The sequence below is a fragment of the Culex quinquefasciatus genome, chromosome 1, assembly GCF_015732765.1.
Source record: "Culex quinquefasciatus strain JHB chromosome 1, VPISU_Cqui_1.0_pri_paternal, whole genome shotgun sequence".
NCBI classification, from domain to species: domain Eukaryota; kingdom Metazoa; phylum Arthropoda; class Insecta; order Diptera; family Culicidae; genus Culex; species Culex quinquefasciatus.
In genome coordinates, this window is record NC_051861.1 from 69,314,404 (window position 1) to 69,458,582 (window position 144,179).

A 144,179-nucleotide genomic window follows, 5' to 3' on the forward strand; every position below is an offset into this window, starting at 1 on the left:
CCTTCAACTTCTGCTAGTCCATTCCAGTTTGTAGGCACCTCGTGGTACCGGTGTCAGCGGATCAGCGTCCGCTAACCAAAGAGAACTGCGTCTCTACTGGAATGGAAGTTGGGACCAGTGTGTCCCTTCCATGCTTGACGTCATCTTTGCGCCTGTAGTTGCGTCTCCACCACTGTACGTGGAGATTGTTCCCCAAAGCTGGGCGAACTTCACTGAAACTTCCAGTCGGCGCACCGAAAGCTTCTGCCGCTGGCCTAGCGACCTGTACGGATCACGCTGCTGTACACGACAACACGGCATGACCGTCCACACTCGGTTGAGTGGTCAGTAGTACTCCACACTGCTGTTGGAGTTGACGTCAGATGGATGTAGTACTGTTGTGGGCGTTGAAGTCTGGGGACAGATTGAGTACGGCTGATTGTCTGAACAAATAGTCAGTAATTAGGGCTACTTAACTCGGAGCCGTTTTGGAGTGGCTGGTCTGGCCCGTCCGACCACAACCGTGCCACCCCATTAGGCTTTTTGCTGGAACCACGAACATCTGCATACTTGAGCGACTGCTGCCGCTGCTCGTAGGCGATGAATCTCCGACAAGTTGACTTGCCGGACCGGGTATGATGCTCTGGTTTCCAGTTTGCGGCTGCTCGTGAGGTCTACCATCCCGGTAGAATTCCTCCGCGACCGCGTTCGAAGATGCTGCTGCGGTTCACTGCTGTACGTGGCTCTGCGGATCTGCGTCTTCACTGCGCGTGCTATTGGTACGATTCCGTGGGAAGAACGATGAATGGGCGACTGAATCGCCGATCTCCACGGCAATCTACCCCTGCCGTTCGTCAGCAGATACAACGCGAACCCGAAAGTTTCTGCTTCACTCGAGTGATTCAGCGACGCCACACCTAAGTTGTAGAGCACTTAACAACTGGTCGTTGAAAGAAATGAGATGTGTACTTAACTTGGGTTGGCGGTGGGGGGCTGATCTGGTCCGTCCGACCACGAACGCGCCACCCCTTAGGCCTTTACGCTGGATCCTCCTATCAGCTTGAGAAGTGCTGAACATTCTGCTGGTTTGTTGGGGCTCGTCGATCAGAACTCCGACGACGCCTCTGCTGTTCGTTGTTGTGCACAGGGCAGATAATAATCTGCAGCTGCGTATGCGTGTGATGTGCGTGCGCTCTAAGCACACCGGCGATGAGCGGTCCAACTCTTCACTTGCAGTCTCGGATCGTTTCCGAGGGCATGGACACGTTTCGGTCCTCTTCTTGCTCAGCAAACGGACAGGAATCTTCACTGGGTTCCAGTGAACTTCTTCTCCACCGATGGATGCATCATTCTTCAGCTTGGTCGCTTCACAGTGGGCACACGACCAACTTGTATGGCCACAACACCGCACACGAACCGTAACTATTCCACCGCGCGACCGTTCCGAATTACGCCAAAAGCTGTTTATTTGCGCAGGACTGCACTTCGGCGGCTTGGCGAACCGAAATGCAGCGACGACCGAGCTGCACTTTTAGAACCAACCGAACTGCTTTTTCATCGTCGTTCCACCCGTGTCGTAAACAAACCGATCCGTTTGACGTTTCTCTTTTCCGATTAGAACTGTCACTGCAGAGCAGCGATGCCAGTTCGCCATTCAATTTTCGCCCGACGGCAGAGCTGTGCGGTATTACACCGGCACGCACAATTTTGCAACTTGATCGAATTTTGCTCACTTTCGATCACATTTTTTCACCTCGCGTAGACAAGATGGCGACACAAAACAAAATGGAGGATGCAGTACACATTTACACGGGATTTTGAACACGGGATTTATCACGACTTAACTTTTTAGTCCGATACTTCTGGTGTGCAGACTTCTGCAGTCGCTTCTACAGACTTTTCCCTGATGCGGTGAAAAAGCTCCCAGCTCTTCTCTTCACTGACAGTTGATGGAGCTCGCAGTGACAACCGCAGATCTCAAACATCAAAACAAAAACACTCAACACGAAATTTGCGAATTTCTTCGACGGAGCAGATTTTCACGAAGTAACCCGGTTTCTGTTCTCCCGGGCGGAATCCGACCACACATCGGGGTGCAATTAAGACGCGCGCGGGCTGCGGTAACGGTTATGGAAGATGGCGGATCTTCTAGTGTTCTTTTCAGCACTTCACAACAGAATGGCTCCCGGCGCCATCTTCAACCGGCGATTCTTCGCGGCACAGATACTGTGCGTCGACAGACTTGGTCCACCGACTTCGAAACCAGGAATTTACGGTGCGACATGATCCGGTTCGAAGGACCATTTATGTTTGCGCACATAAGAACGTCTGTTGATCCTGTCGCACTTTCTTTCCCGGTAAATACAAATTTAAACACTCAGATTACAGATAACAAAACTGGTTACAACAAAAAGACTTTATTCGCGTCAACTTGGCTCTATTTTGCAGTAAATTAACTGTTCTGACCTGCTCTGAGGTCTGTCAGGGAATCGGGCTATTCTGAGGTGTTTTTCCTACAAGAAAATGTACGGTCAGGACAAGTTCACTGACCTCTTCGTCCTGTTTGTGTTCTGTTATTTACAAATATGTGTGTGTTTACATGTAACGTAGAGTAGGAAAACTAGACAACATAAACTGTGGCAAAAACTACACGAAAACAGTACAGTACAGAAGTTTCTGACTAGAATCATCGTCTTGTGTGTAAACAGGATCAATTAATTGCTTGACTGCTTGTAAAAAAAAATCATCCAGCTTTGAGAAAATATATAAATTTTATAATTTTTTAGGCTGTCTTTAAATAGTACCAAATCGAAAAAAAAATCTGAATTTTTTGTTGAGAAGTAGTATTTTTTTAATCAAATTGTTTGAACAGTAAAAATCTATGGCAACATACAATTGCTTTTAAATTTTTCTCAGTGACCATAAATTGAAATGAAAAAAAAAATCATGCAGAAATATTGTTTATCATGGCAAATAACTTCTAACAAAATAAGTATTTTCTACATGTGAATAAATAGATAATCATTGAATTTGCCTTAAAAATCTAATTTCTGGCGCTTTTTAACTTGAAACACTATTTCATGAAACCACAACTCAAAGTTTTCAAATATATGAAGCGAGTTTTGAAAATATGGTGGCATTTTTTGGGTTGATTCCATATTATACGAATTTGTTTTTTTAACGTTTTTTCATGGTTTCATTTAAGGTTTGATTTTTGTTAAGTTAAGTTAAGTGTAGAAGTGGTTGAAATTAATCGATATTTTTTATATTTAACCCTGTTACGCCTTTTATAGCTCACGTGCTTCATAAATTTATAACTTCAAGGCAGAGAACGAACATAGGCACCATGTTTTGCGAAATATCAAAGGTGCAGTGCTTTAGTTGTCACCAGAACCCATTATTTTGGGTGCTTATAATAAGCACCCCAGTTTGGAGGTGCTTATTTTTTTAACGTTTTTATTTTATTTAAATTTGTATGTAGATTTCAAGATAATTGCTATAGCTGTTAGTTTAAATTTCAACCTTCTTGCTTCTTGGCATTTTTTGAAAACGGGAAAAATTGCTGCAGCATTTCCCTCAGCACGGGTTTAACCTTGCGAGAATTGGCGGATGACATTTTTGAAACGATTCTTACAGAAATCGAGGTGCACAAGGGGATTGTGTCCTTCGTTCAAAGTGGCTTTTCATTAGATCTAAACAGCTGCACCAAGAACATCCCTCGGAACATCCTGTATTACTCACGGTTCATTTTCACACTCTTCTGCCTCATCTTTTGAAGGATTTGGTGTCTCCACGCCAATTGACCCTTAATAAAAATAACCCAATTGACCCTATTCCGGGTAAAAGTTGAAATAATGTCGCCAATTCTGAAGTCTGCTCAAAAAAGTACTAGAAGCCGTCATCTTCTCAAGATCTATTCTCCCCACTCACAATTCGGTCACTGATGTCTAATTTTGGCCACATTTTAACATGCCATTACTCCTCAAGAAGCACAGAATCTGCTACGAACTGACCAAAAATTAGGTTCTAAATAGAGGATGACGATTCTCGAGATTTCCAATTTCCCTGGAATCGAGAGTTGAATTTGGCCATTTCCCGGGAATTCCCGAGACCCGGGAGTTTTTTTTTTATTTTGCCAATAGTCTCAAAATTTAAAATGAAAAGTATTAAATTTGTTTCTTTTTAATTAATTCATACTAATTCTCATTATTTGGAGGTTCTATAGAAAACCTTTTGATTTTATTCTGAATCTGCAAATACAAAATCGATTCTTAAGTTTTTTAAAACTCAAAATTATAGTTTAGAATATTTACGAATCTTAATTCGCGCTGAGTGATTTTTCAAAAGTTGCACAAACTGGTTATTAGATTTTTTTTAAAAAATAACTAATACAGCTAATATATAATTTCCCAGTATCGGGAATTTTGCAATATGATATAAACAACGACACAAAACAACAAATTAAACCCTTTTTTAGTAATTTTTAAGGTCAACTGTTTTTATTCATTGAAGAAATATTTACAGTTATCAAGAAAATCCATACGTTCTTTAAAAAACTAGATTATGAGGATTGCTATGCTCAAGAGAAGACATGAGAATTGAACTCAACTTGAAAAATCTTTACCCTCTTAGAAATAAATTACAAAAATATTTGAAAATAAAACGTTTGGTTTCATTACTGGGATGTAACTGCTTAATATTTTAAGGTAAATTTTGGGGTCCAAATTTATTTTTGCTTCTCTAAATTATAGTTTTTGGAATTTTTGGCATGTTAAAATTTACACTTTCTGAATACTAAGATTAGAGAAGCATTGGTTTATTCGAACTTGAACATCGAACATTGAGCATTCAATGTTCAAAACAATTTTTAATTGTTCAAATGTTTTTTTTCTGTTTAGTTTATATTATATTAGTTAAAAATTTCCCGGGAGTCTCGACCGAATTTCCCGGGAATCGAGAGGGCCAAAAATAGTCGATTTCCCGGGAAATTTTTCCCGGGAATTCCCGCTCGTCACCCTCTAGTTCTAAATGACAATGTTGACAACAGTTATTTTTTCTGTGGTAACAAAGAAAGACAAGTCAAAGTTACCTTGTTTGAAAAATATGCACCAGCACCGCACCCAAATATTTTAAAGTTCGGTGCTTATCGTAGTTACCTTACTTCAAGTGCAGGTACTTATTTCCCTTCCCTGCTTCAAGCTGTAATTTCTCGAATACTTTTGAACAAATTCGTCTCGCAGAATCCTTTTTGAAAAATTTAATTATGTCAATTCAAATTCACTTCAAAAATAAATATTATCTGAAGTAAACCTTGACATGAAATTTACAGACAAACTAATTAGTTCAATATGAACAGTAGATTGCAATGAATAAAATAAATAAAGTTTAATAATTATTATTTTTTGTATAATTTCAATACATTGGTGCAGAAAGGTAGGAAAATGTATACCTCCGCTTGCATTTCGGGAATTCCTGAAATTTACAAATTTCCCGGAAACGGAAATATTTTTTCCGGGAATTCCCGGATTTCCAATTTTTTCCCGGGACGGGAAATTGGACGCTCTAGTTTACACGCTTGGTCTATAGAAAATACTCAGTGGAAGAACGTGGAACAAGTCTGGATCGCCATCAAGCTAGAGGAACGTTGTTCGAGTCTCACCAGCTTTCTGTGTTCCATGTCCTGTCGCTCGCTGATCCGCAAGATGAGGTGATAATCTTGGGGGATTTCAATCTTCCCGACCTGAAATGGCGCCATCTTAGGGATGGATTTATGGTGCCCGATCGCGAGCTTTCCTCGTTCTCGCTCACTGCTACGGGTTTACTGGACACTTACAGTACTCCACTGATGCGGCAAATAAATGGCTCCCCGAACGCTAGCGGAAACGTACTCGATCTCTGCTTCATTGCCGGACACGACACCGCTCCACGTTTCTCGGTTGCACCGGCCCCCCTGGTTAAGCATGTTCTACATCATCACCCTCTGCTTCTCGTGCTCACAGAAAAACAGGAAACCGTTTTTATTCCCACCCCCTCTCTGTCCGCTACGATTTTCGTAAAGCCGACATCGACAGTGCGGTTGAACAGCTGTTGAGCATAGATTGGAACAGCATACTGGACAGCAGGGACACAGAGTAATCCAGAGGACGCAGTCCCTACAAAAGACATCGAATTTTGTGGCTGCGTTACGGTTGTTGTTGTTGGATTTTCCTAAGGGTAGCAGGCGTTATGTTTTGACAAAGAACTTTGTCCTAAGGGCTCTATTCTGGTGAGGTGTCAATCCAGAAAAACGAAAAATGTCGCGCGTTACGAAAATGTTGCATGCTTGGTACTGCGGAAGGGGTCTGCAACGAATGAAATGTGGCAACAATGGTGCAGCATTCTCGCGTGACAGTTCCAAGAAAGCAGGGGACGAGGCAAAATTTGCACCATGTTGCCACATTTCATGCTAACTATATAAGCTAACAGATAGCCTCTGAACAATTTTAGTTTTATTCGAAAATCCGTCAGAGACGGATCGACGGTGGTAATTTTATTGCTCACACACACATGCACACATTGAAAGACACAGGTTGTGCACCAACTTGGGAGGAATTCTGTTCTAACGAAGATTGTTAGATCGGTCACTCGAAAACCAGAATAATTTAAGGCAATGGGGTTGGGACCAAACTGGTAGGATATTGGCCACACCCGGAGTGGCCATGGCCCTGAGGGAAGGTTCTACCGGGGGGACATTTATCGAACCATTCGACTTGGGGCAATATGGTTATCAAAATTCATGGTTTTTTATACTGGTAGTGAAAATGGCCATTTTGACAGGATTGGCCACACCCGGAGTGGCCATGGCCCTGAGGGAAGGTTCTACCGGGGGGACATTTATCGAACCATTCGACTTGGGGCAATATGGGTATCAAAATTCATGGTTTTTGATACTGATAAAGAAAATGGCCATTTTGACAAGATTGGCCATACCCGGAGTGGCCATGGCTCTGAGGGAAGGTTCTACCGGAAGGACATTTATCAAACCTTTCGACTTGGGGCAATATGGGTATCAAAATTCATGGTTTTGATACTGATAATGAAAATGGCCATTTTGACAAGATTGGCCACACCCGGAGTGGCCATGGCCCTGAGGGAAGGTTCTACCGGGGGACATTTATCGAACCATTCGACTTGGGGCAATATGGGTATCAAAATTCATGGTTTTTGATACTGGTAGTGAAAATGGCAATTTTGACAGGATTGGCCACACCCGGAGTGGCCATGGCCCTGCGGGAAGGTTCTACCGGGGGGACATTTATCGAACCATTTGACTTAGGGCAATATGGGTATCAAAATTCATGGTTTTTGATACTGATAATGAAAATGGCCATTTTGACAAGATTGGCCACACCCGGAGTGGCCATGGCTCTGAGGGAAGGTTCTACCGGAAGGACATTTATCAAACCTTTCGACTTGGGGCAATATGGGTATCAAAATTCATGGTTTTTGATACTGATAATGAAAATGGCCATTTTGACAAGATTGGCCACACCCGGAGTGGCCATGGCCCTGAGGGAAGGTTCTACCGGGGGGACATTTATCAAACCTTTCGACTTGGGGCAATATGGGTATCAAAATTCATGGTTTTTGATACTGGTAGTGAAAATGGCAATTTTGACAGGATTGACCACACCCGGAGTGGCCATGGCCCTGCGGGAAGGTTCTACCGGGGGGACATTTATCGAACCATTTGACTTGGGCAATATGGGTATCAAAATTCATGGTTTTTGATACTGATAATGAAAATGGCCATTTTGACAAGATTGGCCACACCCGGAGTGGCCATGGCCCTGAGGGAAGGTTCTACCGGGGGGACATTTATCGAACCATTCGACTTGGGGCAATATGGTTATCAAAATTCATGGTTTTTTATACTGGTAGTGAAAATGGCCATTTTGACAGGATTGGCCACACCCGGAGTGGCCATGGCCCTGCGGGAAGGTTCTACCGGGGGGACATTTATCGAACCATTTGACTTAGGGCAATATGGGTATCAAAATTCATGGTTTTTGATACTGATAATGAAAATGGCCATTTTGACAAGATTGGCCATACCCGGAGTGGCCATGGCTCTGAGGGAAGGTTCTACCGGGGGGACATTTATCAAACCTTTCGACTTGGGGCAATATGGGTATCAAAATTCATGGTTTTTGATACTGATAATGAAAATGGCCATTTTGACTGGATTGGCCACACCCGGAGTGGCCATGGCCCTGAGGGAAGGTTCTACCGGGGGGACATTTATCGAACCATTCGACTTGGGGCAATATGGGTATCAAAATTCATGGTTTTTGATACTGGTAGTGAAAATGGCAATTTTGACAGGATTGACCACACCCGGAGTGGCCATGGCCCTGAGGGAAGGTTCTACCGGGGGGACATTTATCGAACCATTCGACTTGGGGCAATATGGGTATCAAAATTCATGGTTTTTGATACTGGTAGTGAAAATGGCAATTTTGACAGGATTGGCCACACCCGGAGTGGCCCTGAGGGAAGGTTCTACTGGGGGGACTTTTTTCGAACCATTCGACTTGGGGCAATATGGGTATCAAAATTCATGTTTTTTATACTGGTAGTGAAAATGGCCATTTTGACAGGATTGGCCACACCTGGAGTGGCCATGGCATTGCGGGAATATTCTTCCGGGAGGACATTTACGGAACCATATAAATTGGGGCAATATGGGTATACAAATGCATAGTTTTTGATACAGGTAATGAAAATTGCCATTTTGACAGGATTGGCCACACCCGGAGTTGCCAGTGCTATGAAGAAGGTTCTACCGGGGGGACATTTATCGAACCATACGACTTGGGGCAATATGGGTATCAAAATTCATGGTTTTCGATACTGGTAATAAAAATTACGGGAAGGTTTTCCCGGGAGTGTTCTGTTGGATGACGTTGTAGGGCTTTGGTGTATTGGGAAAAGTTGTAGGGGAGAAGATCTCATGAAAGTTTGTCAAAGGCGCCAAATTTGTAGCTCTTAATCTACTCGAGATATACGCCATTTTTGCAACAATGGTAAAAAAGCACTTTTTTGGTGATAACTTAAAATGTTAGCATTTTAGCGGCCTACTATGTACTGAAGAGTTGTTTATGACATAAAATTACACATCTTTGCCGAAGACAGCAAAATGTGTTGAGCCTTTATTGAGGAGTTATAACCATTTTGAAACTGCCACAGAATCCTCTTTGTAATTGCTGGCCCCGATACTCTTCAAGGGAACTGGGAAAGATTTACTTTTACTTTTACTTATAACCATTTTTAAGTGATTTTGAAACTATTTTCAAGTTGCAATGTTTTCAAAATGGCGCATTTTGGCGCAAAACCGAACAATGCACATGAAAGTACACACTTTCAACTAGATTTTCTGAATATATCTTCGTGTCTATCGGTGTCTATTTTTAGATATCTCAATTTGAATTTGACGGTTTTTAATCAATTTAATTATAATTTTCAAGCGGAATCTTATTGAAACGTGGTAATAATCGGTAAATTGATCGTTTTTTTATGGAAAATACATTGTTCATGCTTAAAATTATGATAGATATTTTAAAATTATGAATAAAAACATGTTTTCTCAAAAATAATGTAAGTGAAAATTTTAAATGATTGTCCGTATTTAGAATTAAGTATTTCCTGTTATATTAGGTCACTCTGGAAAAGTTGTCGTAATTTTTCATAGACGAAGTAATTTCCATAAAAATCGATCAATTTACCCTTCAATTTACCGATTTTCACCTTGTATTCATTATGATTTCGAATAACATTTATAAATAAATTTATTAAAAATCTGACGAATTCAAATTGAGATATCTGAAAATAGACACAAATAAACACGAACATATTTTCAGAAAATGTAGTTAAAAGTGTGTACTTTCAGGTGCATTGTTCGATTATGCGCCAAAATGCGCCATTTGAAAACATTGCAACTTGAAAATAGGCTCAAAATCACTTTAATTTTTTTTAAACTCCTCAATAAAGGCTCAAAACATTTTGCTGTCTTCGGCAAAGATGGGTAATTTTATGTCATAAACAACTCTTCAGAACATAGTAGGCCGCTAAAATGCTAACATTTTAAGTTATCACCAAAAAAGTGCTTTTTTACCATTTTTGCAAAAATGGCGTATATCTCGAGTAGATTAAGAGCTACAAATTTGGCACCTTTGACAAACTTTCATGAAATTTTTTCCTCTACAACTTTGCCCAATACACCAAAGCCCTACAACGTCATCCAACAGAACCCTCCCGGGAAAACCTTCCCGTAATTTTTATTACCAGTATCGAAAACCATGAATTTTGATACCCCTATTGCCCCAAGTCGAATGGTTCGATAAATGTCCCCCCGGTAGAACCTTCCCTCAGGGCCATGGCCACTCCGGTTGTGATCAATCCTGTCAAAATGGCAATTTTCACTACCAGTATCAAAAACCATGAATTTTGATACCCATATTGCCCCAAGTCGAATGGTTCGATAAATGTCCCCCCGGTAGAACCTTCCCTCAGGGCCATGGCCACTCCGGGTGTGGCCAATATCCTACCAGTTTGGTCCCAACCCCATTGCCTTAAATTATTCTGGTTTTCGAGTGACCGATCTAACAATCTTCGTTAGAACAGAATTCCTCCCAAGTTGGTGCACAACCTGTGTCTTTCAATGTGTGCATGTGTGTGTGAGCAATAAAATTACCACCGTCGATCCGTCTCTGACGGATTTTCGAATAAAACTAAAATTGTTCAGAGGCTATCTGTTAGCTTATATAGTTAGCATGAAATGTGGCATCTTTTGCTCACACAACTACCAATAAGCGATGTTACAAATACTCGTTCACCGATGACGTCATCGATGATCATCAGTAAACTAACACCACCAAAGCTCACCAATACATTGGCATTAATATTGCCTTCACGTTTCACCTTAAATTTCTTTGAGAATGAACAGGAACGATGGTTTCAGTACGCCACGATCGAGGATGTGATCAAGGTACGGATGGCGATGGGTCCCGGTGATATCGCTGGGCCTTCCAACAACGCGACGGTCAACACGTCCGGCATCGACAAGGCGATGGCCATGTACGCCGAGATTCGACCAAATCAGTACTGCAAGTTCCGGATAAGGAAGATAGCACGGAAATTGAGAATTGAAGCAGCGAAATGAATCACCGTTAGTTGTTGTTGTTCCGGAGTTCCTACTGCAGGTTCCAATCTAGGCTAGCCGGAGCTAGCCAAAGTGGCTCGCTTTGGCTGCTGACGCTGAATGGACTCAGTATTGATTATGCTAATCCGTCAAGTCATTGGTAAGTTTAGCAATCTTAGTCTTAGGCTTGGTCGTTTTTTTATGAGATTTTTCTTTCAGCAAAAGAAAAAATGCATGCCGTCTTCAAGATCTACAACCATAGAGAGCGGGCAGATTCTGGTCCCGGTGCAGAATAAGGCTATGCAGATGTCCAAGAAAAGCAAGATAACACGCACCACGCCGACAGAACACGGCCTGTTACACTCGTTCATGCGGGGATGCACGAGCCGGAGTATAGCGATGAGGCTCCATACGAATCGGTTAAGTATGAGAAGATTCAGGTCGAAGGCATCTAATCGGCGCCGTACGAGAACTGCTTTTACCGGGCTGTGGTGCTGGAAAAGGTCTGGCCGGATTACTTTAACTTGTTTCTAGAGTTGGAATGACCACCCTCTTCTCTCTTTTTCAGACCGTCCCATCGAAGATCTCGCTCAAGGTTCGCCTGATCGATTATGGCAACAAGTTGGTTAATGCGTCAACGGAGTAGCGACCACCGCTGCAGTTGATAAAAATCTTAGAAGAATCTGCGCGAGTTTCAGGTGAAGATCGTCGATTCGCCATCCGCTCGAAGCTTGGCTCGAAGTCAACGAGCGTATCCGGATTCGGATGAAGAACCCTGCGGGATTGTTAACCATGAGCTGGCGGAAATCATTCAGCCACCGGTGACGCCGATCCTGCTGGACGTACAGAGTGATGTGGCTGACAGGGTTCATCTGCAACCGGCCGGACTACCCTATGAAGATCAAATCCGCGACCTGGATCCGACCGCCGTTGAAAATCCCGGACTGATCATCGAGCAGCTGCAAGAGGTCTCCTGAAGCAACTATTTGAGAGCAAGACATATTCGACGCTGTCAAGCTGATCGACCTGAACATGAATCGCTCGCTGGGTGCCCTGCTGCTGGAGAACCACGACAAGAAGCCCAACGTGGCGGCCAGAGCGAAAGAAAGACGCTACACGGAAGAAGCTGATGGCAAGGGATCCGAAGTGTCGACCGGTGCCGCCAAGAATGAAGTTTTAAACCGCCTCGAGGGATAGTTTTCTAGAAACAACAAATAAAAGTAAGGGGACTCGGGTTGGGACGCGTTTTATTTTATGGAAAATAAATAAAATGATTTTTAAACTAAAAATAACAGTTGATTTAACCTTTCTGGTAGAATTCAATTTAATTTGAATTCAACCAAAACAAAAAAGAAAAGAAGAAGAAGAAGCAGCTGTCAAAACCAAACCGTCCATTCCGTTTCGATTCCGATTGAATTCCGCTTAAACCGATTTGCGGCGAAAACTCAAACGGAACCGCGGTTGTTGCGTTTGAAACGGAATGCGGTTTAGAATCTAAAACGAACACTGTTTAGAATTCGAATCGAACTTTTTTCGCTCAAGCGGAATTCTAAACGGAATTCAAACGGAACGCGCTGAGTAGGTGGGAGCTCAGGAAAACTCAACTTTTAAGCAATAAAATGATTATTCATGATGAAAGTCGATGAAAGTGTTGATTGATTAGGTGCACAAAATGTGTCTAGAATCCATCACCATCTTTCGCTTCGCTTCGCTAGGAGACGGTGATTTTAGCGGATTGCAGACTGGATTTTCGCCATGTGATGTGATGATTGTCTAAGCCCAAGTTGCCTAGGAATCGATAATTGGGAATAGAACCAATTCCACCTGAACCAGATTCTCACCACCATGGCAGCCGTCCATTGCCGGCCGCTCCCATCTCCACCGCACACCAAAAGACAAGGAAAGGGAATTGGAAGACGGGAAGTGTTGATGCTCCACTTTTTTAAGAGTATTAAGGGAACATCTCCACGGTATCCTCAAGTATGTTTCGCTTGGAGTTGGACGGTTTTTGGGAAGGTGAATGGTCTGAGGAGCCACCCTAGGCGAGTGGTAACGACCGTTGGCATTGTTGTTCGAATTCTTCGTGTGTTCTCATTTCTAATGGGAATGCTTTCAATTCTCCTCATCTCTTATTGGATGAATTCTAGCAGTCGCCCAGGCTATTTATAGCGAGGTAATGTAGGTTCATTTCAAATGCGCCTGCATGCATGCAATGCAATGCATTCTTGTATGTTCTGATATTCAACTTGCATTCAACTTTATTCTCGTCCGTTTCTTGGATTCAACTATATCAGTCTAAATCCTACTAAAGCTACTAATGCTCCACGGTAAAGTGGAAAGCATTTTGCTTGCCAATCCTAAGGACAGGGGATCGAACCCCGCCGTGAGCTGAAGTTTTTTCATTAATTCCAAATTCAATGAGTCCAGAACTTTCTCGTTGGGAGCAGATGGGTATCGAACCCAGAACCATTCGCTTATAAAGCGAACATCGTAACCTTTCAGCCACGACCGCTCCTACAAAATGTGTCTAGAATATTATTAAAATAAAAACTGTTCGAAAAATTTGCTATCGAGATAAGTAGGGGAAATTCTCGTATGTTTGGCAGGTTAAGCACTCGCTCCTAACTCCATCCAATTTGCTGATTTTCACTATTTAAACAATTAATTTTGCCAAACTTTTGATAGAAACTTGCTTGCTCACTTCTTATTGAGCTATTTATCACTCGAGTTCAGTTGAAAACGCTTTTAATTAGCTTTAATTGAATGTCAAAGTTCTGACCTGCCAACATTAGAGGCACGCTGGAATTAGATGCTGTTCCCCTACACCATTCCATCAACCCCAACAAAACCGTTTTAATTCCTTTCACTAGGCGGAGAAAACATAACATTTCTCCGCCGGTGATTAAAGGTGTTCGGCTCGACTTCAGTTCTGAAGTCAAGTATCTAGGAGTTTTCCTGGATCGCAAAATGAACTGGAACTCACATCTGAATTACGCCGTTAAAAAAGCAATATCGGCCATCTGGACCTGCAGTAAACTGTTCGGAAAGACCTGGGGCCTCTCGCCTCAACTGGCTCTCTGGTCTTACACCACCATAGCACGACCGAGGCTAACATACGCGTCTCTCGTATGGTGGCCAAAAGTGAACGAGAGGACGGCGCAAGCAAAGTTGAACAAGGTTCAGCGGTTGGCCTGCCTCTCCATCACAAGTGCTATGAAAACAACACCGACCGCTGCAATGGAGGCACTGCTCCACATTCTACCACTACATCTTTACGTCAAGAAGGAAGCGGAGAATGGAGCACTACGACAGCGAAGGCATAACATCAACTACGAAGGTGACCTAACAGGTCACCTGCGCATCATGAAGGAGTTCGACATAACTCCTCTAGTAACAACAGTTACAGACTGCATGGAAGCGAGACCCAACATAGACACTCCATTCGATACAGTTGAAACAACTCGTAGACTCTGGTGTGCTGGGGGGCCAGAACTTCCACCAGGAACTATCTGCTTCTATACAGATGGCTCCAAAATAGGTGATCTCACTGGAGCTGGGATCTTCGGACCAGGGATCAAACTATCCATCTCGATGGGTAGATGGCCCACCGTTTTTCAAGCAGAAGTCTATGCTATATACTCCTGCGCTGTGCATTGCCTTAAAAAGAACTATAGGCATGCGAAAATCGGTATATTCTCGGACAGTCAGGCAGCACTGCTAGCTCTGAAAGCCGCAAGGGTGGAGTCCAAACTCGTTTGGGACTGCATCGACGTACTACGGGAGCTGTCCCGCCGGAACAAAGTATCTTTGTTCTGGGTACCTGGGCACTGTGGGATCATGGGGAACGAGTTTGCCGATCAGCTCGCTAGGCAGGGGTCATCGGCTAAATTTGTTGGTCCTGAACCATTTCTGGGTACATCAAAATGTGCTGTAAAGTACGAGTTAAAAAAATGGGAGGATAACCAAATTTCTTCCACATGGTTTGCAACACAGGGGTGTAGACAAGCCAAAAATTTCATTACACCAAAACCTGCAATTACCAATAAGCTTATTGGTCTAAAACGTAGTGAACTGCGCACTGTAACGGGGCTGCTTACAGGGCACTGTCCTGCAAAGTATCACCTCAAAAAACTCGGTATAGTTGACAACGACATATGCCGCTTCTGCAACACAGAGCTGGAAAGCTCTGCGCATTTGCTCTGCACCTGTGGAGCAATTGCTACTCGAAGGCTGAATTCCCTAGGAAGTCGTCTTCTCTCGCCATACGCCGTATGGCGCACTCATCCCAAAAAGATGATCAGTTTCATGAACTGTATCATACCAGAATGGGATAAAAGCACAGGTCAGCCAACAACCAACTCGCTACCCCCATCAATGGGTACGAGTAACCGGCTAACTGTGTAGAGTAAACAGGGATACATCACAAAAGTTAGTCTCAAGGACGGACGAGGTGATATCAAATCCAAAAGCCCAATTTGGGCACAAAAAAAAAAAAAAGTACACCATTCGATTCAGCAGGAATTTTGGGAACCAAAAATATTTAGTTTTCATATGTTAAGTGTGGCATACTGAACATTATCCTAAATTAGGTAGTCAGCGATAAGCGTGTAGAGCTATGTATGTGTGAGTGTAAAGGAAGCGTGGATTGGGATTGGGAGTCAGTCTGGGCGAGGTAGCCAAACAATAAAGATGGAGTTCGTCTCCCGTTCAATAAGTGCAAATAAGTATTGTTTTAAGTTAATAATGAACATGAAGATATCACATTGGCGATCCTGCCATGTTGATAAATTGTGATTTTCGTGAAAGTCTGGAAGTTGGAAGATGGAAAAGTTGATTTCCTGTGTATGGAAAAATAAGTGAAATATTCGGTGGCGTTTTTTTTTTGCGCAACAGGACGGCATCGTGCGATGGCAGCGGGTAGCAGATGCTGGAGTTCGGTGAGCATGTTCCGGTTATTTTATTTTTGTTTGTGGGAAGCGAGCGAAGCATAGGGGCGCTTGTGCGTGTGTGAGTGTTATGCGTGATGGTAGAGAGTTTGCGGCTCGATTTGGTTCTGGAAGGTCTGGTGTGCGTCTTCTTCCTTCCACAAAAAAGAAACTTGGGCGTAGCAGGGCGCACAAACGACGAGGTTCTTCCTTTTTCATTTCCCCGCTTAACATCTTGCTCCCAATCCGCGCCCATCCCTGTATTCTTCACGTCATGCAATGATCGCAGCAATCATTGATTTCTCTCTTCCTCTCTCTTTTACTTCGCGTTGCGGAGCCATCACTCAGCCAAAGCAACAGGTGCACGAGTTTTCTCACTCTTTCCTTCACGAAATATTCTAGCGGAGCTGTTGTTAGCGTGTAGGATTTCTAATAGAATACGGTTAGAATATCTACTTCTGTTGGAAAACTAATAAAAATTTGCTAAAACGCCGTGGCTGGGAATTTGCTTTCTTTTCTGGCTTGTCGATTTTGATTTTCGGCAAAATAAGAATCGTTGGAAATTCGACACTAACATTCTGAATGGTCATAAAAGGTTTTGTTAAATTTTAGATATCGATTGAAGAATTTTAATAATTCCTCATGATTGTATGAAATACTATTTAAAAAAAAGGACCAAATTATTTGTAAGATATCTTATTTCGATAATTTGATTGAATGAAATTCATAAATTGCACGCGATAAGGTAGATAAATGAGTTGTTGTTTTACATTAACCCATATTATTATTGAGTTTTCTGGGTGGTTGAACAGAAGTTATAATTTTTGTGAATGCATTAGAAAAGTGGAAAGTTTTGATTAACTGTTTTGATTTATCTTCATAAGTAGTGACAAAATACAATATTTGCTTATGTTTAGGACACCGTTTTTTTGTTTTTGAGTGAAAATCTCACATAACATTTGAAATGTTTTTAGCCCTAAACCAAGCCAAATACTCAGTCCATTTCATCGTTAGCTCAGGAGATGAGGAGGATAATATGAATATATGTCAGTTTTAGGTTACGGAATGGATTTAGTAAGTAAAAAGAAAGAAAACGTAAATTTCTTGGACTTGGAAGATTGATTATTTTGAAAAATTACTCTAGATATCTTTGAAAAAAATCCGAGATGATTACTCTTCTATCCAAAACTACTGTCATTCATAATTGAGAACATCAAATAAATATTATAGCAAATAATTATAATTCGCGTAAATTTTATTGATTCGGATTGAACTTACTTACACAGAAAATTGCTATGTTGCGTTTTTTTTTGCTGAATAGATAGGGAGATATGCACGAAGATGCGAAAGATTATATATAATGTTTAGCAGTTGATAAACAATTGTTCGTTAATCGAGATATAATTTTCAAAATGGAATAAACTAGAATATTAAACTGTTCGTACATTTAATAAGTGCAATTGCGTTTGGGAAATTCTTATATTAAGGAAGCCAATTTTTAAAAATTACTTTGAGGAGTTAATTATAAAGACACGGTAAAGGATTATGATGAAATTTAAAAATAAAATTGCGAGCATTGTTATAAAAAGAGTGTTTGAGTCCGAGGACGACTATAATGAAAAATGTTGTTTTGTTGTAATAGGAGTCAGGTCACCCAAAACTTGATTGCGTTGGTTTTAGTTCAAGGACAGGATGGTTATTAGCACGAAAAGATTAAGTAAAGTTTTAGCCCAACGTCAACTGCTACAAAACAGTTCCTAAAAAGTTGAGTCGGGTTTAGCCCAAGGCCAACTGCTACAAAAGAGTTCCTGAAAAGTTGAGTCGGGTTTAGCCCAAGGCCAACTGCTGCAAAAGAGTTCCTGAAAAGTTGAGTCGGGTTTAGCCCAAGGCCAACTGCAGCAAAGAGTTCCTGAAAAGTTGAGTCGGGTTTAGCCCAAGGCCAACTGCAGCAAAGAGTTCCTGAAAAGTTGAGTCGGGTTTAGCCCAAGGCCAACTGCAGCAAAAGAGTTCTGAAAAGTTGAGTCGGGTTTAGCCCAAGGCCAACTGCAGCAAAAGAGTTCCTGAAAAGTTGAGTCGGGTTTAGCCCAAGGCCAACTGCTGCAAAGATTGAGTCGGGTTTAGCCCAAGGCCAATCGCCCTAAAAGTTGAGTCGGGTTTAGCCCAAGGCCAACTGCAGCAAAACAGTTACTGAAAAGTTGAGTCGGGTTTAGCCCAAGGCCAACTGCTGCAAAAGATTGAGTCGGGTTTAGCCCAAGGCCAATCGCCCAAAAAGTTGAGTCGGGTTTAGCCCAAGGCCAACTGCAGCAAAACAGTTACTGAAAAGTTGAGTCGGGTTTAGCCCAAGGCCAACTGCTGCAAAAGATTGAGTCGGGTTTAGCCCAAGGCCAATCGCCCAAAAAGTTGAGTCGGGTTTAGCCCAAGGCCAACTGCAGCAAAACAGTTACTGAAAAGTTGAGTCGGGTTTAGCCCAAGGCCAACTGCTGCAAAAGATTGAGTCGGGTTTAGCCCAAGGCCAATCGCCCAAAAAGTTGAGTCGGGTTTAGCCCAAGGCCAACTGCAGCAAAACAGTTACTGAAAAGTTGAGTCGGGTTTAGCCCAAGGCCAACTGCTGCAAAAGATTGAGTCGGGTTTAGCCCAAGGCCAATCGCCCTAAAAGTTGAGTTGGGTTAGCCCAAGACCAACTGCAGCAAAACAGTTACTGAAAAGTTGAGTCGGGTTTAGCCCAAGGCCAACTGCTGCAAAAGATTGAGTCGAGTTTAGCCCAAGGCCAATCGCCCTAAAAAGTTGAGTCGGGTTTAGCCCAAGGCCAACTGCAGCATAACAGTTCCTGAAAAGTTGAGTCGAAGTAAGCATAAGACCAACTGCTGCAAAAAGAGTTGCTGAGAATTTGAGTCGAATTTGGTCCGAAGCTTGCTGCAGTTACCGAAGGAATCGAGTTGAGTTATTTTTAAATGAGAAGGACATAACTACTGTGAGGACAAAAGTCTGCAAAAGAATAGATAATAACATGAAATAATTGTTACAAAATACAATAAAATAACTAAAATATTTGACCATGCAAATTGAAAAGAGACGAAACGAATCGCAAAAATGTGAGTGGTCCACCTTACTGCATAATGTTTACCGCAGAAAAGATTCTCTGAATAGATTACATTTAGCAGAATTTACAGGGAAGGAAGGATGGAGCACTATTGTCGGTACAGAACTCACCAAAAAGAATAATGGAAGCTCATAACAATTATAGCAACACAATGGATTACACAATGATAAAATCCACAATAGAAAAAAGGGCTCTTCAACCAAATATATTATCCAAACAATGTTTAATTGTATTTAGATTTCAAGCAGGGATCTATGTAGTCAACGTATGTTTGACGAATTCATAAATAAAGAACAAGTATAATGTTAAATACAGTTAAACACACATATAAAAATATAAGGAGAGAATGTACAAGATACGAAAATCGAGATAGCAGGCCACGAAAGTTAAAATTGTTATCAAGTAAATCAAATAAAAATACCATACGAATACCACCTCTAAATCGAGAAAACATGTATATACGGAATAAATACAAAAATCCAACCAAGGTATGAATCGTTAAATTCTAAATATAGTACAATTACCACGACATAGTTGAATGTGGTTCTTCGTTAAATAGTTTTTAATAAGGTAAAGCCAAGAATCACTCTCTCAGAAAAAGAGTTCTCATCATACAATGCTATCTAATCAATTTCATAAATATATAACCCAATTGAATGATTCCAGCGATCTTAGATTATTAATATGATTTCATCTGAAGCTCATTAGGCGAAGAGCAATCAAGGTTATGTAAAGAATGCATATAATATAATTTGAATAGAAGCCTTGTGGAAACCCAAAACAATTTTCATTCAATTTTGTACAATAACTATCCTTAGCTTAGTTATAGACTATTTTCAACAGTTAATAAATTCATAGTTGAGGACCGATATCGCGTAAAACAATCGCAGGAAAAAGAAACATGCGAATACCCAATGGAATAAAAGGGGTTCGATGAAAGATGTATTCTTATATCACAGTTTTGAATAATTCTAAAGAAGGAAGTTTACTGACGATTATACCTTAACCAATTAGTTTGGAGAGGAAGCCTTATACAGTTTTCATTCAAATTGATGATACAGTTAAATATGTTACAAAGAGGTTTATGATTTCTTATGCATGAGATACGTGGTTTTCACTTTATATTTTACGTTTCAGAGCTTAGTATGCTGCTGATTTTTGTTTGTTTTTCTCTTCATTTTTTTCGTTACTTTAGTTAACTCGGAGGAAGACAGGATGGTTGGACGATCAACACGACGACTGGCATCGGGGCTTTCGCGCTATGGGACGGACACTTCACAAGGCGTTGCAAAACTTGAGATGAGAAGCGGCAGAAAGGATTTAGATTAACATTAGCTTTTATTGATTTGTTTGTGTACTTATTATAACTTTCAATTTGGCAAGGGGAGGATGTGGCATCCTGAACATTATCCTAAATTAGGTAGTCAGCGATAAGCGTGTAGAGCTATGTATGTGTGAGTGTAAAGGAAGCGTGGATTGGGAGTCAGTCTGGGCGAGGTAGCCAAACAATAAAGATGGAGTTCGTCTCCCGTTCAATAAGTGCAAATAAGTATTGTTTTAAGTTAATAATGAACATGAAGATATCACATTAAGTATTTTTTTTTTAAAAGAAAATTAACAAAAAGTATGAAAATCAAGACATTTATTGTCGCCGCTGCACTAAACCGATATGAGCGAGTTTAACTCTCGCGACGATTTTTTGTCGCGAAATATCTGTCACACGTGTATAGGTGGTTTTGAATCAGTGTGCTAGCTTGTTTTGTTTTGATTGCTTGGAATTGTTTGAATTTTTGAAGTATAAATTAAAGATTCTACGCTGATTTTAGGAGAAATGAAACCAAAAAATTCAAATTATTGATGAAAATCTCATGTTCCGATAAATTAGGAGCTTAAACAACCACACGAACCGTTTAGTGGGGTTATATTTTGAATTTCAATTGATTTCTAGATTCAGAAGGAGAGGCAGAATACCACGAGTGCTATCTGGCCTCGTTACGTCCCGTCAGAACTGACCTGATCCGATTGCCAAGTCACCCTTATTAATCTTAAAAGCACCGCCATCATCCTTTTCAGGCTGCATTTCATGCCATGGTCCTTCGAATCCACAGCCATAGAGCTTTCGGCAGATTTTGGGGTCAGTTCTGTGATTCTTGTTGGTCGCGGCGCTAGTCGCTTCGCTACTCCCCAGTTAACTCAATCTGAATTCTGAAACGGAATCTAATTAGAATCGTATACAAATTCCGTTTCAAACGCAACAACCGGTTCCGTGTTCGAACCGGTTGTTGCGTTTGAAACGGAATTTGTATACGATTCTAATTAGATTCCGTTTCAGAATTCGGGTTGATTTGACTGGGTCCACTCGCGACATTTCAGTTTGGTGCCGCGGCGAAATTTTGTTTTGGTTTCGAGAGTGACATTTGAGATACACTCAGAAAAGAAACAACATAAAATAACATCGCAAGACGGAAATGACTCGCGCTGTTATTTCGATTTATTTCCGAAATCACAATAGTATGGGAGCTGTCAAATCTCTCACCATCAAAAAACAGCGTTTAGCTTTCGCTGGATTTGTCTATTACATTTCCCGGACGGGAGATTCGCTGGCGCTCTATTATCATCCGGCAATTTCAATAATTGATTGAGGCCGTCGTGCTGCCGATGACGCACAAGGACAGGTTCAAGAACCTGATAATTCATCCACCGAAGTCGACCTACCTGTAGCTGGCCCAAAGGGCAATTCACTTCTGATACTGCACCAATATAAAGCCAATATTGGAGTCGATACGGTATGCAACCTAGGAATACTGCGCGAGTATTATGCGCGTATGATATCCACGCTGATATTTGGGTAGATATAACCTCATATCAAAGATACCTAATTTAAAAAGATAGACAACTCCTAAAATCTGGGAACAACGCTCAATCATAGACTAATTAAAGACTACTCACTCCGAACAAAATTTTCCAAAAAGTATGACTCATAAGCTGTGAACCGCGGGTACAACGTTGAACCCCATATCGGCTCGCCCCTCGTATGACAGATCGACCTGGCAGCGCTGGCTTTTTCGATTTCGTTTTGTGCTGATTTACGCGCGCATCTTGTTTGTGTTGTTTTGCTTTGCAATAAGTTAATCAGCAGTGCAGGGATTATTGTTTAGCGAGCCAAATCTGTTCAACACGAACACCTTGATCGCCCGCGGCCTCGCCGCCGGATGTGCCAATGCGTGCCCCCATCTCGAATCCGGTTAACTCAACGGTCCCGATTGCCTGCGACACTCTGCCCAAGGCTGCAGTTTTGGACCCAAAGCGCGTGTTGGCCATTTCCATGCTGGACATTGACCGTGCCGGAGTCGACCCACAAGAGGTCAACATTCCGGTCTTTTCCGCTCGGATATTACCAAGGCCACTTACTTCTCCACGCCGCTGCTGCTGGGCAAGAACGGTCTCGAGAAGAACCTTGGTCTGCCCAAGGTGAACGCCAACGAGAAGGAGCTGCTCAAGAAGGCCATTCAGGTGCTGAAGAAAAACATCCAGAAGGGCGAGGAGTTGGTCAAGAAGAAGTGAATTTTTAGATCAAGTTGAAAATATTTGTAACCAACAATTGAAAATAAAATTTGAAGTACATGATAAAAAGTATCCGCGTATTTGTTTTCTTTGTAGTAAAATTTACTCTCATTCTACATTCTTGGACTTAGCGGCGGCGGCGGGTTTCGGTTCCGTGACGGGGTGGCTTCCTCTAAGTCTCCCTCTACATGGGACAAACTGTGCTGACCTCCGCTAGTAACTTTAAGGATGCGCATGCCCTGCACCTGCTTGCTGACAAGCTGCGTTGTTCGTCTTCCTCGTTGCCAGTTCCAAGTTGCTGGTTCGAGCTCATGCCCCCGGGTTCGGAATGGCAGTTCGGGGCAAAGATCTTGGGCCTGTTGAGGTTTTTGAAGTAGATTCAGTACGTCGAGGCCCAGATGGCGTCTGCAAGGACTTTCTTGCCTTTCCGGCTTGAAGAAGGTCAGTCTTGCCCCGGCAGTATCAACCGGAGGCGGGCCACGACTAGATACGCCGCTTTGCTTGGTAAACCCGACGGTGTTCACGTGGTCGTTTTCTGGGAGGATGACGATTGACAGCCCGAAATGATCTCGATCGGGAGCCTCTTCTTGCCCTCGATGGTGAGGCCCATGTTGCCGTTCGAATCCCGGAATGACCTTCAGGCGTAGGCGTGTCTATCTTTCAGCAGACACACGGAATCGCTAGAAATTCGACCACCCTCAGGATCCCCCCCGAACGATGGTTCACTCTAGTAATTACCGTCCGCATCTGCACTGAAAATATGCCACACTTTTTATTCAAGTGCCCAAACACTTGAATGATTGAATAAAGTCACATCGTAGATCTAATTGGTTTGTGTTTCAACATCAATCCAAACCACTATCAAATGCAAGTGTTTGGGCGGTTGACTTTTTGGTATTTTTTAACATGTTATTTTCATTCGGGTGGCTCAAGCTTTTCAATTGTTTTGCTCATGAATTTGTCCCACCTTCTTGAACTATTCAAAGTGATGAGCAAAACACTTGAAAATGATCTTAAGATCTACCCAAAACAGGCACTATTCAAAGTCAACGTGATTATCCACATGAATTTAATGTGTTTCACTGATTGATTTTGCGCGACTTTCATCGAAGGCTAGAAGCGAGGCAAGAACCAATAGCACAAAAAACACTCCCATCTTCAACTGGCCGGCCGGCGCAGTGGTAGCGTCCACGACTAGCAAGCGAGAACCTGTAAATCGCTTGACGTACTTTTTTTTTCAACACCATTTAAAATTCAAGTGTTTGGCTATTGACATTATTTCATGGCCAATCACCGAAATTTCAAGTGTTTTGCGATTGATATTTGAGTGCTCTGTACAGCAGGGCCAGATCATGTGTAGAACACTTCGTTGAGCTGTGTAAGTTTTGCTCAGTGTGGAACATTTTCCGTTTAATTCAAAACAAAACATAAACAATAACATTGCGTGAAATGTCATGTCAACGTCAGAGCTGCCAGTTGATGACATTTCGATCTGTCATTTTTGACAGTGAACCGGCCGTGCCGAGGGGTCATAAAAAGGTTGAGTCATGGTTCAGAGCCTACTGTGTAGTCTTTTATTAGTCTATGGCTCAATCATCAAAACCGCAGAGTCATCTGGTGGGCTGACATCTAAGTTTTCGAGCTTTTCAATGCCCGCACCCAATGAAACAAAATATGCGCGCACGCACAAAGTCACACATGGTAGTGATGTTGTTTTTCGTTCATCTCTTTCGCACTGTTTTGACCAAATTTTGACAGAGCGAGGAAAACATTCAGCGAAATGGCGAGCAAGTTTTGGAATTTCATGAATATTAATCACACACAAAGAAAAAATACTCTGAATTTAAAAAGATCACTCGTTGGATTAAAAGTTCGCGTTGGCTTATATTCGTAGAAAGTTCAAACTTTTCAATTTAAAAGTTGGAAAGTTTTTGATACTACCACAAAATCGTTGTATCGGTAAAAGTGTTTTACTTTTAATTGGAAAAGAAACCTTTTATAGCAAGAATAAACAACATTTAATACACTGAAAGAAACCAGCATAGTAATCTCAAGTGATTTTTCACGTGAGAGTCTCCAAAAATCAACACGATAAATTCACGTGCTTTTCTCATGGCTCTCACATGTTTTACATTTTAAATGGATGTGAAAATAATTTAAAACCAGCTGATCGTTAGCGAGCAAACATCCACTCTTTTTTCGCATGAATTTCACTCCAGGTTCAAATGAATTTCACATCGATTGGCCCCATTCGACATTTCCTTTGATTTCGAAGTGAAAATCACGTTAAAATGAAATGCTTTGGTTTTAGAATGTGTTTGGCGAAAAATTCTTCATTAGTAAGATGGCCACGGACGAAGGTGGTTCAAAAATTGCGTTCGGTATTCAACATTTTATTCAGGAAACAAATTTCCTGAGTTATTTTAAATATTGTGGTTTAAACTTGAGCTTTAACGCTGGTGGTAAGAAAACAGAAAGGAAACAGTTAAGTTTTTCGAAATAAATGCAGGGTAATTTTTTTTTTGCAGAAGATCAAATTCCGGTCATCTTTGGAATCTGCTCCTGATCTGGAGCTACAAGGTTGCAAGTTAAGCTCGGTTACGATGGTGTTATGTGGATCTACCACAGGTGGCGCAAGTTTTGGCCATAAATTGTCATCAAGGTGCTCAAATATTATGCCCTGCTGGACCGGTGAACCGCTACGGTCAAGTCGTTTCCAGAGGGCTCAAGCTGACCGAGCAAAAATGATCCAAGACGATCAAGTACTTCTCGATCTGATCCGTAGTCCGTCCTTGATGTTCATTGTGAATCTAGAGAAGCTCCGCTTTCAACCTTTTAATCGGGCCTCACGTTTAATTTCGTCTGTGGTTTAATATCAGTGAAGCCAAATGTGTTCTGTTATGTGATATAAACATTTTAAAAAATAAAATAAATAATTAAAGTTGTATTTAAATGAATTCGTGAAATAAATTTATTTGAAGAAATTTCCTTTTATTTTTAAGACACCTAAAAACCACTAGAGAACCATTTGTTTTCCACTAAAAAATCATTGCAAATTTATTAGAAAATATTTCCAAATTCATGTGCGTCATCACATGAAACTAACGTGTTTTTCATTTGAATTTACCATGTGGTGCTATGAAAATTTTGTATGTGATTTACAAATGACATTCACATGCGAAGTCGAATGGGGCGGATTCATGTGCAAAACATGTGATGTTACTATGTGCCTTTCTTTCAGTGTACTACAGTGTTAATTTCATAAAAATGTGCTTGATTCTAGGCTTGATTTTATATTTATTTTTAAAAGTTTTAAACAGTATGTTAAATAAGACATTTTGTTTTTGTATTTAACGCTTCTGGCCAAAATCCGAGTCCAAGCTGTACCGATTCTTACACGGAAACTAAAATCATGATTGATTATATATGCCAACGGCACATAACTGTATCTCAGATCAGCTTATTAAAACTTATGAATTGTCATTATGAACTTCGTGTACCACATATAAATTTGAATAACAATCATCATAGATTTTATATGCGTATCGCACATAACCGAGTTTGCTTCCTTCCTAACAAAAAATATTGTTTACGCAAATAAACTTTGTGAGCATTGCATATAAGTTGTATGTGCGCGATGCTATCGAGAAATTAAAAGTGAGAGTGTGTGCAACATGGAGTTAAACTTTCTGTGAAGTTGCTGTGAAGATTACCATGGCACTTTGAAAAGTTTAACTCCATGTTGCACGCACACACTCTCACTTTTAATTTCTCGATAGATTTTTGCTGTATGCTTTTACACATAAAATTTACATGCAATGCTCACAACATTTATGTATGCGTCTCGGTATGCGGCCATAAAACGTTTTTTTCTGAACAAGATGGCGAAAATTGGAAAAAAATTTTAGTCGAGGGTTTTGTGCCAACATTTATTGGCATTTTTCAATAGTCAAATTGTTTAAAAGCCTACTGCTAGATCTAGGGTAGATAAATTCAACGCCACGTTGGAGGTAAGTAAGAAATATTTGTGACGAAGATTTTTCTCGACTTCACATTTTTCTTATTCGCAGTTGCTCCAATCCAGCTCCTTTAACCGGATCTCCCGCCAAAGTGTAAAAAGTGGTTCTCGCAGGCGGACATTGGCGCCGTCGCTAAAAGCCGCTAAACCTCGTTGTTTGGACGTTCGACTCGCGTGAAGAAGCGGGTTTGAAACGGCGTGAATCGACGATCCGTCGGAAAGTCGACTTCCGTGACAGGTTTGTGACGAATATTTTCTTGATTTAAATTTTACAAAACAGTTATTTTCCAGGCAAACCCAGCATAAGTTTTCCGGATCAAAGATGTTCAAAGCTTGCGGTGCTGAGGCCGATTCCTCAGATTGGTCAGGTTCTGAAGATGAACCCCGTTGGCGAGATCGGGTCTAGCAACAAGAAGGTAAATAAAGCTTGAATTTAGTGTATTTTTATGTTTTAACTGCCCATTGTTTCATTTAAGGCCGTCGATCTACATGCCGGTGCTGAATTGAAAGGCCACCTGAAGGTCAAAATCCGACTGGTCCACGAGAAGACGAAGTAACGTCACCGAACACGAGCGAAACGGCCATGCTGGCTCAGGAAAGCTCGGGCGCTTCTTTGGCAGCACGTCGGACACGACCCGGTGCCGGCGGAGCAAGTGATGGAGGAAGTGGAAGAAACTGAATCTTCAAGCTGCTCGACGTGATTTCTTGTGGTACAAAACGCAATTGTTTTAAAAAAAAGTATTTGAAAAAAATTTCAACAATACATTATAAGAATTTTTTAATATTGGAAGAAAGTTTAATCAGCAATTCAACATTAGGAATAGTAAATGAAAACAAAATACACCACTCTTGATAATCAAAAGAAAAATACATTGAAAATTATGAATTCTGCACATACAACTTATATGTGGGTGCATATCGCCAAATGTTTTATTCTGTGAGCATTGCATATACTTTTCATGTGTCGTGAACATTTGTAACCAGTGGTTCGGTTAGCTTCAAGAGTGGTGAGACTGTTGTTCCGCGACGCGTAAATTAGCATGCCGAAAGGGAACCCTGTGAAAGCTGGAGAGCGGAACATCCCCACTCGAGTAGCTGTCCAACGCCAATGGACGCTACCAACGCTGCACGCTGGAGTAGTTGCGCTAGTCACCACCAGAAAGCGCCACGAGAAGGACAATGGATTCGTTAGGGCGAAATAGGATGAGAATGGGGCGAAACGGGAAGGATGGATGAGGTTGAGGATCGCTGGAGAAACTGCGCCATTGGATCGATCACTTGCCTGGTAATTTAAGAAGTGGACGGTCGAACCAGCTACGTTCGCCGTCAAGTGAGAGTGAAGTGGAACCGGCGCGGAAGACCGGAAGAAAAGGGTCCGTCGATCGGAAGATCCGGACGAGCTGCAGGAGAACCTGCGCAGAAACTGGACAACCAGGTAGAGGACGATCCCAAAACAACAAATCCTCGAAACAGCCAACCCATCTCCTTTCCGCCATCTTCTAACGCTGCCCCATTGTGCCCTACAGACCCCTCGGTGTGTACGCTTCGCGTACCGATCGGCCAGCCCAACCCTGGGTGCCGGAAGCCCGTGTGACCCACACGACACCCGCAGTGTCCCCTACGGCGATCGTCACGTCAGACGATCGCAACTCTACACCGTTCCGGTGTGGGAACTGCCGGTCGCGACGCCGCCATTTTGTTCCGAGGAACATCCCAGTCGCGACCATAACCGCCACCGAATCTGCCATCCGTTACAACCCGACGACGCCGGAAACCAGGCAATCCGGTGGACTTGTCCACCGAAGTCCTGGGTCCGTCAACAAACCCAGGAGCGTCGAGGCAGAAGGCGAGGAGAGGGTCCGAGTACGAGCTCAAGCAGCTGACCGTGAGCACGAAGAGCAGAAGAAGGCGTTCCGCTCCGGTGGAGTGTGCCCCGGATGCGTGGAGGCGACAACGACGGCGAGTAGCAGAAGCCGGCGAGAACGAGCAGCGGCAGCAGTGACAGTTCCGGAAAGGGGCCCCAAGGAAGAAGGAAGAAGAGGACGTGTGAGGTAGGACTAGATCAAGGAAGTGGGAAGGACAAGGAAGTGCAGCTTGAGTCTGCCAAATAGAACTATCGCGCGAGTACCGCAATAAAGTGGGTGTTTGTTCAACGGTATTAGCAGGTGTTTCCCTTTTGTGCCGAATTCGGATTAACAGGCCGACCCTGAGGTGTTTTAATAAGGGAGGTCTCATAATTGCTGGGGTTAGCCGGCCATTTGTTATACTTGGCGCCCAACTAGAAATAGTTTAACTAATTCGTGCATGGGAATATCTGTGAATTATGAGCATGATGCCCACTTCTCTGGGAAAACGCCCATTATTCAAGTTCAGGACTTGACCAAACATCAAAATACAAACAGAAGAACAACTAATACTTGGATATTTAGGTCCTTTGGAGGGGTCTTGGATGTCTATGTGAGTAGGAACGACCACCAGACATTGACATAGTAATTGGTCGAAGATTTAATTGATAAATTTGCAAAATTCCAGAATGGCTTTCGTATCAGTGGAGTGTGGTTTCCTTCGTATGTGTTGAATGAAAAGACCAGGCAAAACAAATCGTTTATTTTCCCTACAGTCTGTGTGAGTTCACAAGCTTAGCCCTAGTAATTATACAATTTCAAATCAGCTCATTTAGGTATCGAGCGTGAACAAATTCTAGGTTATCAAATTATTTCAACGTGCAAAACCGTTTTACTAGGTAGTTCAAAATTTTTCCAATTTTTTAGAAATTCCATTCCAAATCTGGACTTGTGTTCTGGTGGGATGATGAAAACATGACCGCTTTGGGTAGTGAACTCCACAGTATTTTGTAGTCCATTTCGCTGAATTATGCGTCGATAAATGACATCTAAAAAGAAAATTGAAGTATTTGAGTTAATAAACAGTGTTTTTTATACGAAATGGTTTAGTGTTGTGAATGTTTTAGATCTTGTGATCAAATTTTATTGAAAGAGTTTTAATTTGAGTGTTTGAGTGATGAGTGATATTTGAATGAAAGAATGATGAATGAATGATGTACTAGAATGGTGAACTGTTTCACCAATTTTCCAACCCAATTACCCCTTGAGAGAATCAGAAAAAGAGCAAATCATCAAAAGAATATGAAACTGGAAAAATGAGAGATAAATCTGAAACAAGAGTTGATAATTGAAGTAAATTGCGAGAGCTTTCAATCAAAGAGAGCGTTTAGGGAGAAAGTTTATGTTGTAGTGAGAGTCGCTACGAGTATGTGTGAGTTAGTGGTAGGTTTCTGCATGACAAATGAAAGTTTGTTGTGTATGAGACTTGTTTTTAACCCAAGAACAAAATTTTATTTTTCATTTCATTTCATTTCATTTATTGGATTGTTTTGGCAAAAACATCAGTGCAGTAATTATCCTAAGCTGAGATATGGGGTACCTTTCAACAGCTGACTAATTCAAACAGTGTTTAGAGTTTACTGGTACACGGGAGAAAAATTGAGCAGGGGAAGGAAAAAAATTACAAAATAACCTTCGAAATTGCTAATAGATAGGGGATAGTTAGAGGAAAGGAGGTATTTCTTATTCTAATATCACATCAAGGGGACATCCGCTGCAGCAGAGGGTTAGCTGATGTGGCACACCCCATCCAAAACTTTGGAAGCACTCGTAGAAACAAAATTTTAGAAAATCTGTTTTCTTTTTATTAAGGTTTCCTAGACTTTTCTAGTACCTGTTCAAATTTGGTGTTAATGTTGTGAAGAGATAGGAGTTTATGTTGGTCGAGTTGGCCATGTGTTTCTCTTGGTGAGAAAAAATGTTGATACTCGGAGAGGCAGAGTATTGCGGTACTAGTTCACCTAAGTTAGTCCTCAAACAAGATTTTTAGATCGTTTTGGGTCTTTTGTGTGTGTAGTTAACTACTCTGAGAATCGATGAAGTTAAAAGTTCATCATTCGTCGAATTTTCAGATGTAGTGGACATGCAAACACAGAGACACCATTGATCGTAATGTGGTACTAGTCTAGGAAGACGATTAAGATCGTTTGTGTTTGTGAAGTTTGTGAAGTGTGTGTAGATGTAAATCTTACCTGTGTGTGAGATGTTTTGAGGACGATGTTCCTTTGTTAGGGTGGTGCGTTGTTACGGCCAATTTACCCTGAAAGAAGAGATGGAATTAGTTGAGCTGCTTTTGGTTAGATCGAGCAGTACAGTTTGGCAAATAGTTACCTTCTGTTAAATGTTCTTTAAGAAGTACTATTTCGTCCATTCAAGTACACCAATGCTCATCCCTGGCCAAAGTAGTTGTGACTAAGTTCCAGTCCTTCGTAATATGCCACGTAGTTTGGTGAACCTGCAGGAGAAATGTGTGTTAGTGTCGTAGGACATAGTTACAGCTGTTATGCTGAATTTGGATCCAGAAAGTAGAAGTTTTGAGCCTGCTCACACAACATCTGACGAGATGGTGAGACAGAGTTCGGTAATGTTACGGTAGATACAACAGCGTGCATGATCGTAAACAATCTGTTTGATCGTGTATTGCGTTTAAGTTGGTCTAGCCTGTAAAATGTGGGAGTAGTTGTGCCTCGAGTTAGGGCAACTTTTAGAGCAGTTTGGCTTGATGTTATTTGGTGGATTTTGGTTCAAAAGAGTCGCATCTGTAAACATCACTTCTAGATGCACTCACACTGTTCCAATTATCGCTAATACCAAAGAAAATGCGTGGGAGAAAGTTAGTTTTCTCCTAATCACCTGTAGTTGTGAGGAGTTTGTACAAATCTTGTAAAAAAAGTTTAATTGAATTTTAATTTATTTGAATTTTAGTTTGTTGCATGATTATTTATTGATTTGTACTGTTTTGTCCAAAAATTTAGTCGATTTTCTACCTCCCACCATAAATAGTGAATGAAAGCATAAAAGCATAAATAGAAATCACAGAACCCACATAATTTGCCTTCAGCATAATAACTTGGAATACATAGAATGTATCTGAATATCATGTGTCTCGGGAAAGTAACCAAAATCATGAAACATAATAATCAATATCAATCACAACATAATTAAAGCACCAATAAAATCCAATCATCAATTTTCACAATTAGGTTTGAGGTTATGAACATTATTTTTTTTCCGTTCACTGTATGTTCACTGATGAACTACTTGATAAAAATGAATGAGATTCATTCACCAGTGAGTACTTGACCAGCATGTTGGTACCTCATGATTTGGAGAGTACTTGCTTCGCAATTTCTCAACTTTTTTTACCAAATATTTCATCGATACTTACCATACCATTTATTCATGCCTCATTTCCACATATAAACACGTCTTTGACAGAGTGTGACAGATTCATTTGACAGTTCGTAAGTTTCCCGAACAGTGATAACACATACAGTTAAACAGTTTATATCAATTTATCGGAAAAGGCAGTACTAGATCGAGGTTTGATAAGATCTTGCGTACAATGTTGCATGAAAGTGCTGATGCACAAATTAAATTTTCGGTTAATATATGGAAATTTTTGGCAAATTTTGTAAATATTATGCCGATTGTTATGTACATATTTTTATTTTTGTAATTATTTATTATTTTAATTTGTACTTTGTTGTTGTCTTAAAATTTGCATGAAGATTACAAACATTTTTTGCACACAATCGTGAGAGCCATACACACACTGATACGAATGGTAATGATAACGAAGTAAAGTGGAAAAGGAGATCTTCGACATTCGCGCGTGTTGATACATATCAACCGTCACTTGGTGTGACTCGGTACGATTGTAAAAGAATTTATTGTGTAAATAATTATTCTGGAATTTGATTTTCTGAATTTTGTAAATATTTTGCATGCTGTAATAATGTAGAAATTGCATGCTTGTTTGAATTTTAATTTGTAAATATTTATTTTGTTTAACTTGTACATATATTTTTGTAATTTAAATGTTGTCAATGTCGGTTAATGTATCAGGATTGGAGTTCGCTGGAGACCGGAGTTGAAATATACGTTGATGGTCAGTAACAGGTTACGGCCTTGAAACTGAGAGGAGTCGACTTAGGTTGACGATGATAACTTATGACCCCGACCCATAGTCCCTGATATAAGTGTTGTCAACTTGTGTATTCAGACTTGACTTAGTACTGAGGTCTAAATATTCAACTATTTCCGGTTACTTTGAGTTAAAACACAGATGTGCAGTCATTTTTTTGTTCTTGTTTCGTGGTTCAGAGGTAAGCTAGTGTTCACAGTTTACAGTGAATAATATAAAATGAATATTCGTTCTAGTGTTTTCCAAAAAAAAATATTAGTTCTAATATTTTTTTTACCCGAGCGAGGGGAGAGTGTAACCAGTGGTTCGGTTAGCTTCAAGAGTGGTGAGACTGTTGTTCCGCGACGCGTAAATTAGCATGCCGAAAGGGAACCCTGTGAAAGCTGGAGAGCGGAACATCCCCACTCGAGTAGCTGTCCAACGCCAATGGACGCTACCAACGCTGCACGCTGGAGTAGTTGCGCTAGTCACCACCAGAAAGCGCCACGAGAAGGACAATGGATTCGTTAGGGCGAAATAGGATGAGAATGGGGCGAAACGGGAAGGATGGATGAGGTTGAGGATCGCTGGAGAAACTGCGCCATTGGATCGGTCACTTGCCTGGTAATTTAAGAAGTGGACGGTCGAACCAGCTACGTTCGCCGTCAAGTGAGAGTGAAGTGGAACCGGCGCGGAAGACCGGAAGAAAAGGGTCCGTCGATCGGAAGATCCGGACGAGCTGCAGGAGAACCTGCGCAGAAACTGGACAACCAGGTAGAGAACGATCCCAAAACAACAAATCCCCGAAACAGCCAACCCATCTCCTTTCCGCCATCTTCTAACGCTGCCCCATTGTGCCCTACAGACCCCTCGGTGTGTACGCTTCGCGTACCGATCGGCCAGCCCAACCCTGGGTGCCGGAAGCCCGTGTGACCCACACGACACCCGCAGTGTCCCCTACGGCGATCGTCACGTCAGACGATCGCAACTCTACACCGTTCCGGTGTGGGAACTGCCGGTCGCGACGCCGCCATTTTGTTCCGAGGAACATCCCAGTCGCGACCATAACCGCCACCGAATCTGCCATCCGTTACAACCCGACGACGCCGGAAACCAGGCAATCCGGTGGACTTGTCCACCGAAGTCCTGGGTCCGTCAACAAACCCAGGAGCGTCGAGGCAGAAGGCGAGGAGAGGGTCCGAGTACGAGCTCAAGCAGCTGACCGTGAGCACGAAGAGCAGAAGAAGGCGTTCCGCTCCGGTGGAGTGTGCCCCGGATGCGTGGAGGCGACAACGACGGCGAGTAGCAGAAGCCGGCGAGAACGAGCAGCGGCAGCAGTGACAGTTCCGGAAAGGGGCCCCAAGGAAGAAGGAAGAAGAGGACGTGTGAGGTAGGACTAGATTAAGGAAGTGGGAAGGACAAGGAAGTGCAGCTTGAGTCTGCCAAATAGAACTATCGCGCGAGTACCGCAATAAAGTGGGTGTTTGTTCAACGGTATTAGCAGGTGTTTCCCTTTTGTGCCGAATTCGGATTAACAGGCCGACCCTGAGGTGTTTTAATAAGGGAGGTCTCATAATTGCTGGGGTTAGCCGGCCATTTGTTATACATTCATGCTATATGCGTTTGCTTATTTCGAACTTGTATTCATGTATATGCAGAGCTCATACAGTTTATGTGCAGCGCATATACCGGTTAAATGCAGAAGCATTTTGCAAAAAACTACACAGAAAAAAATATTCCTGTAAATTTACATTATTTATCATGTACCAAAAGGTATCATGATGAATGATGTATATTTACATTAGGTTTATTGGAAATTTACATTAGATTCATTGGAAATTTACATTAGTTTTGAAAATTTACATTAGTTTTGGAATTTACATTACTTTTGGAATTTACATTAGTTCAAATCAACTAATTCTGATAGGCCAATGGGAATGAGAAGCTCGACTTGAATTGCAGTAGGAAAAGGGTGTGGCCTATGTTCTATTTTAAAATGATTGAAGCGGGCAGCAAAAAGAAATTCGTATTTTAAAAAGTTGTTTCACAGGTAGGGGACCACTTTCTCGTCGACAGCCAAACGGAATAACGCTGGACTGGAATCGAACGGACGACGGGTAGGATGTTCGGTGTTACTGCTGCTACCCGCTGCCGACTGAGCCATCTTCGCATTCTATAAACGAGCGGCTAAAGCATCAACTTATTCAGGTCGAGGCTCAGGCAGTGGGCCAGCGAAGTATGAGAGCGATAGAAAGAGAACCAAATATAACTATTTTTAGTTCGGGTAGTTTTGAAGTCAACGTTGGCAGAAATACATTGGATATATGATTTACATTAAATAGGAATTTACAGGAAGCCGAACACGGGTAGAAATTCATTAGATTTGAGTTTCCATGCTCAACGTTTCCATTAGATTCATGATTTACATTAGATTTAGATTTACATCGGAGTAATTTCCATGACTTTTTGCTCATTACATCATATTTCAACATTACATTGAGTGAGTTTACATTATAAACAGCAATTACGTGCTGTGTAAATTTACATATTTTTTTCTGTGTATATGTGAAACTTATAGCAGCAATCATGATATTTATTTCAGTGTAGGGTACGCCACCGGTCACTTCCGAAGACCCCAAGCTGGACGGTTCTAGACAGACGTTTCGACGCGCGACAGCAAAGTAGAGAACAGGATGGTCACGTTGCCGGCCTTCATCAGGACAGCTTTGGAGAAGTTGGCTGTAGATTCGGCAAGGGTGATCGACGTTTCCTGGCTGGAAAGTGAAGTGCCAGAACGGGGAGTTCCCGATTCTGGAAGCGCATCCGGAAGATTGGGTTGATGAGGCCCTCGGAACGGAATTCGATTTCGAGCACTTCATCCTCCTTCGAGAATGACACAGATTTTTCGGCACGCTGTCCAGGGTTCATTCGGCTGGAGCTGCACCGTCGCGAGATGAGCATTTGTGGACGGTTATTTGCTAAAAGAGATGGAAGTAAATGAAGTTGGCAAGCCACTGTACACATTCTCATTACTCACAGGTGTTGTATTGTGGATTTAGCTCGTAGCTGGATTTTCTGGCATCTTCTCACGGTCATTGGAAAAGGTCGTCGATAGACCTAGGGGTTCCCAGTAGGAGTGAAAAAAATCAATTTATAGAAAAATTATGGATTAAAATTTTGATTTTTTATCACTTCTCTGACATCAGGAATACCTAATTGTTTATTATTTTCATGCGACCGCGTGCTCCGTTTGCTTGTCAACAAAGCTGCAGCTGGATGGTGAGACGAAGGGTGGCTCCACCTCGATAACTTCAATCCTCGGCCGAATCAACGGAAACTTTGGCTGCTTCTGGTTCCCGGTCAACTTCTCCGCCGCAAAGTTTTGCACCTTCTGTTGAACGTCTCCCTCGTCCAGCTGCAACTCATCCGCGACCTACACCACCGTCTAAAACACAAACGGACGAACCGTCTGCGGCTTGATCGGGTTCATCCGGAACAGATTTTTATGAATGCTCAAAATGCCACAGCGCTTGTCGAAGGACTCGCCCTCCACCAGGGAAGTCGCCACCGTCGAGCCGGGCTGACTGACGCCGGGTTCTCTTCCGTGCTCTTTACTCCAGATGACCAGGTCCAGGAATTCTGTCAACGACTTCTCCGGCCCCCGATCGGCCCGGTTCTGGTGCAGCAAAGATTCGAAAACGTAGAAAAGTGGTTCTGAATATTTATGTTTACATTTGGTTTTGACAAAGATTTTTTTCACAGCACGAGGTACAAGGTAAACGAAGATTAACAAAGATACTCGAAATCGACTTCATTAAAGCATCATTCCGATTTCATTCTGGAATCAACGGAATGATGGAACCTCGATTTTTAAGTTGCCAGCCGATCATTCTGGATTGATTCTGGAATGACGAGAATTTGTTTGATTTTCAAAACATGTTTACTTTTCCTTCAATAAAATGACAGCTGCTGATCGCTAACACGCAAAAACAAAATTAATTGGAAGCGGAATAATCATGTGTATTCCAGCATCATTCCAGAATAATTCTGGAATGAGCAGAATGATTCGAATGAAAATATTCGATGTGTCAACCCCAAGAGTGTGCCACTCATGGTTTTGGGCACGGTTCTGGCTCGGCGACAGAACTTTTGGCCCCGAACCAACTTTATTGAAAATATGGGTAATCTCTTTTAAGTGTGTACACATTTTGACGTTTAGAACGTCATCCAAGCAGCCAGAGTCTCGGCCCGAAACTTCAAACACGAACAAAAGCAGCGAACCGAAGATTGGCAATGACGTTTTGGAATTTTGACAGTTTGGAACGCATGAATTACCCCATTATCGGTTTCCCACATGGGTGATGTGGAAATTGTTGCACATGGTTGAAGTTGGGAATTTTGCAACTTATTTTAATTTATGCTAAATTTCAAAATTTAAACACGAATCTACAGCGAATCGATGTGAAAACTAAAGATACATTAAAGGCACGATGATTTGATGTGCAATCTTAATCAGAATCGCGATAAAAGAGGTTTAAATTGAAAAATAATAATAAAACAAATTCTGGTCTGGAATTTAAAGAAATTTTGTCTGTTTTGGAAGACTTAATGTTATTGCAGAATGGTTATATATTTTTTAACAAAAAAGTAAATTTTCGGTTCGTCGACAAACAATCCCATGTTTGTAAACAAACGACGCCATATTGCCAATGTTGTTCGGTAGCTCATATCAGGCCATTGCCGGGGCCCTGCAAGCAGCCAAAGAAAATTTTGTTGTTGTTATTATTTTTTGTCGAACAGGCTTTTAATTCGCTTTGTGGCCAAGAAACACCGGCTGGTCCAAACAACGCGCCGGACTCGAACAACCCGCAGCGGCCGGAGTCCAAGAAACAGCACGCAACCTGATCGACGACAATCACAATCTGGAATCTGCGTTGCGATTCTTCTCTTCGGTGTCGGGTATCTTCGGCAACCAGCAGAATCAGCATCTGCAGCTTATTAAACAAATGTTGGTCAAATATCTGGACCCATCGTCCGTTCCGAAGGTGCTCTTCCAGGTTGCTTGTACCGTCGGAGCGTTCATTCTGTTGCACGATAAGGACGAAGGGTGATGATAATCACGGCCGAAAGTATCGACGAGGTGATGATTTTACTGTCGGATAATGTTCTGAGATGTTCCGGAAGCGGGCGTAAAAGAACGTGGCTTCTTTGGTTCCGCTGGTGCTACAGATGATGATCGACCTGGAGGACGACGAGGAGTGATCCGTGTTGGACGAGACTGCCGATGATAACACCAGCGACAAAAATGTGATTGCCGAGTCGGCGTGAGTCTTGTCGGAAAGGCCATTCTGCCGCACATTATCGCAAACATTACAAACATGTTGAACTGGAAGTAACGGCAACCGCTCTGTTAGTCGTCTCGGCCGCTGGCTAAGGTTGCCACAAGCAGATGGAAAGCATGCTGACATGATGTTCGGCAGGGCGTGCTCAAGTAGTTGATGGGTCATTTGACAGATCATTGGTCAAATGGCCACCGACTTAGCATCGGTCTTCGAGAAGAAGGCCTGGGCTAACCGGCAGTGGGGACTCTGCATACTCAACGAATTTTAGTTTTCCATTTCAGCGAAGCCTGTTAATAAACGATTGTCAGTACGGTTAAATTGAACTAGGGTTAAGCCCATTAAGATGATGAAAAACGACATCCTCTCACCGAAGGTTTAATGTCGGAAAAGAAAAAGGAAGCATAGGAGTCGGAACATCGGAACTTATGACGACTTGCCGGATTTCTCACATGACGTGAACCCAACCCATCTCCGTTCCCAGCTTGGTTCCGAATCTACATCAGGCTACCGGAGTAGCTCCACCGATTGCGGCTGCAACTTCTGCAGCGTTTTAAATTTATTTCGAGTACATTTACAAATTTTCGTATTGGTTACTCATTACATAACTTAGTAACAATGGTTCGTTTCCTCGTGAACGTTTACTGATCAAACTCGAGGTCACTCTTGGCATGGTAGAACACTTGTCGCGATGGATCCGCAAGGTACTTGGCCGCAGGCGTGTGGCGGAAGAACTGTAGTTGCCGCCGTCGTCACTGTTGGCATTTGAGCACTCGAGCAGGTAACCCACGTTACAATCAGCACCTAGAAGTCGCGCAAGACCGTTGTGATTATACCACTTCAATTCTCCGTTCCTTCGCTGACGATCAGCCCGCAACACTTGCTCGCACCACAGTGGCAAATCTTCTTCTGGTCGCCGAACGTCTCAAAGTTGTAGGGGAAATTCTCGTATGTTTGGCAGGTTAAGCACTCGCTCCTAATTCCATCCAATATGCTGATTTTCACTATTCAAACAACTAATTTTGCAAAACTTTTGATAAAAACTTGCTTGCTCACTTCTTATTGAGCTATTTATCACTCGATTTCAGTTGAAAATGCTTTTAATTAGCTTTAATTGAATGTCAAAGTTCTGACCTGCCAACATTAGAGGCACGCTGGAATTAGATGCTGTTCCCCTAGTTGAAGGTGAGCTCTTAGCCCTGGTGGAGAAAAGAGAGTTAGTTGTAGTAAGTGTTTTTACCGGAATTTCGAAAAACTTACTGCCTTGAGGTCCTTGAGGGCAAACAGCCCTACGGATTGGCTTCCGCCGACCTTCCACAGCAACGTCTCGCAGTTGGACTCGAGTAGTTGATGAACCTGGCCAAGTTGCCCTTGGGCCCCGCGTCGATCGTCTGCTCCGAGTCCACCGTCAGGAAGTAGTAATTTTCGTCCTTTTGATTTATCCGCCGCCGCAACTCCTCGTTGTTGATCACTTCTCGTACTCGATCACGCGACGCGCGACCTGACCCTAGCGCTTGATGGGTATCCGTTTGGCCGCCAGTGCCTAGTACCGCTTCCGTTTGAAGCACTGGTTCTGGCAACTTTCGCTAGCTGGACAAGTCTTCGGATTGCACTCCACGAGCAGCGCCCGGTTGATGCAGTTCGAGTTTAGCCCGCAAGGGTCCTTGTCCGACTATTTGTACTCACCGATCTAGTCCTCCTGTCGAAATAAAATAGATTTAACAATTGATACGGAAGACCATTCCCTCGAAAAACTCACCCCGCGCATTGGCTCAAATCGTCCTGGGTCGATTCTTCATTGTACCGCTCCATCATGTCCGACTGCTTCCGGCCGCCACGATGTCCGAGTCGATTGCCTCCGGTTGATCCATCCAAAATCGTGCGTGCTGTAGAAGCGCACGCAAATGTCCTTTTGCTTGTGTTGCCGCCGGATTACCACGTCCGGGTCCGCTGGCAGGGCTATCGTGAGCGCGGGCCAGAACTTGAACGCGGAGATGGAGGTGGAGATGAGACTCCGCTCTTATCGCACCGTTGACGTTGATTGAGCACTGCTCGAGTGAGTGCTTGGGGCAGATCATGATCGACGTGGTCAGTAGCTGGAATCCGGCGGGGATGCACTTGACATCGGGTACGAAGAAGGACATCGAATGCACCGGACGAGGGAGCCCCGTGTGGCGGTCGAGTTGGTACGAGGATCTTCCGTGACGCAGGAGTGACAAATGTGGTATGGCAAAAGAACAACCGGAACAACCGTTGAGTGGTCATCAGAATCGGATTGTTCGACTGCTTGACCGGACCACTTTTATTGATGCTGTTAAAAACCGCGTGCAACTTTTCGCAGGAAGAAAAAAACGGGTTGACTTTGTTTGGATTTTTTGCTTGAACAACCGTTGAGTGGTCATCAGAATCGGATTGTTCGACTGCTTGACCGGACCACTTTTATTGATGCTGTTAAAAACCGCGTGCAACTTTTCGCAGGAAGAAAAAACGGGTTGACTTTGTTTGGATTTTTTGCTTGACAGTGACAGCTGTTGTGCAGTGCACGCTAAATTTATTTCCAAAAATCGGCTACTTTTCAATCAAAGTTCCAGACACGGTTCCAGCGCGGTGCTGGCTCCGACCAGCTCGGTGCTGGCTCTGAGCTCGAGGTTCCAGCACCGGCAGAACCGAAGTGTCACCCCCCTAGGTCAACCCCCTTGTGCAGAAGCCTTCCGCTCTACATAATGGAGCCTTCCTTCTATCAGGGAAAACTCTTTGACTGGTGATTACTTTTTAAAAGAAGGGAAAACTCGCTTGAGTTGTGACCACAGCTGAAGCGCATTTTCCCCTGTTAAATGAAGAAAATTTAACTTTAGAAGGAAAATTCAACTTTTTTCAGCACACAGAAAAAAAATGAAATGGTGACAGATTTTGTGTCAAAAAATGATTAATTTTACATTAGAAATTAGTGAGTTATCATCAGTTTCTGATGAATATTCACCAGGTTCACATTTTATAGGTAATATTACTCAAAAAAGAGGTAATATTCAACCAACAAAATTTTCAACCTTCCAAAATTCATTTTTTTTCTGTGCTGTGGTCTAGAAAGTGTCCCTTTCTTTAAAGGAAATATTAACCTTGAGTCAGCAGTTGAGAGTTCAGAAAAATTACCCGCAGCTTTTTTGGGTTAGATCCAAAGCCCTTCCTTCTTTAAAGAAAGGAAAATACAGCATAAAAAAAGAAAATTCTACACGCAGAAAAATATTATGTACGATCAGCCTGTACGAGGTTTGATTCAACAAAAATTTTGTTGAATATAATCAACGCCGATTTTGCATTGAAACAAACCTTGATTTTCTCAATTCCACAAAAATCTTTTGTTGTTTTGAAAAAGTTGCTTTGACGTTTAGCGTTGATTTAACAAAAATCTTGACTTTCAAATCACAAATCAACAAAATGTTTTGTCGATTCAAATATGCCTTATTTTTCTGCGTGTACTTCTATGACAAAGTTGATGAGCCTTAAAATTCCAGATTAAATTTTCAAAAGGTCATCACTACATTAGAGACCCTAAACAGGGAGACTGGTCTAAGCTTGCTAAATCGATCTGGCAACGTATGTTTTGAGCTTGGCAACACTGATAAGTTTTGCTGGGCGTAAAGGCAAATGCTCGTTTGGATACGTCAAACTCGCGTCTGTTTGGGTACGTCAAATTCACTTCGTCCAGTCTCCCTGTTTAGGATCTCTACACTACATAGGTAACCCATTGCTTATAGGTTATTTTTGATATTTACTGGAGAATTCAAATGAGAATCTAATATTTGAGAATATTGATAAAATCGCAGAAAAAAATGTTTTTAAATCTAGCATATTTTGTTCCCTATTTTTCCATACAATCTTTAACCTGGAATATCGATGGGTAAATGTCGAACATATTTGGCTCAATGGCTTAAAATAGCCCTGGGAACAACATTCAGCAAGTGGAGCAACGTTTTGAACAAAAGTTTCAAGTTCTGGGCACCCATAGCCATCAGTTTTCAAATCAAAAAAATAAAAAAATCAGCTTTCGCCGGCAGTTATCACAACCTAATATGGCCTTCTTGGAGCAATTCCAATATTAACTTTATTTTGAAATTTCAACATCATTATGCCAAATGACCATTATGCCAAATGGCCATTATGCCAAATGACCGTTATGCCAAACGTCCATAATGCCAAACGGCATTATGCCAAACGGCGTTACGCCAAACGGCTTTATGCCAGATGGCATTATGCCAAATGGGATACACCCCTCTAAAGTGAACTACTTTTTGCTAGAGAGCCTACACGCAAAACCGGAGTTAGGTATAAATTACTTATTTTTAGTATTTTTTGAACTTATGTTCTAGCTTGTCAAATTATACCTAAAATTTAGTATTTTTTTCTTCCTGAAATTTAGTATTTTTTTAGAACACTGGAATACTTCTTAAAAAATACTAAATTTAAGTATTTTTTCGAACTTGCGTTAATTTCACGATCTGACATGTCAGTTCGGTGCCGGTTGTGTAGCACTTTGGAAGGTTTTTGGCCAGCTGCTGTTATAGGTAAGTTGTATTTTCTGCCGGATGGAACCGGTTTGCGTCGAAGCCCGTTGTGGGTTGTAATCAGGAATGCGGATTTTGCGATTCGGATTGTCCGCCAGAGGAAAATGCAACGCCGGGTGTTGTAGGAAGAGGACGGACGCCGGGTGTAGAAGGAAGAGGACGGAACATTCAACTCCTGGCGACGGCGATGCGGCTCCCGGTGGCTGTTCTTCAAGTCGGCTTCAACGGCAGTATTGAAAGGAATCGGTTTGCGTGGCAGAGTTGGTTGGTTGGCGTTGGCAGGGATGTTGCGAGGAGGAGGTGGATGTTGATTAAACAATCCGCCGGAAGTTGAATGTTTCGCTGAAAAGAGGTGCCGGTCGGGCCGGGAAATTTCTGGCGGGACGTTTACTGTTCCGTCAACATGCGGCATTTCGTTAAGTTCACCTACTCTTCCTCCTCCATCCCTTGTGGACGGATAAACGCGGCACCGGTTAAACATGAGAATCGGACGGAAGACAGCGGCAAAACGGAAATGCCGTAAAGGAGTTGATTGTTCCGCCGGGAGTTGGTGAAGCAAAACGGGTGCTAATTTGCAGTGAAAGTTGGTGTGTGTGTGTGTGTGTGTGTGTGTGTGTGTGTGTGTGTGTGTGTGTGTGTGTGTGTGTGTGTGTATGTGTGAAAAATTATAAAATACAAAAACCATACAAAAAATAAAAATTAAAACAATCTAATCTAATCTAATCTAATCTAACACAAACGCAGCCAGTCCGATGAAAGCATGCTGGAAAGTCTTGTGATTAGATTACGCCCCAAGCACTTTTCTTGTCATTATTAATAATTGCAGTACATCCGAGAACACCCGAAAATGTATTGCAAAAATTAAAGCGGCCAGCCCTACTACGTTGTGTTTACCGCAGAGAGGATTCTGAGAACGGATCACATTTCACAGAATCTACAGGGGAGGAAGGATGCGTGGACATACCGTACCAAACGCTCCTGTTTACAGTTTCATTTGTGTTTTGTATGATGTGTTAAGTGTAAAATATAGTGTGGTTATATAGTCAAATAAATATAATAATGCAATATAATGATCATTTAATAAAATCCCTTCACCTATATATAATAACCAAGCACCCCAGCACACAAACAGCGACACAAAAGAAATGAAAATGAGCATGCAAAAACAAGACAGCGCGTCCCCGTGGGCAGTGCACTAATGATGCCATTATTTAATTATAATAACCTCGCACCCAAGCACACAAACAGCGACACAATAGAAATGAAAATGAGCATGCAAAAACAAGTCAGCGCGTCCCCGTGGTCAGCGCACTAATGATGCCATTATTTAATTATAATAACCACTCACCCAAGCACACAAACAGAGACACAAAAGAAATGAAAATGAGCATGCAAAAACAAGACAACGCGTCCCCGTGGTCAGCGCACTAATGATGCCATTATTTAATTATAATAACCACTCACCCAAGCACACAAACAGCGACACAATAGAAATGAAAATGAGCATGCAAAAACAAGACAGCGCGTCCCCGTGGTCAGCGCACTAATGATGCCATTATTTAATTATAATAACCACTCACCCAAGCACACAAACAGCGACACAAAAGAAATGAAAATGAGCATGCAAAAACAAGACAGCGCGTCCCCGTGGTCAGCGCACTAATGATGCCATTATTTAATTATAATAACCACGCACCCAAGCACACAAACAGCGACACAAAAGAAATGAAAATGAGCATGCAAAAACAAGACAGCGCGTCCCCGTGGTCAGCGCACTAATGATGCCATTATTTAATTATAATAACCACTCACCCAAGCACACAAACAGCGACACAATAGAAATGAAAATGAGCATGCAAAAACAAGACAGCGCGTCCCCGTGGTCAGCGCACTAATGATGCCATTAAAAAAAAAAAAAAAAAATAAAAATTAAAACAAAACTATTTACGGGAGAGAGAGGGATATGAAGAGGGAGAGGAAGAGTTAAAGGAGAGAGAAAGTTATAGAGAGAGAGAGGGGGAGAAGGAGAGAGAAAGTGAAAAAGATGGAGAGAGAGAAAGGGAAAGAGAGATAGATATATGGAGAGAGAGGAGGAGGAGAGGGAGAGAGAAAGTGGGAAGAGACAAGGAAGAGTGGGGGAGAGAGAGAGAGAGAGAGAAAATGTAGTGATATAGAGGGCAGAGATAAAGTGGGAGAGAGAGAGAAAGTAGGAGAAAAGAGAGAGAGAGGGAGAGACAAAGTGGGAGTGAGAGGGGCAAATCAAGAGGAAGAAAGAGAGAGAGATGAAAGATAAAGTGAGAGAGAGTAGGAGTAGGAGAGAGAAAGTGGTAAAGAGAGAGGGGGAGAAAATGTGGGAGAGTTAGAGGGGAAGAGGAACAGCGAGAGAGAGAGAGAGAGAAATTTTTTTTTTCTTAGTTTCCAAATATTCTTTAACTCCAAAATATCTTATATTCCAAAATTCCAAATATTTAAATATTAAAATATTAAAATATGAAAATATTAAAATATTAAAATATTTAAATATTAAAATATTAAAAAAATTTAAATATCAAAATATTAAAATATTAAAATATTAAAATATTAAAATATTAAAATATTAAAATATTAAAATATTAAAATATTAAAATATTAAAATATTAAAATATTAAAATATTAAAATATTAAAATATTAAAATATTAAAATATTAAAATATTAAAATATTAAAATATTAAAATATTAAAATATTAAAATATTAAAATATTAAAATATTAAAATATTAAAATATTAAAATATTAGAATATTAAAATATTAAAATATTAAAATATTAAAATATTAAAATATTAAAATATTAAAATATTAAAATATTAAAATATTAAAATATTAAAATATTAAAATATTAAAATATTAAAATATTAAAATATTAAAATTTTAAAATATTAAAATATTAAAATATTAAAATATTAAAATATTAAAATATTAAAATAATAAAATATTAAAATATTAAAATATTAAAATATTAAAATATCAAAATATTTCAATATTAAAATATTAAAATATTAAAATATTAAAATATTAAAATATTAAAATATTAAAATATTAAAATATTAAAATATTAAAATATTAAAATAATAAAATATTAAAATATTAAAATATTTAAATATTTAATTATTGAAATATTAAAATACTAAAATATTTAACAATTAAAAATTTATAACAACATTAAAAAACCAAAATATTTATAAAAAAGATAAAGTTAATATTAAAAATATAGATGCATTGAAAAAATAAAATATAATTTAAATTTTAATATTCATTTTTAGGTGAGAACATTTATAAAATAGTTGTGTTTGATATAAATAAAAATATTAATATCATATAAACCATTGTTTTCTTCTGCCTGCATATCTCTTGGATAATACCTATTTTGATCTTTGATTATTCTTAAGTATAAGTAATTTTCGATCCCTCACGTTTATAGAAAATACCTCAAATTTAGGTATTTATGCCTAGAAACATAGACTAAATATATATAGATACGCCACTCCTGTTGGGGCTGGCGACACTACCGCCACGCCAAAATTGCACCTGGTGGAAATTCACAGGTACTACTTTTCGATGTTTCCAAAGGGAAAATTATTTTTCCCCAGTTTCAGTTCAAGTGGTACGGTTGCATCGTAGCAACAGCTGCTTTTCAAACTTTGTTTATTTTCTGTCAACTGACCACCGAAAATCCTACGCACGGAGCCGATTTTTCCGAGGGTGCCATCCGTTCATCTTGGAGACGTGTTAGCAAGTGAGTAGAAAAAAGTTTAACAGAAAAATTGCTTATGTGAAAATTTATTTTTACAGGCGCTCTGGCTGCACTCTAAACCTGATAAAGAAGACACTGCCAACCATTCCACCACAGCAAACGGAAACTGCGCAGCGTTCTGGAATCTGACCGTAACTGTCGGTGCTTCTAGCGGACACAGCTTTCTCGTGTGAACAGAACTCAAGCAAAGCTTTTCCCGGGCCCGGTTCCACAAGAACCACGGCGTGCGACAATCCATCGTTGCCGGAATAGCGGATGCGAGCTGAAACATAATTCTAATCTAAACACATGCTGGGCACCATGATGAAATGCCTCGATTTTTGTTACAACTGGTTCATGTTTTATTTGTTATTTGATAATAAAACGTTGACCCAATAAAACGAATATCATACAACTACATGCTGATTAAATTTAATTTCTCTAGATCACTGATTCGCAAACTATTATCCTAGGCCCCACCCCCACGGCCACTCCAGGAGCTTGTCAGACCCTACTAGCGGGGCCCAGTACCCACTTTGGGAAACACTGGTCTTAGATTTTGGAGCAGCTCCAGAACTATTCCCAAAACTGAAGATTCTTCTTGCGGTTCAATGTCAACCGGGTAGTTTAGCATATGGAAGTAGCCTCTTTGAATCTGATGCACATGAACGGAGGAATCAGCGTTGAGTTTGTTTGTCTATTCTTGCGCTGCATTTTGGCAAAAGTTTTACATACAGTTCTTCATGTCTGAAAAAAATAATAATAAAATGAAGCATCTACACATGGTAAAGGATTCTAAACAACCATATACAAAAAGCATCTCTTTGAAGAGCAGACTGTAGCCCCCCTAACCTTCGTGCCATCACTCGAGACTTTTCCACCTGGCCGGGGGAGTGGTACAAATCCGCAGAGGTTTCGCCATAGTTAGGAACTGCCCATGTTCGGCTTGAAGAGAGTCAACTCCTCCCGTTTCCGGTTCTATTATTCTAGTCAGATTCTTTACTGCTGCTGCCACTGCTACTTGTCCTGCTGAAGAACACACCTGGTGGCCGATTTTTTACGTGTTTTGGAATTTAAAAAGGTAAATTACAAAAAAAAAGTTTGTTCAAGGACGTGTTGAACCCAATCTGGTGACACTTTGTCAAAAACAAAACAATTTTTCAACAGGCAAATGCACAGAGTACTATGATTTTGTTTTCCCATTTAGTACCTGTAAATTGACGATGGCGGCGCGCAGATCGCTAAAGGGGTGTCGCCAACTTGGTATATGGAGCAACTTCCAAGTGGGACATCTACTTGATTAATAATCTATGCTAGAAATAAGGAATAAATGGTCCGCCATCTTTGATTATACCTGATTATCAGTAATTTTGGATCCCTCACTTTTCCAGAAAATACCTCAAATTTAGATTGTTAAAAAAAAAATTTGGAATAATCATGGTCCGCCATCTTTGATTATACCTGAATATCAGTAATTTTGGATCCCTCATTTTTTCTGAAAATACCTCAAATTTAGGTATTTATTCCTAAAAATTAGGAATAATAATGGTCCGCCATCTTGGATTATACCTGAATATCAGTAATTTTGGATCCCTCACTTTTCCAGAAGATACCTCAAATTTATGTATTTATACCTAGAAATAAGAAATAATCATGGTCCGCCATCTTGGATTATACCTAAATATTAGTAATTTTGGATCCCTCACTTTTTCTGAAAATACCTCAAATTTAGGTATTTATTCCTAAAAATTAGGAATAATAATGGTCCGCCATCTTGGATTATACCTGAATATCAGTAATTTTGGATCCCTCACTTTTCCAGAAAATACCTCAAATTTAAGTAATTATACATAGCAATAAGGAATAACCATGGTCCGCCATCTTGGATTATACCTAAATATTAGTAATTTTGGATCCCTCACTTTTTCTGAAAATACCTCAAATTTAGGTATTTATTCCTAAAAATTAGGAATAATAATGGTCCGCCATCTTGGATTATACCTGAATATCAGTAATTTTGGATCCCTCACTTTTCCAGAAAATACCTCAAATTTAGGTATTTATACCTAGAAATAAGGAATAATCATGGTCCGCCATCTTGGATTATACCTAAATATCAGTAATTTTGGATCCCTCACTTTTCCAGAAAATACCTCAAATTTAGGTATTTATACCTAGAAATTAGGAATAATAATGGTCCGCCATCTTGGATTATACCTGAATATCAGTAATTTTGGATTTCTCACTTTTCCAGAAAATACCTCAAATTTAGGTATTTATACCTACACTGAAATAAATATCATGATTGTTGCTATTAGTTTTGCATATAGATTTTTGCAAAATGCTTCTGCACATAAACGGTGTGAGCCCTGCATATAAACTCTATCAGCATTACATATACATGGATACGAATTTAAAACATGCTAACGCATATAAAATGTATGTTCACAGCACATGAACAGTATATGCAATGCTCACAGATTTTAATATGCTTTCACTTAAAACACATATCAGTAAAGTTAATAATTTTTATAATATTTTTCATTTGATTTTCAATAGTAACGCATTTTATTTTTATTTAGTATTCCTTATGATATTTTTCTGTTTAAATTTTCTTTCAATTTTTATAATTTATTTTTTTATGCTGCTTATTTAGGAATTTTTATTTAAAGAGTTTGCACGTGTTTTTCCAATTACATTCTAAATAAAAAGCAATCGCGGCCGATGGTGGGAATCTCTTTTGGCGTTGCTGACTCGCTTTGCTTTAAGGGTGCACTCGTTGGGTTGGGCCGCCGAATCGGTCCGCTCGACAAATTGCAATCGATTGAACTTGAACCCGCCAAACAGCAACCGTCCAAATCTTGCAAACCTCCACCTTGGACGCTCTCCCAACTCCTCTGCCATCGCTAGAAGTAGCAACTTGTCCGGGTCGGGGGAAGGTGCTAAAGAGGGGATCTTGTGGGTTACGAGGTAGAGCCAATCTCCGGTGAGAAGTTCCGGGAGGAGGTCGTGTTGTTCGTTGTTTTGAATGAGTGCGCCTGCTCCGGGTTTCTCGGTCCCGGCAACACTTGATCAGACCATCCGCGTATCCTGGACGTTTCCGGCCGCAACTGACCAAGATCCCGGCTCATCTTGGCGCCAGCTGAAATTACAGAAGGGTCCGGGGTTCAAAAATCTCCCTCCAGGGGCCGTGTCGAAGCTTTGCATGTAATGAAGCACCTCAACCAAAACTCACCGTTAATTTTGCACAGCGAAAGTCCGCTAAGGTCCGATAGCAGATCGTTGGACGCCGGTGTTGGCACAGGTTGTGACACTCCGAACGTTGAGGACAAGCTGGAAGCGTGCGAGTGGTCCGAAAGGGAGGACGTCGGCGACCTTCTTTATCTACATAAACAAAATCACAAATAAAATCTCACAGCTCAAATCAAACTCCCCCAATCAACTCACATCCCCAATCCTCACTCGATCCGTCCATTGTCGCACCTGGTGTCCCGATTACCTCCGTACTATCCACCTCCCCAGGATCCACCGAACCGCATTCCAATTGCCGCGATGAGACCACATTCTGGATTCCGGGTTAGCGAAATGATGCCGTCGGATCAAATCTACGCCGAACCATTCACTCTGCAACCAGTTTTTTTTAACTCGTTTGACTTTTAAGAAAATTTCCGAACTGCTGCAAATTATGCTGTTTTTCAATTTTCGCCATCTTGTTTGACTTTAAGAATTTATGTACACATTCGAGCACTCGTACATAAATGTTGTGAACATTGCATATAAGTTGTATGTGTAAAAGCATACTGCAAAAATGTATGATATCTCGCACATACAGTTTATATGCAATGCTCACAAAGTTTATTGGCGAGCATAACAATGTTTAACAAGCAGAACGCAAGCATGGTTATAGGCAACGCGCATATAAAATGTATTGAGATTAAGTTTAATAAGCATATGTTGCCAAATAAGGTTCATGAAGCTGTGCTATGGATTTTATAAAGCAAATTTAAAATTCGTTTATATGCAGTTTGCTAATAATCTCAATCATGATTTTAGTTTCCGTGTAGAAATTAGGAATAATAATGGTCCGATATCTTGGATTATACCTAAATATCAGTAATTTTGGATCCCTCACTTTTCCAGAAAATAACTCAAATTTAGGTATATATACTTAGAAATAAGGAATAATCATGGTCCGTCATCTTGGATTATACCTAAATATTAGTAATTTTGGATCCCTCACTTTTTCTGAAAATACCTCAAATTTAGGTATTTATTCCTAAAAATTAGGAATAATAATGGTCCGCCATCATGGATTATACCTGAATATCAGTAATTTTGGATCCCTCACTTTTCCAGAAAATACCTCAAATTTAGGTATTTATACCTAGAAATAAGGAATAATCATGGTCCGCCATCTTGGATTATACCTAAATATAAGTAATTTTGGTCCCCTCACTTTTCCAGAAAATACCTAAAATTAAGGTATTTTGGTTCTACAGTTATACCTAAAATATAGGAATTCTCGTACTAAAACGCTATTATTAATTTTATTACTAATAGCCGATTAGTAAAAAAATAACTTCACCCTCCGTGTACGCACGAGTGCAAGCAGCAGTCAAGTGCTCAGTGCTCTATCGTTTTTTCGAAATTTTTCGCCGTAATTTACCGTGATTAGCCGCGAGTTTGCTCCAACAGCATGCCAAGGGCCGGCCGTGGCCGTGGCAGTTCGAGTGCGACCTCGAAAACCCGCGAAGTTCGTCTACCGGCCGTGTGCAAAAGGTAAACAAACCAACGCCGCGTCGACCGCCATCGCGCCGGGGAGTGTGTGCGCCAAAGGATTCGACCCCAAGTTATTACACCTAATTACCGTGTCCAGGGCCGCAGCCCAATAAGGCTCCGTTCAGCTACTTCCGGCAATCCGTCGACCGATGGCGCTTCAACATCCGCCAACATTCCCACCAGTAACAAGTTCGCGAGACTGAGTGACGAGGAAAGCAACAACAACAACACCGACGGTAGCACTACCGACGACGACGACGACGATGGTCGTGCACGGAAGAAAGTTATTTCGCCAAAAAAAGTAATTACTCCGAAGGAACGACGACCACCACCAATTTTCGTTTTGGACACGTTGGCGGACGATGTTGACGAGCAGCTGGAAGGCCTCGTGTACTGCCTCAAAATAGGTAAATCGTCAGTGCAAGTGTTCACATTTGACCAAAAGAACTTCGACCTGGTTGTGGAGAAATTGAAGCGTCAAAACTTCAAGTTCTACACATTCGACCCCGTGCAGAAGACCGCTGTTAAGATCGTCTTGCAGGGGTATCAAGACCGCCCGATCTCCGTCCTCAAGGAGCACCTCTCGGGTGTCGGAATAACGCCGCGAGACATAAAAGTCCTCTCGCGGAAGACAACCGTCACAGGTACACACACACTGTACCTGTTGTACTTCGACCGCGGCACCGTCAAAATTCAAGACCTGCGGCGGACTAAGGCGTTGGACGGTTTTGGGTAAACTGGCGGTTTTACTCCAAAATCCGACGGACGCAGCGCAATGTCACCGTTGCCAGAAATTCGGCCACGGCTCGCGGAACTGCAACCTCCGGCCCCGCTGCGTGAAGTGCGGTGAGTCACACCTCTCGGAGGTGTGCGCACTGCCACGTAAGGCGGACTTGGGGAAAACGCAGAACAAACCAAGCCGCGCGTAAAGTGCGCGAACTGTGGCGGTAACCATACCGGTAATTACCGCGGATGCGTCGCGCGAAAGTCCTACCTCGAGGAGCAGGAAAAGAGGAAGAAGAAAGCAGCAGCATCCCACCCTCCTCAACGAAGTACGAGTGCAGCCGTTCCTGCAGCTGGCCAGCGTACGGTTCCAACGGACAACCCAGCGTTCCCTCCTGGATGGGGGCGGTCGTTTGCAAGCGTGGTCGCTGCCGGTAGCGGCGATGCGGCCCAGCAAGGAGTCACCGGGGAAGATCTCTTTACCCTGCCGGAGTTCTTTGCTCTCGCGGGGGAGATGATGACGCGGTTTCGGACCTGCCGTAACAAGGCGGAGCAATTTCTGGCCCTCGGGGAGCTGATGATTAAGCACATCTATAAAGGATAAAAAACTGTGATCTAGTTTTAAGCTTTTTCTATTTCTATCCCCTTTCCCTTGCAATTTTAGTAAGTTTTTTCTTAACTTTTTCTTACTTTCGGTAACCCCTTAACTACACTCAAACCCCGATGGTTTGACACCAACTGTTGTCAAACGAACGGGGTCACTTTTTAGTTTGACACCCCTTTTACACGGAGTTCACGCACACTATCAAACGTTTGTTTTGATAGTGTGCGTAAGCGCCGTGTAAAAAGTGACAATTCGTCACTTTTTAGTTTGACTTTGACCAACCAACGGGGTACAAACTAAAAAAGTGTCAAACGAAAAAGTGACCAACCACCGGGGGTTGAGTGTACAAGCAACAATTGTTCCAATATGGATTATGATGTAACACACAGCTGAAAGGAACTCCAAAACTCTGTTTTGTACCTTAAAAGAACTTATTGTATCTGATTATTCACCAATAAAACCGAATTTGAATTTGAAAAAAAATAACTTATTGCAGTCAGGTTCGATTATACCTAAAAATTAGGAATTTATACCTAATGTCCGTTTTGCGTGTAGAGCTCGTTTGGTACCTCCGTTTGACAGTTCTCGTGCTTCGATCACGCAAAATCCAGATAACACAGATCTGTGTAAAAAAAATTACACAGATTGTTGTTCAGTTCCAGCTTTCACAATCTGGGTAATTTTCTTACACAGTTCTTTGTAAAAAAATACACAGATTTTTGAAGATCCGTTCTTCCAAATCTGTGTAAAAAAACAGTTGTCAGTTTTTAGCAGGCGGCATTGAAAGTATTTGAAAACTTTGTGAGTTTAATTTCTTTTAATACTTATTTGCTTCATTCATCATTAGTATACTTTTTCAGACTTTGGCCAACTTCCAAACTTCTCCAGTACCCGATGACACGATTGTTTGTGGAACCTGGTAAGAGTTTATCTAGAAGATCTGAAAACCTAACCTAACTTTGTTTTTTTCGTTTGTTAGTGGTCCGGCAAGGTTCTCTTGGAACGATATTCTCCATTGGTACAGGTTCCGGAAGCCGGCTTGGTGTGGCACTTTACGACGTCATCCCAGTTTAATGGTTTTCATGTTGTTTGCCGTCGACATCGGGAGAACCCCAAAATTACGATGATTGCTAGGTGGAAGAACCGGCAGTGCAAAAACCACATAAAAATATCAAATATGGCCAACAATTACTTTAAGCATATTTATTAGATTAATAAACGTAAATTAATCTTGTTTTCTTTCCAAAATCGATTTAAAATCGTGTTTTTGGTTCTCTAACAAACAAAAAAAAAATCTGGGGAAAAAATTACCCAGATCTGTGTAAAATTTTACTCAGATTTCTGGTTGGAAATTTACACAGATTTGACAGACAACGCCTGAACACAGATCTGTGTACAAGGCTTTTACACAGATTCTGTGTATTCCAGGTTTTGGGCGATCTGTGTCAAATTTTACACAGATCTGTGTTATCTGGATTTTGCGTGATATTGGTACTTTTGGTTTGAGATGTCCGTTCTCTATCGAGAAATTAAAAGTGCAACATGGAGTTAAACTTTCTGTCAAGCTGCTGTGAAGGTTTCCATGAAAGCTGCGAAAGTTTAACTCCATGTTACCGGCTCACATCTCTCTTTTAAATTTCTCGATAGATAATAGATAATAAGCCCTAGGCTCTCTACACCCTTACCAAAAATCATGATTTTTTGAGTTCCAAATCCCACTTTTCATACGATTTTTTGAGTTCAAGTACTACAACCATAAAAATGGTTATATGGGTTGAACTGAAAAAATCGTATGAAAAGTGGGATTTGGAACTAAAAAAATCATGATTTTTGGTAAGGGTGTACTTTTTGCGACGTTTATCTCAAAAATTGCGATCGCCTGGTAAGCGTGTACAACCATAAAAATGGTTATATGGGTTGAACTGAAAAATTCGTATGAAAAGTGGGATATTGAACTCAGAAAATCATGATTTTTGGTAAGGGTGTGATCGGTGCACAGTCAAAATGGCAACACTGCGCTGCGCGATTCTGTTTTTTTTTGACAGCTATCGGCTGAAAGCAAAAAGATGTGCTTTTGAGTTTGTTCCTGCACTGTTTTAAAAATATTTTCCTGCAAAAATGCTGCTTTCCAAAGTTATTTCTTTTTCAATACCGCAAAAGTTTACGCTGACCGGGTAAGCAATGATTGTTTTGTTATTATGTACTGTTTTTACTCTGCTTTGTTTACAGTTTGCTGCAAGTCCGAGCCAAAAACTACTTGAATCGGCCCCGGTTACGAAACCCGGTGTGGTTTGTCCGCAAAGAACGAACGGTATGGGTGTGCGCATGGAAATTGTAAAACTGACCGCTACACAAGTCATTTTTTAGGTTCACGATGAGCTCATTACGCCGGAAAATACATCGTTTGTAAAAGAGGTCCTGTACGAGCGATACGGTCCTTCAGCGCTGATCAAGGGCGTGCTGACGTTCGATCAATCCAAATCGTCCCTGATAAAATCGGAAGAGCTGCCTCCCGTTCAGTGGCAACCTGGAATGAAAAGAACCGGTGTGATCGCCAAGAAAATTGGCCAATATCCCCTTTGGAGAAAGGACGGCACCAAGATCCGGACAACACTACTTCAGGTTAGTATTTGTCGTTTGACGAAGTCTTTATTCATTTTTTTTTTTCAGATAATAGATAATCACGTCGTAAAGTATATTCCTCCGGAGGAGTTTGAACCGCCACGTGAGCCGAACCAAAAAAGGAACTGGAAAAATCCGTACGGTTGTCTGCTTGTTGGTGCAGAAAGCAGAGATCCGTCCATATTTACCAAGGAATATTGTGGCCTCTTTAAAGATTCTGGCGTGATTCCAAAGCAGCATTTGTGTCGGTTCATAATTTCTCCAGAAGCTCGCATTTTACCGGGAACTCCACTGAATGTTACCCATTTTCGGGTCGGCGACTTTGTTGATGTTCGTGGCAAAACGTAAGACAATTTTGAAGAACCTTGAATTACAAAACGTATAATTGTATGTTCTGACTCTACAGCGTTGACCATGGTTTCCAGGGCGTCGTGAAGCGGCACAGTTTCAAAGGAATGCCTGCATCGCACGGAGTTACCAAAACTCACCGAAGGCCCGGTAACATTGGTGCGGGAGGCGCAAAAGCCCGCGTGTGGCCCGGAACAAAAATGCCCGGCCACATGGGCAATCGCTGGCGCAATCTGAGGGGTTTGAAAATCTGGCGCATCAACACAAAGTACAACGTCATGTGGGTACAGGGCAGTAACATTGCGGGCGATACCAACGGACTTGTGTACATCTACGATACGATTTTGCCGCTAAGGAAATACAAGGAAGCGCCCGCATTCCCAACGCATTTTGCCTCAGAAAACGACTCGTATGCTGATGAAGATTTTTGGCACGAGGATATCCACAATTTCAAAGATGGTTCCATTACGTTCAAAGAAGAATAAACCAATTTTAGAGATATGTTTCTTAGTCGGTTAATCAAATTCTCAAAACATTTATTTTATCCTTGTTCATCGGGTAGACAACCTGGATTATAGAAAAGTAGGGGCAGAATGGGCCACCCTTGGTTTTGGGCTTTAGAAAGGATTTAGACCAACTGTAAAGCAAAGGTCTTATAAAGGACGTCAAATAACATCACCACACCGAAAACGAAGTTTAAATTCATTATATTTTCCGAATTGTGAGCAAAAATGTAAATTTATTGACAAAACCACGCAAATCTTGTTTATTTCGAGGTTCTTAAATAAGCTTTCTCAAAAATTAGATAGTTTGAAAAAGTTTGTTCAATGTTTATAATGTTACCAGCAACTATTACGAAGGTAACCAAACAACAACTGAACCTTCAAATCATTTAGAGGCTTTCTAAGGTGGCCCATTCTGCCCCGCACCCTGAAAAAGTAGTCGAAAAAAATTTTTTTTTAATTGCAACAAAAATAGTTTTAAGCTAAAAATTTTCATCAACCAAGTATAAAACAAAAACCAAAATCAAATTATTCGCTCTACAACACTGCATTGGCGTTCTCGATTGCGAGATTCCCACTCGAAACTAGGTGTTCGAAGGCTTAATTGTTGAGGCAATTGCAAACCTCTTTTTGCACCTTAGCTTCCATCCACCCCGGGATTCGAACTAACGACCTTTGGATTGTGAGTCCAACTGCCTACCAACGACTCCACCGAGACAGGACCCAGGGAGATGACTCCTACACCTGAACTGAGCTAACGACCTAACCTTTAGGTTAGTCCGGGGCCAACATTTACTTCCCTTCCGACGGAAGGCGTGATCAGACAAATCTCGTCTCGAAAAATGCCACCGGGACCGTCTGGGATCGAACCCAGGCCGACTGTTAAAATTTGGGTATACATTCTTTTTTATAAGCACTATGGACACCACTTTATGCTACGAGCACTCGCTTTGCCGCTGCCCCAGGGCTTAAGCGTTGACCGATAAGCTGTCTTCGTGAACTACTTAGTTCTCCGATAGTGAAAATATCACAATTGCACAAGACACCGCTGCTTCTGTGACTTTTTCACTATCACAATGTGGGATTTAGGTGGGACTTTAGGATAGTACAATTGATTTGTTGCCTAGCATTAGCATTTAAAATAAATCTGTATGCTTTCCAAATCTGATGTTCCTTCGATCGCTGTTGATGATAAATTTAGTTGCAATTGTTGAGTTAGAGTAATGCTGTCAATAAACTTTGATTGATGTAGAATACTAGGCATTCTTTTATGTCAAATTGTCCTTAGAGTCTCATTCAATCAAGCCCCGCTTGCTAAGATCGTCCATCGCCATCCCGCGCTCGTTGTCGCCATCGACGGCTGTCACAGCTCTGTTGCTCGAGACCGACCGGACACCGTATGCTACAACTTCCGAGGTGTTGATTACGATGAAATGTCTCTGGCACTGCGCAACATCGACTGGGATAGTGTCTTGGACTCTGTCGACGTCGATGCCGCGGTCGATACATTCTCATCAATCCTGCGAGATCACATCGAACATTTCGTGCCTAAGGTCAGGAAGCGTAATTCCACTCACCTACCGTGGCAAACGCCGGAGCTTTGCAACCTCAAAACCCAGAAGCGAGCCGCTTTCAAGATCTTCTCTAGGTGTGGAACACTTTCCCTTCGCGAGTACTACTTGAGAATGAACAGCAAATACCAGCGTCTGAGTCGCAGTTGTATGGCAAGCTACCAGCGCAAGAAGCAGCGTGAGCTGAAGGCCAACCCGAAGAAGTTTTGGAAATTCGTCGACGAGAACCGCAAAGAATCTGGGCTGCCTTCGTCCATGCGATTGGCCAACGAGGAAGCTGAGAGCACTGCGGAAATCTGCAGGCTGTTCGCCAAAAAGTTTTCGAGTGTTTTTACAAACGAACATATCACCGACGACGAGATCCAAATTGCTGCCAACAGCGTTCCCCGTTCCGATCGATCTCTCCCCATGATTCACATCAGTGACGACGCCATATCAGCTGCGATAACTAAACTGAAACATTCAAGCACCCCTGGACCGGACGGAATTCCTCGACACTGCTGAAGCGATGTTCGTCCGCGCTGGTATCGCCCCTTTGCACCTGTTCCGGCTATCCCTCGCCTCCGGAAAGATCCCGTGTGCATGGAAGCAGGCCTTCATGTTCCCCGTGCATAAAAAAGGCGTTCGAAGGAACATCGAGAACTACAGAGGTATTGGAGTTGGTGGTGATTGGTCCAATATTTGCCCATTGCCGCCAGGAATTATCCAGCGATCAGCATGGATTCTTTCCAAAACGGTCCATTGCCACGAATCTGCTGTGCTTCATCGAGTTCGTTTTCGATAGCTTCGACAATCGCTCTCAAACTGACGCCGTTTATACAGATTTGTCGGCAGCTTTCGACAAGATTAACCACAGTATCGCTATCGCCAAACTCGAGAAGCTCGGATTCTGTGGCAGCCTGTTGATATGGTTCAGGTCGTATCTGTCGGGACGCTCGCTGCGGGTGAAAATCGAGGACGCACTCTCCGAAAGTTTCGACGCTACCTCTGGAATCGGTCAAGGCAGCCACCTCGGTTCTATTTCAACGACGCCAACTTCACCCTGAGAGGACCTCATCTTTCCTACGCAGACGACCTCAAACTGTTCGCCAAGATCGACTGTCTCGAAGATGCCGAAGCCCTGCAACGCGAACTGGATAAGTTCGCTGATTGGTGTGAGGCGAATCACATGGTCCTAAATCCCGGTAAATGCCAGGTGATAACGTTTAGCCGGAAGCACTGTCCGATACTCTTCAACTACCATCTTGGCGACACACTAGTAGAAAGAGTTGATCACGTTAAGGATCTCGGTGTCATACTGGACGTTAAACTGACCTTCAAGCAACACGTGTCCTTCATAACTGCCAAAGCATCCCGTCAGCTCGGTCTGGTGATCTGTATGACACGCCACTTCACCGACATCCACTGCTTGAAAACGCTGTTCTGCTCGTTGGTTCGGTCCTCGCTCGAATATTGCTCGTCGGTTTGGACTCCGCACTACAACAACGCCGTTTATCAGCTAGAGAGAATTCAACGCAGGCCCTGAGACTGCTGCCCTGGAGAAATCCCCAGCAGCTGCCGCCATACGAAGACCGCTGCCAGCTCATGCATCTCGACACTCTCCAGCGTTCCATCAGGTAAGAAAGATATCGGGAAAAATGGTTATACTGTACAGGTCATAAAAACATAAAAACAATTATATATTAGGTGGAGCTCAAAGAGGAGAGCAGGTACATAACCACGTTCATCACTCACGTGGGGCTTTTTCGGTACAAGCGGCTCATGTACGGAATCGTGATCGCATCTGAAGTATTCCAACGCATCATGGAGCAGATTCTGTGTCCCTACAGCAAAAACGTGGTCAACTATATCGACGACATTCTCATTTTTGGTTCGACCGAAAAGGAACACGACGAAGTTCTGCGGGCATTGTTGAACACACTGCACGATCGCGGAATCCTTCTGAACCAAGAAAAGTGCTTGTTCAAAGCTTCCAAGCTCCAGTTTCTTGGCCACGAGATTTATTCGGAAGGCATTGAACCGTGTGGAAGCAAAGTGGAAGCCCTGCAGAACTTACGGGCACCGTCGACGCCAGAGGAAGTCCGGAGTTTTTTGGGATTGGTAACATACATTGACCGCTTCCTCCCGGACCTCGCAACGGTTACCGCTCCACTTCGCCAGCTGACACATTCCGGGGTTAAATTCGATTGGGGCAAGGAGCAACAGGAAGCCTTCCTGCGTCTGAAGGATATGATCTCGAACGTAATTGCTCTACTTTTTTGACAACTCGTTGCGGACAAGGGTAATCGCGGACGCGTCGCCGGTTGCTCTGGGCGCGGTTTTGATCCAGTTCGGCGACGAAACAGACGACTCCCCGCGACCAATTGCTTATGCAAGCAAGAGCCTGACCGAAACCGAGCGCAGATATTGCCAAACCAGAATCCAGAATCGAGCGTTGGCTGCTTCGACTCCAATCATTCAGGTTCCACGTCAAGCATCGGAAGGGCGCGGGAATTATTGCCGATCCGCTGTCGCGTCTAGTTCAGCACTCCTCATCTGAGAACATTGACAATGACAGTCAGTTCATGATACTTGCTGTATGCCAGTCAGTCGCAGTCGACATCCATGAACTCGATCAAGCTACCAAGTCGGACTCGGTGCTAGAAGCAGTCAATCAATGTATCCGCACCGGAAACTGGGACCCGCCGGAGGCCAAACCGTTCCATCCTTTCAGAAGCGAGATGTGCGTGTTGGACGATCTGCTAGTTCGACACGATAAGCTGGTTGTTCCTGATAAACTGAGGGCAAGGATGCTGGATTTGGCTCACGAAGGTCACCCGGGTGAGTCTGTTATGAAACGTCGGCTCAGAGACCGAGTATGTTGGCCGGGAATCGACCGAGACGTCACGCGTCGGGTTGTCTCGTGTGATGGTTGTCGATTGGTTGGACTGCCCAGTAGACCGGAGCCCATGTGTCGTCGGCCTCTTCCGTGTAAGCCATGGGTTGATTTAGCCATAGACTTTCTGGGACCGCTGCCATGTGGAGTGTACCTGCTGGTCGTCATCGATTATTACAGTCGATATAAGGAAGTAGAGCTGATGACGAGGATAACTGCGAAGGAAACGGTGCAAAGACTCGACAAGATCTTTACACGACTGGGGTACCCACAAACGATAACGCTGGACAACGCCAAGCAGTTCGTCGGAATAGAAATCCAAGAGTACTGCAAAACGCACGGCATCTACCTGAATCATTCGGCTCCGTATTGGCCACAGGAGAACGGACTAGTGGAGAAGCAGAACCGATCGTTCCTGAAGAGGTTGAAGATCAGCCACGCTCTGAACAGAGACTGGAAGCAGGATCTACGGGAGTATCTGGTCATGTATTACACTACACCGCACTCGACCACCGGCAAGACACCAACCGAGATGCTGTATGGCCGGACCATCCGGTCGAAGATTCCGGCGCTCAGTGACATCGAGGGAGCTCCGTCAAACACAGAAGAAGCGGATCGGGATCGCATCCTGAAACACAAAGGGAAGAAGAATGAAGATGCCCGACGCAAAGCTCGGGAGTCATCCATTGGGACCGGAGACACTGTTATTATGCAGAATCTTCTACCTGGTAACAAGCTATCTACAACGTTCAATCCGACGGAGTACGTAGTGCTGGCGCGCGACGGACCTCGTGCAACGATCCGCGACCCGAACAGCGGCAAATCTTTCGAGCGAAACGTTGCGCACCTTAAGAGGATAGAAAAACCAGCCGCTGAGGAGGTGTCCACTAGCGAAGGCGCTGCCATGGAGGGTCCCGCGTGGTCTCAAGCTGAAAACAACGGCAACGCCAGCCTAAACCGCAGCGACGAATCCCAAGGAATCGAGGATCACGTGCACAGAAAAAAAAATCATGGTAATATTACATCTGGGAAGGGGTACATCTTTTATGTCAGAAAAAAGGTGTAATTTTACCTCTGGAAATGTGTAATTTTACCACTTTTCTGGTGTAATGTCACTTTTTCAGTCAAAATTGAGGTAAAATTACATCATAAAAGAGGTAATATTCAACCTTCCAAAATTAAAGCTTCCAAATTTACATTATTTTTTCTGTGTGGACGTTGAACCGGAGCAACCAAAGAAGCCAAGTCGATCTTTGAAAAGGCCAGCCAGATTCGCCGATTACGTTTCATCGTGAAAAAAGGGGAGATGTGAGAACTGAATACGGCCCTGACACACGCGGTAGGCAACGGGGAGAGAGGGACGGGAGACGAACCGTCAGAGTGAGGGAGGACAGTTGAGGCGGGAATACGATCGGAGAATAAAGATCAATAATTGGAGCTCTAATTGAATACGTGTTTTATTGGACAACTAATCGCGGTGTAGCACAATTGTAATACACAATAATAAATTAACAGCAGCACCACGGAACACAAACTAACAGCCGCGAAATTATTTTGACAATAACATGTCATAGCGTGAATCACAACCACGGGGTTGGGCACATGGTTGATCCGTAGCGCATTGGATTTACTTTCGTAAATATTTCGTAAATATCGTAAATACAAGCGTAAATATTATTTATCTGAACGATATTCGGAACAAAATTTTATTCAGTGTGGATAGTGACAGTTCAGAACTGTCACTTGTTTGTTTCCTTCATTTACAAACTGTCACCGCTCCAATCCAGCTTGAGGTATATTTTTTCACCTTCAGGATTTCCGGTGCCCTACGAAGATTGGGACAGCGGGACCAGAAACGTCAGCACTTCTACTAAAGAAGCAAATGCGGTTGATGACGTCAGGACCGTCGATGAAGCGGTCCCTGCCGGCCGAACTTCCACCACCCTCACAATCCGACCGCAGCCGTTACCGCAAGCCCAACCGGACCCGGGCATGCTGGAGCTGCTCACCAGCTCGGAGAACCATGCCCGCGTGTTGGAAGCCCAAGCCGTCGCAGTCAGAAAGCCGGCAGCGTTGCATACCCCCGCAGAACCAACGACGACGCAAGTGTACTGGGGCAAAATAACGACCAAAAAGCACAAAACGTGGGAGGGCGATGGAACGTTGACCATCGTGGCCGGAAGAGCGTCACGTTGGGCGACGAGGACGGCAAGGTGATTGGGAGCTCCGGGTTGGTGAAGGGGGAGGAGCTGGAGGAGGGTTCGCGGTTGAGCAAGGAAGTTGAACTGGTGGAGCGGATTGATGGGGAGGTGGCCAAGGAGAATGATGTGCCGGTGAAGAGGATTCGATTCGAGGCGAGAGGAGGGTTTAGGCCGCCAGTGGAGTCGATGGGCGCCGGGAGTCCGATTGTGGTGTCGAGCAGGTTGGTACGGTGGGGAGGAAGCGATTGCGGAGGACTTTGTTCCGTTGACGATGCGGGAGCCTTCGTTCGATCAGTGGAAGTATAACAAAGGGTTGCGTTCCGTACTGTGTGGCTAAGCATTTGCGGCCTCACCAGCGGGAAGGGGTGAGCTTTCTGTACGAATGCGTTTTGGTAATGAAACGCGAAGACTCGGAACAGTTTGGAGCGATTTTGGCCGACGAGATGGGACTGGGGAAGACGTTGCAGACGTTGGCGTTGATCTACACCTTGAAGAATCAGGGACCTTACGGGCAGCCGATTGTGAAGCGGGTTCTGATCGTGACTCCGAGCAGTTTGGTGGACAACAGGGATCGAGAGATAACAAAGTGGTTGAAGCAGGAACGGATCTTTATGTTCATCGTGGGGCCGAATAGCAAGTTGAAAAAATACGCGCGCCTGTTCGCAACCCAACGAGTTGTCACATGGGTGGAGAAAGGAGAGGAGGGGGCGGTCAATATCGTTTTTTCATCATATCTAACAATACAAAAAGCTGATTTCACCAAGGATTTCACAAATAAAAGAAATTAAACCACCGGCGACTTTTCCTTGGCCAGTGCGTCCCAGACGAGCTTGGCACTGTCTCCGATGAACATCTGCACCAACTACTGGCCGGCCGTCCAGCTTCAGGTAGGTCGACTTCGGTGGATGAATTCTCAGGTTCTTGAACTTGTCCTTGTGCATCGTCGGCAGCACGACGGCCTCAATCAATTTCTTGATTTGCCTGTCCAACCCACCAATGTCCGAATACTGCTCGGTCGGCCGGAAGTGTCTCCAGGATGAGGTACGAGTCCTTGTTTACGCCCACCAAATCGCTCGGCTTGAGTTTCTCTGGATCAACCAGGCTAAACACGGGCAAAAGTACGTCTGCCGTGACAAAGTCTTGATTACGGTGCGCTTGCCCTTCCGCTTGGAGTCCAGCACCACCACCGCCCCGTCGTCCTCCGTCTCCTGAGGGTCAACGTCCTGCAGCACGATCGACTTGTCCTCCTGGGTTACCACCATCTCGATTGCTGGTGCCTTACTTAGTCCGGAACACCCACTAAATTCAACACAAAACAATGGAAAATCCGGATTTACTACGACGAAGCTGTTGGCCCATGAAATTGCCGGATGATAATAGAGCGCCAGCGAATCGCCCGGCCGGGAAATGTATTTGAGACAGATTGATTTTGTTGTTGTTTGTAAACAGTGCGCGCGTTTGCGATGACAGCTGTGAAAAACACTGAAATAAAATTCTTAGAGGAATGGTGTATGCACGTAAATATGGATGCACATACGGATTAACTTATGAAATAAATGCCATATATTTGGAGTGACCACCGTGATCACAACACAATTATTGAACTAAAAATACTAAAATTTAGGAATTTTTAAGAAGTAGGTACTTCAGTGTTCTAAAAAAATACTAAATTTTAGGAAGAAAAAAATACCAATTTTTAGGTATAATTTGATAAGCTAGAACATAAGTTCAAAAAATACTAAAAATTAGAAATTTTTACCTAATGTCCGTTTTGCGTGTGCGGTAGCACAACATAATGATAGATACACACACAAATACAATTCGAACTTGAGAACCACAATGTGAAGAATAAGCATAAATTCTTGCGTCCTTTTGTCTCTTGCATTAGAGTTTTCATAACTGGCGGCCAGTGTATAAACATCGCGTGTGGCACTGATCGAGTGTGGAACGATATTTGTTTTTGCATCGTTGCAGTGATAGTTTACAAGTGCTGTTGAAATTGTCTGACTCCGACAATATTTTAAATCAAATGGTTTGTAGAAAAAAAAAAAACATGCAAAAGTTTACTTCCAAAGCATTCTGAGTTGAACTAGATGCCTCAGAAAAAATATCTATCTATGTTCGGAATTCCGCCTTTCAGTTGGGTTCACCTCGTTATTGCCGAATAAATGAAACTTGTCCAAAGGCTCCGTCGGTTTCTTCTCCGCGCAGCTCGAAAATCAAACCAAAAAATATTTCGTCAACAAAAATCTGCATGAAACCCTTAGGGGTTTGCAAAACAGCAACGAAAAACTGCATGAAATCTGCCTAACTGCCTGAAAATCAACAGTTTTTCGTCACAGCTACTCGAAATCCTTGATGTTCTGTTTCAAAACATTAGTTTTTAGGCTGGCGCGGAGAAGAACAAGGTGCCCCGTCGCCGGCGAGATGGCCATTTTTCTTTGAATCGGCAATATTTAAAAGAAAAAGTTACTCAATTAACCTCGCAATTAACCTTTAGGTGTTAATGTAATTGGGTTCTAAAATGAAGTTTAAATTTGTGATATTATTGCTCATAACGAATCAAAAAATCAAATTATTCGCTCTACAGCATTGCCTTGGCGTTCTCGATTGCGAGATTCCTACTCGAAACTAGAGACCCTAAATAGGAGACTGGTCTAAGCTTGCTAAATCGATCTGGCAACGTATGTTTTGAGCTTGGCAACACTGATAAGTTTTGCTGGGCGTAAAGGCAAATGCTCGTTAGGATACGTCAAACTCGCGTCTGTTTGGGTACGTCAAATTCACTTCGTCCAGTCTCCCTATTTAGGATCTCTACTCTACTCGAAACTAGGTGTCCGAAGGCTTGATTGTTGAGGCAATTGTAAACCTCTTTTTACGCCTAAGCTTCCATCCACTCCGGGATTCGAACTGACGACCTTTGGATTGTTAGTCCAACTGCCTACCAGCGACTCCACCGAGGCAGGACCCAGGGAGACGACTCTACACCTGGACTGAGCTAACGACCTAACATCTAGGTTAGACCGGGGCCAACATTTACTTCCCTGTCCGACGGAAGGCGGTATCAGACAAATCTCGTCTCAAAGTTTGCCACCGGGACCTTCTGGGATCAAACCCAGGCCGACTGGGTGAGAGGCAACCACGCTTACCCCTACACCACGGTCCCGTTGCTCATAACGATAAAGCTTATTTTTCTGAGTACAATGACTCTTTGAACGACCGCATAGGATTTAAAATAGATTTTTAATTGAATTTAAAAAAATAATTTCACGGTCCTTCTTGACAGAAAAGGTCCTACTTGACAGCTCGTTCCAAGGAGACCATAGTTGATCCATGGAAAAAATGTTGTCTTGTCGATATTTATTTTGCATTAAAATGAAAAAAAGTGATCAGAAATGGTTTTTGATCGTGTTTTTTACCGTTGTACATAAATATTGGCTTTAGTACCCAATTGCAATGCTCGCAAGCTTTCTTAGTATTGGAAGCATAGTAACCTACGACCAGTTGACCAGTTAACATAGTTACCTTAGTTGTTGATTGGAAATAAATGTTCATTCTCGTTTCAAACCTCAAGACTACTGGACGTCTTTTTACCCTGCTAAAAGGTTATGGGCCTTCGCACAAAGCCGAGAAATTTTTTCAAGTAGCGGACAAGTTTTGAAGATGCCGAGAACTCGCCGCAGCGGAGGAAGCTTTCCGGAAGTTACACCAAATGGAAACGGTGGTTCGGAAGTAGCTGCAGGTGGAAGCGTCAAGGCCAAGATCCTGCAAGACGTGAAGCACGAGAAGGGGCCGACCAACGCCGGATACGACAGTGCATTTTGTACCAGGGGTACAAGTTCGAGTCGGACCAGGGAGCCGCTGCAGTCAAGATCAGAAAAGCGATGTTTTGTATGCGACAAGCCGGGACATTTTGCGGCCAAGTGTCCAGAGAAGCGGATCGAAAAATCGAAGCCTATAGCCTGGTTCAGCACGGACACGACGGGAGGTATCCAAGCAGGCGCATGGTACTTGGACTCAGGAGCATCGTGTCACCTGGCAACTTCGGAACAGAACTTCAACGGAGAGGAGTCTGTGCAGTTCGTCGTTGGAACGGCGAACAACGGTTCGATGACGGCGGTCTCAAGAGGAAACGTGGCATTGGAGTATCCAGACGGCAGCTTGGACATTCGCGGAGTGCTGAAGATCCCAGTCCTGGCCTCGAATCTGCTCTCGGTGAGTACAATCTGTAAAGAGGGCCACATGGTGATCTTCACGGCAAAGCAGTGCAAGATACTGGATGAAGACGGTAAGCAGGTCGCTTCCGGGCGAGAGGAGGGCGGACTGTATCGATTGGCCGAGATGAAGCTGTCGCCGAAGATGGACGAATCGGTCGTGTGTCGACCGGAGAGGGCGTTTCTGGTCAACACGGCGAAACTGATGGAGAAGACGGCAGAACCGGTTGCAGAGGATGAGCAGTCCGGCACGAACGATCGGACCGTTGCGGTAGACGGTGATGGTGAAGCTCGTGGGGAGGCTGGCCTTGCGCTCCCGCCGCAACAAGATAGACCCGTTGACACTTGTCAACAAGAGTCGAGGCACAGCGGCCGGGAGCGCCGTTGTCAAGGCAAGTACGATGACGTTTGTTCCGGTACACTTTCTGTCGCGGATTTTTATCCACAGCCTGCTACAGTGAAGGACGATTATTTCTTGGAGGACGGTCCACTGAGTGTCGAGGTCATGCGGCGACCTGACTGTGAAGCTGGGAACGGACCCAATCTCGACGGCGGAGCTGATGCGAGAGGTCAAGCAGCTGCCGTACGTGAACCAGGAAGAGGACGAATGAGCGAATTTACGGTTCCGGCGTTCAAGAGGTTGCTGTCTATCGCGCTGGACGAGTTTGCCGACGTGGAATCCTACGTGGACGAGTTCATGGCACTGGCTCGTGGTCTAGAGGATAACGGTTACGTGATTGGAGAACCAATGCTCGTGGCGTTGTTGCTGATGGGACTGCCGGTGAGCTGTGATTCCTTGGTCCAGGATGTGGAGAGCTCGAAGATGTCGCTGGAGGCTGCGAAAACTCGGATTCTTCGGGACGTTCGTATGATGCAGGAGGAGTTCGAAGGAAGTCGGATGGCGCGTGAGTCCGCCGAAGGGCTAGGAGATGGAGGCGATACCGATTGAGGAGGAGTCAGGGGAACAATCGGGTTCGCCGCTTAGTCCGTTAGGGAAGTTTTTTCAATGGTCGTAGTTTAAGGAGGAGTATTGGAAGCATAGTAACCTACGACCAGTTGACCAGTTAACATAGTTACCATAGTTGTTGATTGGAAATAAATGTTCATTCTCGTTTCAAACCTCAAGACTACTGGACGTCTTTTTACCCTGCTAAAACTTAGTTTACTTGAAGGTCTGCGAGAAATTCGGAACACTTTAGTGATAATTTCATTTCATTTTCATTTTCTTTATTAGGAGATGGACAAAAGCCCCCTTGAGATGTGTCTAGCATATTCCAAGACACTCCTTCAAAAAGGCACAAAACCACCTCGTCTTTTCAACAACAAGTACACAAAACTTAAATGATACAAGCTTAGATTGCTGATATTATTGTTTACAGCGATAAAGCTTTTTTTTGGAGTATTTTGACCCTTTGTACGACCACAAAGAGTTTAAAATGGATTTTTAAATCAATTTTGAAAAATTAACCTAGCGGTCCTTCTTGACAGAAAAGTTCCTACTTGACAGCTCTTTCCAAGGAAACCATAGTTGATCCATCGAAAAAATGTTGTCTTGTCAATATTTTTTTTGCATTAAAATGAAAAAAAAAAAGTGATTAGAAATGATTTTTAATTGTATTTTTTACCGTTGTACATAAAAATTTACATAGGGCTTTAGTACCCAATTGGATCCTAAAATGATGCTTAGATTGCTGATATTATTGTTTACATCGATAAAGCTTATTTTTCTGAGTACAATGACCCTTTGTACGACCACGAAGAGTTTAAAATGGATTTTTAAATCAATTGGGTACTAAAGCCCTATGTCAATTTTTATGTACAACGGTAAAAAACACGATTAAAAACCATTTCTGATCACTTTTTTTCATTTTAATGCAAACAATTTTTTTGACAAGACAACATTTTTTCGATGGATCAACTATGGTCCCCTTGGAACGAGCTGTCAAGTAGGAGCTTTTCTGTCAAGAAAACCGTGAGGTTAATTTTTCAAAATTGATTTTAAAATCCATTTTAAACTCTTTGTGGTCGTACAAAGGGTCATTGTACTCAGAAAAATAAGCTTCATCGCTGTAAACAATAATATCAGCAATCTAAGCTTCATTTTAGGACCCAATTTTGAAAAATTATCCTCTCGGTCCTTCTTGACAGAAAAGCTCCTACTTGACAGCTCGTTTCAAGGGGACCATAGTTGATCCATCGAAAAAACGTTGCCTTGTAATTTTTTTTTTGCATTAAAATGAAAAAAAGTGATCAGAAATGGTTTTTAATCGTGTTTTTTACCGTTGTACATAAAAATTGACATAGGGCTTTAGTACACACACACAAAAAAATATTACTGAAATGGCAAAAGTAACTTACTGTTAAAATAAAAAGTGGTCAAAATTTGCTCCATTAAAAGTTTTTTTCTTGTTTTGAATATGAAAACTTTTACTGCTACAGTTTTTGAAAATCTCATTGCTAACTGATTTAAAAGTTTTTACTTTTAATTCGACTACATAATTTCTTTCATTTCGTCGTTCTCGTGCAACCGTGTACGCCTAAGTACAAAATGTAAACAAACACTCACATTCAGAATAACCCTTAAAAGGGTACTCTCTATCCTTTTTTCAACTTTACCCGTCGTCACCCTTTTGAAAGGGTACGAGAGCAAAACCCTTCAAAAGGGTACTTGCCCAGTACCCTTTAAATGGATACTGTTAACAGAACGGTGCGCTCACTAGCGACATCTATAAGTCAATTTTGTTTCGTTGAAACAGTGCTGCCATCTATTGTAATATTCATAAGTTCTTTGAAAATTAGGTTTTGTTCGGATAAAAAGTTTGTTTATTTTTGTAAACTAACATTTACTGTTCAACATAAAAAAATTCTCGAACATAAACATGCTTTGGGATTCAACTATGCACTCGCGATCACAACGTCTCGCCACAACGTCTCGCCAACGTCAATTTCGACGGAAATTTAGCACAGATCCGTTTTCACCGTGACGCTTCACCGTAATCGTGCCCTATTCACGGCGCTGGTTCTAGTTGAATTCGACGGGAGCTCGAATATCAGCTGGGTGTTCTCCTCGTCGACAGTGTCCGGAGCCTGCATTCAGGATGCACTCCAGCTTCGTCATCCGGCACTCGTCGTCGGAGAACACGACATCGTGGCGGGGTGATACGCCGGGTAAAACACTTTGCTGTCACCTCGAGCTGCGGAAGAAACAGACCTTGGTGACGGAGCCTGAAAAGATTGGAACTTTTTTATCAGTGATCTATTTACAAGTTTGCCAACCGGTCTTACCATTCACCACGTCCTGGTTGGCCTATATCGGAAGGAAGTAGTCCGGAATACCCGAAACATAGTCGATAAGACCAAAAATTTACGGAAGTGGCACCGATGCCTCAAGCCGAACCAAACACGCCAAAAACAAGCATGACATTTGAAGTTCTTATTTTTAAATGCAGGGCGGCGCTGGAATCGTTTGCAGCAAAGAAAGATACCCTTTGGAAAGGGTAAAGCCAGTGAGGTGAATTAAAAGGATGGTTTTCACCCTTTTAAAAGGATACAATGTACCCTTTTGCAAAGGGTAAACTTCGAATACCGTTTAAAAGGATACTTTTAACCCTTTCAACCGGTAATTTTATTTTTGAGTGAACATTTTGGTAGCGCCGGTGGTCAGTGAGTTGTCCACGAAGCGAATCAAATCCGGACGCGGCCACAGCCAGGAGACGGACGCGGACACCTTTGTGAGCCAAAACAGCAGCACACAGAAAAAAATAATGTAAAAATGGAAGCTTTAAAAATAGAATGAGTAAAAAGGAATGTGTAATTTTAAGTCTGTTTCTGTTGAATGACAGCAGAAAAGTTAACCAAACACATTTGTCACTAAAAATGAGTAAAATTATCTCTCTTTAGATGCAATTTTCAACCTACCCAGTACACTGAGCAAAACTTACACAGCTCAACGAAGTGTTCTACACATGATCTGGCCCTGCTGTACAGAGCACTCAAATATCAATCGCAAAAAACTTGAAATTTCGGTGACTGGCCATGAAATAATGTCAATAGCCAAACACTTGAATTTTAAATGGTGTTGAAAAATAAAAATACGTACAAGCGAAATACAGGTTCTCGCTTGCTAGTCGTGCACGCTTCCACTGCGCCGGCTGGCCAGTTGAAGACGGGTGAGTTTTTTGCGCTATTCGTCCTAGCCTAGCTTCTAGCCTTCGATGAAAGCTGCTCTAAAATCAATCAGTGAAACACATTAAATTCATGTGGACTTTACGTTGACTTTGAATAGTGCCTGTTTTGGGTAGATCTTAAGATCAATTTCAAGTGTTTTGCTCTTCACTTTGAATAGTTAAAGGCAGTGGGACAAATTCATGAGCAAAACACTTGAAAAGCTTGAGCCACCCGAATGACAATAACATGTCAAAAAATACCAAAAATTCAATCGCCTAAACACTTGCATTTGATAATGGTTTGGAATGGTGTTGAAACACAAACCAATTAAATCTATGATGTGGCTTTATTCAATCATTCAAGTGTTTGGGCACTTGAATAAAACGTGTGGCGTATTTTCAGTGTATTTACAAATATCTTTGACAACTGTCAAACAAAAACTAGTGCAATGTTTTCAATAAAGGACAGCAGAATGCAGATTATTGCGGGATTGGTAAGTTTTGTGGCCGGTACTTGTCCGAAAATTCAGGATTCGTATCAGTTCCTACCTGAGAAGCTTTGCTTAAGCTTGCTCAACAATGGGGTGACAAAGGCCGTTTTTTTGCTACTACACTGAAAGAAACCAACATAGGAATCTCAAGTGTTTTTTCACGTGAGAGTCTCCAAAAATCAACACATTAAATTCACGTGCTTTTCCTTTGACCTTCACATGATTTACATGCCAAATGGACGTGAAAATCATCCCAAATCAGCTGATCGCTATCGAAAGACCTTTCACTCTTTTTCCGAATGCTGTTCACTTCATGTTCACATGAATTTCACTTAGATTTGCCCCATTTGACATTTCCTCTAATATCGATGTGAAAAACACGTGAGGTTGAAATGTTTTGGATTTGAAATAAATACGTGTTGCGAAAAATTCTCCATTAGTAAGATGGCCACGGACGGTGCTGGTTCAAAAGTAGCATTTCGGAACGGAATGTTATTTTTGCCAATAAATTACATTTTTTTTATATTTGTGCACTGGTGGTAAGTTAAACCAAGAGAAAACTGTACATTTGATTGACATTAATGCGGACTCATTTCATTTTTCCAGAAGATCGGGTACCGGCCAAAAGTCTTTTACGGAATCTACGTCGATCCGGTGCTGTTTCTCGAGATTCACCAAGAACATCAAGGGCGGGCTAGGGATCCGTCAGCTGCCGGATCAAGAATTGTTTGCTCGTCTTAGTGGACCTTTGGTCGGCCAGTTTGGGCCCGTTCGAGAACGAGGTTGACCATGAAGATTCACCGGTCCAGCAGGGCCGTACTTCTTGAATGTCTCGATGGCCAGAAGTGAAATGTGTGATTTTATATATTTTACATGTATCTAAACAGATGTTTGATTTAGAAAAATAAAACTTATTTTTGTTTGAAACCACGTTTGAAACCGTGAAATAAATTTTAAAAAATAAGAAAATCATTGTCTTTATTCTACACACCTGAATACCGTTGGAAAAAAACATTTGACTTACACTATAAACTCATTTAACATTCATGAGAAAAGCATTGCAAATTCATGTGCGTCGTCACGTGAAGTTAACGTGTTTTGCTTTTGAATTTACCGAGTCGCGCCATGCAAATTATCCAAGTGATTTGCACGGGACATTCATATGGAAAGTAGTATGGGGCAGATTCACGTGTGAAACATGTGATATTGCTATGTGCCTTTCTTTCAGTGTATAGCGAAGTTTTATTTGTTCGGACAAATTGACCAGAATTTTAGCCGGAAATGACCAGTGCCTGCTTAAGCTCATCTGAGGGGAGATGGCAAGCCCATCAAGTCTTATTTTAACTTCTTTTCTTAAATCAACAGTCCTCTCTGCCCGACATTTGTCACAAAAACTGGAAAGCGCGGCGGAACGCGGAAGAGCTGAAGAAACTGCAGACCCAGGCCGCGGAAGGCCGTATCGACGGAAAAGGCATGCCCCACCGCAAGAGGAAGATTATCCACACAAACTTGGCCTTGGACGACAAGAAGCTGCAGCTGTCGTTAATGAAACTCGGCGTGAATTCGATCCCCGGAATCGAGGAGGTCATGATCAAGAATGGCGGAACCGTGATTCCTTTTAACAATCCGGAGACGCAGGCCACACTCGCGACCCTCACATTGGCCATCGACAAAACAGATTGAGGACATGCTGTCGAGCATCATCGCCCGGTTGGATCTGAAGGGTCTTACTCAGCTGGAGAAGCTGACCAACTCCGCCGTGGCAGGAGACGATGATGACGTGCCGGAGCTGACGAAAAACACCGAGAAAGTGTTCAAGAAGCAGGCGGCCAGCGCCGCAGAAGGTGCAGGAGATTTCAGTTTCATAAGCTGACCCGCTCCCACTCCCATCCGCCATTTTCTCTCCTGTTTCGCCCCCAGATTCCTTCACAAGCCATCTGCTGGGTTCTGGTTGCGAATCCGGCGCTGGCCTTCGAAAAACATCAACATCCAAAGATTTAAGCATCGCTGAGATTAGATCGTTCTGCGATTGGACATACAGAACGTCCAGCTGGACCAGGAGGCGTGTCCTTGGTGTTCCATCCGGAAGTGCACAGCGATTGATAGATTTTGGCTAGACGTGACATTTGCACCGACCGACCGGCTATCGATGGCGAAAAACATCTGACCGCTGGAACCGCTAAAAAATTCTGAGGTTATCTTTAGAATGCCGTCGATGAACATTTGTTTATATAATAAACTTGAACATTTTGCAGCTTTTTTGAACGTCACAGAAAAGACAAAACAGTCTCAGACTCACGCAAGCTCTGGTCTACAATGGACCGTAGTACGAGGTGCTGCAGCTGGTTCCACCCGAGATCGGATCGGAATGGACTCGCCAAAGCCGAAATCGTGAGAACTTCTGGTCCGTACACGTCGCCGTCCACCGCCCGATTCTCACTCGAGCGAGTTTGGGCACAATCTCCGGGAGTCCGCCCAAAACCGCCACCGAGAAGGTTCGCAGAAGACAAATGCGAACTCTTGCCTTATCAACCGGACATGAAGTCTCAGAATGTTGAGCTGTGGGAAGATTTCAAGAAGCTGGTCCAGAAGGTTTTCTCATCGAAGTCGACCATTTGATGACTGAGATGTGCTCTTTCGTCGACAAAACTAAACGAACAATTCTTTTAAGAGTAAGTAATTCTATCAAAATTTCATTAATTTAATTATAAAAACACTTCTAATAACGAATATCTTTTTGCATTTTTTTTTCTCCAGTCTACCAACGTCTGCACCGTTCAAACGCAGAGCTCTACAAGGTGCGGGAGCAAAACAACGCATTTTCCGGACAACTGAGAACCTGATTGCAAATCGGATTCAACAAAAAGTGGTTCCATTTCCGGTGAAGATCGACTAGGATTTGGAAGAATAGCTAATGTCGCCAGTAGGTCATTTTTCGGTGCGCCCGCTCGAGCAAGTTCTATGCAGCTTCAACAAGTTTGGCCAATTCTTCGGCAAAGGCTTCAGCTTCCCATACCGGCAGGATAATGGCCACTGGCTACTACCGAATCACCGTAATTGTAAAAGTCCTCTGAAAGAATAAAAATCTTCGTAATATGTTTTGTTTATGTTTTTCTTAAATAATGACAGTTCAGTATTTCCCCAATCAACTCTGCAGTAAATGACTAAAATTGCATATTTTTAGCTATAATATTTGTCATTTATGGGTAAATTTAATCATTTTCCGAGGTACATTTACACATTATCAGATGCAAATTTTCAACTTTTTAGAAGTAAATTTTAGCATTTTAAGAGGTAAAATTACACCTTTTTTCTGACATAAAAGATGTACCCCTTCCCAGATGTAATATTACCACGATTTTTTTTTCTGTGTAGGTAATCTCGAGAACGCAAAACTTTAAAATTCGATATCTCTGGAACGAAACATATTCATTTCTGTCGATAGGTGATTCTTATGTAAAATTGGCCGGGCCACGATGGAGAGGTCAAATAAAAAAAATAAGTTGGGGTGTTTTTAGATACGGCCGTTTAAAGTTTTCAATTGCGCAATACAGGTAGAAAAGAAGGAATGACCCATATTTCATCACAAAATGTGCATTTAGCTCAAGGGGTGTAAATACTTTTTTTACATACTTTATACCTGTTGATACCGCATGAGACCGTTGAATCCACAGCATCTCCTTCAAGCATCACGTGATTATTTTTTTTTGGTTAGTAGAGGTATTGGCTTTTCGATGCCTCCCGAGCTACGATGCTATGGGGAGGACATTCATAACAGACCCGTCGGTGAGCCTTCCGAGCAACGATGCTATGGGAAGGTCTTTCTGGTTAACACACAAAATCACTCACACACAGTTATTTTACTCCACTATTATCTCGACGATCCAAAATGTTAGCGCGTCTTTCGATCATATCATTACCCGACGCCGTGCCTTTCGATCAACGTTGATATCGAAAGGGCTTTGAAAATCACAAAACAATAATAAAAAATGCCATCCTCACCAGGGGTTTTCATATTTTTAAATTTTTTGATACCGTAAAACGGAGTGACTTTGATACCCGGGGTGACTTTGATAGGTTTGCGATTTTTCCGCAAAATGAAGAGTACAATTAAAATACGTAAGGAATGGTTTAGAAACATACTGACCGTGGTAGAGAAGTGTTCAAAGTACAGTAGTTGTTCGGTAACTGGGCGTTGTTTAACTGGGCTGCTTTTTAACTGGGCGCTCGATAACTGGGCCGTAGCCCAGTTAAAAGCAGACAAACGTCAAAAACCAAAACAAACCGAAATGCCCGAGGGGTTAATCGATGCAAAAATCATGATCAATAAATAAAAAAACATTTTTAAAATTTATATTCAATTTCAAGTCACAATTTCAGAAATATAAAAAGTAAGCTTTGCAAATGAATTTGATTAACATTATTTTTATATTTCACCAGGAAAATATTATGCATTGGTTGTCCCCTCGTTATTTTTCGTTCAGCCCAGTTAGCGAGCAGCATTCGGTTACTGGGCTACGTTCTCAGCCCAGTTACCGAACAATCACTGTACCTCAAGTGAAAAGTTCTTTCATGAAATTTTGACAAGTTTAAAAAGTTATTTAACTATAGTTAAGAAAATGTTCATGAAAGTCATTATTTTAAACTTCTCAAATTGTCATGATTTTATCAACGAACATGATTTTTAATCGGAAAGCGGAATGCATTTTCGGCAGGGTGGCCACTCAGTGACTCAAGTCGGGAAATCGGGAAAGTCGGGAATTCGCTAAAATCCGCCAAAAATCGGGAAAAAGTTGGGAATTTATGATTTTTTGTCAAAAAGTCGGGAAAAGTCGGGAATTCTGAGCATACTTGTTTGAAAATAATTTTTAACTCTTGAATAATTTTGTAATATTTTGCAGGCCAAGGATTGATACCTAAGAGCATGCAATGGCACTGACCTTGTTGCGTGCTCTTCGGTTGACGTCCACGTAAGGAACATCCTGGAAGGAGCGTAACTAACTACATCCGTAGTTCTGTTAGATCATCCGAATTATCTTGATCAGAACAGTATAGCTCTGGTTCCTTGCGAGTGTCCAATTTTCTTACCTCCACGTTGGCTTGGTTTTCATGATGACCTAGCTGGTGGCCTGTGGAAACAGATCGTAAACCTTTGACCACCGCGGGTCAGAGTCGAGACGGCTAAAAGAAAGGGGCGCGACAATGTGGGAAAGGGAAGTAATTTGTGATTGTAGACGGTATTGTTTTGATTCGCAGTATGTTGAGTCAACTGCTGTGGATGTACCTGAAACATCGCACAATGGGGTTTCTCTTATCTTCATTCTCAGCTACCACCTATCTCCTACTTTTATTTTGCTCTTCTGATTCCCAATTCTTCACTGATTCTTCTATTTAATATCCAACATTTGATTTTAATTTTACTAACTTTTGATTCTCTTATCTCTCAAAGCTTTCCACTCTTTTCTATCAATTGATGCTGCTGTAACAAACTTAGTTTTGTTTTTTATATACTTTTTTCCTTAATGTACTAGTAATATCAAGTCTATTTAACATTCGCCTAATCTTTTTTTGATTTTATTGCGAATTTATTTATTTGAATAATTCTTTTTCTGTCCTATAAATTATCATTACTATAATCTAAGCTTGTTTTGTATCTCTATTTATAAACTATTGTCTAATTTTACATCTAATACATCTAGCTTCTCATTTTTATTCTTCAAAATACGCTCATCATTCTCTTACTATTGACGCTCATCATTCTCTTACTATTGATACTTGATTTTTATAAAATAAATTCTCTTTTACTGTCAATTGTTTTCAATCTTCACCCTTTTTTTTCAAACAAGTGAGGTTTGAGCCCTTACTCAATTTATGGAATGGTTAAAGCGGTTAAAGGATTAACACAAATATTATTATTGTATTTTTGGTAAACTTTTACAACATGCTTAGGACTAAAAATTGTAACAAAACACCGCGACAAAAGAAATAGCAACAGATAAACACGACTCAACACTAAGAAAGGTTTCAGGAGAAAACATTACACAGTAAAATAACAACTAGTTTTTGAATTCAAACTAAAAATAAAACAGTTTTTGCTTTAATGAAAGTTGATAGGCACACTTTAAATGGTTAGGCGCTTATACTTACATCAAACCCTACGTAATGTACCACCCCCGGCCGAGTTAAAATGCGTAACCGGAAAAGAAGGTGTGCATGCCTGGCACGAACACTCAAAGCGTGTTCTAGCGTGCTGCTCGTACTGACTCAGAGCAAGGGTGAGATGTAGGTGTAAGGGCAGTGCGTGTTCGTCGGGAACCTAGTGCATAAGATCGGTCAAGGCCCGTTCTTACACTGAAAATTGCGAATTGAATAATTTTGTAATATTTTGTACAATTTTCAATTGAATTCACTCATTTCTGCTCTAGTAACTTACTTTAAATTTAAGGTTCTTTTCACTATTTCAATATATTTGAGTATGGAAAAGCTGTTTAAGACATTCTAAATCTTTAGAAATATTGGAGTCTTTTTTTATGAATCAAATGATCGCTATTAATTTTTGTTCATATAACAAGAGGTAAAGTTAATGAAAAACTAATATAAAAATAGAGCCTAATGGCCAGCTTAGAATTATTCTATTTCATTTTGTCACATAATTGAATATTTAAACTTAAGTTTGGCAATGGTTTTTTTGGGTAAATATTTGTTATTGTTTAACTAAATTCATTAAGTAATTTAAAATATGAGCAGTTCTCTCAGATTTCGGTCATTCGATTTTTTTTTTGTATTTTTTAATCCGGCTGAAACTTTTTTGGTGCCTTCGGTATGCCCAAAGAAGCCATTTTGCATCATTAGTTTGTCCATATAATTTTCCATACAAATTTGGCAGCTGGCCATACAAAAATGATGTATGCACGGAAAGGAGTTCCATCTTAAATTTAACAATTCAAATTAGCTGGCTTCAAATTGGTGGAACAGTGATTTTTTTGGTTAAATTAGCTAAAATAACAGGTAAATTTACCAACTTGGGATTGGTGAAACAGCTAACCCTGATTGCTGATTTGCTATCCAAAACTGACAGCCCAAATCAAAATGACAGGAGAGATTTCACCAAAATAATGGTGTTTCAGCACAATTTCGCCTACTTTTTACCGAAAAACTAGCTGGAACCGGCAGCATGGATTTTTTGACAGATCATCAGTTCGAGACCAACACAAAGCAAGAGAACGTTTCGTATCGTGTTTGATCCTGTTTAAGCCGCTCAGTTCGCGGAGTTTTGTGACGATTCTGTGTTTGAAAGTCGAAAGTGCAAGTGCGATGGTGGTGCCTGAGTGAATGGATTAAAAGCCAGGAAGACTTTCTGCGGGCTGAGATCTTCAGTTGATTAGGTAAGAAGTTTTTTTTTGTGTTGAGGGAAAGAGGTTAGAAGTTGAGCCTCTAATTTTTGTTTGGACGATTGGTGGCATCCTTTTGTCGTGAACCCTTTGACGGGGGAGGTGGAGGCTGGCGTTTGTCCACACTCCACTTTTTTTGTATGGACATCTGTCTACGTGGGGGGAGGCTGCGGGTACAGAGTGTCTAGATATAGACTGGCCAATGTTTGACAGATCCGTACGAGCAGGGCACTTTATGCCTTTGAAGCACATCAAAAAATAGAGTTAAATAATGTTAAATTACTTTAAATTAAGTGAAAGTTAATTTGAATAACATTTGGTTGAATTTAGAAAAAAGTAGAATTCAGTTAAATTGATTAAATTTTGTTAAAATCAGTAAAATTTAGATAAATGTAATTAAATTTAGTTAAATCATGATTAATTAAAAATCAAGTTTAATTAAGTAAAGTTAAGTTCAGTATAATTAAACTGAACATAGTAAAAAAAAATTAATTTAGTCAAGTGTGGTTATATCTAGAATTTTTTGCTAAATTTAATTAAACTAAGATACATTTTTTGAAATTTCGTTACATTTGGTAGAATTTAGTTCAATTGTTGTTAAAAGTTGTTTGGTAAAATTAAGTTAAATTAAGTTAAATTAAGTTAAATTCAGTTAAATTAAGTTGAATTCAGTTTAATCAAGTTGAATTAAGTTGAATTCAGTTAAATTAAGTAAAATTATGTTAATTTTAATTTGTATTTTTGATTTTTGTATTTTTATATTTTTGTATTTTTGTATTTTTGTATTTTTGTATTTTTGCATTTTTGTATTTTTGTATTTTTGTATTTTTGTATTTTTGTATTTTTGTATTTTTGTATTTTTGTATTTTTGTATTTTTGTATTTTTGTATTTTTATTTTTGAATTTTTGTATTTTTGTATTTTTGTATTTTTGTATTTTTGTATTTTTGTATTTTTGTATTTTTGTATTTTTGTATTTTTGTATTTTTGAATTTTGTATTTTTGTATTTTTGTATTTTTGTATTTTTGTATTTTTGTATTTTTGTATTTTTGTATTTTTGTATTTTTGTATTTTTGTATTTTTGTATTTTTGTATTTTTGTATTACTGTATTTATTTATTTTTAATTTGTCAATAGAATAACAAAGCCGTACTATAAGGATGATCAACTATAACATAGTTTAAAAAGCCTTGAAACTATTGAAACATCCGAAAAACTTGCTGGACTACCAAAAAACGTACCAAGAATAGCGGAAAATCATGCTACACCAGCAAAAAGTCTTTTTGAAAATAAAAAACAACAAGGGATTTTTAAAATGATTTCGAAATTACCAGTTAAAACAGTCGAAAAATTAGCTGGACTTACCGAAAAACGAAGCAAGAACAAAAAAGAAACGAGCTAAATCAGCCAAAAGGCTGGGTGAATAATGCGTGCTTTGCAGGCAGCAACGGAGGCTTTTGAAGGAAAACTTGTAGAAATAGTGGAAAAATTAGCTATTCCAACCAAAACACCTACCAATAATAGTGGCAAAGTTAGCTAAACTAGCTAAAAAGATGTGTGAAAATACCTGGCTTCGCAGCCATCAATGGAAAATTTTGAGAATGATTCCAAAAAAACTAGTTGAAACAGCCTAAAAACTTGCTGGGCTAACTATAAAACTTCCTAGAATACCATAAAATCTAGCTAAAATAGCTAACAAACCTTCTCAAAACATACAGCTTTTGAGATTGACAGCATTTTTCCAGCTTGCAAATTAGTAAAATTTACTAAAAATTTAGCTGGATTTATCATTTTTAGGACCTGGATCCAGCTGTCAAATCCAGGATTTATTTTTAGGATTTCCAGCTAAAAAAATTGGTGGTTGAAAAAACAACCAATTTTATTAGGATTTTTAACCGAAATTCAGTAAGATTCACGATAAACCTTCTTTCCGTGAAGTGTTCCATCTACAAGTCGCTGATAAGACCGGTCGTCCTCTACGGGCACGAAACGTGGACAATGCTCGAAGAGGACATACGAGCGCTAAGCGTCTTCGAACGTCGAGTGCTAAGGACCATCTTTGGCGGCGTATATGAGAACGACGGATGGCGGCGGGGAATGAACCACGAACTTGCACAACTCTACAACGAACCAAGCATCCGGAAGGTCGCGAAGGCTGGACGGTTGCAGTGGGCCGGTCATGTTGCAAGGATGCCGGAACGTACCGAGCAATTGAGCCAATGGAACCAGAAGATCAATCCTGCGAAGTTGGTGTTTGTGTCGGAGCCGGTAGGAACAAGACGTAGGGGGGTCCAACGTGCGAGGTGGGTGGACCAAGTGGAGAGCGATCTAGAAAGTGTGGGTGCACCGCGAAATTGGAGACATGCAGCCATGGACCGAGCTTGTTGGCGGAGAATCGTGCAGCAGGCCAAGCTAATGGTGTAGCGCCAATAAAAGTAAAAAAAGTAAAGTAAGTTGTTCACGATTTTGGGAACTCTTTTTTCTCCGTGTAGTGTAAGTGTGTAAGTTTGTCGCTTGGCTTGTAGGAGCGTTTGAAGTTAAAGCACGCGTTTCCCATAGTAATTTCCATGTAAACTTTAACCACCCAGCGACACGCCAGTTTTCAACCAAATGAGCTCAAATTTGGTATGAGAGTCCCTATGGGTATCTTCTATAAGATAAACCTTATTTCAGCCGGTTTTTCAACGCGCAATGTATTTCTACCAAACGTTGACTTCAAAACTACCCGAACTAAAAATAGTTATATTTGGTTCTCTTTCTATCGCTCTCATATTTCGCTGACCCACTGCCTGAGCCTCGACCTGAACAAGTTGATGCTTAAGCCGCTCGTTTATAAAATGCGAAGATGGCTCAGTCGGCATCGGGTAGCAGCAGTACCACCAAACATCCTACCCGTCGTCCGTTCGATTCCAGACCAGCGTTATTCCACTTGGCCGTCGACGAGAAAGCGTCCCCTACCTTTGAAACAACTTTTTATAATCAGAATTTCCTTTTGCTGCCCGCTTCAATCATTTTAAAATAGAACATAGGCCACACCCTTTTCCAACTGCAATCCAAGTCGAGCTTCTCATTCCCATTGGCCAATCACAATTAGTTGATTTGAACTAGTGTAAATTCCAAAACTAATGTAAATTTTCAAAACTAATGTAAATTTCCAATAAACCTAATGTAAATATACATCATTTATCATGATACCTTTTGGTACATGATAAATCGCTACTGTCAAATTTGTTTTTATTTTTGTTTCAAACCCAATTTCACTACCAAAAAAAAGTTTTATCTTTTCTGGAACCTGGCCACTTGAAAAGCAATCGCCCACCAAAGAATCAAACTCCAACATCACCTACGTGTGGATACAAATTTAGTCGTAGGGATCCAACTCGACGGCGGAAGCAGCTAACACCCAAAGAGCATCGATTACGCAAAATATTCGACCCGCTGGAAGCGTCTTCGGTTCAAGTCCACAAACGGGCCATTGCACTATGAATGGCCACCGCAGTTACTACCTCCTCCGAACCAGAGTCCGGCCCGTCAACGGCAGAGGCCATCTCCACTGAACACGCGCAAGACCAAGAAGCCGACAACCCTGTCAACTAAGATAAAGACCAAACTTACGACATCGAGCATCGAGTTTTCTTTTACGGAGGGTGACGTCCCCAAGGACGGCGGGGAAAGTTTTCTCCGGTGCGTCCGGAACGCTGTTGGTGAGGGCTTCTTCAACCCGCAGTTTGCCTTGAGTGTTTTATACACAGAAAAAAAAATGTAAATTTACCCAACACTGAAACCATGTTTTTAATGTAAACATGCTCAATGTAATTTTGAAATTCATCGTAAACAGTTGTATTGCATTTAAAGTGCCTTCATGTAAAATGAGATTCAACTTAATGGTCGAATCTCATGGAAATGGAATTTTTTTCCTGGCAAATCATTAATTTGAAAATTTAAAAAGCATGTAAATGCACATTTGATGTAAATTTTTCGAAATGCAAACATAAAAAGCGTTTAAATTTCAGTTTCAGATTTGGTTTGAGAATGACAGCTCAAGTGGAAGACAGAAACAAAACAGTCGATTGCTGGTGTTGTTTGATGCGCGGTGCGGTAAATGAAAGTGTTTTTGTGTCAAATGTTTGTTTTTATGTTGAAAACAAATCTGATGAGTGTTTCAGTGTTTGTAGACTATCCGTGCTGGTTTAGTCAAAAACAAAAAGAGAGGAAAAAGACCAATAAAGACAAAACAATGCAGTTTTTCAAGAAGTTTGAAACTATTTTACAGATTCTGCTGTAAACAAAGCATGATTGGCTTTCCGGAAGTTGTCAGGGTAAAGGCAACGAATTCGTAAGGTTTGTAGCCGGAAGCGGTTAGTTCCGATGCATTCAAATAAGGTTGTACTTGGTTACGTCTCGGTTTGGAGGAATGCATCCGTTTGTATTGCAGCAGGTTAAACTGGTGAGTACATTTTCACAAATAATTAAATATTACTTATAAAACAAACAATAAAACTCGATTTCAACTTCTGCAGTTTCTCCGGCTGGTTTGGCATCCAGCTGGAGCTATCTCGTAGGTTCACCTTGATTTGATTGCACTTCGGCTGGGACGCCCTTGAAGGCGTCATTCTCTTCCTAAACAACACCCAGCGCCGCTTCCTTATCGGTGCCAGAATGGATTGAACAAGCAGATTCGTGCGAGGCTACGGTCGCAGTCAGCCTCCGGCATGAACGACAGGAACGGCTGGATTCGTCAATGCTACCGCGACAGGAAAGAAATCGACGGCTGCTGGATCTTCCGGTGGATGCCGAACCCATTATTGTACAGGATCTCGGCATGTGCCTGCCGGTAAGAATTCTCCGTGCGTTAATAATAATCAAACAAAATAGAAATTTTGTGACTATTACTTGTAAAACAAAATATTGAAAAAATCAAATTTCAAAAAAATACTCGTCACTTGCTCGATACCAAAACTTTCACTTTTCTATTTATCTGAAATCTGACAGCAAGTTGGAAGTGTCGACTGTCACTGAGATTTACACGTTAGTTTAAATGTACCGAAACATAGATAAATATCAACTCCGACAAACTGAGTAAGCTAATAGGGTCCTAAAGCCCTATTTACATTTTTTTTATTAACAACGGTAAAACACGATTAAAAAGCATTTCTTAAAACTTTTTTTTAATTTAAATTCAAAAAAAATCACGACAATATTTTACATTTTAAATCCTTTGCGGTCATACAGGATAATAGTACTCAGAAAAATAAGCTTTATCGTTGTGAACAATAAAATCACCAATTTAAGCTTAATTTTAAAACACAATTTAAAAAATCCACAGTTCAATTCAAAAATGAATACCAAAAAATGGTAAATAAAGTAATATAATTTTACGCATAGGAAAAATTCATATATGATTAGCAGAATAAGGACTCGTTTATATTTCTATACACATTTTTGATTTGCACCATTTATACAATTTTTTTTTTTGCAAAAAAAACTGCATCTTATTATTCACTGATAGCAGTTCAAAACGCTTTAAAGCAGTTGAAAATTTATTTAAAAATCAATTTTAAACCCTTTGTGGTCGTACAAAGTGTCCTTGTGCAGCTAAAATAAAGATTTATAGTTGTGAACAATAATATCAACAATTTAATTCAATTTTAGGACCAGATTCCGCACTCTTTACATTCTGGACATTTTTTTAATAAGGTTCTATAAACAAATCTCTGGTTAGTTTGAAATACGTCATAACAGCCATCGCGACCTCTGACACTTATTTTTTGACATTGTTTTTATAAGTAAAGAGCAACAATTCTATAGGTCCTATAATCATATGAAAGACAATAGTATAGTATAGTAAAAACTCTGAAATTCTAGAATTTTTTTAAAGGTCCTATAAGGCCGTTGCAATTGTGGTTTGGTTGAGCGTTTTAGCAGAATGCATTACTGTGAATACAAAGAGACGAGTTGTTCCTTTTAATTCCGCTATATATTTTAATATCTTGACAGATACGTATTTCGTCTACTACTTGCAGACTTCATCAGTGTTCTGTTCTCGACTGAAGGTTCATCGCTGGTGTATCCATATTTGTAGTTACTGTAGGTACTACCTCCTCGTTCTTCTTTTGTGCCTGTATAGGTAACAGCTTAAACAGCCACGTTGAGCCGTTACCTGAATCCTTGTTGAGTAAACGTTTGTTGCCTGCCTTGAAGATTTCCAAACTTTCAGCGACAGCCAGCTTCGATGGGTTAGTGATGTGTCTTAAGATGACCGCGTCGCTAGCTGTGATGTTATGTTTTTCCTCGATGATGTGTTCGGTTACTGCTGACTTGAAATGGGGGACAAATCCTTTCCGTTTTTCCTCCATGGCAATTTTGACATATGTGTGTATATGCTCATCCAACCTGGTTTGCAGCAATCTCTTAGTTTGTCCAATGTAGCTCATATCACAGTGGCCGCAGGATACCTCGTAGATGCCGGGTTTGCCTAAAGTCGGTATGGGGTCTTTCGTTGAACCTAAGATGGATTCCAACTGGCTGTTTCTACTGCTGAACACTAAATCGATGCCAAATTTAGCCAGTTTTTGTCGTAATGGGCGTGTTATCCTGTAGTCGAATTCTACTGCTGCTCTTCGCAGTGGCTCTGCTGATGGCGTAAGGGTTGTGAGTGAAGTTCTGTGCAGTTTTCTTTCCTTCTTATCGATGATTGCTTGGATAGTTGTTCTGCTGTAACCGTTGATTTCCGCTGTTTCAAATATGTACTCCAATTCTTTCTGTTTTCCTGCTTCGCTGAGGGTAAAGTTGTCATCCTATGTATAAAATAATGATATGCTGCCATCTTATGTTGGAATGAATGGTTTGACGTGGCTGGGATTGTTCTTCTGGTGTTTGTTGGCTTCCTGTAGATCTCGAAAGAAAACGAAGATGGGCAACCTGGTTCTCTTAGGATCAGGATGTCTAAGAAAGGTAACTTTCCTTCGACTTCCATTTCATAAGTGAACTTGATGCTCCTGCGTGCACTGTTTATGGTGTCCAGTACCGTTGTTAGTGAGTCCCTTTGATGATACAGAAGATGTCATCTACGTATCTCCACCAACGTTCTGGTAGTAGGTTTTTGGTTTGTAGTTCGTGTTCCAAAGCTGCCATATAAACATCGCTCATGAACGGTGACAGTGGGTTACCCATCGATGCTCCCATCCTCTGTTGGTAGATGCAATCCCTGAACTGGAAGTAGCTCTGTTCCATGCATAATTTGACGAATGTTATATACTGGATCGTTTTTTGTCTCCATGGTTCTCCCTCGTATTGTGATTGCAGCCAATCCCGTAGAGTTCCTATTGCGTTTTTTACTGGTATGCTTGGGAATAGTGCTGTTACGTCGAAGGAAACCATTATTTCATCCTCAGCTATCGGTCCCGACTCTAAGAGCTCCTTTGTGAACACCTGCGAACTGATGATCGAACGGCTCGGGAAGGGTTTCGGCATACTCTTGAATTCCTCGACAAGCCACTTTGCGATCCGACTGGTTGGGGCATCCACTGCTGAAATGATTTCTCGCATCTCGTTGCCTGGTTTATGCACTTTAGGTAGTGCTTTAATCCTTGGTAGAGTTGGGTTCGGTACTCTCAACGATTTTGCAGTTTTCCCAACCGATTTCAAAAGGCCTGCACATTCTGGTGAGTTACACCAACTAGCCACAAGATTAGGACGAAGGGTCATACGGACAGCAAAATCATCCGGAGGGTGGAGTTAGAGCTTGTCAAAGAGAGCATCAAAAAACTCTACGGTAGACTGAGTATCAAAACTCTCGAATGCTATTCACTCCATCTGAAACTAGCCAAAGAATTCCCCATCGAATTCGAAGCCTTTTGACGAAGGTTAAGGTAGCCGAGAAGTGCGAATCAGAAAGGAAACGCAAGATACTGGACAACAAATTCCGACAACTGATTTCCCACATTGCCCCTACAATGAAACCAGTAGTTAAACCCTTAGAAGAGTTCGTTGTTAATCGTTCTTCTGAAACTTTTTCAGAAGAACAGTTAACGTTACTCAACAAAGGTCTTAAGTACGCGGTATCATCAAAACCAAACCTGGAAAACCTTGTTATCGACATCGAAACTGTTATCAATGCTAACAGCATCGACGGAAAACAGACAAAACCTCCCCCGCTCCTTCCAGCACAAATCAACAGCGTCAGGATGACGGTATCCAAATTAATACGAGAAGCAACAACAAAACACCAGGACAACGCCGAAGTACGAGTAGTGAAGGAACTCAAGGAGAAACCCGTGTACTACCTAAAAGCGGACAAGGGAAACCGGGTAGTAATCATGGACCGGGACGAATACGACAAGGAACTTCTTGAGAAACTCGGAAACAGGGAAAAATATTCACTACAACGAGGATACACGCTAATCGATATGGTCAAAAAAGTAGAGAACACCATCAAAGAATGTGCAGGCCTTTTGAAATCGGTTGGGAAAACTGCAAAATCGTTGAGAGTACCGAACCCAACTCTACCAAGGATTAAAGCACTACCTAAAGTGCATAAACCAGGCAACGAGATGCGAGAAATCATTTCAGCAGTGGATGCCCCAACCAGTCGGATCGCAAAGTGGCTTGTCGAGGAATTCAAGAGTATGCCGAAACCCTTCCCGAGCCGTTCGATCATCAGTTCGCAGGTGTTCACAAAGGAGCTCTTAGAGTCGGGACCGATAGCTGAGGATGAAATAATGGTTTCCTTCGACGTAACAGCACTATTCCCAAGCATACCAGTAAAAACGCAATAGGAACTCTACGGGATTGGCTGCAATCACAATACGAGGGAGAACCATGGAGACAAAAACGATCCAGTATATAACATTCGTCAAATTATGCATGGAACAGAGCTACTTCCAGTTCAGGGATTGCATCTACCAACAGAGGATGGGAGCATCGATGGGTAACCCACTGTCACCGTTCATGAGCGATGTTTATATGGCAGCTTTGGAACACGAACTACAAACCAAAACCTACTACCAGAACGTTGGTGGAGATACGTAGATGACATCTTCTGCATCATCAAAAGGGACTCACTAACAACGGTACTGGACACCATAAACAGTGCACGCAGGAGCATCAAGTTCACTTATGAAATGGAAGTCGAAGGAAAGTTACCTTTCTTAGACATCCTGATCCTAAGAGAACCAGGTTGCCCATCTTCGTTTTCTTTCGAGATCTACAGGAAGCCAACAAACACCAGAAGAACAATCCCAGCCACGTCAAACCATTCATTCCAACATAAGATGGCAGCATATCATTATTTTATACATAGGATGACAACTTTACCCCTCAGCGAAGCAGGAAAACAGAAAGAATTGGAGTACATATTTGAAACAGCGGAAATCAACGGTTACAGCAGAACAACTATCCAAGCAATCATCGATAAGAAGGAAAGAAAACTGCACAGAACTTCACTCACAACCCTTACGCCATCAGCAGAGCCACTGCGAAGAGCAGCAGTAGAATTCGACTACAGGATAACACGCCCATTACGACAAAAACTGGCTAAATTTGGCATCGATTTAGTGTTCAGCAGTAGAAACAGCCAGTTGGAATCCATCTTAGGTTCAACGAAAGACCCCATACCGACTTTAGGCAAACCCGGCATCTACGAGGTATCCTGCGGCCACTGTGATATGAGCTACATTGGACAAACTAAGAGATTGCTGCAAACCAGGTTGGATGAGCATATACACACATATGTCAAAATTGCCATGGAGGAAAAACGGAAAGGATTTGTCCCCATTTCAAGTCAGCAGTAACCGAACACATCATCGAGGAAAAACATAACATCACAGCTAGCGACGCGGTCATCTTAAGACACATCACTAACCCATCGAAGCTGGCTGTCGCTGAAAGTTTGGAAATCTTCAAGGCAGGCAACAAACGTTTACTCAACAAGGATTCAGGTAACGGCTCAACGTGGCTGTTTAAGCTGTTACCTATACAGGCACAAAAGAAGAACGAGGAGGTAGTACCTACAGTAACTACAAATATGGATACACCAGCGATGAACCTTCAGTCGAGAACAGAACACTGATGAAGTCTGCAAGTAGTAGACGAAATACGTATCTGTCAAGATATTAAAATATATAGCGGAATTAAAAGGAACAACTCGTCTCTTTGTATTCGCCGTTGCAAATATTTTTTGAAGTTTATGCCCGTCGACTATGACCAAAGTCGAGGGGAGGAAACCATAAAAATTTAAAATACGAGCCATGGTTTCAACATTTTAAAGAAAAAGTGTTTTAAAATGCATTATACACCTGTCCAGTTGTTTTGCCATCATAAGTTTCCAAAATATCAAAGTATTCACGAATATTTAATTTCATGCTTTTTTTCGTTGCTGTTTAGGGTGCTGTACATTAGAATTTCACAAAAATTCAAAACTTTTTTAAACAAGCTCAAACATGCTTAGTATGATTATCAGAAAAGTGCATTTTTGATTGTCTTTAGTTGATTAGACTTCTATTTTCATGGAAATTTTGAAGTTTTTTTGGAATATTTTTTTTTACCTTCTGATTTTTCCAATTCCAATTTTGAAGGAAAGGGGGGGGGGGCACATAAAGTTTGAAAAATGTTGGCAGCGGCCTAAGCTATTGTATTGTAGCTATTGACCTAAAAAACTGTAGATGTTCGTTTTTGAATTTGGCAATTCGTAAATTGATCGAGCACTGATCGAAAAACGGGTTTGTTTACAAATGGCACTTGGAACTTTTTGAAAATAAACTCGAAAAATATATGCATTGAGCGAATCCCCTTAACATGTTATGTCAATGTCCATCTGAGTAAGCTGAATACAATTGTTTATAGGATTTTATAAAAAGAAGTCCAGTCATCGGGATAGTTTCAGCGTTTAAGCTACCCTAAATTGGGTAAGTTGAACTCCGACAAAAAAAAACAACATTCTCTTTTACCGGTCTACTAAGATGCAATTTCATTGACTGCTAAAATGTCATTTTGTTTTGTTTTTTGTTTTCACTTTTCAGCTGAGTCGCCTACTGCGATCGTGATCGTTCAAGCAGCTCGAAAGTGGTTCGAAATTTTGTAAAGCTGCATCTTAGCTGCACAAAATTTTCTGGGACACAAGATAATGTTTTACTTGGTAAGTTGCTGATGGAATTTGCGAAGCTGCATTTTTTTAATTTTTGTTTTGTTTCGTTCTAGAAGGAACCAAAACATGACCGGCGACGGAACGACCACGGCGGTGTTGCTCATCAGAGAACTGTACATCGGGGACGGCCTCATCCGCGGGTTGAAGGTTGTGATTAGGCTCGCCAGCAGGCGCTGTAGAATCTGGACTAGATGTTGGTTCCGATTGAGATCAACAAGCAGAATCTGTTGGGTGAGGAAGAAGACGAGTGTTTAACCGCGGTGGTCGAATTGTTGATTGCTTTACGGATGGAGGTTGATCTGCAGATGATTGAGATGATGGAGATGCAGCACAAATCAATGCCCGACACCCAGTTGGTCCGCCGTGTTGTCATGGATTACCGTTCCTGTCATCCGGACAAGCCGATGTGACTAGGTAACACTTAGGTTCTGACGTGTAACTGGAAGCACAACATTTCCACCGCGGAAAACGGAAACACTCGTCGTCATCAACCCCGCCCCAAACCCACGGAAGTTCATCTTCATAGAGAGTCGCAAAAACCTACTCTCCGTGATCATCCAGATGAGGCGTACACGCTCACCCAAATCAAGGACCCCGTCTGTAACGGATTCGCTCGATCATTAATGCCATCGACGACGGCTAGTTTGTGTCCGGAGTGGCCGCCTTCAAGGGACGTTAAGGGCAAGTTCCGCCACGCAATTCAAACCTACACCAACAATGCCCCAGTTCGAACAACATGGTCAACTGATGACGGTTAGAACAAATCGTGAGTAAGCACTCCAAGAATTTTATTTTCAATCGTCATTTAAGTTTTTTTTAAAATAACCAGATCGCTATTTCCAGCATAGGATCCTCTGCCTCGTTGGATTTAGAGTTCGATGTATTAATTAAAATGTTTTCAATTTTTATGCTGTACTTATATGTGAAGCATAGGAGTACAGCATAAAACCAAAAAAGCATAACGATTACATCGGATACTGAATTCAACGAGGATAATTTTTTTTCACTTCGGTAAATTTACGTCGATTTAATCGGAAATTTACATGTTTTCGAAGCCTTTTTTGTTCCGCATGTTTAAATTGGATGACATTTAAATTTACAATGAATTTGATGTAAATTCGCATCATTAATGACGTGCACTTTTGGTACATCATAAATGATGTAAATTTACCCAAATTTTTTTTTCTGTGTAGTTATTAAACAAACGCAGTAAGAAAATTACTGTTTATTTCAGATCACCCAAGGACGCGTTGGCACCTTCGTTCGATTGTGCCACGTGTGCGCTTCACAGCCGTCCCCTAACATGACAGTTTTCGTGAGTTGCGCGTATCCACCGACAGATGGCGAGTGGGCCTCGTCGGAGTCCGCCCAATAAATACGCTACTCAGAATTTGCATGGGAAACTTTTTTTTCGTAACGGCTTTCGCGGCCCGCTCACTTCAACTGTTCTAGACTAATAGTTGAACGTGGCGTATCTCTAAACAAGTTTTTTAAGAAAATGATTCTAGACTGCATATTTTGTCGTTTTAAACGGAAACAAGGCAAACATTTTATTTATTTAAACTATTCGCCATTTTCAAAAGTTTGGCTAGATAATATCGAAGGCCGCCATCTTAGGCCCACTGGGCCCACAAAAAGGGGTACGCTCAGTTTGTATGGGAGCTGTCAACATGCTCCCGGGCTGGCGCTTCACGACTGCACAGAAAAAAAATGATGGTAATATTCATAAGGAAATGGTGACAGATTTTGTGGCAAAATAAATGATAAATTTTACCCCAGAAAATGATGAATTTTCGGAATTTTCATCAGTTTTTGATGAATATTCATCAGGTTCACATTTTTACACATTTTTTATGTAATATTACTCAAAAAAGAGGTAATATTCAACCTACCAAATTTTCAACATTCCAAAATTCAACTTTTTTTTCTGTGTGATCCAGAACCTCGGAACGAGTGCCGCCAAGACCAGTTGAGACGAAGTTGGATTCACCTGCGAAAATCACCTGAATTCACTGTTCAATTTAATTCAATTTAATTTAAGTTGCCTAGGCCCTTGGCAGTTGTTTATTGTTTTTAATTCATTTATTTATTTGATTACACAGAAAAAAAAATGATGGTAATATTGATCAGGAAATGGTGACAGATTTTGTGGCTAAAAAAAATGATGAATTTTACCACAGAAAATGATTAATTTTCATCAGTTTTTGATGAATATTCATCAGGTTCATATTTTACACATTTTTTATGTAATATTACTCAAAAAAGAGGTAATATTCAACCCTCGATTCAACCTACCAAATTTTCAACATTCCAAAATTCAACTTTTTTTTCTGGGTAGTTTATGATGGAAACCATTTAAATAAATAAATCAAATTTGCTTTTTAACTGTCTAACAAATATTGCTGCACCGCCGAGCTCAAGGTCGTACCGGTGATGGTGGTCGTCACGGAGCCAAAAGACGTCACGGATTGAGCGTGCACGAGGTGTTGTACGGCTAGCCCGCTCGACGGTGGACCCGACTTCTGTGGAGGTATGATGACCTTATGCTCATTTGGCGACACGGCCCGGTCTGAGATTGCTGCTGGTGTTGTTGTTGCATATGTGGCTGCATATGGGCAATGCTTCTCGTTCGATGCCCTCCAATCAGTTGACACTGTGGTTGTTGCTACTGCTGCTGCTGCAGACTAAGATGCGAACTTCCGGAAGGTGGTGTCGTCTAGTTGCTCGATGCTTTGAAGCGGACCGGCGATGATATGGCATTTCCACGGTAACCTGGTGCCTTCGAGGCATCCACCTGGAGGAGAAACAAAAAAGAAGCGTTTAACTCGTGAAACTCTACCTAACAACTATCCTACCACTCATCCTACATGCAGCGGTTCGTTCTCGAGCATAAACGCTCCGGCAACGCCATGTGATCCGCCGGGACCGTGTCCGAGACTCCCACCTCCTCCGACTTCCGTCGCTTGATAGTGGTGGTGCGGCCCTTCGTGGTGCCCTCCACCAACCACACCGTGATTAATAGTGACATAGAGGCCTCCGTAATAACTCTGGGCGCCACTTCCGCCGCCTCCAACACCACCACTCAAGCTCGCCCACTGGTTGCTACCCTAGGAATCGTTAAACAGCGAGTACTCCTCCGCTTCGTTCGCGTGAAGGTTGTTGTTGGTCTTGGACTCCTGGTTACTGGGCGATGACCGCAGCGACTGATGGGAGGAAGAAGTGGGCATTCCGCTGCCGATTGGACCGGCGCTGCTCCTGGAAACGGCGGCAGATGCCGATATAGTCCCGGCCGCGTAAGAAGTGGGGATGAAGGTGTAATGTTGTTGTCGCGAGCAAACAGTTGTCCGGTCGGGACGTTGGAGTCTTTTCTTCCCTCTGGCCTGCAGTATCTCCTGTAACATCTACTTTTTCTGATCTCCTGCGACACCTGATCGTTCTCCTGCTTATAGGCTAGTACGCTGATCGGAAGGAAAGGGGTCAAGAAACAGCTTCCAACAGCAGAACAAAGGAGAGGGAGCGATTTCTTGGGGCTTTTCTTCACCCTCTCTGACTTGCTTGCGCTGCCGCTGCTGCCCATTTGATTTTTTTCTTGACCGGTTCCTTCCGAAGTGCGTATACCGCTTATATGTTGTTTTGCGACAGTTCCACCCAACACAACAAAAACAAACACGCGCGTTGTCAAACGGTCAATCGAACCAATGTGGTGTACAAAGAGGTGGCGATGTTTTGATCGTAAACAAAATTAATTTCTCGTTAATTAATTCCGGCAGTAAATTAATTTAATTTATTTAATTTCTTACTATTGTCGCGCCCCTCGTGATAAATAATGTAAATTTACAGGAATATTTTTTTCTGTGATGTGCAAATATTTGGTGTGCAGATATTATTTGCAAGGGTGGAGAATTTGGTGCAAAGTTTGCAATACATGTTTGGGTACCTAAAAATGCGCCTTTCAACTATGGTGGTTTATGGATGGTAAATAATAAAAGAATATAAGAGAATATAAGACGATGCTCAGAATCACGTGTGTTTTGTATGTTTTCTACTTATATTGAGAGGGCCGAATTATTTAACCATTGTATTAATTTTTGACATCGTCATATGTTTTTTTTTCAGTTTGAAACATCATGGAGACAAACTGTGAAGTGATAGATTTGTGTGACATAAAATCGGTGAAATCTGAGGACACGTCGTCTACGATTCCGTTGGATGAAAATGAAAATCCTGCAACAGGATCCGCAGCTTTAACTGATGAGGAAAACGAAGCAAGACAACAAAACACTAAACAATGGATAGAACAGAGCTCGTTGGATAACAACATCTTCCCGACTTCGGACGAGAGATCGATAGCCGTAGCAGCTCAACGTCATATTCCCTTTGAGGTGGCTGATCTCGTAAATAAGGAGTGTGCAATCAAGTTGATCAACTATCTTGCGATCTATGCAGTAAACAAAAACACGGAAGCAAATTTGCTAACAAAGATACGCTCTATAACACCAGATTTTGATCCACAGTTAAACTACCGTTGCATAGTTGGATTCAAGAGCATCTACCAGCGGTGCTTCGTGCTATTTTATGAGGCTCTTTTGGACCTAACTGAGATATTTCTGCAGTTTGAGCAGGCCACACAGAAAATTATAGTTTTATGGATGTACAACATGGTCGAACATATGTGCGTAGCTCAAGGAGTCGACGGTAGATTTTACGTCACGAAAATTTCATTGAACAAATCTTGATAGATTTCACAAAAACTCAACGAGAAACTCCTGACAAACAAAACATATTCTACGATGTGTATCAGAAGTCTCTTCCGACAGAAGTGGTCCCTCCTCCTGCTAAAAAGCCTCGGAAACCTCGCACAAAAAAGGTTAAACCTCATGAACATGCTGCTCCTAAGGTAAGAATAAGAATAATGTTTAAACAAAATTATAATATTTAACAACTTGACTTTCAGTAACTTTTTTTCATGCCATCGAAATAGTTTAGTCGAAACCATAAAATAATGACAACACAAGTTCCATTTGGTATTTGTATTTAGTTTACACTTAATCGTTGATGAAAGCTTATATTCTTAGATAACTGAAATGCACTAAAGCCAACATAAAAAACCATTCGTCAGAAGTTGTTAGGTGGACTTCTCTCAATGCAACAATTGGTTTGAATCTATTGAATTTTAAAGCAAGATCAATAAACAGTTCATTAAATAAAAATAAACCTAAATTATATGAATTACCGGTGTTGTGATCATTTCATAACTTCATGAAAGAAATTCTTCCTGCCATAATTACAAACCTTAGAAAAGACGACCATATGGGGCAAGTAATTTTACAATTTTGATTATTTCCAGTATGAGGAATTGTTGCTAGCAATGCAATTAGCTGATTCTACTACCACATAACCGCCAAAACGTCGTAAACGCCACGGAGCATAAGATTTAATAAAGTATTTTTCAAACCCTCTGTTTTCTTATAATATTTGGAAAGTATAAAATAAGGTTAAGGGTTCGTTTTAACGGTGCACATCAACCAGAGCTTTTGCACCCAGATTTTGTAACAGACATTTTAGTACCTTCAAAACTACGGGTACTATCGAAATATTTTTATTCAGCATGAGCATGAGCATGAGCATGAGAGACCACCCATGGTTGTCCTTCTCCGTTGCTGAACAGGACCGTAATAGCCTATCAGCACAACCGATCATACGCCCCGACGATCTGGTGATGTTTCTCTTATCAACAATCGAAATATTTTTTATTCATCCCCTAAAGTACGGTCCACAAAGTAATTTACAACAAAGTTTGATTAATTTTACATTCCCAATATTGCAGGATTGGGTCCGTAAGTTTGACTATTTTGGTATAAGAAGACAACAACATCCTTCGGTGCTGTCCACCCTTAAGGCTCATTTTATCAAAATTGTATTTTTCCTAGATCAGTAGTGTCCCTACCAATGACTTGCACCTATTATAAAGTATGATTTAACTTTTGGTTATTTTTGTTGAGAGCTTTTAAAAAATCTTGTTCAGGTGGGGCAAGTGTACCATATGCATTTTTAGTATGGAAAAAAAAATACCAATTGCTGCAACAACATATTTTATTGGAAAATAATGAGCATGAGCATGAGCATGAGCATGGTTGACTGCCAATGAGCTGCTACTCCGTTATTGACGAATCAGCTGAAGTTACACAATGAACCAACAGATGAGTAGTGGGAGCTAATCATCCTCACTGTATAACCCTGAAGATCTCTGCTTTGAGTCAATACCGGCGCCCCCAAGGAGATGCAGTTCAACAAAGGTAGGAATGTTAGTCCGATAGTTGAAGTTGCAGACTCATCAGACATAGAGTTTGTCGCTCTATACCTGTTGACACCGCATGAGACCGTTGAATCCACAACATCTCCTTCAAGCATCACGGGAAGTGGGGGAATTGTGTTATTAGGGGAAGGAAAGGAAAGGTCAGGATTCATCTTGGTAGATGATATGACCAGAAAGTGAAACAATCGTTGCCTTCCGAGCTACGACGCTATGAGAAGGTCTTATCAATCGCGTATTTTTTACTTCTTACCGCCGGCGTGCCATCCGAGCAACGATGCTTTGGGAAGGACTTTCAAAACGAAATGAATTTTGAATTAACGTATTATTCCGTGATGTACAATTTTTATGTTTAACTTCTTACCGCCGGCGTGCCATCCGAGCAACGATGCTATGGGATGGGCTTTCAAAACGAAATGAAAATATAATATATAATTCAACGATGCGAATCTCTATTTCAATTCTTTTCCGATCTACTTCTCGCGGGTTCGCGCGCGCCTATTCACACTTCGATCGATCCAACGAACACCACACGACTGATGGCCCAACATCTCTGGGCAAACCGCGACCCCTTTTTCAATGATTTCGAGAACTTTCTACCACTTTCCCGCGGATTCGCGCGCGTCGATTCACTCTCCGATCAATCCAACGAACACCACACGACTGATGGCCCAACTTCTCTGGGCACACTGCGACCCCTTTTTCAATGATTTCGAGAACTTTCTACCACTTTCCCGCGGATTCGCGCGCGTCGATTCACTCTCCGATCGATCCAACGAACACCACACGACTGATGGCCCAACATCTCTGGGCAAACCGCGACCCCTTTTTCAATGATTTCAAGAACTTTCTACCACTTTCCCGCGGGTTCGCGCGCGTCGATTCACTCTCCGATCGATCCAACGAACACCACACGACTGATGGCCCAACTTCTCTGGGCACACTGCAACCCCTTTTTCAATGATTTCGAGAACTTTCTACCACTTTCCCGCGGGTTCGCGCGCGTCGATTCACTCTCCGATCGATCCAACGAACACCACACGACTGATGGCCCAACATCTCTGGGCAAACCGCGACCCCTTTTTCACAACATATTTTATTGGAAAATAAATACATAAACGTACTTAAAAACTGATAAACAATTGTTAAAAAAAAATTGTCCATACAAAATTTAGTGATATTATGAAAATTTCCCTTTTATCATCTGAGTAATATTTTTTTTCGTAAAAACGATCAAATTTTTAGTAAAATACTATTATTTAATCTAAAAATGAAAGAAACGTTTCAAATACATCCTAATCTGATGTATCTAATTGATAACAGTTCAATTGTTAGCAAATTAACATGTTTTTTCATGCATTGTTCCTCTTGCCCCAACGGGTTGTTCGTCTTGCCGCACTAGTTGAGTAGAACGTACGGAAAATATTTTTTTTTAAATCATTTTTTTGCATTAAAAAACAGGATTTTTTTAAAACTTGTTCTATCTAAGTCTTAGTCAAGACCTGAAATAAGATGATTATTTAAAAATCCGACAGATTTTTTACGTTTTTGGTGGGTTACAACGATTATTTCCTTAGCTTGTTACACTTGCCCCAAATAGTCTACACAGAAAAAAATATTTCTGTAAATTTACATTGTTTATCATGTACCAAAAGGTATCATGATAAATGATGTATATTTACATTAGGTTCATTGGAAATTTACATTATATTCATTGGAAATTTACATTAGTTTTGAAAATTTACATTAGTTTTGGAATTTACATTAGTTTTGAATTTACATTAGTTCAAATCAACTGATTCTGATTGGCCAATGGGAATGAGAAGCTCGACTTGGATTGCAGTAGGAAAAGGGTGTGGCCTATGTTCTATTTTAAAATGAGTGAAGCGGGCAGCAAAAGGAAATTCGGATTTTTAAAAGTTATTTCACAGGTAGGGGACGCTTTTTCGTCGACGGCCAAGTGGAATAACGCTGGACTGGAATCGAACGGACGACGGGTAGAATGTTCGGTGTTACTGCTGCTACCCGCTGCCGACTGAGCCATCTTCGCATTTTATAAACGAGCGGCTAAAGCATCAACTTGTTCAGGGGGAGGCTCAGGCAGAGGGCCAGCGAAGTATGAGAGCGATAGAAAGAGAACTAAATATAACTATTTTTAGTTCGGGTAGTTTTGAAATCAACGTTTGGCAGAAATACATTGGATATATGATTTACATTGAATAGGAATTTACAGGAAGCCGAACACGGGTAGAAATTCATCAGATTTAAGTTTCCATGCTCAACGTTTCCATTAGATTCATGATTTACATTAGATTTAGATTTACATTAGAGTCATTTCCATGACTTTTTACTCTTTACATCATATTTCAACATTACATTGAGTGAGTTTACATATGAAACAGTATTTACGTGCTGTGTAAATTTACATATTTTTTTCTGTGTATATTGTTTTTGATGCACTTACAGAGTTTTTTCACGAGTGGGGAAGAATTTTTTACAGAATCAACAATGTTGGAAATAATAATTCTGTAATTTTGGAATAGAGAAAAAAAGAAAGATTCATGCTATCCCATATTGCATGTTCGTAGACCTAAGGAAAACCGTGCCGCGAGGAGAGGTGTATGAGAAGTACACGAACCACCTACGACATAATTCCTCGGGCGGCCCAAGTCAACTCGAAGTTATCCCAGGCATCCCCAGTGCAGGTCACATTGGGGGTAGAAAGCGGATAGAATTTTCAGTAAATACAATAATTATGACGGTTGAGTCTCTCGTTGTCCAGGGTCGTTGCATTGTTCGTTTCCAGAAATCGGTGTGTTGTTCTCCTCATCCACGCAGCTTCTTTTTTCTGCTGATACTTCTTCTTGCGGTAAAAGTCTTTTTGCTTTGCCTTTCTTCCCAACAGTAGTGATTATTAATAATTATGACAATATAGGTTCATATAATCCTTATTCCTTGATCTTACCTTTTGTCACTATCAAACCTAGCAATATTGCATCTTACCATTCCCTTTTGATAGTGTCAACTTCAAACCTTCATCCATTGTACAATAAACGCATAATTTCCACTTCTTCATGCGGAATCGTCGTCTACTCACATTTTTTTTAGTTTCAACGACCGATTGTAATTCACGTGCTTATAAAAATACTTGTTCTGTTTCGCGGCTTTGTTTACTATAATTTTGGACAGATTATTTATCTTTTCACTGTGAAATATACACGTGTGTTGGCTGATACAATGACTTTTTTGGTCATCGTGGTCTTGGTCATTTTGGTCATCATTTAGTGTTCATTTAGTGCTATTTAGTGCCCTATACCCCACAATTAGTGCCCTCATAGTTTCCATACAAATCGCCATACAAAGTTCAAAAGTCAAATTTCAGATGTCGCCATTTTGAATGTTTTTTCATGCTGAAATGTAGTGCTCATTTAGTGCTATTTAGTGCCCTATACCCCACATTTAGTGTCCTCATAGTTTCCATACAAATCGCCATACAAAGTTCAAAAGTCAAATTTCAGATGTTGCCATTTTGAATGTTTTTTCGTGCTAAAATTTAGTGCTCATTTAGTGCTATTTAGTGCCCTATACCCCACATTTAGTGCCCTCATAGTTTTCATACAAATCGCCATACAATGTCAGATGACACATGTCGCTATTTTGAATTTTCTTTGTGCTAAAATTTTAACGCGAAAAAAACGAAAAACACACCGACGGCGGACGCGAAAATTCTAACGACCCTACGGAAAGGAATCGCAAATCTGACTCCGAGTCAGACGTGCGTCCCTCACAAACCAAAAAACTGCTAAAAAGTGCAAAAAATGCCTCACGGCAAGAAAAAGAGGCGGTCCTCACCAGCAGGATCGGCAGATTTGAAGAAGCTTAAGAATGCCGAAGCGCTACCTGTAAAGTCAGGCAGTTTGAGCAAGTACGCTCAAAATTCGTCTGAAACCAGTTCGCTACCCTTCCTGTGGACGTGAGCGAGAAGGAAGAATTTGAACGACGGGAAAAGTTGCCACCCATTTTTGTGAAAACATCGTCATCGGATTCGGTGCGAAAGTGGCTGACCGGGTTTATCAAATCTGGTGCTTTACGCGCTTCCATTCGCTTGTGTGCTGATGGACTCAAAATTCTGCTACCTACCAGAAAGGATTACAACTACGTTCAAGATTTCCTGAACAACACAAAATTGAATACTACAGCCATGACGACCCAGGTAAACGCCCCATGAAACAGGTCCTCCGAGGCCTGTACGACATGGATGTGAGTGTGCTGAAAGAAGAGCTCAAAACTCTTAAGTTGAACGTGATCGAAGTCTTCAAGATGACGAGACACAACAAGGACATCAAGTATCGTGATCAACTGTACCTGGTTCATCTCGAGAAAGGATCGACAACGCCGTCTGAGCTGAAAGCAGTTCGGGCAATTTTCAACATCATTGTGACTTGGGAACGTTATCGTCCAGTGCACCGTGACGTGACACAGTGTTCGAACTGTTTGCAGTTTGGACATGGTGGAAGGAACTGTTTCATCAAGAGTCGTTGTGCAACCTGTGGAGGTGAGCACTAAACTCAAGCTTGCGAAACAATCAACGAGAACATTGAAGCCAAATGCTTCAATTGCGGCGGCGGCCATTCGACCAAGAATCGAAGCTGTCCAAAACGTGCTCAGTTTGTGAAAATTCGGCAGCAAGCGACGACGAGGCACCAACCAAATCGTCGCAAAACACCACCAACTTTCACGGACGTGGATTTTCCTGCTTTGGCGTCACCTGGAGCGGGATCTGTTCGAGTGGTTCCAAATCTGCAGCCATTGCCGTTGAATCAGCGGCAAAAAGTTGCAGAGAGGGAAACCAAACAGCATCATCGGATGAAGGCATTAGTGACCTGTTTTCACCACAAGAACCTCTGAACATTTTCATCGAGATGACAACAACACTGCCTGGTTGCAAAACTCGTGCGGATCAAGTAAGAACGCTTGGCGGATTTATCTTAAAATACAGTTCGTAGTTTACTCGTTCTAATGATTTTGAATATTTCAATGAATTTGCTTTTTTAGTTTTAAGTTAGGATTAGTTGTTAAAGTGATTTTTTCTTTTTACCCAAATGTATTCGATTCAATGCAAAAATGTAAAACAATTTGAAGTAAATAAATGAATGTGAACAGTTAAAAAAGAAAACGAAAAATATAACAAAGATGAAGAGCATGTAGCCATACCACATAGAATGTAAATGAAATGTAATTATTATAAGATAGTTCAATAAAGACATATTTAATTTCAAAAAAATGTGGATTTCAATCGAACCAAGAATTTGCGTGGCAAGCTCTTTTGCTAGATCGGCCTCAAAATTTCTGAAAAATCTGAAATGATATGATTGACTTTTTTCATTAGTTAATCTCGAGTTAATAAAAACTACATAGGCTATTTTAATATGTTTGGCAAGAGTTTATGTTCACACTACTACTACACCACGATGTAACTAATACAAATGTTCAAATGATGTCATCGATGATAATCATCATACTAACACAATCAAACCGCACACATACATAGGCACTTCCATTGATCTCCCGTTTCACCTTAAGGAAAACTAGACTAGACCAGACTAGACCGCGTCACGTAGCCTAGTGGTAACGCTTCCGCCTCGTAAGCGGTAGATCGGGGTTCAAATCCCGGCTCGGACCAACTCAACTTGTGATCGGTTTCTCTTCTAGATTCGATTGCTTAGAAAAGGGAAGGTGGACCTTATCAACGACACCTTAGGAAGGCGACCTATGGAATGTTAACATTAACCTTAACATGTTAACATTAGTTGAGTTGAAAACTGCCACTGAATCTGCTTTGTAAATGCCGGCCCCGATACTCTTCAAGGGTGTTCCCATCAGGAACTGGGAAAGATTTACTTTACTTAAGGGAAAACCTGCCTTGCATATTTTTTTTTTAATTCGCTTTCACTCCAAATGACAGTGATGATATACCGGCAACGCATGCTTACCGACAGATTATTTGCGCAAAGGAGAAGAGTCCCAATTATCTCATTCACGGAAGATTATCAAAGTCGAAGTGAAAGGTAATTCTCTAAGCCTCATAAATCGTTAATTTTTTGGGCAATACCTGTTGATTGGATGGCCAACAGGCATGCGCAAAGTTTTCCCCTGAATACTGGAAAAACGAACACTGTTTCCAGTCTTTTTCGTTTTTTCCCAATTTACGCACAGCGAACATTTTTTGCCTTTTGGGAGTATTGAGGAAAAAGTTAGTCAGTCGGCGGGTTTCTTAAGGTTCAGTTGTTTGGCAGTGTGACATTTGTAAAATTGTTTTTTTTACTGAAAGTAGATTAGAGGACATGTATTATTCATGTCATTACGGCCATAATACGATGTTAGTTATAGTTTAATCGCAGCCAGTGCTTTATTCGGGGGTTTGAGTAGTGTATCAGGTGGTGACTTCGAAATCAAATCTAAAAAAAGTGGGGAAAGTCCTTGTCGAGTCCATCGGCATCCTCCAGAGGCTAGGATTATGTAAATTCACTCTGTTGCGCTTTGTTCGCATGGTTTCGTTCTGAAATTCGAATCTTCTGAGCAGCAGCAGCAGTGTGAACGGCAGCAGTATTTGATGTTCGGATTATTTGCCACCTAATACCGCTAAAAGACGCGGTGTAAGTATAAGCGATTAAGTACCTTTCATCTAACAGTTTACACATTTCTTATATTCTGAAACGTGTCTGCGGATTTTCACTTTATACATACGGTTTATGTACTCTATCTTTTTTGCTGCTCAACATCATGCTTAAAAATCATTCACACAAGATGCCTCGTTAGCGCCCTTTGATTAACCCTTAAAAGAACATTCCTGAAGTATTCGTTCGAGTGTGCAATAGAAAAGTACTTTTTTTTTATCGACCATTGCTTCACACCATTTAATGAATGATGTGTCCCAGCGCCTGTCATGAATCAAACAGAAAAACTGTGATTTATTGCCTAGATACATGTTGAGTGCTATAAATTGATTTCTGATCGAATTGGAAAACAACACTCTCAGAGAGTCGTTTCTTTCCCATTTTCATGAATGTGAATGTTTAGGCGTAAGTCATACATAGTGAATTGTTTGATTTGAATTTTTCAATCTATCTATTTAAAGAAAATTATATATTTTCAAGCAATTTTAATTTGAAAAGTAAAAGGTAAGGTCCACATGTTGTCAGTGCATGATTTGCAATTTTGTCTTCAATTCTTTCTCCAGCTTAGAATACAACAATTTTTGACTGAGGGACACTGATGGTTTGATTCATGCAAACGAATAATTCAATCTATCTATATAAATGTTATTTATAGTTGGCTACACCTGACACAAGACGTTTTATCGATTTTTGTGATAGTGGTAATGGATCAGTGGTCACCAAACATGTTTTTGATTATGATCGGAATCCCCCTGACGAAGTTTTGGCTTGGGTATTTTCGGCGACATCAAGGTTGTTGATTCTATTGAAGCTGCGGCCAATTGAAGTACTGAGTTTGCAAAAATGTTTTATAATTTAACGTCTTATAAAATTTACGTTCTAATCATTGATAATTTAACCCTAGCGCAGCCAGTCTTTCAAGAACCATCCTGGAGAATGCCCTAGTTTGTCTGAAAAAACTTCGTTATTATATTTATTAGACAAAATGGTTTTTTAGTTTCTGAATCTGCAATCAGAATTTTTCACTTATTTTAAAATAAGAATTATTTTGCCACAATATTTTAATACAATTGGTGTAATACTTGAATTATTTATCAATTTGTTTTTCATCACATTTTTTTCACATGTTGAGGTTAAGAAAAAGCGACTAAATCCGCTTTGTAAATACGGCCCCGATACTCTTCATGGGTCATGGGAAAAAATTACCTACATACTATTGGTAATATCGAGATGTGTAAACATGGAGTTAAACTTTTCGTCAAGTGTTTGTGAATTTTACCATGACAGCTGCAAAAGTTTCACTCCATGTTACCGGTTTACATCTCTCACTTTATTTTCTCGATTTTTGGCTGATTTTTGTACTGATCGACTGACCGATTGATTGTACTTTTCCGAAAAAAGAAGTTAAATTTTCCATTATTTTAGATTTTTCATATATTTGAACCCACATGCATTGAAGTGGTGAATATTTATGCTCTGTCTGTGTTATGCACTGCTATGTTATAATTTTTGATTTTTTAAGTTAAAATCCACCTCTATTTGAAGTCCCCACAATTTTAAACGGTTTATGGAGCATTGTACCATCAGGGAAGGGGGAGGAAGAATGTTTACAAGAAGCCAAATCAATTTTTCTTATTTTTATTTGTTTTTGCCGGTAACAATATAGTAAATGTTTTTGAAAAGATGAATCAATTACCTTTCTGAAAATATATAATGATGGAGGAAAAAAAATATAAATATCTACATAGTACAACTATGGAAAAAACGTTACTTGATCCACCTTAAGGTGGTTGGTGCCTTCCTCACATTCATGTTGTATTTTAGGTTGTATTTACAAATTGATTGAAGAGTTTTTAATCTTTTCTTTTTTTCTTTTAATTTTTTATAAGTATTGTTCTTACCAGAACAGCAATTTTCAATTCTTTTTACCAACTCTCCAAAATAAAGGAGAAAAGGCTGTAATTAAATTTAAAAGTGTTAATATGCCAACATTAGATGCACGATGGAATTGCATGCTGTCTCCCTAGTCTTAGTATACAATGTCTTATGAGTTGTATATTTCAGTAAAAAGTTCGTGTAAATCTTTGTCGAGACAAAATGATGTATTCAGTCAGCAACATAATTACAACAGACTTTTTCCAGAAGAGACGCAGACACTTGCTTGGGACCTACAGATTTGACATTTCGATTGGAACCCTGAGAGTGACATTTCGCCTCTCCATATAGGCTCTCTATGTGGCAACCGGGCGATACTCATGCTCTGCGGCTCTCGCGCGTAAGCAAAAAGTCCCGGCCTTTGAGGTTATGCAAAAATCATCCTTTTTTGTAGATACAAAAAAACTTTTTCATGGCATAACTTTAAAAGTACTTCACTAAACAGAATAAAATTTAATAGGGTTTTAGGGGACCCCAAAACGAACAGAATAAGGCAGATCCGGCCAAAATCGGTTGAGCCAGTTCTGAAATAATCGTGTGGAAAAAAAAATCATGTCTACACACATCCCCACAGACATTTGTTCAGAATTTGATTCTGAGTCGATAGGTATACGTGAAGGTATATCTAGGAGGTGTATTTAAGAAGTTCATTTTTCGAGTGATTTTAAAGCCTTGCCTCAGTGAGGTGAGGAAGGCAAAAGGAAGGTTTTTCTTTCCATTTTCGACTTGGCAGACCTTCACCATTCAGCGAATTTTAAACCTACAACCTTCAAACTCCGAATATTTCTTAGTTAGAATATTTATTATAGAAAAAAAAAAAAAAATACCAGAATGACGCAGTAATCCAGGCCTTTGGCCCGGGTTTTTTGGAATGACACCCCAGTACCTTCGACAAAGACGTAAGTCTACGTCAAAAAATAATAAGAGTGTGTCTCCATAGTGTTGTGGCTGTAGAAAGTGTGTATCAAGAAGTATAACATTGAGCTGCAACCAGTGGTGTCACGGTTCGCTTATGAGTGTATCATAACCACTCAATCGACGAACCTATCGGGTGAGCGCTTATCGAACGCTCAGAGCGGCGGGTTTGAATGGTTCGCGAACCAAAATTTTGATCATCATTTCTCTGCTCGCTTGCCGCTCCGCTCTGAACGGAGTAAAGAGAGCGTTCAGCGAACGGTTCGCCAACGGAGAATGTAGGCACTGATAGAAAAACTTATTTGTTTTTATTCTTCACTCCCACAAAACGATACGATACGATATTTACGATGTTTACGATAAAGTTATCAAGGAACCATCCATAAACTACGTGGACATTTTTTTGGAAATCTAAACCACCCCCGTGGACAATTTCCATATAAAAACCTTTTAGATGGAGCGTTGACAATTCACAAACAGCCCCCTTCCCCCTAAAGTGTCCACGTGGTTTGTGGATTGCCCCCAAGGTTTGATAACGATAATGATTATCTTTATAGTCGGCACGATAACGATACTTGTTCTGCGTCATCCAAGGACTCCCTGGATCCCGGTTATGATCCGTGGTCAAAACCGCTGACCTCTTGCTTGTTACGGTGGTAGACCCACAGATCTTCACTCCAGGGAGTCCTTGGATGACCCAGAACATCCCAATGAGTTGTTGCAGCCATGCTCTATAGCGCTCCATAGTCACTTAAGCCGTCTGCCGCAGCCTTCTGATGTCAAAATCATGAAATATTTTTCTCTGAGTGCTGTTTTTGAGCTCTTCTTGCGAACCGCTCATTGATGGTCCCTCTCACCAGGGATGCCACATTTGAAGATTTTCGAGCACAGGCTCAATGCTCAAACGTATTGTTTTGCCATGTTATTCGATGATTTTTAATTAAAATAATTACTCACGAAAAAGATAACTATGTTTTGCTTCTTTTGCCAAAAACAGATTTGTTAAATATTATTTTGCCATCAAGTTAAACTCATTTGCGTTTTTGTGATGTGCCCGAAAATCTTCAAAATCTGGCATGCCTGCCTCTCACTCACATTCGCGATGAGAGAGCAAGGGTTCATGCGATCCACGGCAAACGTTCGATCGTGGTTCGCTCGTGCTTGGTTCGCAATCATAAGCGAACCACACTTGAGCGTCATGACGTATCGTTCGAACCACGATTCGAGTGAACGAACCGTGACAACACTGGCTGCAACATAGGAGTAGCATTCAGTCGTCAGCTCTAGCCGCGAGCGGTCGTCTCTCGAGCTAGTCATCGCATTTCGCGCGCGTGAGTGGACGGAACAAAGGACCAAGGAGGGGAAGTTGTTTTACTGGAACAGCGTTACCAAGGAGAGTGTGTGGGAGAAACCGGACGGGTTTCAGGCGGAGAAGCAGCCGGCAACGGACAAGAAGCTGGAGAAGTCTTCGGAAACGGGTCACCCAACCCCGCGCGTTCGCAAGTACCATGAGGACAGTGGGTCGTTTTCTTCCGGCCGAAGTCCAAGCCCCTGAACGTGATGCCGATTGCGGCGGACTTGGAAAAGCACTACTCAGGCGTGACAGAAGTGACGAAGCTCCACCGGAACAAGCTACGAGTTGCTCTCAACAACGCGAAGGAGGCGAACGGAATTGTTTGTGACCCGAAATTCTGCGTCGAATACCGAGTCTGGATCCCAGCGCGTTCGGTGGAGATCGACGGTGTGGTCAGTGAAGATCATCTTACGGTGCAACAAGTGTTGAAGGGAGTTGGCCTCTTCAAAAGATAACCGGAAATCAACCAACAGAAACTCGTCAGCCACAACCGGGAGCGGCAGCATTCAACCGTATGTTTCCTCCAGTCTCAACCACCAAGCCGGGGCCTGCTGTTTCGAGGCAGAATGGGCAGCCTGAAGACCACCGAATACCGTTTTCCAAAATTTTGGAAATGGTTCTGACGGTTTTGAGTGAACCAACCAGATTGCTTCTCGAGCCGTTGATACCTTTCTTCAAGGAAGTCGCCAAGAACCTCGCAGTGAACTCGGCGTTGTCCACAGTTATTTTGTTTGATGTTTAATTATTTTTAGATTTAACTTCAAAATGTAGATTCCCGGTCCTAACTTGGTCTCAGCACCTAAAAGGACCTAATAAAAATAAGTTTGTAAAAAAAAAAAAAAAAACATAGGAGTAGAAAGTGCCGACTGATTTTAGTTTCACTTTATTTCCTTTTTCTGTTACGGAGCTTTTACAGCTAGTGTCCTTCAGGTGTAGGATAGAATGCTGAAATTAGCAGGACATCTAATGCAATTTTATTATTAACCCCAGCATCCTCATAGTTTTTTTCTCCTTTTTGCAGAGACGGACAACAATTGTAAAATCAACACTATGAAACCAATGGAATGTTACCATTAAGCTTGGAAATAGTTGCTATTATCACTGTTCTAATAGGGATCATTGTTAACGGCTATATACTACTCATAGTTACCTTCACCAAGCAAGTAAGTCTTAGTTTTACTTTTCTTTTCACTTCAGAAGGTACTCCAGTGATTCAATGGACATGAAACATTCCATGCTGCACAGGAAATCGATTCCATCAGCCTTCAGACAAAAGAAATACTTATACATAGGCATGGAAATGAAACTCAGACCGAAAAGGAGCAAGATTATTTAAAAATAAGAATGAAATGTCAGTAAAAAATGTCGTTTAACATATTTAAATTTTCTTTTTTTCTCTAAACAAGTTGATTCATCTAAATATAATTATAAATTTATGTTCATTTTTTATTTGAGTAATTGATAAGTATTATATAATTATCGTGGACCAAGCGTAGCCTAGTGGATAACGCTTCCGCCTCGTAAGCGGTAGATCGGGGTTCAAATCCCGACTCAGACCAACACAACTGGTGATCTTTTCCCTTCTGGAATCGATTAAATATTAATGATTAATATTAAAGGGAAGGTAGTGTATCGTTACAAGCTGGGCCTTATCACAACGATCACAACACCTTAGGGAAGGTGACCTATGGAATGTTAACATTAACCTTAACATTTTAACATTAAGTTAAGAAATAGCCACTGAATCTGCTTTGTAAATACGGCCCCGATACCCTTCATGGACATTTTTTTAAATATATTATGAATGATTATTGTACCGTCATCTGGGGCGAATCGGGACTATAGTCTGAATAGGGACAGCACGTTTTAGAGCAGTTAAATGCATCAAATTTGGAAATGGATGTACAAATTTGTTGCTCTGAATCTGATCTACTCAAAACCACTCGAAAATATCAAAATATTAGGCTGCAAGATTGTTTAAACAGCTGTCCCAATTCGCCCCATGTGTTCCGATTCGACCCAGATGACGGTAATGCAGTTGCTGCATTCGAGAGTAAACGTACGTGACAACATTATAGAAAGGTAAATAAAAAACAGTTTGTGAAATTGAAAACATTAAAAATAGTTAAGCCACTATGTGTTTTACACAAATGTATTTTAATTTTTAAATACAAGTAAAAATAAATAAATTGATGGTCGTTAGAAACTAAAGTTGATATCAGAATCGTGAAAAATATTATTAAATTACCGAGGTGTTTTACAGTTAATCACACGTACTTTTTATACTAGTAGTATGCAGATCGGAAGGAAAGGGGTCAAGAAACAGCTTTACGAACAGCAGAACAAAGGAGAGGAGCAATTTCTTGGGGCTTTTCTTCACCCTCTCTGACTTGCTTGCGCTGCCGCTGCTGCCCATTTGATTTTTTTCTCGACCGGTTTCTTCCGAAGTGCGTAATCCGCTTTAACCACAGACTGTCTGTCAGACAGACTGTTTATGGACTAATTTATGGTCAAATCGAAAATTCAAAACCTAAAAATATTTAAGTACATATTTTAACCATTGAATAATTTTTGTTTTGTTTTCGACCGTCGCATGAAATTTATCACATATGATAATTGTATTATTTATTTCAATTGTGTATTCAGTATTTATCAAGTTTATTTTCATAGCATGTGGAGCGTTGCATGGGGGTGATAATACAAAAGCATTGGATATGGTTTTATTTTAAAAATAATGAAACTATTAAATCGCGCTTCCCAAATCTTTTGTGAAGATTACAAAACTTCATCATTAGATTTGAAGTGTAACTTTAAAATGTTTACATCAGTTATGCTTGATGTGAATAAAAATATACCTATTTAAAGTGTACATATATCTATTTGAAACGACTAAAAAGTTTAAAATAAAACTTATTAAATAACATAGCTATTACTTAGCTATTACTGAATCTTGTAAACGTGTTGATCAAATTAAAAAAAATGGTTCTAATGGATTTCTCGTTTTCAGATTGCCTATGTTAATAAACTTTTGCTTTTACATTTGGGTGTAGTTAACACTTTAATATGTTTTACGTACCTAACTTTCTACGTCATGAGCTTGCTGAATCTGCTCGTTTTGGTGGATATCGCATGCATTATATTCGGTTTAAGCTTTAATATTATGCATTCGGTTGCGTTATGGAATCTATGCGCATTAAACTTTGACAGGTACTTTGCGATTGCATCGCCCTTACACTATGGAGCCCTTATAAACACTAAAAAGGTAAGTAGTTTTTCATTTGAAACGGACATTCTTAATTATGTTTATTAGTTTAAAAAAACCCGAACTAAACCTGACACCATGATGTACTCACCACTTACTCTTCTTCTGCAGTGTCTCATAAGTATTGAACAATTCATTCGACTCTCTTTATACGTTCATGCTTCACTCTTAACTTTTTCATTCTTGCTTTAGTTGTTCACTTATTAAAAAAAATGTTGGCAAAAAATCGTTTTGTAACCACCAGAAAATAATGTATTTACATCAGTTTGAATTGAGGATAGTATTGTGCTTGATATCTTACTTTACTTTTACTGCTCATACAACCTCCGGCTGTCTCCAGATGCGCTGCCACTGGATTTGGTACTGGGCTGCTACTTTCCAATTCCGCTGCAGAACTCCCACACGTTGCGTTCTTCTAAAATTTTAAGAGTTCTTTTTTCCAATACTTTTTGAATATCAAAAATTGGTTTAAAAATTGATTTTTGGCGAATTTTTAGATCGAAGCCCGTCTAGAAGCGGGGTTGGGTTGTAGAGGGTAAATCTAGCCTGCGCTTTTTCGAGATATTTAAGTTTTAAATTTGCATCTTTTTACCTTAAAATGGCTCTTGACCCTTAAGTCCAAATTGGCATGTCAAAAAACAAAAAGGTGTGTTTTTTAGAGCTCTTCTCTCTAAAACTTTGCCCTGAATAGCTACGTTAAAAAACTGATTTTTGAAGGTTATTTCAGATGATTTCTCTAAATTTGGTCAGAGAAGGCGTAGATTGCGAGATAAAATGTTGGTGCCCAACAATTTTTTTGAAGACAGGGCGAGCCGAGAGTGTCGTGGTGCGCTGGTACGATGAACAAGATACCAACACACAAATGGGTTCAGGCTCGTACCGAAGCTAGAAAACCAAACCCACGGTGTGCGTTGGCACTGGCGCATTGCTATTTTTATAAAAGTGATCAAACTTCATGGAAACTATGCTTGAAAGGTTACTTAAGTAATTTCTTCCCACCCTTCAACTTGGTATTAGACGAAATGGCTTGTTTTCTAAGATGGCCCATTCTGCCCCGCACCCTGGAAAGTTAGTCGAAAAAACACATTTTTTTAAGTGCTTCAAACATATTTCATAAGTCGTCTTTTTCAACCAAGTAAAAACATTCCAAAGCATAAGGCTACTATACTGGATTCATAAATTTGTATGTTTTTGTAAGGTTTTACTTAGGTGGACGACCATGGGAACACCCTACCGCGTATATAATAAGTAGGCTTAGTGATTTTTCACGCTTGAAAATTGCAAATTTCACGGGGACTTCAATTTCAAAACACAAAATTTCACGCAAATTTCGCGGAACGTGAAAAAAGTCAAAATAACTCTGATAATCTTATGTTTAAATCACAAAAACTATATTTTATGCTTCATTATATGTTATTCTGGTTTATGGATGAGCTCTATATATTTTTTGAAACAAAATCTAGGGCATGCGTATTCTCATTTACTGAACTGCTTAACTGCTAAAATTTTTTTGCTGATTTGCTTCTGTTTTATCATTTTACATTTTTTTAAATTTCATATCAAACCAAGATTTAAAAATCTTGTCCAGCCATAAAGAGTAAAATAATTTTAATTTTCAGCGGCATTTAGCACATAAAAAATAATTTTTAAAGTTTTCATCTAACTTATCAAAAATTAAATTTTAAGTCAATAGGCCAAAATAATGTGATTTGCAACGAAGTCCAAATTTTTATTCCAAATAGGAACAGAAAACATAAAATGTAGTATTTTTTAATAAATATCGTTAAAGCAAATATCGTTAAAATTAAACAGGACTCAGAACACTTGGTACCATAAGTGTATGTACGAAACGAAGACCATGGCCAGGTTAATATATTAAGGAATTAAATACCTCTTGCAATTTGACATTTGACAGCGCCAAACCTGCTTTGTTGAAAACTTAGTTTTTGCTTTTGCGTGCGACTGTCAAATTTGTTTTTATTTTTGTTTTGAACCCAATTTCGCTTCGAAAACAAACTTTCATCTTTTCTGGAATCTGGCCACTTCAAAAGTTATCGCCTACCAAAGACTCAAACTCTCGTTCCAACTCCAACATCACCTTCAAACGAGGTACACGTTCTACGTACGGTTCCAACTCGACGGCGGAAGCAGTGACCACAGGAAAATTGTTGCAATCCAATCTATAAAGTCACCCAGTGAGCATCGATCACCCCGCAAGATATTCGTCCCGCTGGAAGCGTCTCCGGTCCAAGTCAAAACGGTCCATTGAATGACCACCGCAGTTACTACCTCCTCGGAACCAGATTACGTCTACACCATTATTCTCAATGCAGAGTGCGCAAATACGGACGACCCGTCCGCGGCGGAGGCCATCTCCACGGAACACAGACCGGAACAAGTCCTCACGGAACACGAACCAGACCAAGAAGCCGACTACCCTGCCAACTACGTTGAAGACCAAACCTACGACAAATTGAGCAAAAAAGTACATAGAGTTCCCTTCTACGGAAGTTGACATCCTCAAGGACGGCGGGGAAAGCTTTCTCCGGTGCATTCGGAACGCTGTTGGTAAGGGTTTCTTCAACCGGCAGTATGCCGTGAGTGTTTTAAATTAATTTAAAAAAAAAACGCAGTCAGCAAATTACTGTTTATTTCAGGCGTCTTTGTTTGAGCTTCACGACTGATCCAGAGTTGTGCGATGAATTTATTGAGATGTGCCTCGGAACGAGTGCCGGGAGGTTTTCTAGCCACTTGTGTTTCTTTTCTACAGCAAACGAAAAAAATCAAGTCAGATTTCAATGACTGGAACCTGCGTGGAAGAAATGAACTGGCTTTTTTTCTAGATTCGCGAGGTATCTGCAGAAGAATAAGAACAGATGGTGATACAAGACTCCAGCGAGATTGGAGGAGGGGCGCAACGAGGTACGGAGAATAGAGTAATGCAATAAATGATAAACAAACGGAACGGAATCGACGTAACACCTTATAATGTGGCCCTGTTAAACCTTGCGGTTTCGTCAACGGATCCACAGGCGTGTATCGTTCTTTTCGCGACAAGACTCCGCCTCCCGGGTCTGCTAAGTGTGAAGGTATGGGCACGGGGAGAGGGCACCGAATACCTATATTTACACTTAGCATTTTGCGTCCGCCTCGGGATTCGAACCGGCGACCTCTGGATTGTGAGTCCAGTGCGCGGTCCGATTGATCCACACAGGCAGACGATAAACAAAACTAGACCAATTATATATTGACTAAATTTTCTTAGACTAATACAACAAAAGGCATGCCCTAAAACAGCTCTTGCTCGAAATCAGTTTGTTTGACCTTTGGCGTGAGAGTCACCTTTGATGTGACCGACTTGGTGTAGATAATCTTTAGGCTTGGTGATTTTTCACGCTCGAAAATAGCAAATTTCACGGGGCCCTCAATTTCAAAACACCACATTTCACGCAAATTTCGCGGAACGTGAAAAATGTTAAAATAACTCTGAAAATCTTATGTTTAAATCACAGAAACTACATTTTATGCTTCATTATATATTATTCTTGAATAGACAAAAAAATCTTCACTAATTTTGAATGTAACACAAAAAAAATCTCTTAATTTCAAAAAAAAATCCATCTGGTTTTAGTTGGAACCTATTTATATTTAGAAACAAAATGTAGACATGCGTATTCTTATTTATTGAACTGCTTTTTTAATATTCGACGTTTTATCACTTAACATTTTATTAAATTGCAAATCGAAGCAAAATTTAATTATCTTTTCTAGCCAAAATGAGTAAAACGGTTCGAATTTTCTGCGACATTTAGCCAATTTAAAATTATTTTTTAGGTTTTCATCTCTCTTTTCAAAAATTAAATTTTGATTTTGATAAAAATAATATAATTTGTAACGAAATCGAAATTTATATTCAAAATTAGTAAAGAAAACAAAGAAAGGTGTTTTTTAACATCCACACAAATTCCACCTAAATATCAAATACTTTCACGGGAATCATCCACCCAAATATCAAATATAGTTAAAATTAAACAGGACTCAAAAATCTGAAATGTTTCTAAAAGGTGAATTGAAAGATAAAAAAAATCTCTTCATTTTATTTCGAATAAAACAAAGCTTAATTCTTTTAATTTATTCTAAAATTATACCTTTAAAAAAAAGTATTTAAAGTTTCACTACTGAAACAGCAAATGGAAATATTACTAAATTTAGTTAGTTTCTAGATAAACTGCAAAATCTGAACAATTCTTTAAATGGTTCATATCGAGAAAACTAATTGAATTTACTTAAATAGTCTCAGTGTTGCGTTCCTCACGCGCTCACGCGCTCGTGAGCGCTCACTTTTCGCTCATTCGTGAGGAGGAGCGCTGCGCGAGCTAGCTCACGTTTGCCCGCGCTCATGTTTGCTCCGATTTTTTCAGCTCGCGTTTGCTCCACGCTCGCGCTCGCGCTCATATTTCGCTCACGGAGCGCTCATTTTGGACGTGTCGCTAATCATTTAAGTTTTTATTTCAATTCTAGATGAATTTTTTGCTTGAGGTGCAGTAGGGCTGAGGACATATGATTTTGTGAACAAATTTTATGATATATGAATTGGAATAGCTTATTTTCATCAACCTTGTTTTAAAATAAAAGATTGGATTTGCAAGAGTCAAATCATTTTTTAGACATACAGTTGAATGTATAAATATTTTAGAATTTAAAAGCCTTATTGTAGCAGAGAGGTAAGGGGGGAGGGGTATAGACGCCTAAATAAAAGGGCCTGTAAACATTAGAAAAACTTACAAAACAATGAATTGATTCAAGAGGATTTATGCATTGGTAAGTTCGATTCAATGTTAAATGCTTCGTTGATTAAAATATAACATTAAACTGTTTTATGTACCGTCAGTGGGGGTGACATTGGGTCTGGGGGGGTGAGATTGGGTCAAATTGATTTTTTACGGATTTTACCATTCCTCAGATTCTTCTCAATGAAACTGGATTCTGCTAAAAAGGTTGTGTAGGGGACATCTTAAGATGACTTCGCTGAAAAAAATCTCGTTCCTAGAACAAATCCGGTTATTTTGGCAGCTGTCTAAAATTGAGGTACGTTTTTGGCCAAAAATGACCTCTCGAAAAATCATTTTTCTAATATTTTTGTTGGGATTGCTCAAAAACTACCCAAATGTTTGAAAATCTCCACTTCAAACATTGTCAATACGATTCCTTCGAACAAGAAACACTGTTGGATGACTTGTTTTTACCATATCGTTGTATTTGAGCATCATTTTAGTTCAAACTATTGGCATTAAAGGTAGTGTTCATCAAAATTTCCCATATTTTGGGAAAATGTTAGTAAACTATCTAAGAACAAATCTACGTTGAAAGATTTTCGATGTTATTTAAATTGTTTTTGTTATTAAGAAATTACAAGAGGTGAATCGTTTTTTGGCCCATAGTCACCCCCACTGACGGTACTTAATCAGTGTTTTGACTACATTTCCAGATTGCGGGTCAGAATTAGCTACTATTAAAAAAAAGTTATTTCGTTTATTAAATCTTTAAATGATTCAGTGATAAGAAATGGATGATCATTTCTATAAGGTTAGTCTTTATTTGGTAGAAGTTTCAGAAAATAGGGTAACATTTTTGAAACAGTTCTATTTTTAAATATTAGCCTAAAAATTGCTAATGGTTGAAATAACCCTTTTGACTCAAATCAAATAAATTGTCAATATTTTTCACCACAAAAAGGTTGGCTCTTCTTCCAACAAGTGGATTTTATTCAACATTTCCGCAACCAAACCTCTGAAAATATTCAATTACAAGTTATATATGATTTTTTGAACATGAATGATTGTAACTGTTTAAAAGATTATTCAAAATAATCAAAACATACATAAATTGTCATTTTTTTGGTACATAACAGCAATACAATATGGTCAAATATGGATTTGATTTGTGAACAAATAGTGCATCTCTTCACGTCAATGAATGTTTACATTATGAATTAAGTTTTTTGTTAATTGTTCGAAAAATAGAACGTAAATTTAGATTTTAAATAGAACGTAAATTTCGGTTCGCTGACCAAATCCACTTCATTGCATACTTTTGTTTGTTCGACCACTTTCTTGTTTGTTTTTGCTGCCTGTGCTGAGATAGTTCTGGAAACTTCGTTTCAAACAGGCAGATGCTTCAACAGGAAAAAACAACTACCTACTTTGGCTCACCAGCTCACGTGAGCGCAAAACGCTCCGGTGAGCGTGAGCGAGCACGAGCTACCTGATAAAAACTCACGCTCCAGCTGGAGCGAGCAAGCCTTCCGTGAGCGCTCGCTCATTCGCAACCCTGAATAGTCTTTATGGTTGAAGTATTAATTATGATCTTATCTGAAAAAACAGAGAAAATTCATAAATTTCAAGAATTCCACACCATCTACGAAATCAACATTCACTAACCCTATATGAAAGAGGGTATTTACTCGCTTAATTCTACAATAGTTCTTAAGATGATTTTATTCCTATTTGGGTTTGATAAAATATTTTAAGAAAAATGTTACAGTTTCACAAAAACATAAAATTTCACGGAATTTCGCGGAAAAGTCAGATTTCACGCATTTCACGCTGTCCGCGAAATCGTGAAATTTCACTAACCCTAATAATCTTCTTCGAATCAGAATTTTCTTCGCGAGATGCATTTCCAAGGATTGGAACCCTAGTTCCGGATGGACTTTCTGATGATCGACGAAATCGCACCTTCGTCCTCCGCATGTAAATTTCAGCCGCAAATCTTTGTCCCCTAAAGAGAAACTTCCCTGTCCCCCAACATCTTTCAGGGCCGCAATCATGGGGCTATGTTGAGTGTTTCCGTCTTGCTAATAATCTCAAACTGCAGCATGTTGAGTGCAATTTTTTGAACATTTTTGTTGTTGTGGTGATCTGCCTGGGCGGGAAGCTCTTAAAGTCGCGTTCATTCAAAACTCACAAACTCAAGCCGACTTTAGCATCACGTACTGGCCACAACTTGGGCCCGACTTCAACTTTCTGAACCCGTGTATCCGCCGCCAACCTTTTTCAATCCTGGTCGTTTTCGTCGGAACATCGCTCGTTGCAACACTCCAAGGTGCTTGCTCACGGGCGGTCAAATTTTTGGTCCTACGCACTGACTCCCAAGGGGAAATCGAAAGGGAAAAAAGGATGAAGATTTTGCATGGACAAATTTTACACAAAATTGAAAACTTTGGGTCGCCGAAACACGTTTTCTGCTCTTTATGTTTTTGTCAATCATGCTCAGTGACAAATGTCGATCCAAACGTCAGTGTCAAAGCGGGTTACGTCGTTCGTGAAAAACTGAACAATTTTGAGTAACGAGAGTTTCAAAATTACTCACTGTCCTACCCCTTGCGAGTGCCCCCAAGACCAGTCCGGATCACGATTCGAAGAATTACGACGTCAGCAGGCGTCGTCACCTGTCGTTCATTTCTATCTTCACGAAGATGGATTCATCTGCGGAAATCACGGTGAATTCACTGGAATGGTGATTCGACTCTAGAAAGATCGTCAAGACGTCAACCCGATGGTGATTACTATCTGTTCGCGTTTTACAAACCGCCACAAAGCACCGTCCCGACAAGCATGCTCAATTTAATTTAAGTGGTCTGGGTCCTTTTGGCAGTTGTTTATTGATTATAATTAATTTGTTTTTCATTATATTGGAAACCATTTAAAAAAATATATTAACTTGTTTTCTAACTGTCTAACAAATGTTGCTGGACCGCCGGGCTCAAGGTCGTACCGGTGATGGTGGTTATCACGGGGCCAGAGGGTGTCACGGATTGAACGGTGGTAAGCACTACTGCAAGCTTACGTAATTTGCCGGTCCAATTGATCGGATCTGGGACGATGTGTTTCACGGCTAACCCGCTCGGCGGTTGACCCGACTGATGTGGATGTATGATGACGTTCTGCTCGTTTGGCGACGTGTACGGTCCGGACTGAGATTGCTGCTGGTGTTGTTGTTGTCACATCTGTGACTGCATATGGCCACTGCTACTCGTTGGAGGTCCTGCCATCAGTTGAGATTGCTGTGATTGTTGTTACTGTTACTTCTGCTGACTAAGATGTGAACTTCTGGAAGGTGGTGTCGTCTAGTTGCTTGATGCTTTGGAGCTGAGGAGAAACATAAAACAAGACAAGATTTGATCCGCCGGGTTCGTGTCCTTAACCCCGACCTCCTCCGACTTGTTGCGCCTGATATGGGTGGGGTGTCCCTCTGTAATGCCCCCACCAACCACACCGTGATTAATTGTGACATAGATAACACTGTGATGATACTGGGCACCACTTCCGCCGCTTTCAGCACCATCACTTGAGCTCGGCCACTGATTGCTGCCCTACAAATCGTTAAACTTGTGCCCTTGCGCATTCGCGTGAAGGTTGTTGTTGATCTTGGACTCCACTTGCTGGGCGATGACCGCTACTGCCGCTGAAGAGGAAGAAACGGACGAGATTGTTTCCGCTTTCGATTGGACCAGCGCTGCTGTAATGATGACGCGAGCAGAAAGTTTTCCGATCGGGATGATTGAACAGCTTGAGCCGAATCCGATCGGGACGTTGGAGTTGTTGCCAAAGGCTAATCCATCCCAGCCATCTATACCGGGGAGCAAAAGAAGCTTGCTTGCTGGGCGCTTGAATGCCATCGGATAAATCACGATGCGGTTCTCAACGATCAACTACACTGTCCGAAAAAACGTATCGTATACAAATTCTGTTTCAAACGCAACAAACGGTTCCGTGTTCGAACCGGCTGTTGCGTGTGAAACGGAATTTGTATACGATTCTAATTAGATTCCGTTTCAGAATTCGTATTGATTTGACTGGGCTATGTTGTGCTTACTCGATCAATTTGTAAAAAAGCGCGTAAGATTTGTCAATGTTAACCCTCTTTTTGACATTTTTAGATTGCGTCTAAGCATAAAGTTAAGAAACCTTCTTAATTTTTTTTTTTGTAATATTTATAAACAAAAAGAAAGCTGGGCAGAGATAAATAAATTAGCAATAAATTGCAAATTACTATAACTCTATTTTAAGATTTATGATCAATCTGTATGTTTGGCTATTGATTAGGGCTTTTAGTTTATGCTAGTTGAGAAATTGCCAAATCAATGTTGTGCGGTGTTTTTTTTTTGAATGCTTCAAGGAAATTTTATTACTACATTTAATGTTTAAAGTTATTATATCTACCTATGCTATTTTTGTTTGCTTGCCTCTATTCGGTGTTTCTTAGTCGTTTAAAATAGGGGCTTAACTAATGTTAAGGTAAACTATGTCACAACTTAATTTTCATAGCTACACAACTTTTGTATTTATGCCATGTTCATTCGTTATTTCCTATGTCATTTTTTTATATCCTTTAAGTGTGATGTACATTTAAATAATAAACAAGAATTAAAATATCATCTAGGACCACATAATTGAATTTTGACCGTGTTTTAGGTGCTCATCGGCCTAGGATGCGGATGGATTGTGTCAATATTTTTTGCATTACCTCAATTGCTACAAGTTTCACCATATTATTATGACACGTTTTATGAATTCTGTCTACCAAACTATAAAACTGCTGGCTCCTTGGTCTACAACACGAGCTTGACAGCGTTTACAATATTTCTTCCCATAATCCTCATCTTTGGTTGCAACATGAAGGTACGTTCATAATTTAAGACACAGACAAACAAGCAGAAGAGAAGTATGTTCTAACCTGAGTCGGGCGGAGAAGAATACACCTAGTTGTCAGTGTCAGCCACTTGCGAACTGTCAGTGAGAGCCGCCATCAATTTTTGTTACTGTTTTTATTTGGTTAGAGCAGTATTGTATTTGTTAGGAAAATAAATTTTAAAAAGTTTTTAAATTTGCAAATGTTTTTTCGGACTGAGACAATTCAGGCTAAAATAAAATAATTAACTTTATTTATTTTTCAATTTTTGCTTATTTTTGATAAGATTTAGTTTAAAACTTGTATTCATGAGATATATTTCCAATATGACCATAAATCAATCAATGTCCATAAATCATACATGTGCTTAAACTAAGACTTATTAAGTTAGTAGTAGTTAGTCAATGTATTTAAATATATAAATCGTTCAGTACAACCATAGCTGTGGAGGAAGTGAAGAAAAATCTCTGGATGAAAATAGGAACAAAGCGAAAAAAACGGCGAGCTGGAGGTTGACATGAATAGCGGAACGTTTCTTTTTTTTATGGAAAAAAAATCATCGTAGGTAAAATTTGCCTAAAAATTAAGATCGTTCAATTTAACATAAGCCACCGTTTTTCAAACAATCGCTCTGTAATGCCGGCATCTCGGAAAAATGATCGTGTCACAGCGAATTCACTTCGGGTTTTGCATTTTATTGCAACCAGAAAGTAAAATGACAGAAAACTAAGTCCGGCAGTACCGGCACTCACGGCGGCGTAGTTTCGTCCGCTGTCGGGTTCGGTTCCGGAAAAAAACAGAAGGATCGCCTTCGCCAAGCAGGAAGCAGCAAACAAAATACTGGCCCCTCACGCCTGTGGAGTCACGAAGGAACAAGGCAAGGAGGTACTCTACAGTTCGGCTGAGCTGTGTAGGATCTTCAACGAGTTCAGCACCCAGTTGAAAAGCAGCAAACCCACCCAGATCAATTAAAAGTGATCGGTTTCATCACAGAATAAGACAGAGTCACTACTGCCATTTGATTTTTGGTTCCACTTTGTGGTACATCGCAGGTACATCGCACGCCTCATTGAGCCAAAAAATAAAATGACATTTCTTCGGACTGCTCGCTCTGTGTTACTCTGTGGTTTGATGTCCTGCAAGTATGATGTGAAATGACCCTTGCTGTCATTAGTTGAAAAAAATATTTTCATTAGTTTTTATGTCACATTCATGATTTCCGGTCCTACCCTCGTCTCGGCACCGAAGAGGACCAAATAAAAATAAGTAATGAATAAAAAAAAAATCGCGGAGAAAGTTGCATCACATGAGTCATGTACGATCTTGAGCACTATTTTGAAATGAGCTGCAAGAAAATTTGTTTTGTCAAGAAGGGCAGATGACGACTGACTGGAAATTTAAATGGGAAGAGAAATTATCTTGCACAAAAAACAAAAACAACAACAAGAAAATGAATAAGAATAAGAAAAACTCTTCGCTTCTCCCTCCCAGGTTCTAACATGCTCCTAACAACACGCAGAAAAATGTTTTGTACAATCAGCCTGTACGAGGTTTGTTTCAACAAAAATTTTGTTGAATATAATCAACGCCGATTTTGCGTTGAAACAAACCTTGATTTTCTCAATTCCACTAAAATCTTTTGTTGTTTTGAAAAAGTTGCTTTGACGTTTAGCGTTGATTCAACAAAAATCTTGATTTTCAAATCAACAAAATGTTTTGTTGATTCAAATATGCCTCATTTTTCTGCGTGAATACAGAGCGGATTCATTAACTCGAATGAAACTGCCTACACTCAAAGTAAAAAGTATCCTTTTTTCAAGTTCACCCGTCGTCACCCTTTAAAAGGGTATCGAAAATGTACTGAATTTGACATACCCTTTAAAAAGGGTGACGCCGGGTGAACTTTAAAAAAGGATAGAAAGTATCCTTTTTGAGGATTGAAAGGGATACTTCTGACTTTGAGTGTAAAAAAAAAACACACACACAAAGTCAGAAGTATCCCTCAAAAGGGTACTTTCAATCCTCAAAAAGGATACTTTCTATCCTTTTTTAAAGTTCACCCGGCGTCACCCTTTTAAAAGGGTATGTCAAATTCAGTACATTTTCGATACACGCAAAGCCGACATTAGTCTTTTAAGACTTAAAATTAGGCTTTATCGAACCTAACCGTGTTAAGTCTTTTTAAGCCTAATGATGGGTTAGTCTTTAAAAGACTAGTTTCGTTTTAGTACGAAAAAGCCTAAATTTTAGGCTTTATGTTATCGTCAAAAGCCTAAATTTTAGTCTTTTTGAGAATGCGAGGATCAGAGCGGACATAATCCAAGATGGCGGAACTTGATTAAGACTTATTTTTAGGCCTAAAAAGACTTATTTATAGGTTTAAAAGACTAATTTTAGGCTTTTGCAGGAAATGGGAGGGTCAAAGCGGACATAATCCAAGATGGCGGAACTTGATTAAGACTTATTTTTAGGCTTAAAAGACTTATTTATAGGTTTAAAGACTAATTTTTAGGCTTTTGCAGGAAATGGGAGGGTCAAAGCGACATAATCCAAGATGGCGGAACTTGATTAAGACTTATTTTAGGCTTAAAAGACTTAGTTATTGGTTTAAAAGACTAATTTTAGGCTTTTGCAGGAAATGGGAGCGGTCAAATCGGACATAATCCAAGATGACGGAATCCTTATTTTATGCCTGAAAAGGCTAGGGGATCAAAATAGCGGGAATAAACAGTGAAAAATAAAATATTGTTGTATATTATTTAAATATTTATAAGAATGTTTTTATTCGGTAATTCGGAATACGACAGATTCACGGTTGCGTTCAGCTTTAACCTGAAAATAAAAAAATCAATATTTTGAAGATGAGTTGCGAGAATTTGAATTTAGGAATTTAAGAATTGAATTTAGGAATTTAAGAATTTAAGAATTCAAGAATTTAAGAATTTAAGAATGTAAGAATGTAAGAATGTAAGAATGTAAGAATGTAAGAATGTAAGAATGTAAGAAATTAAGAATTTAAGAATTTAAGAATTTAAGAATTTAAGAATTTAAGAATTTAAGAATTTAAGAATTTAAGAATTTAAGAATGTAAGAATTTAATAATGTAAGAATTTAAGAATTTAAGAATTTAAGAATTTAAGAATTTAAAAATTTTAGAATTTAAGAATTTAAGAATTTAAGAATTTAAGAATTTAAGAATTTAAATTTAATTTAATTTAAGAATTTAAGATTTAAGAATTTAAGAATTTAAGAATTTAAGAATTTAAGAATTTAAGAATTTAAGAATTTAAGAATTTAAAATTTAAGAATTTAAGAATTTAAGAATTTAAATTTAAGAATTTAAGAATTTAAATTTAAGAATTTAAGAATTTAAGAATTTAAGAATTTAAATTTAAGAATTTAAGAATTTAAGAATTTAAGAATTTAAGAATTTAAATTTAAGAATTTAAGAATTTAAGAATTTAAGAATTTAAGAATTTAAGAATTTAAGAATTTAAGAATTTAAGAATTTAAGAATTTAAATTTAAAATTTAAGAATTTAAGAATTTAAGAATTTAAGAATTTAAGAATTTAAGATTTAAGAATTTAAGAATTTAAAATTTAAGAATTTAAGAATTTAAGAATTTAAGAATTTAAATTTAAAATTTAAAATTTAAAATTTAAGAATTTAAGAATTTAAGAATTTAAGAATTTAAATTTAAGAATTTAAGAATTTAAGAATTTAAGAATTTAAGAATTTAAGAATTTAAGAATTTAAAATTTAAGAATTTAAGAATTTAAGAATTTAAAATTTAAGAATTTAAGATTTAAGATTTAAATTTAAGAATTAAAGAATTTAAGAATTTGAGAATTTAAGAATTTAAGAATTTAAGAATTTAAGAATTTAAGAATTTAAGAATTTAAGAATTTAAGAATTTAAGAATTTAAGAATTTAAGAAGTTAAGAATATATAATTTTAGAATTGAAGAAATTTTTAGCTTTTTATTTTTAAATTTTCGTTTTTATTTTTCGATTTTTTCTAGCTTTTTATGTATGTTTTTTGCATTTTTGTATTTTTGTATTTTTGTATTTTTGTATTTTTGCATTTTTGTATTTTTGTATTTTTGTATTTTTGTATTTTTGTATTTTAGCATTTTTGTATTTTTGTATTTTAGTATTTTTGTATTTTAGTATTTTAGTATTTTAGTATTTTAGTATTTTTGTATTTTTGTATTTTGGTATTTTTGTATTTTTGTATTTTTGTATTTTTGTATTTTTGTATTTTTGTATTTTTGTATTTTTGTATTTTTGTATTTTTGTATTTTTGTATTTTTGTATTTTTGTATTTTTATTTTGTAATTTTTTTGTATTTTTGTATTTTTATTTTTGTATTTTTGTATTTTTGTATTTTGGTATTTTGGTATTTTGGTATTTTTGTATTTTTGTATTTTTGTATTTTTGTATTTTTGTATTTTTGTATTTTTGTATTTTTGTATTTTTGTATTGCTGTATTTTTGTATTTCTGTATTTTTGAATTTTATTTTTTTTTCTTGAATTTTGGAATTTTTGAATTTTAGAATTTTTAAATTTTTGAATTTTTGAATTTTTGAATTTTTGAATTTTTGAATTTTTGAATTTTTGAATTTTGGTATTTTTGAATTTTTGAATTTAGAAATTTTTGAATTTTTTAATTTTAAAATTTTAGATTTTTTAAATTGCTGAATTTTTGATTTTTTGATTGAATTTTTAAATTATTACATTTTTGAACACACACACACACACACACACACACACACACACACACACACACACACACACACACCGCACTCATACACACTCATTCACTAACACAACCACCACCACCACCACCACCACCATCATTTTCACCGCCACCATCGGTTGTCCACTCCCGCCTCGTTGTCCTTTTTCGCTTCCATTTTGAAATTCAATCCCCGGCGGATTGATTCCGAGATTTTCTGTCCTCTGTTGTCGCACTCAAAACATCCTTCAGCACTCAGAAACACAACGCCGTCCACAAAAAAAAGTTCCTTCCCTCCCTCCTCCATCCGCAAATAACACGGCTCAATTCACGCGTTCCCGTCCTCCTCCACCGTACCGAGGACCGGAATTTGGGAACCCGGTAAATAGCAGACATTATCGTTCGACCGCTTACTCACTCCTGCCGAACCTCCCGGCAGGAAAAACACAAAAACTTACCTGCAAACTGGCCAAAATCCTTCCCCGTCCGACGAACAGCAACCACCACCGGCAACTTTCAACTTTTTCTGATTTGACATGTCAAATCGTGAACCAAAGTTTATAGTACAGAAAAGCCTTAAATTTAGTCTTTTTCTAAGTTTTGCACTAAGTTCTAAAAAAAGCCTAAAATTTAGGCCCAAAAAAAGACTAATTTTTAGGCCTTTTTCTGACAATACTGACCGAACTTCAAAAAAGGCTAAAAATAAGTCTTTAAAGACTAATGCCGGTTTTCCGTGTACCCTTTCAAAGGGTGACGACGGGTGAACTTGAAAAAAGGATACTTTTTACTTTGAGTGTATAGTTTATAAACGACTGACAGCTGTTGAGTCTGGTCTACGTTATCTACGAGCGCATGTATTGCGTGTTTGTACACGAAGGGTTTTTAGGTTAAAATTTGTACCCGCCAGCAAAAACAAATGGTAAGCTAGTGTGCGTGAAATCGGGCTTAGATAGCTCTATAGAGCTTTATGACGTTTCGCGTACACACACTAGCGCACCGTTTGATTTTGTTGGTCGGACAAAATTTAACCTCAATCTTTTTTTGTGTACGTACACGCAATACATGCGCACGTAGATAACTCTATAGGAAACACAAAGGATCGCAAGTTTTAAACAAATGCATATCAATCTGATCTTCTACAATGACAATGCTGCGGTTCTGCGATTCTGTACTAAAATCTCAGGCCGCAGGTCGCAAGTTCTAAATTTTGAAATAAATGAAAATTTTCGCAGGATTTCTGCGTTAACAGTTCCAAATGGGAATTAACAGAAACCAACGCAGCCCCTTGTAGATACTCGCAGGAATGTCTGCGTATTTAGAGCGATTTTTTTCCATTCCTGTCATCGCGGCGCAAAACAGGATCGCAGCAGTTTCTCGATGTAGATCAGGCTTTATAAGGGTTGGAGTAGCAACCGTAGAATTAATTAGTTAGTTGTAATAGGCTATATGACTTGGGAGCTACAAATAAAACTATTCATTCGTTATCTAACTGCCTTTAGGTTATGGGCCCAGACAGTTCCGTAGCAAAGGCTGTTTGGAGAAAATAACAATTTGAAGAAAATTTTCACTGAAGAATTTGGAAGAAGTTTATCTCGAAACGATGGCTGATGAAGAAGTCCGAGTTCCTGGCGCTGGACGAGGCGTGGCGGCGGTTCAACCTGGTGCTCAAAGGCTACCCGGAAGTTCTGTTTCGCTGCCGGTGAAGGAGGTGCTGCGTGGTTCCGAGAACTACAACTCCTGGGCGTTTGCCACGAAGATGGTCCTGATCAAGGAACGGTCCTGGCGCACCGTACGGGATCCTGTAGATGGAGAACCGGAATTGGACGCATATACTTCGGAGCAAGCACTGGCGACTATCTGTCTCAGCATGGACTTAGACCTGCGCGGCATGGTCCAGAATGCGAAAACAGCGCGCGAAGCTTGAGGCATCTTATTATCCGCGCACCACCAAACCGAAGTGCGCATCTCTTCTGTTGCGCGAAAAAATCTGTTGCGCCGTACAAAAATTTAGTGGTTTGTCGTAAGCGTGTACATCAGCCCGTGGCGCAACAGGCATTGACAGGTTGCGCTCGTATTTTGATTTTTGTCTGCCTTCACAATACGCAACACGTTTGAGGAATCGGTCTCCTGAAAAAACTGACCGGGATTCGGTTGCTGCTGAAGGGCCTGTCCAATAAGTACGCGCCGATGATTCTCGGACTGGGTCGTCCGGGGTCAAGCTGACTGCGGAGAGGGTTCCGTCAAGCTGGAAGCTGATTGTGATGGAGAAATCCGGGACCTGACGATGACCGACGTGTTGTGCGTTCTGGACAACAAACTTTTTAATTCGAATGCATTCGAATTGCCACTCTGTAGTGCAAGTTTGCTAACATTGCTTTTGGGATCACCTTTCAAAAATGAAATTATCGAGCTTCAATGTCTGTTTGTCTGTGCGCTAAGCTAAATGTATTCAGATTTTTAACTAAAGAGGACTTAACATATGGCAAAGGCATTACCCAGTTAACTCAATCCGAATTCTGAAACGGAATCTAATTAGAATCGTATACAAATTTCGTTTCCGTGTTCGAACCGGTTGTTGCATTTGAAACGGAATTTGTCTACGATTCTAATTAGATTCCGTTTCAGAATTCGGATTGATTTGACTGGGTATGCCCGTCTGAAAAATCAAAATCGCGTGTGGTACACACTGTGGCTGTCATGTCATGCAACAATTCGTTTTCAATGTAGTTTAATACCACCACGCAATTCAGAGTTTTCAGGCATAGTCGTTACCATCCGTTACCATTTGTAACGGCCTCCATTTAAGAATATTTAAATTAAAGGATGATGATTTTATTGGTTTTTTGTATTGTTCTTCAGGTTCTAATGATTGCACGATACCAACGACATCGCATCGCATCAGCTATTTTGGAAGTTACGCTATCTGCTCAATTGACAATCACCCACCAGCGAAATCCCTTCTTTATACCGAGCTTCACAAGCGCCGTACAGAATCCCACTGCTCTTAAAATTCATACTCACCACAGTCCTGTTTCAAGCATATTTCAATTAGTTGGATCGATCATTTTCATCTATTGTCCATACTACTTCTGCAACTTGTGGAACAATGTCATCGAAGCAGTGAGAACGGAGGAGAAAAACAATGTAGAGACTGATTTACTTATACCAAAAATTGTTTTACAAATCTCGGCCACGTTGCTACTGTTATCTCCATTTGTGAATGCACTATTGTATGGGATAAAAAACAAAATCATAAGAAAATCTTTTCACAATTTCTGGCGGAAGCAAAAGTCAAAGATAGAAATCCACTACGAAATACAGGCAAGAACTCCATCTACATGCGGCTCGCGAAGACCTTCGATCAATGGTACAAATTCTGCACAACCTCTTTTACATAGACAATTATCAGAAACATTTCTTGAAATAAGCAAGGCTGATATTAACAATATACAATCAGATATTAAGCTTAGGTCGGAATCATTATGGTCATCAAACTCTAAGCTTTCGAGTTACTCAGTATTAAATAGCCCAATTGGAAACCAAACAACATCCAATTTAACACCAGGTCCGACATTTAGTACAAACGAACCAAAGTTTGTATACTTGAATCCATCTTCATCGCCACCCCCACCTCCCCTCCGGCACATGCTCTTGAACATCCGGCAGTACCTAGCGCAAGTGGTTCTTCGAAGATTTCATGCAATATCAGGAGTACCGTGAGACATTATTCGACAAAGCCAAAAATTAAGATCACTAAAACATTCTCAGAAGAAAAACAACCGTCCCCTGTGCACGGCATTAAGCACCCATTAGACGACACTGCAGTGAAAATCCCACCAAAGAACACAAAGTCACTGTTCAACTTAGGACAACCTGATGACAATCTTATGGTAGATGCTAAAGATCCTGAACCTATATTGGTCAGTCACTCTAAAACAAGAACAATCAATATCTCACCTTTTAAAAGTATTCATCATTGCAAGAAATATCAATCGCCAGCACTACAGCCACTGTTTGTGATATCCTGAAATAAAATCAAGAGGGAATTTGTTACTAGAGTCCATTACAAAGTGAACTGTGGATTGATAGTAAGAGTATAATAGACTTGTTATTAGTTTTAGATAAATGTTAAGCAACCGAAGCATCTCATTAGATTTTAATGCATATTATTGTAGATTCTGTAAGATTACCCAAATCAGAAATAGATATCGAGATAAAACGAATCCGGAAGCATCTGTTAGAAATAATTGAACGCACTGAAAAATTGTGAGTCGCTGTCAAGTCTTTTCTCGAGATTTCAAGTAAATTATGAAATTCAGCTTAACTGTTTAACAACATCTCTAAGCCAGTTCAAAACAGTATTATAATACACATTTTTTATAATTTGATATATTCCTTTGTTTAAACCTTAATTAACGATCAACAATAATTAATCATTAATTTTAATTATGGCCAAGAGATCTTTAGTTTCGATTAGGCGATTTTTCCATCAGTCCAGTGCTATTTCTTAGAAAAGCCAAAGGGAGGATACTTTTGCGTTGATACTTTGAACTTACTGTGTTAAAAAATCGAGAAAAAGCAAAGATTTTGAATCGACAAACTGAATAAATAAAAGAAGGGGTAGATAAAGCTGAAATCACTACGCACTATTGGACTAAAAAGCCCAACAATATAATGTTCGAGGTAGAAAACCAAAGCACTAAAATTGATTTCCATATGATAAAAACCAACTCGTTGTTTGTAGCTTCATATTTTCAAATATAGAATAATTGTGAATCGGAAAAAATGTTTAATAACCAATCTCGTTGAAAACAGCAGAACAAAAATGAGATTCGACTCTTTGAGCCTTTTGGCTTGTCTCGTGCATTTTGTCTCCACTGCACCCCAGTCAAATCAATCCGAATTCTGAATAAAACGAATCCGGAAGCATCTGTTAGAAATAATTGAACGCACTGAAAAATTGTGAGTCGCTGTCAGGTCTTTTCTCGAGATTTCAAGTAAATTATGAAATTCAGCTTAACTGTTTAACAACATCTCTAAGCCAGTTCAAAACAGTATTATAATACACATTTTTTATAATTTGATATATTCCTTTGTTTAAAACCTTAATTAACGATCAACAATAATCAATCATTAATTTTAATTATGGCCAAGAGATCTTTAGTTTCGATTAGGCGATTTTTCCATCAGTCCAGAGCTATTTCTTAGAAAAGCCAAAGCCAAAGCCGTATACAAAATCCGTTTCAAACGCAACAACCGGTTCGAACACGGAACCGGTTGTTGCGTTTGAAACGGATTTTGTATACGATTCTAATTAGATTCCGTTTCAGAATTCGGATTGAGTTAACTGGGACAGTGGGAAAAAGGGCCTAAAAAATTAACTCAACATGGTTTCACGCACGTTTCACCGGGACCCGTGGTGTAGGGGTAAGCGTGTTTGCCTTTCACCCGGTCGGCCTGGGTTCGAAAGCAGAAGGTCTCGGTGGCATTTTTCGAGACGAGATTTGTTTGATCACGCTTTCCGTCGGACGGGGAAGTAAATGTTGACCCCGGTCTAACCTAGAGGTTAGGTCGTTAGCTCAGTCCAGGTGTAGGAGTCGTCTACCGGGGTCCTGTCTCGATGCAGTCGCTGGTAGGCACTTGGACTCACAATCCAAAGGTCGTCAGATCGAATCCCGGGGTGGATGGAAGCTAAGATGTAAAAAGAGGTTTGCAATGGAGCACCCGCAGTCGAGCAGTTTTTGACAGTTCGCTCCATAAGAAATACATTGCAGAAAAAAGCAAAAACTGCTCGAATGGAAGTGCTCCATTGCCTCAACAATCAAGGTTTCGGACACTTAGTTTCGAGTAGGAATCTCGCAATCAAGAACGCCAAGGCAATGCTGTAGAGCGAATAATTTGATTTGATTTTTGATTTGGTTTCACGCAAACCATCGATTGTTATACCGTAAACTGGGGTGACTTTGATAGCCCGGGGTTTTGATAGAAATTTGAACTGGCCACTAATTTTGATATGTACATCCAATGGAACAGTCACATTTTTGCATATATGTTCGATAATAAGTTATCCTTTAATCACAGACAAACAGACGAGACTCTTCATACAAATTTATTTGAAAATCCATCGTCTTTTGATGAATCCACCAAATCCTGACGACGTTGGCGCTATCTGGCGAGCTACAACCGAAACACTGCTCAAACATACAAATACACTCATGTGTTCTCCATGCGTGTTATCGTATGCGTGAGACAAACTTATGTTTACGTTTAGAACCGTGGAAATTTTGGTAATGTTGCTGGTAGAGCGTCCAATTTCCCGGGGTTACAAAATTCCCGGGAAACGGGAAATTTTCTACAAATTTCCCGGGAAATTTTCTACAAATTTCCCGGGAAATCTCGGGAATTCCCGGAAAATTTTAAATTTAACGAAATTAATCTGATCCTGTTTCTGATTAATTTTTTGCAAAAGAATTGTATAGGGTACATTATCCATTAGTGGACCCCTTTCCTATAGTGGACCCTCTGAAGGGTTTTTAATGGAAAATTCAATAAAATCACAATTTCAAGCGTGTTGTTGTCTACAAATCTTTTAATTTGGCATGTTCAGCATCATTTAGAACAATGTTGACTGACATTGAATTGTCCTTTTCACCAAAATAAGTGTTTTGATTTGGACATCTGAAATCAGCCATGGCCACTAGCATTTTCACAACAAAACTGCATTTATATTTTATGATTGAATTAACCATCTAATCATTTTTTGACTGATTATTTAACTTCAGCAAGTCGAAGTAATGTAAGTTTAAGGATATTTACTAAAATAAAGCGAAGAAATGCAATTTTCTAGCAAAAAATATGAGGGTCCAATATAGGACTACGAAAATCCAAACTTTTCCAAAAGTGGACCCCTGTTAATTAAACCTTCAAAAATGATGAAAACGGTGTATTAAAGCAAAAGTTTCTCTAAAACATACAATAAATGCTTGTTGTTATCAAGTTAACGCATATTTTTTTCAATTATGAGTATAAATATAGCTGTTTTCATGTTAAAAGTACCAACAATTCTGAAGCCGTAAGAATTTATATTTAATCAAAACTATAGTTAATTGTACTTAACTGAAGCACCATAATTGCAGTTTGAAATGATATTTTATAATAATAAATCAATAACAAAACTGAGTCAGATTTGCGATTCCTTTCCGTAGGGTCGTAAGAATTTTCGCGTCCGCCGTCGGTGTGTTTTTCGTTTTTCTCGCGTGCGTGTGTGCGTGTGAAGGTGCGGCTGGCTTTGGCTGTCCCGATGACAGCTAGCCAGTTTGATTTGACCCTATAAACACCCTATCATACCATTTCAGCTCGATACACATCGAAACTCGTCGTTCGCACCGTTAGTCAGTACCTCACTAAACATCAATCATTTAAAACTCGTAAAATTATCTCAAGTTAAAAGTTACATTGTTTAATCCTTCATTCTTTAATTACAAATGATTTTGGTTCTATCTTTCCACAGCCGGCTGTCTAAGACTAGACCATTTCATTTAAAATTTAACAACCGATAAACGGGAAATGTCTCATCCGCAGCATTCGATTGTTTGCCTTGAGAATAAAATATAATACCTTTCAACAAACACTATGATTTTGGGTCGCATCATCATCTTCTATGATGAATCCTGACCAAACACCATATCCTACTAACAAGTTTTCAGGTTCCTGGCGCTCGTGGGGTGTAAGCACAGAGTAAATCAGCTGCCCTAGTAGCAACCTGCGCTAACTAACATTCCCGTCCCTTAAAATCGAGGTCTACAAACTGACATGGCGGGCGCCGTTGGTGGCCAATGACTGTTACCTATTCGCAACTGATCTAGCGTTAGCAATCATGGTGTTTTATCTTTTCAGCGCATTCATACATGCTGTTGATAAGGGAAACACCACTAGATCGTCGAAGCCTATAATCAGTAGTGCTGAAAGGATATTACCATATTACGGTTCTGTTCAGCAACGGAGGGGCAACCATGGGTGATCTCTCATGCTCATGCTCATGCTCATATTTTATAATAATAAATCAATAACAAAACTTTTTTTCCAATAAACATGCGTGGTTTTATCAGCAACTGTAAACAATTGTATTGTTTAGTATCGGTCAACCATTTATTTAATTAGTATGGAAAAAAATGCATCAAGATTACTTTTTTAAAATTATTTTTATGTTTACAGTGGTTTTTGAGACGTTTTCTCTGATCTTTTTCGGAAATAAATGTGTTTAAATGTCTGTTTGGTTTTTGTGTTTAAAGCCAAATTTGTTAACAAAAAATATTTGTTTATGATGAAAAGTGAGCAAAATCCATCTTTTATTCATTATATCTATCATTAGACCTACACCATGCATCAAAACATCAAATATTGGTTAAATTTGGTATAAAAATAACAGTTTGCCTATAGTGGACCCGGGTCCACAATCGGATTATGGACCCGGGTCCACTATAGGAAAAAGGGGTCCACAACAGGCAAAAAAAACTTTTTTTTCAATTGGCTATTTTTCTGCTCAAAAACAAATAACTGATTAAACAAATAGTCAAAATTGTTCGAAAGACTTCAATTTTCATTGTTTTGTACAAAGGGTTACGAAAAAGTGCTTAAAATATTGAAAATTCGTGAAAAATGTGCTTCGGCTCTACTAGGGGGTCCACTAATGGTTAAAATACCCTATTTCAGAAAAATATCAAAACGGTTGTAGAGAGCAGTGTGGCCACTGAAATTGAAAAAGCAATAAAATCGAATTCACAAAAATGTCAAAATGAAAGAATAGTAAAAGTAATTAGAAAAAGAGGGACCCATTCCGAATCCGACGGGCTCCCCGGTAGTAAAAGACGAGCCGTTGATACCGATGATTTAGAACCGATGTTAGTTGACGATGAAGAAAAGGACAACGTTTTTGAAACGCCAACTTTTGCGGAGATTTTGAAAGGAAACTCAGAAATTAAAAATGGTCTTCAAAATAAAAAATTACGTGTTCATCGTCCAAAAATTGTTATTAAACCTAACGAAACAAATCAAAGTAATGATCAAACAAGGACTTTTTTAAAATCGAATCTTGACCCTAAATTGCATAAAATTAATAATTTAAAAAATGGCAGGGATGGGTCCATTATTGCCCAATGCGCGCCAGGACAAAATCTTTCTAAAGTAATAAGTGACATTGAAAACAGACTTGGTAAAAATTATACTGCAATCGTTTCGACTGGCCTACCAAAGATGAAAATTGTTGGAATGAGTGAAAAGTATGCTCCTGAAGATTTCATTGAGTTATTGACCACACAGAATGACGATATTTTTATTGAACATGTAAAGGTTATATCTTTTTACGAAAATCCACGCATCAAATACAATAAATTTAGTACAATAATTGAAGTTAATAATGACACTTTTGACGCATTGTTAACGGCCGGAAAAGTCAACATAGGATTTGATAGATGTTCAGTTTTTGAGGCTATTAAGGTCCTGGGATGTTTTAAGTGCGGAGAATTTGGCCACATTAGCACAAAATGTACTAACAGCGAAACTTGTTCAAAATGTAGTGAGTCCCATAAGACTGCTGAGTGTACTTCATCGGTAATGAAATGTGTTAATTGTTTGAAAAAGAATAAGGAGCAAAAAATGAATCTTTATGTTTATCATGCTGCATTTAGTTCAAAATGTCCAGTTTTTCGACACCTGGCTGCAATTAAAAAGGATCGTTTGTACGAGAGTGAATAGCAATCAAATGCTTGCAGGAAAGTAAATGCTACAGATATAATCTATTTGAATATTGCTGGACTGACCACAAATTACGTATCTTTACGGCAGTTAGTGGAAAGCTCGCAACCTCTTTTAGTATTACTTTCTGAAACGCATATTACTGAACCGGAAGCATTCGATCAATATTCCATTCCAGGGTATAAAGTTGTATTTTGTTTGTCGCACTCTAGGCATACTGGAGGAGTTGCTATTTATTATAAAGAATCTATTTATCTTAAAGTGTGCTTAAACGAGTTTTCTGAAAATAACTGGTTTTTGGGTATTACAGTTGAAAAAGGCATGAATACTGGTAATTATGGAATTTTGTATCATTCACCAAGTTCTAGTGACCAGCGATTCATTCAAATTGTAGAAAATTGGTTGGAAAATTTCTTAGATATGAGTAAATTTAATTTGATAGCTGGTGATTTTAATATAAATTGGCTTGATGAGCAGAATTGTACACATCTAAAGAGTCTTACAGAATATTTAGGTTTAACACAAAAAGTAGCTGCTTTCACAAGAATAACGAGAAATAGTAGAACACTGATCGACTGCGTTTTCTCCAACATAGATTGCGTTAAAGCTGTTGTTAAAAGTGAATGGAAAATAACAGACCACGAAACACTGGTTATTACGATCTCAGACTTTGATTTGGAATCTCCGGATGACCGTATTAAAATTATATCTTGGAAAAACTATGCATCTTCAGCTTTGTGCGATCTTTTGGAAAGGCGTGTAAATTTTAGGACATTAACTGGAGAACTCGACTTCAAATCAAGAATTTTGACGAATACTTTGAACAAGAAAGATTCGAACAGTTGGTATAATGGAGAACTTATGAGATTAAAACAAAAAAGAGATAAACTTTACAAGAAATTCTGTCGAACAAATAATACTAGACATTGGAAAAAATACACAGTTGCAAGAAACAGGTACTCAAAAAGATTAAAAACAACCAGAAGTACTCACATTCAAAACAATATAGAACGAAATAAAAATAACAGTAAAGAACTATGGAAAATATTGAAAAATTAATGAAATCTAAAGACAGTCTTCCAAGAACTATTCTTTTGGAGATATTGAAGAATGTTCCGATGATGTTATTGCCAGTAAATTTAATAATTATTTCATTGAGAGTGTTGTTGAAATAAATGAGAGCATAGAAAGAACTGATGAACCTGTTGGAATTAGGAATATGATGAATAGAAACTGCAGACTAGAAATCTTTAATCCCGTTACCTATGTTGAACTTAAAAGATTGTTTTTGAATTAGGAAGCTCAGCAGGGATCGATAATATAAATGCAAAAGTTTTGAAAGATTGTTTTCATGTCATTGGTTACACTTTGCTTGAGATAATAAATGAATCACTTTTGTCGGGTCAAGTTCCAACAGTCTGGAAAGAATCTTTGGTTATACCGATTCAAAAAGTTGCTGGTACAAAAAAAGCTGAAGAGTTTCGCCCTATCAACATGTTACATACGTTAGAAAAAATTCTAGAAACGGTCGTGAAAACTCAATTGCTGGAATACTTGAACATAAACAAATTATTAATACCAGAACAATCAGGATATCGTGAAGGCCACTCTTGTGAAACTGCTTTAAATTTGGTTTTAGCAAAATGGAAAGAATTTTTTGAGGACAGAAACTCCACTCTGGCAGTATTTTTGGACTTGAAACGGGCATTTGAGACAATTTCCAGGCCCTTATTATTAAAGACACTCCGAAATTTTGGTATCGGGGGTGCAGCTTTCAAATGGTTTAAAAACTATTTAAATTTGAGAACTCAACGTACAATTTTTAATGATGCAATATCTGAAAATAGGGAAAACAACCTCGGTGTTCCTCAGGGAAGTGTTTTAGGGCCCATTTTGTTTATAATGTATATTAATGATATGAAACTTGTTTTGAGACATTGTGACATTAATCTTTTTGCGGATGATACTGTTATTTTTGTAGCAGCAAAAAATCCAATCGACGCTGTATTGCACTTGAACGAAGATTTAGATGCTCTTTCTAAATGGCTGAAATTCAAACAGTTGAAATTAAATATAAATAAAACAAAATACATGATTATTTCATCAAGATATCAAAACATACATGATGCACAAATTGCAATTGATGGGGAGCAAATAGATCGGGTTCATTCAATAAAATATCTAGGGGTTACTATTGACGAAAACTTAAAATTTAATATTCATATTGATAATACAATTAAGAAAATTGCTAAAAAGTATGGAATTATGTGTCGGCTAAAAAACGACCTTAACTTTCAGAGCAAAATTCAACTTTATAAATCTATAATCTCACCACACTTAGACTTTTGTTCATCGATAATATTTTTGGCAAATGAAACACAGTTATCTAGGCTTCAACGCCTGCAAAATAAAATAATGCGTTTAATTTTAAAATGTAACAGATTTACTTCTTCGACATGGATGTTAGATGCTCTGCAATGGCTATCTGTGAAGCAAAGAATAATTTTTCCACTATGATTTTTGTGTTTAAATTAATCAATGGTTTGTTGCCTAGATATCTATGTGATCGAATTTTACGAGGTAGTGATCTTCATGATCATTTCACAAGAAATGCAGATGCACCACGCACTCCAAACTTCTTGTTTGGAGCTGCACAAAATTCTTTGTTTTATAAGGGTGTGAATATCTTTAACTCGATGCCCAGACAAATTAAACAGTCAACGACAATAGCAGAGTTCAAAAGACGGTGTTGCTCGCACATTAAGTTAGTATTTTAAGTTTGACTTCATATAATTATATATTGACGGAATTCTAAAACGAATGTACAAGTAAATTGCTCAGTATGACCACATGATGATGATGGATTTTTTTGATTTTGAAATGTTGTTTAAATTTAGAGTTAAAAAAATGAGAAGTCTACAAAGGTTTGAGAATCGCGCGCGATATGCAAATATAATGTGCCTCTTAAGTTGACGATGATGAAAGTAAATGTTTCTTACTATGTATGATAAAATTGGTAGTTGCTCTGAGGACAGGAGAGCTCGGAAGGCTACAGGGAAAGCTAGTCTAGTAGGTTTTGGCGGTCGAAAGATAGGGTTTCGAAAAGTACAAATCTTCAAGCAAAACTCGTTACGTACACTCTGTCAGGTAAAACAGTAGGGTGCGATTTCGGGCAATGTCATTGTAAGCTTGGCACTTAGTAAAAATCCAGTTCAGATAGATACAAGTAAAACTATATGTGCTCCGAACAGTAGTTAGTACCAAATGCGATTCCTTGAAGCTGATACAGTTACAGGCCTATCAACTAGTAATCTACGAAAGTAAACTGTAATGACGGAGTTAATTGAAAGGCTAATTTATATTTGCTTAAAAATCAGGTCGTTTTGTTTTGCAATACTGATTTAAATGTTCAAATAAAATATCATAACGATAACTCGTCCAGCTCAAACCTTTGTAAGGGTAAGAGGTGGGACCATCATCATCTATCATCATCTTACCAGTCCTTCATATATGAGCAGAAAGTGGGAAGTATTGTTATTTGAGTTGAAAAAAATTTAAAAAATTAAATCAATTTCACAAATAATGATAAATTGCATTCATAGATTGATTAAAATATTTTCAATTTTTATCGTACACCGAATTTTGAGCATTTTAATTTAAAAACAATCATTCTTGGCCCTTTGAAACAATCGTTTTTTTTTTGCGCGTGTTGGCTGTAGTGGCACATACAGTATGTAAAAAAAGTATTTACACCCCTTGGGCACTATGCACATTTTGTGATGAAACATGTAAAAAATTTAAAGTTTGACAGGAACCTAGTACTACGTTTTGTTCAGAAACTCATGCCAAACATTTTGGTACAAAAAGCTCATGAAAAGAAGATTTTTATAAAAAGTTATATAACAAATACTATTACGAAAATAAAAAAGGTGCAAAAAAAGTTTGTACACCTTTCGAAAAATTAACATAAATAATGTTATTTGTTGACAAATCACCATAAATCCAGTCTCCCAACTCCAAATAGGCATCCTTGACTGATTAAAAAAATAATTTGGATTGAATATAAAGTTTACTAACTACTTAGTATAAAAGTTTATATAACTCTGGAAATTCTATATAAAACTTGAAATGAAATGATTTGAAATGATTTTTCTACATAGAAATGTCATTTTTCATTTCAACACATTGCCACAAATTGAGAGTGCATAATTGACAAAGGGAGCGCGTGGTCATAAAAAATATTCGGAGTGAAAAGTGATTTTTTTGTGTGCTTTTGTTTCGCCTTTTTGTCGTGAAATGTGTGCTACGAGGAGAAGATTACCCTCTGAAAAGGCAGCGTCATCAGTGCATAATTGACAAAGGGAGCGCGTGGTCGTAAAAAAATATTCGGAGTGAAAAGTGATTTTTTTGTGATTTTCAAAGGCACGGCGTCGGGTGGATCGTGTTTAAATTTTTCGAACAATGTTTTATTTTTTTGCGGCCATTTCTATATAATGATTGAAAGACGCACTGAAAATTTGGGTCGTCGAGTTAATAGTGGAGCAAAATATCTGTGTGTGAATGATTTTGTGTGTTAATCAGAAAGACCTTCCCATGGCATCGGTGCTCGGAAGGCTCGCCGACGGGTCTGTTATGAAAGTCCTCCCCATAGCGTCGTAGCTCGGAAGGCATCGAAAAGCCAATACCTTATCCTACTAACCTAAAAAAATATTAATCACGTGATGCTTGAAGGAGATGCTGTGGATTCAACGGTATCAACAAGTATAAAGCGAAAAACTATGTGCTTGATGAGTCTGCAACTTCAACTATCGGACTAATATTCCTCCCTTTCGTTGAACTGCAGGCTTCTTGGGAGGGCGCCGGTATTGACTAATAAAGTCGGGATCTTCAGAGGTTAAACAGTGAACGGATGGTTGGCTCCCACTGATCATTTTTGATTCATTGTTTAATTTCAGCTGGAGGGGTCTCGTGGCGCAGGGGTAGCGGCTTCGGCTGCCGATCCCGATGATGCTATGAGACGCGGGTTCGATTCCCGCCTTATCCACTGAGCTTCTATCGGATGGTGAAGTAAAACGTCGGTCCCGGTTTCTCCTGTCTCGTCAGAGGCGCTGGAGCAGAAATCCCACGTTAGAGGAAGGCCATGCCCCGGGGGGCGTAGTGCCAATAGTTTCGTTTTTTTTTTAATTTCAGCTGATCTGTCAATAACGGAGTAGCATCTGATTAGCAGTCAACCATGCTTATGCTCATGCTCAACACATTGCCACAAATTGAAAAAGAAATTTTTGCTTTTTGAAGTGAATGAATTGATACAAATTTATGTTTTTGTCAGCCATTTCTTACGATTCTACACCTTAGGGCGTGCGACCTATGGAATGTTAACTTTCGCTCTATCAAGAAAACTTAAAATCTTTTGATTTGATTTGATTTGATGTGATAACCAACAGGGCCACAAGGATGACCTATGTAGCGGTTGCCTAGAATTACAGTGGCTCAGACTTAAAGGGAGCATCTTCAAATTACTGCCGTATGAAGGGCCAAAAGGGGGGTGGTTGGACGCGTACGAGCAAAATCACTCACGGTGTCCTCAGGGGAAGAGAATCTCCTTCCGACAGTAACCTCCAATAACTCCGAAAAAAGTCTGACAAAGCTGAAAAACAGGGCTCGCACCCTGTTGGGGGCCTAAAAGGGCGCGGCAGACAGCTGGAGACTGACAGGGGTCAATAGATGTAGTAATTAGGCAATCCTTTAGAATTGTATAATTAATAAACTATTTCCCCTTGTGACGTAGTTCTGGTCTTCCACTATCTACATCCAATCTCCGCCATTACAGCATACCGTCCACTGCCCTGATGCTCCCTCCCCGATCCCCGGCTTTGATTCTAACTACTGATGAAAAGGAAAATCATAGATGAGAAAAGGTCAATGCGGATGGAGAGCAAATCGAGCTCAGTATCCCCTCACAAAGACTGGTAGTAAGTGTGAAAAAGACAGTGGAAAATATAAAGAAAGGCAGAAAAATAAAAGATAGAATGTCAATGCGGATGGATCGATGATCCCCTCACAATGACAAAAAAGAGACAGATGATAGGGAGAGTAAAAGAAGAACAGAAATTCAGGAATAAGAAATAGTCAATGCAGATGAATGACAAATTATGCTCAATATTCCTCACAAGTTAAATACTTTGAATACTTTAAATACTTTAAATACTTTAAATACTTTAAATACTTTAACATTTTTTAAATACTTCAAATACTTTAAATACTATAAATACTTTAAAAACATTAAAGACTTTAAATACTTTAAATACATTAAATACTTTAAATACTTTAAATACTTTAAATAATTTAAATACTTTAAATTCTTTAAATACTTGAAATACGAACGAAACGGAAAACAGGAAAACACTCGCAAAAAACCTGTTGATTTTTAAATACTTTAAATACATTAATTACATAAAATACTTTAAATACTTTAAATACCTTAAATACTTTAAATACTTTAAATAAATGCTTACATTAAAGTACATTAGTATTTAAATACTTTAAAATCTTTAAATATTTTAAATACTTTAAATACTATAAATATTAAATACTTTTAATACCTAATTTAAAATACTTTCAACAATTTTAATACTTCAAATACTCTAAACTCTGTAAATACTTCAAATATTTTAAATCCTTAAAGACTTTAAATACCTTAAATACTATAAATACTTTTAAAACTTTCAATAGTTAAATACTTCAAACACTTTTAAAACATTTTTTTTTTCAATACTTAAAATACTTTCAAAATTTCAAATGAAATGAGAAATTGTGGAGCCGATGGAGAGCAAATAGAGTTCTATTTTTAAATATGTAAACAAATTGGAAATTCAAAATTGATAAAAACGGACGTTAATAAATTAATGAATGTCGCCAAAATTTCAATCAGTTTTATTTTTTCATTAAAATTATGAATAATTTTACTCTGAATCAAAGTTGTATCTGTTTTATAGCAGAAACATTTTTGAACCAAAATTTGTAATCTGTTAAACTTTATTACATTCAAATCATAAAATCAGAAAAAAAACTGAATTATTTTCCAATATCCACCACAACATAAACAGAGTACCTTTAAAAAATTAATAATTTTATATTTAAAAATATATAATATATATTTTTAATATATCATGTGAAAATTTTTGTAAAACACTGAAAATTTTAATTGAGCGAAACCAATCAAAACCGGTGTGGATTCGAAAAAATAATAATAAAAAAAAATAAGAAGGCCATGGAAACCAGAACTTTGACACAGAAAAATTATAAAAAGTCATTGCCTTGGCTTGGCATATATGACAAAAGTTATTAAATAAGAAAAATGGAACTTTCTCACCGGGATTCTGCTGTACATCCGCAACCTTATCCCGTTCCAGTCGGTCCGCCCAACAGCTTCGACTGCGCCAGGGTTTCCCACAACAGCGCCATCGGACTCTTAACAGTACCGATATCCATCTTCTTTCAAACTTCCAAAGGTCACGATCCCATGAAAGGCTCTCTTCAAAAACTTCCAAGGTTCTTTGTTTTAACTGGCGCTCCATAAACACCCGGATTTTTTTTCTTCTACACTCTTAAAAAACAGTAGAATTTTTCTTCGCAAAAATTCCTTTCTGTTTCAAACACTAATTCATTTGCAGGGCACTCCTCCTCTTCCTGGGAGAATTAACTGTACGCGAGGGACCACGAAACGGAACCGACAACTTTGAATTTCAAAATCTTTTTTAGATTTTTACTGAAAAATCTTTTTTCAGCTAAATTGACGCGAGCAAAAATTTTTTCGACCTTCCTGTTACGCGAGCTACTTCGATGGCCCAAATGAAAATTTAAAATCTTTCATATAAAAAACACATTAAAAATTGAAGAAGAGAAATCGTATCGTATCATTTACCTCGAGCGTGACCTCGAGTCATCTTTGATTTGCCAACCATTTCTAGTGATTTGTATGTGGCAACTTCTTATGAACGATCCGTTCATAAACGATGGAACATAATCTCAGGATTCTCCTCTCACGTCCAACCGCAAATTCTAAAAGCCCAATTCAAAAAATCTGTGGCACAAAATCTAAACAAAATTTGAGGACCCCGTGGCGCGGTGGTTAGCGGCTTCGGCTGCCGATCCCTCATGTGTGCTAAGGGGCCCGGGTTCGATTCCCGCCCATCTCCTCTGGGTGTTCTGAGTTTGTCCCGTTGGTTAGTAAATTCAGTCTGAAAAGACGGTGTGATGTCTATTAAAAATATATATATTTCAACTAAAGAAAAAGTCACTCCCTGTTCAACTTTCGTTGGGTTTGGTCGTCTTTCGAGCTAGCTTAGCGCGTTTTTGACGGTGTTTTTTTAACTTTCGCCGACGGCCATGGCGGCGGCCGCGACGGTGGAGAGTGAGTGGACGGAGCACAGGGCTGAGAATGGAAGGACGTTCTACTGGAACGCGGCCTTGAGGAAAAGTGTGTGGGAGAAACCGGACGGGTTTCAACCCAAGACGCAGGCGGCGACGGGCATGGAGGTGGAAGACTCCGAAGGAGGAGGAGAGTACGGGGGTGAATTTCGTCCCGTGGTCAAGGTTCGCCGCAGGAAGGCTAAGGAGGAGATCAACGTCGGCGATGGCGGCAACGACGGCGATGTGGAGAAACTGCTCAGCAACAACAAGTTCAGCCCGCTAGCGGAGGAGAACAACAACAACAACAATGCGAACCCATCAGCAGAAAAAACCATCCCCGTGGTACCAGCAACCGGCAAGTCGGCCGGGGAGAAGAAGCAGCCCCCGCTGGTGGTGAAAGAAACGAGCTTCGCCCGCCTTGCGAAGGTGATGGCGACATGTGATGTCCAGCCGGAACACAAACTGACGCGGTACGGCACCAAAATTACGTGCTTCTCGAGCGACGACTTCGACACGGTGCAAGCCCACCTGAAGAAGAACAAGGTGCAGTTCTACACGCACGGAAGGCGCAGTGCGAGACCGCACCGGGTAGTAATGCGAGGTCTCCCGAACGTGGAACCGGATTACATTAAGGAGCTGCTCAAGACGGAACATCAGCTGGACGTCTTGGCAGTACACGCCATCAGGCGGAAGCAGCAGCTTCCGCCATCGATGAGACGCCTTTCATCGTGCTCTTCCCCAAAGGGCACACCAGTCTGAAGGAGTTGAGTAGCAAGGTAAAGAAAGTGGGACCAGTCGTCGTCCGGTGGGTGGCCTACCGGAACAAAGAACCGCACGTGACCCAGTGCAAGAACTGCTTGCAGTTCGGTCACGGAACCAGTAACTGCCATCTCAAGCCCAAGTGCAGCAGCTGTGGGGGTGCCCACAGCACGGAAGCAGAAGAAACCGAAGCCAAGAAGTGTGTCAACTGCTCTGGATCTCACGAGGGTCTGGACCGCAGCTGTCCCAAACGTGCGCAGTTCATCCAGTCG

General features: G+C 40.1%; 3 protein-coding genes, 10 long non-coding RNA genes and 1 pseudogene across 18 annotated transcripts; 10 read left to right on the forward strand and 4 right to left on the reverse strand.

The window, feature by feature from the left end:
* Positions 1-10,493: 10,493 nt before the first annotated feature.
* Positions 10,494-12,397, forward strand: LOC119771250. The gene is made up of 3 exons (XR_005279117.1): positions 10,494-11,318; positions 11,378-11,661; positions 11,727-12,397. It is a non-coding gene; the product is annotated as an uncharacterized LOC119771250 (long non-coding RNA).
* A 3,316-nt stretch (positions 12,398-15,713) lies between these two features.
* On the forward strand, positions 15,714-20,729 carry LOC119771243. The gene is made up of 2 exons (XR_005279110.1): positions 15,714-16,095; positions 20,379-20,729. It is a non-coding gene; the product is annotated as an uncharacterized LOC119771243 (long non-coding RNA).
* Positions 20,730-22,522: 1,793 nt separating this feature from the next.
* Positions 22,523-22,812, forward strand: LOC119770279 (malate dehydrogenase, mitochondrial-like; the record flags this gene model as incomplete). The annotated part of the gene is made up of 1 exon (XM_038264860.1): positions 22,523-22,812. A coding segment is annotated over one exon (225 nt), but the record flags the coding sequence as incomplete, so codon positions are not given.
* A 1,245-nt stretch (positions 22,813-24,057) lies between these two features.
* Positions 24,058-28,923, forward strand: LOC119771242. 3 transcript variants are annotated; one of them, XR_005279107.1, is made up of 4 exons: positions 24,058-27,003; positions 27,057-27,181; positions 27,242-28,200; positions 28,292-28,923. It is a non-coding gene; the product is annotated as an uncharacterized LOC119771242 (long non-coding RNA). The 3 variants fall into 3 exon arrangements; XR_005279108.1 differs by having other exon boundaries at positions 24,058-26,757; positions 26,818-27,003; positions 27,242-28,923; XR_005279106.1 differs by having other exon boundaries at positions 27,242-28,923.
* A 446-nt stretch (positions 28,924-29,369) lies between these two features.
* LOC119771245 lies at positions 29,370-32,125 on the reverse strand. The gene is made up of 4 exons (XR_005279111.1): positions 32,058-32,125; positions 31,001-31,124; positions 30,862-30,929; positions 29,370-29,658 (listed from the first exon to the last, which is right to left on the reverse strand). It is a non-coding gene; the product is annotated as an uncharacterized LOC119771245 (long non-coding RNA).
* Positions 32,126-32,223: 98 nt separating this feature from the next.
* Positions 32,224-34,292, forward strand: LOC119771247. The gene is made up of 2 exons (XR_005279113.1): positions 32,224-33,569; positions 33,661-34,292. It is a non-coding gene; the product is annotated as an uncharacterized LOC119771247 (long non-coding RNA).
* A 951-nt stretch (positions 34,293-35,243) lies between these two features.
* On the reverse strand, positions 35,244-37,099 carry LOC119771249. Its single transcript, XR_005279116.1, has 3 exons — positions 36,008-37,099; positions 35,833-35,912; positions 35,244-35,773 (listed from the first exon to the last, which is right to left on the reverse strand). It is a non-coding gene; the product is annotated as an uncharacterized LOC119771249 (long non-coding RNA).
* Positions 37,100-39,191: 2,092 nt separating this feature from the next.
* Positions 39,192-40,812, reverse strand: LOC6041415. Its single transcript, XR_005279115.1, has 3 exons — positions 39,894-40,812; positions 39,395-39,833; positions 39,192-39,333 (listed from the first exon to the last, which is right to left on the reverse strand). It is a non-coding gene; the product is annotated as an uncharacterized LOC6041415 (long non-coding RNA).
* A 12,335-nt stretch (positions 40,813-53,147) lies between these two features.
* Positions 53,148-53,824, forward strand: LOC119771246. The gene is made up of 3 exons (XR_005279112.1): positions 53,148-53,373; positions 53,433-53,491; positions 53,552-53,824. It is a non-coding gene; the product is annotated as an uncharacterized LOC119771246 (long non-coding RNA).
* Positions 53,825-54,584: 760 nt separating this feature from the next.
* On the forward strand, positions 54,585-56,061 carry LOC6051179 (39S ribosomal protein L3, mitochondrial). Its single transcript, XM_001867626.2, has 5 exons — positions 54,585-54,746; positions 54,802-54,883; positions 54,940-55,194; positions 55,243-55,538; positions 55,601-56,061. Exons 1-5 carry the CDS (start codon positions 54,691-54,693, stop codon positions 56,025-56,027), a joined length of 1,116 nt encoding a protein of 371 aa, XP_001867661.1. The 5' UTR covers positions 54,585-54,690; the 3' UTR covers positions 56,028-56,061.
* A 16,627-nt stretch (positions 56,062-72,688) lies between these two features.
* On the forward strand, positions 72,689-73,610 carry LOC6051175 (annotated as a pseudogene).
* Positions 73,611-83,343: 9,733 nt separating this feature from the next.
* Positions 83,344-83,982, reverse strand: LOC119771248. The gene is made up of 2 exons (XR_005279114.1): positions 83,847-83,982; positions 83,344-83,781 (listed from the first exon to the last, which is right to left on the reverse strand). It is a non-coding gene; the product is annotated as an uncharacterized LOC119771248 (long non-coding RNA).
* Positions 83,983-94,110: 10,128 nt separating this feature from the next.
* LOC6051178 lies at positions 94,111-95,325 on the forward strand. Its single transcript, XR_005279109.1, has 3 exons — positions 94,111-94,129; positions 94,213-94,993; positions 95,051-95,325. It is a non-coding gene; the product is annotated as an uncharacterized LOC6051178 (long non-coding RNA).
* Positions 95,326-102,607: 7,282 nt separating this feature from the next.
* LOC6051185 (alpha-1A adrenergic receptor) lies at positions 102,608-129,769 on the forward strand. Of its 4 annotated transcripts, XM_038267042.1 has the most exons (6): positions 102,608-102,928; positions 102,993-103,065; positions 108,312-108,453; positions 110,298-110,552; positions 120,029-120,235; positions 127,843-129,769. In XM_038267042.1, the coding sequence occupies exons 3-6, from the start codon at positions 108,355-108,357 to the stop codon at positions 128,701-128,703; spliced, it is 1,422 nt and encodes a 473-aa protein (XP_038122970.1). In that variant the 5' UTR covers positions 102,608-102,928; positions 102,993-103,065; positions 108,312-108,354; the 3' UTR covers positions 128,704-129,769. The 4 variants fall into 4 exon arrangements, with proteins under 4 accessions (XP_038122970.1, XP_038122969.1, XP_038122972.1 ...); XM_038267041.1 differs by having other exon boundaries at positions 102,608-103,065; XM_038267044.1 differs by lacking the exon at positions 110,298-110,552 and having other exon boundaries at positions 102,609-103,065.
* The last annotated feature ends 14,410 nt before the right edge of the window (positions 129,770-144,179 follow it).

Excerpts from the sequence above, each read along its gene's own strand:
- LOC6051185 (XM_038267041.1), top strand. The coding sequence starts at position 108,355 with ATGTTACCATTAAGCTTGGAAATAGTTGCTATTATCACTGTTCTAATA. Across the intron at positions 108,454-110,297 it reads TAGTTACCTTCACCAAGCAA|ATTGCCTATGTTAATAAACT; the intron begins GTAAGTCTTAGT and ends TCTCGTTTTCAG. Across the intron at positions 110,553-120,028 it reads CCCTTATAAACACTAAAAAG|GTGCTCATCGGCCTAGGATG; the intron begins GTAAGTAGTTTT and ends ACCGTGTTTTAG.
- LOC6051179 (XM_001867626.2), top strand. The coding sequence starts at position 54,691 with ATGCTGCTTTCCAAAGTTATTTCTTTTTCAATACCGCAAAAGTTTACG. Across the intron at positions 54,884-54,939 it reads TTGTCCGCAAAGAACGAACG|GTTCACGATGAGCTCATTAC; the intron begins GTATGGGTGTGC and ends GTCATTTTTTAG. Across the intron at positions 55,539-55,600 it reads GTTGATGTTCGTGGCAAAAC|CGTTGACCATGGTTTCCAGG; the intron begins GTAAGACAATTT and ends CTGACTCTACAG.